Source organism: Diospyros lotus, chromosome 11, assembly GCF_014633365.1.
Source record: "Diospyros lotus cultivar Yz01 chromosome 11, ASM1463336v1, whole genome shotgun sequence".
NCBI classification, from domain to species: domain Eukaryota; kingdom Viridiplantae; phylum Streptophyta; class Magnoliopsida; order Ericales; family Ebenaceae; genus Diospyros; species Diospyros lotus.
This window is the reverse complement of record NC_068348.1, coordinates 5,216,420-5,360,598: the sequence shown is the minus strand read 5'-3', so window position 1 is coordinate 5,360,598 and position 144,179 is coordinate 5,216,420. Positions and strand designations below refer to the sequence as shown.

The window sequence follows — 144,179 nt, the reverse complement described above, 5'->3', positions numbered from 1 at the left end:
CCGAACTGGAGAGGGCAGCCGTTTGATGGCAGCTTGTTCACCCAACTTAGCTTGATCATGCACTTCTTTGTGACTGCTAGGGGACAGACTAATGAGAGGATAAGAAGGTCGGGTTGGTGATGGCTGAGTTGTTTGAGCGGTAGTAGGGCTGGTGTGGTCAAGAGAATTAGAACTAGAGTGAGAGGTATGCTGAGAGGTAGACAAGAGAGTATCATCAAAGCTTTCATCGAAGCTGTAGTCCCCATAGGAAAGTCTCTCCCCCTGGGGACCAGTTGGAGAGGTACCAAAAAAAGAAAGGGACTCAACAAAGGTAACATCTTTGGAGACATACAACTTGCGAGTAGAAGGATGATAACACTTATATCTTTTTTGGGTAGGAGAATACCCTAGGAAAACACACTTAGGTGCCCTTGGATCCAACTTATCTCAATGTTGTTTGGATATGTGGACAAAGGATACACACCCAAAGACTTTAAGAGGAAGAGGATTATGCACATTAAAATCTGGAAAATGAGTAGTTAGACAAGCAAGAGGGTTTTGTTGGTGAAGGAGCTTTGTGGGTACTCGATTAATAAGAAAGGCAGCAGTGAGGACAGCCTCTCCCCAAAATCTTTAGGAACTCTATGATGGTGAAGAAGTGTATGGGCCACATTAAGGAGATGTCTCATCTTCTTCTCAGCTACTCCATTTTGTTGTGGAGTATCTATATAGGAAGATTCATGGACAATTCCTTCTTGTTGGAAAAACTGATGCATATGGTGATTAAAATACTCCCGGGCATTATCAGTTCTAAATTTCTGTATAGGTGTTCCAAATTGAGTAGTAATCATCTTACAAAAATTTGGTAACACTGTTTCTATGGCAGCTTTATCTTTTAGCAAAAACACCCATGTCATTCGAGTACAATCATGAATGAAGGAGATAAACCACCGAGCCCCAAAGTGATTAGGAATTTTACAAGGCCCACATACATCAGAATGAATTAGAGCAAAGTGTTTAGAACTGATTTTATTACTCATGGGATAAGGAACACGATGCTTGTTTGGAAAGAATGCATATATCACAATGAAAGATAATGGGATCAATAGAATGAAATAAAGTAGGAAACATAATTTTTAATAGAGTAAATGGAGGGTGGCTAAGGCGGTAATGATGCAGCCATATATTGTGATGATCTGCTGTAGTTTGAGAGGAAAGCGACCGGTGGCTGGTTTCTAGATGGATAAGAAGCCTTCCCTACAAAGCAGTACAACTTACCTTTTTCTTTAGCAACACCAATCCTTGTCCCTGTCTTTAGTGCTTGAAACTCACACATATTAGGTGAAAACACAGCTTGGCAATTTAAGGTTTTAGTGAGTTGATGAATGGACAGCAGATTAGCTGATAAGTGTGAGACATGAAAGACTGGTTTAATGGAGAGATTAGGGCCAAGATCCACACTGCCATGGCCAACAATAGGAACTGCTGTGCCATTAGCAATTGTGATCATTTTGGTGGTCCTGAGAGGTTGATAGGTGGAAAATACATAGGGGTTAGGTGTCATATGGTTTGTTGCTCCTGAATCCAAGATCCAAACATCATTCCGATCAGTTTTTAAGGTAGAACATAATGCAGAATGAGTGCATTTACCTAGGATTTCCAATTGTGCTAGAGAGCAGGGTCCATCTTGCATTGATTTGAGGAAGGACTTCAGCTTGTTGATCTCCTCAGCATTAAATGGAGTGAGATTTGAGCTGCTGTCAGCCTCGGCTTTCACTCCCGGCTGGTCCTCCTCTTGCTCCTTGTGTGATAGATAAACCTGATTTCTTGCAGCCAGATTCTTGAATCCTCCTCCACTCCTATTTAGGACAGACTCTTTGCCATGAAGCTTGAAACATGTGTCACGGGTATGCCTGGGTTTCTTACAATGAGTGCACCATAGTCCCTCTCTTCCATTGGCTCGAGTTTGAGCCTCTATTCGCCCAGATCTAGGCCGTGTCCCCTCTCCTTTGTTCACTGCCATTGCTGATCCGTCAGTGGCAGATTCCTTTAGCATCACCAGCCTCCTATTTTCTTCACTTCTTACCACAGCAAATACCTCATTAAGAGAGGGAAGTTTTTCCTGACCAAGTAGCTGCACCCTCACTTGATCAAATTCGGGGTTAAGGCTAGCCAAAAACTCAAAAATCCTATCCCGTTCGACTATTTGGTTAAGGGTTGCAGCATCCATGCTACAAATCATCTTTATATTCTGGTAGTGGTCTAACTCAAGCCAAAGACCATTCATATGATTATAATACTCAGTGACAGACAACCCCCCTTGTTTAGAACCATTAATTTTAGTTTTCACTTCATAGATGATTAATACATCCTGAATTTTGGAGTAAGTTCACTTCACAACTTCCCAAATCTCCCTAGCAGTACCCAAAAACATGTAATTCTTACTTACCTCTGGAAGCATAGCGTTCCACAACCAGGACATTATTTGGGAATCCTTAATATCCCATTTTGGGTACATAAGATCGGTTGCCCTTGGAGGAGAGGCAGTGAGATGACTGATCTTACCCCTTCCTTTAAGAAATGTCCTTACCAATTGAGCCCGCTGCAGATAGTTTCTCCCATCTAATCGATAGGACAAGTGGAAATTGGGCAACTCCCCTGCTGCTGCTCCATGCCCAGCTTCTGGGCTTGTTGCAGGAACTTGATCTATTGCTGGTGAGGTTTCTTCGGTTATCACTCCTTTAGATAGTTCAGACATGCTGCAGAGAGCTTAAAAAAAAATGCGAGAAGGCTGGCAACAAGGCAGGAAGAATGCGTGTGATGCAGGAAGGGTTTCGGAAGGTACTGCAGTGCTGAAAGGTGCAATGAAGGCACTAGGGTTTATAGGGCTGTGATGGCTCTGATACCATTAAAGCAATGGAATAAAAATTCTGTTTCTGTTAATTCATCAATCTAATTACAAGGGCTCTTCTTTTATAGAAGAGGTTTTACATAAAAAGGAAAGCAATCAATCTAAGAGATATTTACATAAAAGGAAAGCAATCGATCTATGCAATAGGAAACTATAGTTACTATAAATCTATACACAATAGGAAACTATACAATTGGAAAGGACAGCAGCTGTATATTTAGGAGAGTTTCCTAAGACTGGTTTAGGCAAGATTCCGTAAACCGATTTTAGGAAACTCATATCACATTGAATACTCCAAATGCTAACATATATATATATATAAGTTTCTGTTTATATAACAGATTTATTTATATATAAGTTTTATTTGTCTTTTTAACTTTAATTTATCTAAAAATAACATAAAATTACATTAAAAACTTAAAAAAAAAAAACAACAGTTTGCCTAGGCCTTACCTAGGCATCCTAGGCGCTAGGCCCCAGTCTGGCGTTTTAGAACACTGGGTAAGCTGTAGACATTTTAAGCTTCATCTCTAGGGATTTCATCAATTCTTGCCAGAGCAAACTTGTGAAGATCTTGTCCCTATCTGAAATTATCGATTCGGGAATCCCATGTAGCTTCATCACCTGATCCAAGAAAACTCTAGCTACTTCTTGGGCTGAGTAGGGGTGGGTTAGGCCAATGAAATGTGCAAACTTAGTGAGTCAATTCACCACCACTAAGATGCAGTCCCTCTCTTTTGATTTAGGTAGACCCTTAATAAAATCCATACTTATGCTCTCCCAAGCTTGTGCAGGTATGGGTAAGGGTTGCAACAAGCCTGGCTGGGCCACGATTTCGTGCTTGCATCTACTGCACACGTCACAAGCCATTACATACTCGATCACATATCGTTTGAGGTGAGGCTAATAAAAGATTTGCTTCACCTTATGATATGTGTTCTGAATTCCTGAGTGCCCTTCCACTGGAGACTCGTGAAGAGAACTCAGTATCTTCTTTCTCAATATCTCACTTCCACCAATTATAACTCTGCCCTTGTACCTCATTACCCCTTGATGCAATGTATACCCTGGCTTCCCATCGGGATTTAGAATCAACTGCTCCAATAACTCCTTCATTTTGTCATCTCCTTCATAACTCGCCTCAACTTCCCGGTATCAATCAGGGGTGATAACAGTAAGGGCAGCTGCTTCTCCTTCTTCTAGGCATCTGGACAAGACATCAACAACTACGTTTTCTCTTCCCTTCTTATATTTTATGCTGTAGTCTAGGCCCATAAGCTTAGACATTCCCTTCCTTTGGAGGTGGGTATGAAGCTTTTGCTGTAGTAAGAACTTAAGGCTTTCGTGGTCAGTTCTAATTATGAACTAACCTCCTTTCAAATAATGCTACCACCTGTCAACCGCCATTATTACTGCCAAAAGCTCCTTTTTATATATACTTAGTCCTAGATGTCTAGGGGACAAAGCCTGACTAAGATAAGCCAATGGTCTTCCTTCTTGCATCAACACAGCTCCCACCCTCGTACCACATGCGTCAGTCTTCACTATGAATGGCTTATTGAAGTCTGGTAGCCCAAGCACTGGAGTCTTGCTCATAGCTCCCTTCAACTGCTCAAATTCCTTCTCAGCCTCTAGACCCCAATGAAATCCCTCATTTTTTAACAGTTCCGTCAAAGGCCAGCTGATGATACCATAATTCTTTACAAACCACCTATCTCCCTATCAAGCCCAAAAAACCCTCAAGGCCTTAATGTTAGTAGGCCTTGGCCAAGCCACCATAGCAACCACTTTTCTCGGATCTGTACTCACCCCTACTCCCTAGATAACATGCCTCAGATACTCTACTTGCTTCTGATCGAAGGCACATTTAGATCTCTTAATATACAATTGGTTGTTTCTGAGAATCTCAAATGTAGTCCTTAGGTATTTCAAGTATTGGCTAAAAGTTGGGTTGTATATTAAAATATCATCAAAGAAAACCAGAATAAAATGGCGTAGGTAGGGTTCAAAAACTTGGTTCATGAGTGATTGAAAAGTGGCTGGGGCATTGGTGAGCCCAAATGGCATCACCAAGAACTCATAACGACCGTGATGGGTTCTAAAGGCTGTCTTGTGGATATCATCAGTATTCATGCGGATCTGATGATATACGAAGCGAAGGTCTAACTTGGAAAAGTAGGTGGCATTCTTTAGTTCATCGAGTAGGTCTTCGATTATAGGGATGGGAAATTTATCCTTTATGGTTAAGGCATTAAGCTGCTGATAGTCTATACAAAAATGCCATGTTTCATCCTTTTTCTTGATAAGAAGGACAAGGGAAGCATAAGGGCTTTGGCTAGGCCTGATTAAGGACTGTTGAAGCATGTCCTTAACCATTCTTTCAATCTCAGTTTTTTGGTGTGGGTGGTATCTGTAAGATCTCACAATAACGGGTTCAGAGTTGGGTTTAAGGTTGATTGAGTGGTCAAAGGCTCTTTTGGGAGGTAGGGAGTTAGGTTTTACAAACAGGTCCTCATACTTAGCCAAAGCATATTAAGTTGGTGTAAGAATTGTACCTTCGATTTGATCGGTTCTGTAGTGTGGGTGGCCATTTTCAACTCCCCTTCTTGTTCCTTCCCATCCTCCATCTCCTCTAGTGTTTGGATGGAAAATAATTGGGCTACTTGAGCCCATTTACTCTTGAGCAATCTTTGAAATTTCCTCCCTGTGATCATCTTGCATGTACCATTCTCTCGGCTGCCTGTAAGGGTCAACTTCTTTCCCCCCTTTTCAAACATTACTTCCATCTGATTGAAATCAAAGCTGAAAGGGCTCACTTGTTTCATCTAGTCCACCCCAATTACTACATCGCAGCCCCCTAGCTTAAGCGACCTTAGGTCAGTCTCGAACAACTCCCCTTGCATTTCCCAACAAAATCCAGTGCAAGCTGATTTGCTTAGCACCTTGTTGCCATTGGCAACTATCACAGACAAAGACTGGGTCCCTGTCAGCCTGCAGTGGAGCCTCTTAGTAGTACCCTCGTCTAAGAAACTGCGGGTACTTCCACTATCAATCAGAATCATCAAGCTCCCCTCCTAAACCCTTCTTTCCACTTTAATAATTTTATTGTTTGCTAGCCCTTTAAGGGTGTGCAATGATATTTCTCCTGTTGTCATCCCCTGTTACTTCCATCACTTCTCCTACTTCCTCTCCTTCTTCTTCTACTTCTTCATCCTCTCTTTCTAGCAGGAGAACTACCTCTTGCATTGGTGTCTTGGGAAATACTGGTCACCACATCTGAAATAGAGTCTTGCTTGCCTTCTTTGATCTATTAACCTCCCATTCTGTCTTGTTGAGGAATGAACAGGTGCAACAACTGTCATACTCTTCTGTCCCGAATTCACCCTTACCTGATAAAATTGTACTCTTCCTTCTTGTTTGAGTTTATTGAATTCCTCCACCACATCCATTATATTTCTATCTCCAAACCATTCACTCAATTTCTCAACAAACTCCTCCCGTGAACATTCTCCTCTAGCCTGTGACCACCCTTGGTACCAGGTGTCCCCTGCATCATTAAGGTAAGCAGCCGCCAAGGCTACCCGATGCTCCTCTGGAACATTGTGCTAGCTAAACATCCACTCACATCTCCTTACCCACCACCTGGGATTACTCCCATCAAACAGGGGAATATCTAATTTGGGCATAGGGAACCCCGATTGATTAACTGTAACTGGTCCCTCTTGCCTTAGATCTATTCTCATATCCCCTTTTTCTCTCAGAGCAACCTCAATTTCAGATGGCCCGACATTCCCATTCCTCACTCCTTGACCGGTTAGAACTGGTTCGGTCCTTTCTCTAGGGGGAAAATCAGGTGATAAATTTACCTGATTTTGGCATGTAAACGTCACCATAAAATTCTGCAGTTGGTCCCTAATTTGAGCTCGAACTTCATCCTTCTCCAAACCCCCTAATGATGCGTCCATCTTTCGATCCATCGTCACGATCGCTTCGTGATTGCGATTGGATCCAATCTCTAGCAATTCTACTCGAGTTTGCAAGTTAGTCACCTTCGAATGAAATTGGTGCACTTGCGACTCCAAGTTCTTCATTTAAGTCCCCTCCGCCATTGCTGTTTATTGAATTCCTTTGGCTCGGATTTGCTCTGATACCAAATTGTTAGATCTTAAGAGATTTGACGAGAATTCTCAAGAATTCGCTAAAGAATTCTAGAGAATGGTAGAAACAGAGAGAGAAAGGGGAAGAAAACTAAGGAAGAGTTGAGAGAATTCGAGAGAGAGAGAGAGAGAGAGAGAGAGAGAGAGATGAGAGGGAAATCATAGAACGATTCAATTCAATATTCTCGATGCCTCCTTACATGTGCTTTGGTCCTTTATATAGGATCCCACAATTACATTCCCACCAACCAGCTTATTTATGTAGGTACCCTTTTCTAGAGTTAGCGAACTACCTTTCCTAACTACCGCACGTGTATGCTAGGCCCACCCTTTACACGGTATATTCTACTTCTACATATTAGGATCGTGACAGTTAAGTCCAAAGTCTTTTGGCCCATTTCCTATCTTGCTAAGGTAGGACCTGTTGCTTATCACCTATAGCTCCCTCTTGACACCAACATGCATCCAGTTTTCCATGTTTCGTTACTGAAGAAATCAATTGGGTCGTCTAACCAGCACAATCCTACTTTACAAACTTCTGAACGGGATATTAGGGTGGAGCCCTCGGTAATTTTGGATAAGCTAGTTATACAAAGGAACCAATCCCCCTTATTCAAGTCTGCATTCAATGGTCCCATTTACACCTAGATAACAACACTTGAGAATATTTGCCAGATCTCCTAGCTCAAATTCCTCGAGTTGCATCCTTTTGTCTTCTACTATGTTCTAGATTGTTCTTTATAAATGTAGTAGTTGAAGAGATACATTAATAATGGAAGGTCCTATAATGTAGGTGGATGGATATGTATACCTCCACCCCTCTCATTTTGTACTCACTCCATTTCTATCAAAGAAAATCATTTCCAGAGCTTCTCTATGTAGAATCTCTCTCTCTCCCTAAAGTAGCTAGCTTGTGTGTTTTGAAGGCTTGAAAGGGGAAGGCTTACTTTGCACCAAGGGGGCTTAGTTTGATGCTAAATGTCGCATGCTGACTCGGGGGAGTAATTGGGGTGTGACAAGAAGCTCTAAATTCTTGCTTCTGTTGTACAGAAGAAAAACTGCTTTTTCTGTAGTTAAAAACACTTAAGATTTTGGTCAAACAGTACAAATAATGGACAAAAGTTATTTTTTCATAAAAAAGAACTTTTCTCCCTCACCACTAGCCTGGCCAAACAGGCTCCTAGTCTTCACTATTCAAAACACTTAGGCTTTTCTCACCCAAGCTCACCTCATAAACTTGTACTGACCTATATATACCAGCTCTAGGTAGCAACAATCCACAACTTGATAAGTCATGACTTGCCTTTTAAATATACAAATCAGGTTTAAATGATTACAGCAAGGTCCACAACTTGGACTAAATAAACACAACAAAGCTTAAAGAGCAAATCACAAATATATACGTCATAATTGTTTTTGTTGAATCATGATCTTCTCTTTTTCATGAGGATAGGAAAGACAACACTGGTTGAGGTCCCTTGTTCTCTTCGAAGTTGTTGATATGACTTGAATGTGCTTTTCTTTGATCTTTTAACAGTATATGTTGTTTGCAGTCAACAATAGCTTCATAAGTTCTTCAAAATGATTTGGAGACCTTTTATAGCATGCAGCCCTTTTACATCTGTCTTCAATGGCTAGATTGAGAAAAAAAATGGAAACTTACATGATTCTCCCAATCACAAGATAGTTGTTAGGGCCCAACTGCCCATGACGACACTCTACTACTGGGTTGACTCGATGCATTTACAAAGATACAACATGTGAAGCAGAATATAATGGAGACTGGTTGCCCCTTTGAATAATCAACTTTTAGGTCAGCCAACTAATGGTGCCTTAGTGTATGCAAGAGTGAGGAGCCTTACCTGGAAGGTCAGCTATGAGGTCTGTTAGGTTGGTTTAGGGAAGGGAATTTCTACCCTATCCGGTGGACATTCGACAAATCCAATCTGCTCGGGGAAGGGTATGGAGTTAAAATTATCCAACAGGGTGGGTACAGGTCAAAAATTTAAAAACATGTGCAGGTACAGGTAAGGCCCCTAAGGGGAGGAGGAAATCCTCTGACTTGTATATAATAATATTAAATAGTTTTTCATTTTATTATATATGTTTTTGTTATTTTTTTGTATATTATTATGTTTACATTTACATACTTATATGATTAAACTAAAGGCTAATGACCATCCCAGTCTACTCACTGGTAAGCCCAGTCAAAAGTTACTAATTATGTTTGAGATGTTTTGTGTTGTATGTTATTAGATAATGCCTTCGTTTGTGTTGCAAACTTTTTATGTTGTATGTATTTGTAGAAATAGAAGTATTTTTTGAATATAGAATATTCTTTGTATATCTTAGATTCTATGTATATTCTGTGTATATTCCTATTTATTTTTTGTTATTTTTCTTTTGTATTATTCTCTTCCTCTATAAAGAGAAAAGGGAAATCATTGTATAATTCTAAGAAATAGAGAATTATATTTTCTCAATCTTATTAAGATGGTATCAGAGTAGGAATTAGGATTAAATCACCGTTCAACTGTGAAACCCTAATTTCTTCTATTCCTTTGCTATACCCAAGAAGTGTTGTCGTCCTTCACTAGCCATCCTCCGGCTGCCGCCACCCTTACATCGGCCGTCGCCTCTGAGATCCGGCCATCCCGACCACTGTCGCATCTTCAGTTGTCGTTGTTCTCCAGTGGGTTCCTACCTCTAGAACGGTCGCGACCTCCTAGCCTCTCGCGAAGGTCAGCCTTCATCAATCACACCTGTCGCTGTCCTTGGTTGCGAAGGTTGGCGTTGCATTGCACTCCAGAGTCGCCCCTATCTGTCGTTCGTTCTGCTTCTTCATCACGCATCGGACGTTTGCACCTGTTGCTGTCGCGAAGGTCGGCTCTGCATCGCACGCCAGAGCCACCCCTGCATCGCACGCCAGAGCCGCCCCTATCCTTCGTTCTTACTGCTTCGTTTGTGCTGTTCGTGTTGCTGTTTGTATTGGCCCTCTATTGCTCAGATTGGGCAACTGGGTACCCAGATCCAAGTATCCAGATCCGTGGGTCTCTGCAAGGTGTCCAGATCTGTACAGATCCAGATCCAACTGCTAGTGGGTCCTTGTTTCTGCTGCCCTAATCCGTTTGTTCAACCATTATGACTGACTCTGCATTTTAGTCACTCTGACCCAGCAATCCCAGTCTTCTCAAGACCAATTTCGAGTTCCCCGAAACTCTTCTGACTTACATCCGGTACAGATTACAACCATTCGTCTCAATGGTACCAATTTTCTGCGTTGGTCGTAATCTGTTCGTATGTACATTCGAGGTTGGGGAAAGATTGGTTATTTGATTGGCGCCACATTAGCCCCAGATAGTAAAGACCCGTTGTATGACATTTGGGATGCCAAGAATTCAATGGTGATGACGTGGCTTGTTAACTCCATGGAGGAAGAGATAAGTTCGAACTATATGTGCTTCTCTACAGCAAAAGAACTATGGGATGAAGTCACTGCCATGTATTCCGATTTGGGGAATCAATCCCAAATCTACGAGCTCAACTTGAAACTTGGTGAGATTCGACAAGGTAGTGATACTGTCACCATATATTTTAATTCTTTAAAGCGCATTTGGCAGGACTTGGATCTCTTCAATACATATGAGTGGAAAAACATAGAAGATTGCAAATATTATCAGAAAATGGTCGATGCTAACTGGGTATTTAAGTTTCTCATTGGACTTAATGTTAAGTATGATGAAGTTCGAGGGAGGATCGTCAGTAGAAATCCACTCCTGTCTCTTAGTGAAGCCTTCTATGAAGTTCGGCGTGAAGAAAGCCGAAGACTGGTTATGTTGGGCAAGAAAAAGAGTGGTGAAAGTGGGCTATTTGAAAATATGGCGCTCGTGACTGCTGATGCTAATGCTGGTGGACGGCATATTGTGAGTCAACGAAAGGCGGAAGAAAAACCTCGTGTTTGGTGTGATCATTGCAATAAACCACGCCATACTCGGGAGACCTGTTGGGTGCTTCATGGCAAGCTAGCCAATTGGAAGTTTAGATCGAAGCGATCCCAACCTACTGCTCATGAAGCTGATGCAGGACCATTCAACAAAGAGCAACTTGATCAACTTTTGCTACTGCTAAAGCCTAATCTGTCCCCTGGTACACCCAATTGTTCTTTGGCCTATTTAGGTAGAAACTCCTTTGCCCTATCTAGCTCTTTTCAATTTGTTCCATGGATCATTGATTCAGGAGCATCTGATTATATGACTGGTTTATCGCATCTATTCAACTCGTATATTCCTTGTTCTGGTAGTGAAAAAATAAGAATAGACGATGGTAGTCTTTCACCTATTGCAGGTAAAGGTCTCATTAAACTTTCTGACAATATTGATCTTCAATCAGTACTCCATGTTCCTAAACTTGACTGCAATCTTCTTTCTGTTAGTAAACTCTCCAAAGACTCTAACTGTCGTGTTATCTTTTTTGATTCCTATTGCATTTTTCAGGCCCATAACTCGGGGAAGACGATTGGCAGTGCTAGAGAAATAAACGGGCCCTACTATTTGGATGGGGATGTCTTGCGTAATAAAAAAGATCACGGGCTAAGTGGTATTAGTTCTACTTCTGTTTCTAATCAAATAATGCAATGGCATTTTAGGCTAGGCCATCCCAGTTTTCCTTACTTGAAATATTTATTTCCTACGTTGTTTAAAGGAGTGGATCCTTCTATGTTTCAATGCGAGAGTTGTCATTTATCCAAAGATCATCGTGTTAAATTTCTTTCAAAACCCTATTATCCTTCTGATGACAAGGGAGAGATTGAAGAGCTTAAGAGGAGATTAGCTCACGAGTTCGAGATCAAGGACTTGGCTCCTCTAAAGTACTTTCTTGGGATGGAATTTGCAAGATCTAAGGAGGGGATCTTTGTCAACCAACGTAAGTATATTCTGGATTTACTCAGTGAAACAGGAATGCTTGGGTGTAAGGTTGCTGAAACTCCCATTGAACCCAACTTAAAACTTCAACCTGCCGAGGCCAAGAATGTGGTAGAAAGGGAGAAATATCAAAGACTTGTGGGTAGACTTATCTATTTATCCCATACTCGACCAGACATAGCCTTTGCTGTAAGTGTTGTAAGTCAATTTATGCACTCACCTGGTTCACAACATTTTGAAGCTACCTACAGAATTTTGCTGGTACCTAAAGGGAACCCTCCCTGGGAAAGGCCTACTTTTTAGAAAACATGGACATCTTCATGTAGAGGCTTATACAGATGCGGATTGGGTAGGCAGCATAACTGACCGAAGATCTACATCAGGGTACTGCACTTTTGTGGGAGGCAATCTTGTTACTTGGAGGAGTAAGAAACAAAATGTGGTGGCCAGAAGCAGTGATGAAGCCGAATTTCGTGCAGTTGCCCATCGTATTTGTGAGGTCATGTGGATAAAGAGGCTTCTATCAGACTTGAGGGTCTCCACTTCCCTTCTAGCTAAAGTTTACTGTGATAATAAAGCTGTAATCTCTATTGCTCATAATCCAGTTCTCTATGACAGAACAAAGCATGTAGAGGTGGATAAACACTTTATTTAGGAAAAAATTGATAATGGAGTAATTTGTATGCCCTACATTCCAACAGTTGACCAAGTGGCTGACATTCTTACAAAAGGAGTACATAGAAAATATCTTCAAGCCAGCTTGAGGGGGAGTGTAGAAATAGAAGTATTTTTTGAATATAGAATATTCTTTGTATATCTTAGATTCTATGTATATTCTGTGTATATTCCTATTTCTTTTTTTGTTATTTTCCTTTTGTATTATTCTCTTCCTCTATAAAGAGAAAAGAAAAATCATTGTATAATTCTAAGAAATAGAGAATTATATTTTCTCAATCTTGTTTAGAGTATTTATATAATTGAAGATGTTGTATGGATTTATGTAATTGAAAATGTTGTGTGGATTAATATATTTATTTCCTTGTTACGTCATATATGTTAAATTTTGATTAAGAATGAGATAAAATTGGATAAATATATTTTTAATTTAAATTGAAAGGGTAATGGATATCTGACCTGATGGATATGTGGATGGAGGATTAAATACATTATCCAATGGGTATAGGTAAGGGTACAGGGTATTAGTACTGGGGTACGTGTATGAGTAAGGATGAAGGTATATTCAGTCCATATCAGTCTATTGCCATCCCTAGATTGGTGGTTGTTTCCAGATACCTAAATACCTCAACTGATCATGTCAACGGTTGTTTGTTTCATATAAGCTTCTGAGGTGTACCTTGGAACAAAAATCTGAAAGCATTTGAGATCTACTGATTATGTCAACAGTTGCTGTTTGCTGACTTCTGAAACTAACAAACCAATGTACCTCGGTCACTCCAGCTAACAGTTGATTGGTAGGTAAACTGTGGACAACAGTGAGACAAGTCATTTGATTGTTTGTAGGATAGTTGACTGATCAACTTGACTTTTGGGTAATTGTCATTCATCAAATAAAAAATAAGGGTTTATAATAGACAACTTATTCAAGTTGGCTCAACAACAAACACATGAGAGGAGAGGATTTTGTGGGATTTTGAAAGTTTTGTCTGCTGAGGGAAGTGGGATGCCATAAATTGGATTAGTAAAATATTTTTTATCCTTCACAATTTAGAAGACTTACAAGACAAGTACAATCAGGGGAATATCTGGATCATAAGTATTTTATTTTGCTACCTAAACTGACTGTTTATATGGTCATCAGATATGAAAGAATGCTATGGTGATGTCAATCCCAGTGACCTGTTCTTTTTGCTAAATTTTCTGAGGCAAAATTCTTTAGCTTTGCTGATTTGATGTAATAAAGAGGTTAAACATATGCAATATTAAGAATTTATACAGTAAACAACGAGTTGGATTTAATATCAGGTTACTCTTATGTAAACACTATAAATAGTTTCAATCCACCACCTAGATAGTGATGATGGGAACCTACAAGTTTCCCATACCTACCTTCCTGTTTGATTAATCCTGTCTGTACAGCAGGCTACTTTACTAAATGAAGATGGAACCAATTTGAGCTGTAAATATCTCAAGTTATCTGACGATGTGACAAGTGGGAGTTCATTTGAACTGCCAAATTACTTAGTGGAGGTTGGGGAGTTGCTGAAGAATCATGAAGGTAATTTTTGCTATAACAAGAAACCTTTATGTCTTATCATTGCATTGAGTATTCAGTTCAGACTTCAGAGTGCTACTTCTTTCCTTCTCTATTTCCCCTTTTGCTACTTCGTATAGTCCTAATCTTCCCTCTTAGAATTATTTGTTTGGATGTGTAGGAGAAGCTTCAAAAGATGCTCATCCCGGAAAAGATGTGGAATCAAATTTCACTTCCCCTAGGGTTGATAATTTCAGATTGAGAAGGACCATTCCCATAGACAAGCCTTTGCGTGGTGGTAGGCTGATTATCATTTGGTTCATTGCATACAAACTAAGGTGTTTACATAATCTTTCTGTTGTGTTGGCTTCTTTTTTTTTTTTTTTTTTAATTTTCTAAGCAATTCACACAAAGAGTGAGATGTATCTATTGAGTGGTTATAGAAGACCAAAGAACACTATTTAGGAAATTGCTGACTTAAGAAGGGTTATTACAACTGTTATGAAACATACCAACTTCACTCATTGATCTATGTGAGGCAAAGCCCAAGTTTCTATGCGACAGATTATACCCGCTAGTTTGCTAAGGGCAAAAAGAAAATTAGGGGTGATGAACATAATGGTTAGGAAGGCAAAACCACTGAACCATATCTCTTGAGGTAAGTGGAACACTAACATGTCATTCCCTCTTCACTCCTTAATTGTCGTGGCATCTGATTTTTTTTTTTTTTTTTTTTCGGTTCACATAATCAAATGTCTCAGACAAGTGCACACGCTAAAGTATTGTAAGAGGATAGGAATCTGTAGACTGAATATAATATCAACACAAGGTCAATAAAACAACATACAGGGCCCCTTTTTGTTTACATTATGTGTTCTATTTTCTTTCTTTTCATTATTCTGTGAACCAAAAAATATGCCATAGCTATTTTGTATTCTGAGAAATCAAATCTTTGGAATGAGAAATTTATCTTTTTGTTTTTTACTATAGCTATAGTGTTTTGAGACATTTTCTGAGATAATTTTTGGACCTAGCTTATTAAATGTGCTTTCCGGAGTTTATTTAACGTCAGAACCATAAAATAGTTTCCAGAACCATAACAAAACAAGTCATACATTTTGGTGCATTTATTGCTGTATTTCTGCTATCCAAATAGTAGCTTTGACTTCAAGAAAATATGGCAGGCCCTTTTATCCTTCCAGCTGCATATGAAGCCTTATGCCTTTATGCTTTTTAATATGCTATTGTTGTTTCTTTCTATGCTCCCATTGTTTGTTGGATTTGAATCTATGTTTTCTTCACCACTTTTATTGCAGTGTAGAGTATTGTCCTGGAAAGACTTTTTTTTGTTGAATTGGAGAGCAATTGTTGACATGTTACATGTCTCTGCACAACATTCAAAGCATGTGTTACGGTCTAGCTTGGGGTGAATCTAATGAATGGATACATGTGAAAACACAGAACAAAGAAGTTTTTCCAAGAAAGTCAAAACATTCTTAGAAGTTTCCAATACCTAATTCATGGTTCATTATGGTCTACCAACAGGTTGGACACACAATGTATTTTTTTCTGGTATGCAATAAAACTGGGCAGTCTTAATTGGAGCACTATGGGAAAAATGGAAATAAGTCATTTCATATAGACACGTGTATTTTGAAAGATAAATCTAATATTAATTAGAATGAGAGCAAATGGCGAGCTGTTATTTTTGCTTTATCACTCATTTCATACCCCTAGCCGTAGTTTGCTTTTGATTTTAGCACCATAATTTTTTAAAGATTTTTTCCCTAAATTTTCTTAATCATATTTCCTTTTAGTCAGGGTTGGTTTATGTTTCCATTGGTGCACAAATGCGCCACGATTCGGATTGTGTGATCCAGATTGTGGTTCCATACAATGGGGGCTGTGATCCTAGTATCCCTAGAAGTGTCCTCAAGAACCTTAAAAACATTCACATTTTCTTGGTATTACATATTTCATTTGGTTTGTACAACTGAAGTCATTATTTGTAACAAAGTTGTAGTGGCACTTATTGAAAATAAGGTGCACAAGATGCTATTATGTTTTGAACATGTGAGAAAAAGACCAATAGACACACTGGTGAGATGAGTGGATGGAATGGAAGAAGTTTGTTGCGGTGAGTGGTTGAGAAAGACCAAAGAGAGCTTAGTGGGAAAACTCTTGGGCATGACATCGGATTTAATGGCCTTGAAGAAGATTATGGTCGTGGATAGATATTGTTGGAGAGCTAAAATTCATGTAGCCAAACCCATTTACTGGGATTAAGGCTTGTGTTGTTGTTGTACAACTGATGCTGTACATAAATTGTTTCCTAGGTCAAGGATCCTGTATCGACTCAGTGTTCATTTTAAATCACTAATCTACATGTGTGTAGTGAAGAGAAAGAATATTAAGAATTGTTCTGCAGGCATCTACCCATTGAGAAGGGCCTGGCATGAAAATCTGCACATATCCAAATAGCTGTGACACAAATCCACTTCTCATCTCTGCAATCCATGTCATAAAAGCTATCAGTGATATTGGTTTTTGGTTTGCAGCCAATGAAATTATGTCTGTTCTCAGAAAATCTATGCCCCAGCATGGTGGTGTGTCTGTAAAAAGGGTATCTGTGGAGCAGTGCCATGTTTCAGGATCTACAGGCTTACTTCAATTTGGTACTCTGAACCAGAAGGAGGGACATGTTGTGCAACACACCCATTGTAACAGAGTTGAAGATATTCATGATAAAGAAACTAATGAAAGTCAAAACCTAGGAGCACTTCATGATGATCACAGTGACAGAACTGAGGCAGACAATCATGATGGAAAAACTTCCAAAAGGCATAATCTAGGAGCACATTGTGATGATCTTGAAATTCAGATTGTCAAACCAGCAGATACTGAATGCAGAGGAGAGCCACAGGGCAAATATTTCACACTGTCAAATTTCTCTCTTGGGTATGTACAAGCCTGATTTATTCAAAACAGATAACAGACTTTTGATGACATGGACATAGCTAGTGAATGTATGAGCACAAAACATCTCAAAGTCAAAGGGCTTGAAATCATTTATTTGGCATGATGTTAAAATTGCTCCAGCAAATTTGCCAAATTGCACTTTAGCTACCAAAAGTCCATTGAATATAAAAAACAGGTACATTTTTATCCAGGAAAGCACAGGCCTTTCATGTTCTTTTGCTTCATGTGATTAGAATTTTTCCTGTCTTCTTACATGTATGTATGGATATATCTCCCACTTGTAGAGTAAATTTCATGCTTTTCATGTTTATTGGGCAACAAAAATTTTTAGAACATTTTGTTATGTATATGTGAATAGAACTGAAAACAGCTGATTGAAGCAACGTTGAAAGAATACTCGATTAGAGAGGAAGAAAGAAAAGCTTAATGAAATGGAAAACTGCTTCAATATCTTATTGAGTATATGAATGGGGTATATATACAAGAATTCTTCTACAACATCTCCTAAAAAATAGGAAAATTGAATATCTTTAAAGAATAAAGTTTATCACTAAAGCTGGACTTATCACTTGAAATTAATTGCCTCATTTTTCTTAGGAACTTACCTCTTTATCAGTTTACAATCTGTTGTATGATTGAGTCCCTAGATTTCCTATTTGAGAGTTTGATTCTTAAGCTTGTTAAGAATGTGACGAGATTCTCTAGTAACGGGGATTTCTTAAATATTTATGGTCCTTAGATTAATCAGATGGGAACTGTAATTATCGAGTATGGACTAGCATGAGATATACTACCTTGGTTAGTATGAGATACTAATGGTTAAGGGTGGTGAGTCACATACTATATGACATAGGGATGTCTCTAGTAAACTAGTGGGTGATTGTTGGAGAACAACGCACTGAATGTGACATCGATGACTGATCACATGGTATTGTGGATAATGATCTTGTCATCAAGTTGTGATTATGCAATTGATCATTTGATTTGAATTGACACAGTTGTCTTGTGTATTGGTGTGTGGGATTTGTTAATGCACTAAACCATCCAATTGCGAGGTGGGGACGTTCATTTATGTGATTTTGTATTGCTGGTGCATGGAGGCAGTTGCTCAGAAATATGATTTGTCACCCTTATCTTGGTGAGACGAACATCCTATGTGGTCTACTATTAGTGTGACGGGAAAGTCCTTGGCCAATGTAGTATGATTAATAAGGAAAGTGTTTCTTGAGGTGTCATTTAGTCATGCTGATGATATCAGACGCATAGTTACCGAGTTTGTGAGTTTATCATACAATGACTCTCGTTCGATTGGATGTTGAGTGATAGAATGATTGTATTATACGGTAATCATTAACTGTAATAGGCTCACTTGAAATTTGACTTCATTGCCTTATATATTGTGCTGGGCCATTGCTAGGCGTTTCCTAGGATCATTCAGAACGTCATCAGAACATGGAGAGATTTTTGTGGCGGCTTGAGGTGATTCGGCCAGCGTTAAAAAGGGTTTTGGCTTTATCTAATTATTATTAAGCAATAAAACTAGAAAGTCACACACCATATAGCGTGGCATTTGGTATCGACACTATGCACCTATTATGTCTCCGACATCATTAATATTTAATGGTGGGTTTTGATAATGTCATTAAGTGTTAATGATGTGGTTCGTTAAAAGTTAATAAATCGGCTACGATTTAACTTTGGAACTGCATGCAGAGTCAACTGCTTGAGGTTTCCAGTCAACTCTCTATGCTGCCTCAGCTCATGTTAGTGGATTACATGTGGTAGAAAATTGAGAGGCATGGGTGGCAATTGGAGAAAGCTTCTAATTTGGCTTCTAGGGTAGAGAATCGGGAGGATGCGGAGAGTTGCTTCCTTGGCTTGATGCTCTGTTCTTCTTTTGCTTTTGCTTTAGAAAATATATAGACAGTGTAGCTGTTATGCAGGAAAATCCAGATTGTTTGAGGAGACAGACAGGTGTGAGTGAATCAATGTTCTTAGACTAGCATGAGACAAAGACCGCAACTTGGTACTAGATAGCTTGCTAGGTGTGGATGGATTAGGCCCTCCACGTGGTAAGAAGGATTTAGTCTCAGTGTAGAAACAGTTTCTACACCCACTTAACATCAGGTTACAAGTATATGATTTATTGTATTTTATATGATGAAATATTTTGTTGTTTAAATATCCAAGTTGTGTATGGTAGGTGAATAATATTACTTCTGTCGTGTATATCTGATACATAAAAAAAATTAAATTTCACCTACACCACCATATGCCAATTCCAACAAGGAGGATGAGAATTACAAGATTGTTTGGCAAGAACACATTGTTCACAATTGAAAGAAACAATGTCTTTATTACCAAATAATCTAGGGTACAAGCACTTTAGATAAACAAAACTAGGATGACCTAATCGCTTTTGCCATAACATAATATCAAAATGAGACATAGAAATTGAATTAAAAGATTTGTAAGGAGTGGGACTAGACAAAAAATAGAGACCATTTTTTCATTTAGAATTGCCAATCATCTTTCTCGAAATTAGGTCTTGAAAAACACATGAAGAAGAATAAAATTTAACTGCACACTGCATATCTCTAGTCAATTTACTAATTGATATAAGATTGCAATTGATATTTGGAACATATAAAACAGAAGAAAGTGTTAATCCTGGTAGTTTAATATCTCTTTTTCGGGCTATACTAGTCAAACTACCATCTGTTATTGCAACTTAGGCATTATCATTACGTTTCTCATATGTAGAAAATAGGGAGGAACAATTGGTCATATGATTTGATGCTTCTAAATCTATAATCCACATATTTTCAAATTTTCGGTGAGATAACAAGGAAAAGTAAAAATTACCTTGTTGAGCAACTGCAGTACTGGGGACTGCATGTTCAAGTTCTTTAGATACCTTGGATTGAGATAATAGATTTTTCAAAATCTTCACTTGTTCTGTAGTAAATGGAGGAGTATTGACAGGTTTCTCCTTTGCCAAAACTGATTTAGTCACATAGGCCACCTTAGATTGGTCCCTTTGATTTCCAATTTGTAGGTTTTTCATGCAGTTTCCAACAAGTCTCTCTGGTGTGATTAGGTTTGTTGCAGTAATCACACCATAGATTCTTGTCTTTATTCTTCTGATTTTTCTCATGGAATGGACTATTCTGATGAACTGCCAAAGCAGAGTTTTGAATACCTATATTTGAAGGAGATGAGTTGTTAAGCATCACCTTCTTGCGGCTTTCCTCTCTTCTAATTTCAGCAAAGGCCTCACGAATGGAGGGAAAAGGTTTAGAACCTAGGAGTTGGCCACGAACTTCATCCAAGTCCTTGTTGAGTCCATGCCAAAAATCAAACACTTTTTCCTTCTCAATCATCTTGACATATTTGGCACTATCTTCAGAACAATGCCAGTTTAAGTCATAGAATAGATCCAATTCTTGGCATAATGCTGTTAGAACATTGTAATATTCAGTCACATACATTACCTTGTTGAGTAGTCATGATGGCTAATCGAATCTCAAAGCATTGTGAGGTGTTTTAGAGGTCTAAATAGATTTCTTGCACCGTTGTCCAAATATCCTTTGCAGTTTTGTAGAATAGGTAAGTCCTTCCTATTTTTGGCTCCATGGAATTTATGAGCCGAGCCATTACAATAGAATTCTCAGCATCCTAGGTTGAGTAGTTAGGTGCTCTTTTAGGAGGCATGGGAAGAGATCCATCGAGATAACCTACTTTTCCTTTACCATTCATTACCAACAAGATTGATTGGAACCATTCCTAGAAATTTGTCCCGTTCAATCTATGTTGGGTAATTTGAAGGGAATAGAAATCAAGGTTTGAAAGGATGGAAGGCATAGACTGAGATGGAGCATCACCATCAGGGATCAAAGAGGTGGAAGAAGGATTATCAAAGGAAGAGGTATTATCCTCCATAAGCACAGGGACCAGTAAGTTTAGATGAGATACCTGGAAGGAAGGAATCAACCAGAAGGATTACTAGCTCTGATACCATGAACAAAACTAAAAACAGTTGATTGAAAGCAACGTTGGAAGAATACTCGATTAGAGAGGAAGGAAAAAAAACAAACTTAATGAAATGGAAAACTGCTTCAATATCTTATTGAGTATACGAATGGGGTATATATACAAGAATTCTTCTACAACATTTCCTAAAAAATAGGAAAATTGAATATTTTTAAAGGATAAAATTTATCACTAAAGCTAGACTTACCACTTGAAATCAACAACCTCATTTTTCTTAGGAACTGTTGAATATTGATTCAAAGTTGCTGAGTCAAAATTGTCAGTTATGATTGAGTCTTTGATTCTGTTTACTAATTTAGTGGGTTGAGATAATTTCGTTATTTTTAAATTTAAGTCCAGCAGTAAATTCTATTTTCTTGTTATTCAGTTGGCATGTATTGTCTATTTAAAGCCATAATGATATGAATAAAAATAATGAAGTTACAGCCCTCACATTCATGTTTTTCTTTCTACAGCTTTTGTTCGTTAACTTCATAGCTACCAATGTCTCTAAAATTCCAACAGTTGTATCAGAGCATTCAATGATCTTAAGGGCCTTGTGAGAGAGAACCCATCAACGCCTTCTTTATTTCTATGGCTTCCACCAACACATCATCTCTTTCACCACCAGCTTTTGATGGAGAAAATTATCAAGTATGGGCTGTCAAAATGAAAGTTCATTTGAGAGGTCTCAGTTTATGGCAGTGGGTCGAAAGTGAAAGGGAGATACCTCCACTTGGCAACAATCTTACGCACAATCAAATCAGAGCTCATGAAGAAGCAGAAGCTAAAGCTCCGAGGGCTTTATCTCAATTACACGCTGCTGTCTCCGAATCAATTTTCTCAAGAATCATGGCTTGTGAAACGGCTAAGGAAGCATGGGATGTAATGAAAGAGCTATATCAAGGGAATGCTAGAATGAAGAGAATACAAGTGTTGAATCTCAAAAGAAATTTTGAGATTCTTAGAATGAATGAAAAGGATACAATCCAAGAGTTCTCTGAAAAACTAATGACGGTGGTAAATAAAATTATACTTATGGGAGAAGAGCTACCTAACAACAGGATCGTAGAGAAAGTCTTGATAAGCCTACCTGAGAGGTTTGAGGCAAAAATCTCCTCCCTTGAAGATTCAAGGGACATTAGCCAAATTACATAGGTAGAATTAATCGGAGCCTTGCAAGCTCAGGAGCAAAGAAGGATTATGAGAAATGAAGAAAGTGAAAAGACGGTGGAGGGAGCTTATCTTGCCAAGAGTTCATCGTCAAAGAAGAAAGGAAAAATTCTAGAATGTGACCATTGCAAAAAGCCTGGTCATGAAGAGAAAGATTGTTGGCACAAGGGGAAGCCTCAATGCTTCCAGTGTAAAAGATTTGGGCATTTGAAAAAGGATTGCATATTTAATATGAAAGAACAAGCAAATACAGTGAAGGCGGTTGAAGGGGCAATTGAAGAGGAAACGCTCTTCTAGTTGGTGAGAAGTGCACCAAGAAGAATTTTTTTGAAGAGAAGTGCTCCATGAAACTGAATTGAGTTTTTTTTCAATATTTGAAGGAAGTATTGATTGTGATGAGAAGTGCATCAAGAAGTGAAGAGAAGTGCTCACAATTCGGAAGAAATTTGGAGAGAAGTGCTCCATAAAAAGTTAAAGTTTTGCAACTTTGAATCAAGGAGGAATCTTGAATATTGATTCAAAGTTGCTGAGTAAAAATTGTCAGTTATGATTGGGTTTTTGATTCTGTTTACTAATTTAGTGGGATGAGATAATTTCGTTGTTTTTAAATTTAAGTCCAGCAGTAAATCCTATTTTCTTGTTATTCAGTTAACATGTATTGCCTATTTAAAGGCATGATGATGTGAATAAAAATAATGAGATTACAGCCTTCACATTCATGTTTTTCTTTCTACAGCTTTTGTTCGTTAACTTCATAGCTACCAATGTCTCTAAAATTCCAACAGGAACTTACCTCTTTATCAGTTTAATTTTTTGAATCTTCCCTTATCTCCAACCAACTTTATCTCTTGGTCTCATCTGTATTCAAATTTATCTCCAACCAATCTTATCTCTTGGTCTTATCCGTATTCAAACTTTTTGATTTGATATTCCAACAATATGAAATGAGACCTTTGTTCTTCAGAACAAATTTAGAGCTGTCTGTGATTGTTTTTACTTGATAAACCAGTTTGTTATGACTAGCTCATGTTCTTGTAAGAGTATGGATATGTGCATATAGTGCTATATGCTAGGGAAAAAACAGAATAGATAGTTCTTACTATGTGGAATGTGCCAAATGGATAGTTCTTAGATAGTAGGATAAAGGCTTGGTAAGTTGTGTTGTTGTAACCATTTCCTGCTTGTACTGCTAGACTTAAACAAATGAAAGACAGCAGGAAAAATAGCATCTTTGATTAAATAATATCTTGAGGGATCAGTTATGCAAATAGTGACTTCTATTAATTATCTATCGCAGTTCAGAGGCATCTGACATGCCAAGTATAAATTTGGGTGTGGATTGCACAAATAACATATTGAAGCAAGCTTCTTCTATTGAGGAGCCTCAAGCTCCATTGGATTGTCCTAATGATTACCAAGCACAGGCATTGGAAGGCAATTTCCTTGAATTAATGTCTCCTAAAGGCAAGCTTCTCGTCCTTTTTGTCCACTTTTCTGAATCAATCACTTGATCTGCTTGTATCCAGAGGCTTAACTTGCATCGAACTCTGCAGGTGCATCAAACTGCCATAGCAATCTGTTCTCCGAGGAAGTGTACACGGGAAATTCCCCCAGGTAAGTGTTTTAGTGCCTCTTCCTGTTCTATTGCTTCTATTTACTGCTTGGCACTTTTTAGTTCTGGTCAGATGTATCCGCACTTAATATGGATATAAAATTGGATCCTTTGTTAAGCTCCATAAATCAGTCCTTATTACCCTGATAATTACAAGGTTTCTTTCTTTTATACATGAATATCAGTACCATTCACGCATTTTTCTGCTGGATGCTGACAAGTTTGTTTGTGCATTCAAAATGTATTTTCTAGCCTAAAGATGAGGAGACAGGAATTCCCAAGAAAAAGCATGAAGAAGCTTCTTCTGGTATAGAAAATTCAAATTGCTGGAGTCCTGAGGTGTACAAGAGCACGAGCAAAGTGGACGAAATCCCAAGTTTTGATCTTGGATTCTAGGAAAGCTTCTTGGTCTTTATAGCCTATGCTTGCACCTTCTTAACACCAGTAGATGGTCTGTACCATGCAGGTAGTGTTAAAAAGCTCAGATGACCTGTCCTGAGCATTCTAAGAGATCTTCCATTGGCTGTCTTCAAGGGCTGGATCTGCTACGTTTTTATGCTCTAGGTTTTGCTAACAATAAAAGAACATTGCAAAGATCGGCTATTCTGGGTATTTGCTTGTGGTTGCATTTGATCATGTTGTACCTAACCTAACCTAGGGGGGAAACCCAATCATTGACCACCAGATTTGTGTATATATTGCTGGTTGTCTGTAATCGTGTTAAAAGCCTTATAACAAAAGCTAACAATGGCTCCAGTTGATATACATAAATGAATCATCGTTTCATAATTTTTCGTTCTCCAGTGATGGTTACATTTTATTAGTGATGAATGATTAGTTGAAGCATTCATCTACCAGCAGCTTGTAAAGGAAATACAGTGATGCATTTCTCCTGACTACGCTTCTTCTCCTCTCCTCTCAGTTGATATCCTTGTATTTTATACTCTCCCATCTCTATTCTGCCTGCGGATGCTGAGCAATGCTTTGAAGAGAGGTTTACTTTTCTTGGAATATTGTTGAATCTCTTTCGTTCTGTCCCTTTCAGCATTGGCACTCAATGAAGCCGATCTCCTGGGCTCCGATGGCCACTGTTAATACATCATAAAGGTATTCTGTAGGTCATAAACATGGCATATTCATTGTACTTTATGCAATCACTATCCAATGTTAACAAATAATTTCAGGCTGGAACTGAAATATATTATTCATTGCTGCTTTGCCAATTCTTACCCGCTGTCTACTGCTGTTGGAGGAGTTTGGAATGACTGAATTGGCACTGACAGATCCTGAGCGCCTGAGCAGAAAACGATATGGCGAAACTGCTCCTCCCCCTTTGCGATAATGTTCGTTCGCATAGAACGGTGAGTACAATATCTCCTAGTTGAGTGAATGTTTATTTTCCATTCTAACGAATCAATTTGAACAAACCTGTTTCTTTGTGGGACGCAGTCCTTGCAAAGGCAAAGGTGCCAGAATTAGAAGCCACTCCCACAGTAGGCAATCTAGAATGCCATTTCCTGCATTACAGTTCGAAAAACTAGAGCATGAATATTTAGCTTGGTATTAGTTTGCATTTTATCAGTCGATGTTAGTACCTTAGTAAATATGAATTAGGGGGCTCCATTCTTGTTGCGTGACCAGCTTTTTCTGGCAAAACAAGTAGGATAAATATATTAGAAATAAAAAGATCAAAGCAGAAGCAACATCAAGGGAAAGAAAATTAAAGTCTCACCATTCGCAGATTGTTGCAAGTCATGTTCAGCACATTGGTAGATAGATCCAGTCTTTCCAGTGGCAACATGCTTTTTCCCTGCAACTGAACAATAAAGAAATGCAACTAAAACCGCATCTAGTTTTGTAACACTAGTCCGATTACCAGCCTCAAACCTCTATAGGAACTAGGTAAAGAGAATGGCAGGGTAAGAGGCAGAAACTAAATATTACTCAGAAGAACACACACACACAAACACACATTTACCTGGAACTATGTACTCCTTGTGAAACTTGGGAGTTTTTATCACCAAAGATTGTTCTGAAAGGCCGCTGCAATGAATGTACTCTTGGCATGTCCTTAATTTCTAAAGTGTCATCCAGAAACCAAAACCAAGAAAGTTCAAGAATGTTCAACTTGTTGGTTTGGAGTAACAGAGACCATAATAAGAATGGAACTGAACAAAGAACGCATTCCCAAGTGAAAAATCAAAAACTGGTGTCAATTTGGTAAAAGAGATGAATGTAAAGGAGTAGTACCTGTTGCATACAAAAAAATCGAAGTTCTGCTCCAGAAACTTCATCAATTTTTTCTTGCAGGAAATTGCTAACCTTACAGGCAACAGAACCCAAGTGATCTACAGTGCTAATGATTGCTTTGCTGATATAATCTTTCAAGGTTTCTACCACTCTGTAAACGTTGAGAAGTAGTGGACATAAGAAAAACAATTTTGGTATAATAGGGCCGAAATTATAGAACTCTCTTTTGTCACTCACAATTGTTCCTGGCCATCTCTGCAATATGCTAGCTCAAAATACTCTGCGGCCGAGTACAACTGTGCTCTAAGATTCTTCAAATCCTGAACATGAATTTGATTGAAGCACTGCCAGTTTATATTCAAAAGTTGCAGAAGAAGGAGAGGCTAGCTAGCTAGCCCTGTAAATGTTTCTATATATGATGGATGATTACTAGCAACTAGAGTAGTATGCATATAACCTTGCAAATGTGCGGAAAACTCGTAAGAAATGCATGAAGAGTTGCTTGGAGAACGATGGAAATACAACCATAAATATACAGGAGATCATCGTACCTTCAAGCTATCTGCAAAGAGCAAGGTGTTTTGCATGAAGAGTTCATCATAGTTGGAAGCTTCTTGAGGGGCTCTTTGGGTACATGAAGTCTCCGTCTCCATCTCCATATGAAGGAACGAACAGCTTAGGCCAAGTTCCTTCACTTAACAAGAAGGATTTAAGGAAGAAGTAGGATCTAAAGAAGAAGAAGATGATGATGATGAAGAAAATTTTAAAACTCGTCTACATGGCCCAAGTACTATTTTGATCATCCGTTTGGGGTGATTTCATTTGTGTCAGCGTTGGGCTTAACACTGGTATCACTAGCGATAAACAAAGGGCAAGAGAACTGAATAGGCAAAGTTCAAGAACAGAAGTTACCCGCCGAAACCTCTTATAAATCACAGTCCATTTGAGGAAAACTCAAGCATGGGCGTCTCTTTTCTTTAATCTACAACTGCAACATCACAAAGCCAAGCTCATCATGTGTGTGTGTGTGTGTGTGTGTGTGTGAGAGAGAGAGAGAGAGAGAGAGAGAGAGAGAGAGAGTTGAAAAGCTCCTCAATAATTCAAGTGGTAAGAGACGTGGGCGTTAGGGGCAGGTTCTTGTGGGGCAGAGTATCTAAACAAAACCTTCATTTTTGTCACGGAAGCTGAAATCAAGTCCACTTTTTGAAGCAGAAACTGGTGAGTTGCACTAAAAAACAAACAAAATACTCTCAAATCAGCATCTCTTTCATTAGCTGTTAGTACCATGGTGGGGGAAATTTGTTTCTGCTCCATACAACTCTGTGCCCATTAGAAATGGGTATGCATTTCGACCTGTCTTTTAACCCAACCCAACTTTGTTATTTTTGGAGAGTAACACTGCTCTCCTACAGCTCCTATCCTAAGACACCTGCATTAAGTTTGTCTAGTTTATTTTCATCGGTGCTTGAAACAAGACCTTTAAGCTCCAGCAACAATGTAATTTTACTGCTTTATAAGAGAAAATTGGAGCATGGCTTGTCCATTTATTAGGGTGTGAAAAGAAGACCAAAGGATAAGAACCAGTGTACATACATGAGAAATGCATTTATATAAATATGTTATTGATAACCCCATCCCAACGCTCATCTTTTAATTCCATTACTACCAAACCAAAAAGTCCAATCACTAGCTTGGCCTTGTCGGTCATCGCATAGCATACGTGCTTCATTTCATGCCAAAATCATTGTTTTTTAGGATTCAATAATAATAATAATAATATTTTCCCGACTACGGCTTTATTTGACATTCACCATTTTAGTCAGATTTGAGTTTGAAAACAAGACTTACCATTTATTCCAATTTTATCTTTTTTTAAAATAACCTAACACTAATTCTAATGCCAACTAATCAAATGTCCTCTCTAATGACTTAACGTTCAGATCAAACACAACTTTGATAAATTCACCAAACGTATCCAACCCACTCACTCCAATTCAATTTGATTTTTGTTTAGTCATGCAATCGGGAGGTTAGAAGGATTATCCATGGTTCAGTTTAGCCCAAGTCTAGTCACTGTAGTTGGTCAAATTTAAAAAGTATATCTAATAAGGTGGTTGGATTTAAAAGCAAGGAGTTAAAAACACTCGTGATCACATTCATGAAGCTGACATCATCCCTACTAACTGACTACCAACCAACCGGCGAAGCCCCATTCGCCGGGTCTGCGCCGCACTCCCCTGACCTACATTGACATCCATCCATCCACACAGAGAGAGAGAGAGAGATGTAAGTCATTCACTCGATTCCTCCACCAAAAACAAAAAGAAAGTGAGACAAAAGGGTCTCAACGCATTCTGAGTGAAACAAATCAAATACAAAGAAGGTCATATATCAGCAAAGGCCGCCTTTTTTCATCACCCTTAATTCTGATTTAACAAATCCAGAATGGGGAGGGGGTAAAAGGACCATAGAATGAGGCCATATGGTGCACTTCACAAAACATCCTCACACTATCCGCTCCAACTCCCTCGCATAACTGAGCGTCTGATTGATGAGCTGCAGAGATGGTATCTCCTTGCAAGGTGCAGACTCTTTTGCCCTTTGGAAAATCACGTAACCATCCTTTATCTCCCACTCGGGATGATCCTGCAAGCGTGGCAAACACAACAATGCTAATCAAATATAACCAGAAAAAGGCATCTCCCTAGGCAAACACAACAATGCTAAACACCACATTTACTGCATCTGCTAGGCAATTTACATGCTCTCACCACTGGGTGATTTGCCTTACTTAATTCCACTATACCAATTAAGATCTACATCATCATAACTGCACTTTCTCAAAACCAAATTAGGGTCACCGGATTAAAGATTATGTGTTAACTGTTGCATGAGTTTTTCTCTATTCTCAGAGAGCATTGTTTGATATACCATGCTTCATGGTCATCCTGTACATAGAGAAAGGCGGAACATATTCGCAGAATCCATAATGAAAAAGATGTGATAAGGATCAAGAAATGAAGGTATATTAATTTATTACAAGAAAAAGGAATTTCAAGAGTTCTGGTTTGAATTTGAAATAAATTAAGACTAGGTTGTTTTATATTTATTTCTTACTTGGAGGATGTTGGTAGATTAGTTGTAATAGAATACTACTTGTTTGATTTTGTAATTATATGAGAAAAATGCACCATCATCATCTTTTATAATTATGTGTGGTTATAAACAAGATTGCGCCAAGGACGTATTCAGCCATGTTAGCACTGACAGTCTAGACTTTCAAATTTCTAAGACTTTTAAGGCAAAGGCAAGTAAGCCCAGGGACAAGGACAAGAATAAGGATGATAGTGTTGAGAGAAAAGTAAAGCCACTGACCAAGACCATTCCAAGGCAAAATTTAGCAACAGGTGCTTCATTTGTGGTGGTCTACACTTGGCAAAGGAATGCCCTACACAACGAGTGTCAAATGCACTTGTAGCAGAGGACAAAGCAGGGAATCAAATTTGAGCTTGTTTGTGAACAATGAATGACTGTTCATGAGCAAAAAATGAAATTATTTGTGAAGAGAAAAGACAATCATGAACAATAACTGAGCTTATTCATTGGTAGATATAAAAAAACAAATATAAATAAATGGGGCAACGACAAAGTCTAAAAGACAAAATTAAAGATTCATACCAAGTTTGGCATATTTGACACCATCCACACACGCACGCATGTGCGCACATATATATACCATTTTCAAATGAGAAATAAACTAGCCAATATATAAATGTTGAAGAATTTGCTCATGATCATAATAGAGCTGAACAGACATATGATCAAGCTTGGCTCATTTATTAAACAAGCTTTAAAGTCATGTTCAAATTCGTCCAATTAATAAATCAACATAAATGAACCAAAATCAAACTCATTCACGAGAGTGTATAGGTTCATTTACACCCCTAAATTATAAGAATAAAATGAGCTAAGTAGTAGGAAGCTTACCTCATTGATGTATTCAAAAAGTTCTTTGTCAGAGGAGAACAGTAACATTTGTCGGGCATGATTAATAGAAAGTGAATCATAGGCCTTTTCACTGCATCCAGATATTTCATCCCTGTAAAAGACAATGAACTACTAAGCAAATGACATACTACCCCTTCCAGATGGCAAGGTGGAATAAACAATAAGAAAAAGGACAAGTGTGAATAATATTTCCAGAGCACATATGTTCATTAGAGAAATTAAATCCTACTTAGATCACTAAAATGACATTATAAACAAAATGTAGAGAAAAGGACAGAAATATAAGTGCCATACTTATAAACATAAAACCACTTAACATCACTCTAATTTAGTGGGAAAGTAAAAGCTGCTACAAGTAGATGATATGGGTACAAGGAAGAAGTACAACTAAGCAAAATGCATTTGATTAAAATATGATTATCACATAAAATCCTAAAAGTTTAACTATCTGCTGCACCTATTTATTCAACTTGAAAGGATATGAGTGCTATTATGCAAAATTCACACCCAAACAAATGAAAACTGGGTATTAAATGAACTCCCTAAAAAGCAGCTACTACATCTGGCAGTTGCCCTTAACCCTTTTCCTATTGTTTCAATTACTCCATAAGTTAAACCACACAGTTACCTGACTGTCTTTGCCAGCAGATCCATGAAATAGACATAAGTTTCATGAGGTACAGTCTGCCTTGCACTTAAGACACGGTTGTAAGCCCCTTCCATGAAAGATTGCTCCAACTCCACTGCATGCTTGATACAGGGGTTCTCCAGAGCACTAGCTGAAAGCAATTCCAGTTCAGTGTGAAATTCGGCTATTCTATTCTGAACAAGAAGTCTCAGAAGGTTGAGACCTAGGATAGGATTCTCCTGAGGGGATGGCGGAAGACGGCCACTGCATCATCCAGGATAAAGAAGTGAGTGCAAGAAAAAAGAAGGAAAAGATGAACCACAAACAAGTCAACAATAAATTAGATCTTTGAGGCAGTTGGAGATCACAATCGTGACCCACCTTAGTCTGACAAAATTCACACTGTACACTGACCACCCATTTCACCAACAACACCCAATCAACCATCCCCACTATATCCAACTAGAAATTGAATTGTCTACAGACTTTATTGTTACTATTATAATACAGTCTGTTAATTGGGAAGTCCTCTTTAACACTTCTGGTAGTGAAGTTGAAGGTATTACTCCCCATCACCATCAATCCAAAGCCCAAATAAAAACGAGAGTTAACATTATGTAGCCACTGATCAGCATAAAATCTGTTGGATACATGGATTATACCTAACGTATCAAGAGATGATTAGCAAAGCTAGAATGCATCAAGCTGAACCCAACCTAATGGGGTTTAAGGTTTGGTGAAAGGTGATTGTTTTTTACCAGTAGTTCAGGAAGATGTACTTAATCAAAATGTGGAAGGAATGGTTATACCTTTACTGTGTTGAGCGTATATTCAAAGTAGCAAATGTATGATGCATAAACATGCTTAGATAACTTGTATCAAATTGACCAAAATATAGATAAGTTCCTGCACGTTGTTTTCATGTCTAGAATTAATATAGCAGATTAAAACCAGCATGGATATGATTAAAACTAACACGGATATGAAGAAGATAGCAGTTGCCCTCAAAGACTGTTCTAAAAACATATTCTAGCTTGCCACTCATTTCTATCAAAAACCCTATCTTTTGTAAGGCCCTTATACCTCATATAATACCTTAGAGCCTCCCACCAAGTTTTTCTTGGTCTTTCTCTACCTTTTTTGTTAAAAGCTTGTTTCATTTCATCCACTCACCTCATAGGAGTCTTTATTGATCTTCTTCTCACATGAGAAAACTATCTTAGCTGTGTCACACGTCTTATCTTCAATATGAGCCATTATAACTTTATTATGAATAATCTCATTATCAACTTTATCTTTTCTTGGATGGCTTCACATCCATCTTAAAACCATCACCTCCGTTTTTTTTATATTTTGAACTTGGTGGTGCTTAACATAATGAATCAAAAAATAAGCATGCAGGAAAGAGACTTAAACTCAAGATAGTGCTTTTGCTTAATATGTCCAAGCGCTGCTTCTTAACCCAAACAAGGTTGGACTCCAAATCAGAAAAATTGGATTTCAATCAGAGAGAAGAAAAATATTAGTTAATAGCAGACAAGCAGACAGAAATCGAAGGATTTTAATCAATCTATTTTCCAGCTTCACTTTCCATGCTAGTATTATAACCTGTAGAGGGGGAAAGAACAATGGAGAAGTATTCTTGAAAATATGACTTCAGGTCAATTTCAAAAGGAAAAAGTGCATGGATTCTTTTGCTGAACCCACTACCTTTAAAATCCAATCTCATCTTTGCCAGCCACTCTGATGAGTACTTATGAAATATGGTGATTCAAAAGTAACAAAGATATGAGAAGTTACCGTGCATCCGTATAGTAAGGTTTCAGCTGGAAAAAATCTCTTTCAAAGGCATCCTGATCCTCGATCTTCACACTTAAAACAACTGCATGCTCATAAATATCCCCTACAAGTTGTCATGGTCACTGACATCATAAGTATATGAAGTATGCAACTTGAAATGCAGGTAACGCAGTGAGAATTGGTATGCATAACATTCAAATATTTGCTAGACTGTCACTGCAAAACCTTTACATAATCTATAATCAACAAACACATTCATCGAATCTGGTATTATTAATCATAAAGGTATCCCTTGAAATAGCCCATTCTCATAAAATCAGAAATTGTTTACACACAACACTCCTCATCATCAGTTGCTCCTCATTATCAGTTGCTTATTTAGAATTTTCTGTACTACTTACCAACCTGTCTCACAAGAAATATTCAAAAGGAATTATTAATCATAAAGGTATGTCCTGAATAGGTCATTCTTATAAAATCAGAAATTCTTTACACACAACATTCCTCATTATTGATTGATTCTTTTGAATATTCTGAACTAAGGGCCTGTTTGATTGGCCATCTTTTCCATGGAAAATGATAATTTTTCACCTAAATTCTAACTTTTGAAGTGTTTGATTGACCAAATTTTCCATGGAAAATCTTTTCCCACTTAGGGTCACATGACCCTCTTTTCTCACTTCTGTTGGAAAATGAATTCCCATGGGAGGAGAGAGAAATTGTTTTCCAGGCAAATGCACTCTCATTCCCAGCCTCTCTTCATCCTCAGAGCCTGCAACAGCTGGGAGATGGAATCCATCTTCGACATCGGGTGGGGGCGGTGGCCTCCTTCATCCTCATTTCTGTGTATATACACACAGAAATGTATATATATATATATATATAGAGAGAGAGAGAGAGGGGGGGGGGGGCAACCATCTTTGTTGCAGAAAGGGGACACAGAAATGTATATATATAGAGAGAGAGAGAGGGGGGGGGGGGCAACCATCTTTGTTGCAGAAAGGGGACACAGAAATGTATATATATATATATATATAGAGAGAGAGAGAGAGAGAGAGAGAGGGGCAACCATCCTTGGAAACTCCCCATCTCTCTGTTTCATCAACAGCAATAGCAGCGAGGAAGGAAGGATGGATGAATTGGGTCTCTGTTTCCATTTGGTTTATTTCTTTAAATATTTTGTGTATGTATATTTGATTTGTTTTTTGTAATTGATTATTGATTTGTGTATTTATTAATTATCTGCATGTGTATATGTGATTATTTTTGTGAAAAATAATCACAATCAAACACCAAAAGTTAGAAAATTATAATAATTTCTAGGTAAAAAATTAAGCCAATCAAACACATTCAATTGACATTTTCCCTGGAATTTAATTCTAGGCAATTGAATTGCCTAGAAAACATTTTCTTTCCATGCAAATTCCATGCTTGCAATCAAATGCACCCTAAGTACCAACCTATCTCACAAGAAATATTCAACTCAATACATTTTATACAATGTTCACTGTACTTCACCTGAAGTTAGTGACATGTCAAAATGTTAAAAACTAGGACTTCAACATGTGCTGCGTGGACAGATGACTCCTGGATGAAGAAATGCATTGCATGCACACTCCACCAATAGTCATGCACTGCTCTATCATGATCAATGCAGCAGAATGCCACATGTACAAGGTTCCAGAGTGAAGCCCCCAACACATGGCTGATGAATTTTGTCGGGTGCATATTGTCTAATTAATGTTAATAAGTTTTTGTTGTGTCTAGCTACACCACAAGCATGTATAGTCATCCCTAAAAGTTTGTTGTCAGAAATCCACTTGAATGCTTTCCACTCCCTTAATTTTATCACCTATGCCCATCTGAACATCTATAACTACCACCCCAATAAAAACTGTCTTTCACAGTAAGGAACATTTTTCTTTGTAGTTAGAGGAATCAATCGACAATCTAGCCTGGCAGCTACACTATCAAGTTACCACGAGTCCTTAATGATGTAAATCACAGACAGTATAGAAAGAACTAAAACATCTCTAACTCATTAAGCAATATTAGAACAATGGGAAAACCATAAACATCAAGAACCAGAAAATCTGATTACAGTTTCTCTCAGTCCATATCATGGATTTGCAAAAAATACATAGATCATGTTAATTGACAAAGCCATAGGTCTCTAAGTGATAGCAACAACAATTACTATCTTTTATGTAAGGAAAATTACTTGCTAATGTCAATTCGTGAATTGCATTTGGCGTTTCCTCGAACAATGGAGGAAGGCTCCTAAAACTTGTCAGCAAGACCTGCAATGAAAGAAGATGAGTAAGACTCCATATAAATTGTCATTGCAGAAGATAATAATGAAAGTAATAATAGCAGCAGCAGCCTTTAAAATTAAGTCCTAAAACAATGACTTGTCACATCAAAGCCCCTAATAATTCCCACAAAGATTCAAAATTCACCAAGATTACAGAGTTCTACAAGGTTCCCACGAGTACCTACCCGAGTTGCTGACAAGGTTCCCACGAGGGGCCGGCCTACTGTGAAGGATTCTTGGGGACAAGAATGAAATTGAAGGGGGGGAGAATGTTACGACCCCAAGGGCTGCTTTGTAATTTTCATTTGCATTTTAAATTTTCAGTTGTAGAATTGGAGGGAGCTAACTGATTCTCTTAGTAGCTCTTACCATAATACCCTCAGGTTGCATGTAACCACGAGGAACAGCCTATATAAGGCTCTTAAGTGGGAGGATGGGAATTCATTGTGGAATGAGAATTGAATTCTTTCCCTCCAATTTTCTCTCTCTATTTCCCTCTCTCACTTTCCCTCCTAAATTCTCTCTCTGATCTTTCCCTCTTTCTCTTCTAAAATAGTCGAATTCAAGCCTCTTCATTGAGGCTTGACAGTGCCATGTACAAATCTTAGTGTTTGTGATTGTGATATATATTTGAATTTATGTGACTGATCACTATATTGTTTCTAATTTGAAATCTTAGTTTCTGTGCTTTTACACAAGTAAAATTATGCATATAAACCATGGCCCTCAGTCAATCTTTATGGTTGTACTAACACGTTTGTTCTACAGGTGTGAATGGTGCAAGTGTGATTACAAGTGGGCCAGTTAGTCCTGGTATAGGGTTAGTCCTCAATTCGGCATTGATTATGAAGGAAGATCGATAGAGTTTGAGAAGGCTTCTTTAGCTTGCTCATTTTTGGAAAGTAAGCTCTAATCAGTGTGACCCCAGATCATTGCTTAAGAGTTCCCCTGCCAAGTGCTGAACATTCATACCCTAGAAAAGAAATCGCATTTAAGCAGTAGGTAATTTACTTTAATTCTTGATTTATGTGCCATTATGCAACCCCCACCCCCAGTTTCTAACAATTGTTTTGAACACCTCCAATAGTCAACAAACCGAGATAACGGCCTTGCCTTCGCCTACGGTAGGAACAGCATTTTACAAATATCTATATAGATATACATATCTCGCATCGTATCATCTAATCTCAAAACAATTGAAAAATGAAGATGCCCATTTTTCTTTAGCTTTTTGAACCTTCTATATCATTACAAACAACATATAACACTCCAAGAAAACGGATCCAGAAAAACAGAACAGAAACACCAATCAACAGCGATTTAAGAGCTAAAAAGGAATTAGGGTTTCGGGAAATGGATTCGTTACCTTGAGCTGGGAAAGGAGTCTCGAACAGGTATCGAAATCGTTCCGAACGAAAGCGGCTTTGAATCGCTCGAATAGTTGCGAAACCTCTGTAACCTTCGGATCCATCTCTCTCGATTTTGCGGGCTGCCTTCTCAAACTCCTCGCTGTCAAAGCTTCCTGCTTCCCTTCTTTGCGTGCAAGAAACGTACCGACCCCGTAAATTTATAGGATCCGAACCCAATGCCAGATGCTCCGGGTAAAGTGACCCCGTCTTGATGGATCCGGGCTGTTTATTTTTGGTTTTTCACTAACTACCCCTTTTGGTCTCTTAGTTTTGTTTTTGTTAATTATTTTAAATTACACTTTACTCAAAATTTTAATTTTAGCTTGAAACTTATGTTAATTATAAATCACGGTCTATCCTCATTAGGTGTTGTTAAAATATAACGTGACAAACTCAAACCCATGTATAATAAGCAAAAACATGACTTGTTAAACTCGAATTTTTTATTTTTTTTTATCTTTAATCAATCTTTTTATACTTTATATTACTTAGTTTTTCGAACAATTTTTCGGTATTCTTGATGGTTAGTTGGGCAATTTGTGCTACCTATCATTCAATTGATTACCCAATAACTTATCATAATAATATCTCATGGAGGTAGATATGGTGATCCATAACAAAAATTAAATAAATGTAGACTGCTATTGTTAGAAAAAATTAAAGGTCGATCTAAAATTAAAAATTGGAGTAATGTTCACTTTTAATTCTTTTTTGTATTGATCTTTTTCTTAGAGTTAATGACAATGAAAAATTAAGAAGAAATTTAATTTCAGGAGGAAAGGAAACTTAAATCATTAAAATTAAGAAAAAATGGTCCATAAATGTTTGGACAAATGTGGCCACTATATTAAGAATCTTTTAATCAACATTTTCCTAGCAATTTTTTTGAAGCTTTGATGGTGTTAATTTTGATTCTCATGCACTATAAAACATAAATATATTCTCCAACTCTTACCTTATAGCCATTTAGCTCCATAACTTCAGAGTAGACCTATCATGCGCATTATCAATGGGCCGCTGGCGAGAAAGAGGAAAGAAACAGAGATTGTTGGTGAGGAAGGCGATGAGTGGGTCGGCTAATAGGTAGGTCAATTGACCAAGACAATAGCAGCAACCCACCTCCCTCACCAACGACCCATTGATAGTGTGCATGTATCTCACGCACAATTTTGTGAGAAATGAAGTGTGATTATAGTAAAATTGAAAGTTGAGAGACAAGATAGAGTCACTTTTTAAGTTGGGGGGCAAATGACTATAAATGAAAAGTTTAAAGGCATATTTATGCCTTATGCCATATGCCATTCTTGTGCATTAAGTAAGTTATACAACAATCACTTAGTGAAGCCCTGTAGTGAGTCTTTATTTTAACATTTCCTACTATTTTGATGGCACATGAGTGGTGTAATCCTAGTCTTTTAAGTTTTAGTTAATAGTGGCATAAAATTGGGAGTCTAATAGTTGTGTTCTATATATTTAAAATAGACTACTTTGTTAATTCATTGTATGAGTTTTCATTTTATCAATTTTAGAAATATAGTCACTCTTCAAGCCATACTTATATATTCTCTCACTTTTTTTTATACGTTATTAGTGAAATCGAGCCATAGTGATGCAGTCTAGGTTTCAATTCCCATCCTAGATGGGAAACACTACAATTGATAGAGCATTCAAATGAGGGTGCTTAATATTACCATGTGTTGGCCCTTAAAATTTTTCTCAATTTTAATAAATATTTAAGATGAGGGGTGAATTGAGTGATTAAAATTTTTCTTAATTTTAATAAATATTATTGATTAATGATTTTATTAAAAAAAATATATTTGATAAATATAATAAATTATATTTTAGATTAATAATAAATGTAAGTCACAAGATATAACAAAAATAAATACAATGAGGCACAAGACAATTTATAGTGGTTTGGTGTCTTCACATACATCTAGTCCACTCACCCAATGTCTAACCACTCTTGGGATTCCACTAAATCAAAATCACCAAGGTTTCCATACTAGCTCATCTTGAAAACTAGATACACACCTATATTACAATGGGTTCTAGGCAACCACTACATCAAGGTTTTCTTCCTATCTTATCTTGGAAACTAGATTCACCTAGATCTAGGAAACCTATACAATCCTCAATAATAATTTAAATGTTTACAAATAATTTGTCTACACTTGGACACAAATAAGCAATTAAGAACAAATTATACAAGGCAATAATATTTAAGTAAATAAATAAATTTGTAACCTCAAATGGAAAACTTTAGATTTATCGTAGAGTACTTGAAAAACTTTTCTCCTCTTGCCTTGTGACTCTTCGGTGGATGAACAATGAATCTTTGAGAGCCTTGGAATGCTTGAAAATTAGCTTGAAAGCTTTTGAGAGTTTTGGATGTATAATATGTGTAATGGATATTCAAAAAATAAGTTTGGGGGGTATTTATAAGCATTTTAGCCACTAAAGAAATGATTAATATGAAATTTGAAATTCAAAAAATGTTTAGATTTTATCAAACAATAAGAAAACATGTCTCATATTTAATTCAAAATAAATTTACTTTTTGCATAAGAAATCAAGATTTGAAAATTCAAATATAAACTTTTGAGACATAAATGATTAAAACAAGAAAACATGTCTAAAAGTAATCTCCTTTAATTCAAAATAAATTTATTTTTTGCATGAGTAATAGAAAATATGTCTAAAACCAATTCTTTTTAATTCAAAATAAATTTACTTTTTGTAGGAGAAAGAGAAAATATGTCTAAAAGTAATTCTCCTTTAATTCAAAATAAATATACTTTTTGCATAAGTAATAAAAATATTTATCAATAAATGAAAATTCAAACATAAACTTTTGAGACATAAATGATCAAAAGTAGGAAACATGTCTAAAGACAATCCACCTTTAATTCAAAATAAATTTACTCTTTATATCCACTTTAATTCAAAATAAATTTATTTTTTATACGAGAAAGAAATATATTTATATCATAAAAATATTTTTGTTAATAATCAAAACTTAATTAATACGAGCAAATTGGCTCAACACCATGATTTGCTAGCTAGGGTCGTGGAGAATGGAGTCGCAAATCTTGTTGAGAATGCAATCGAAACATAGAAAAACACCGACCTTGAGAACAAGAAGAAAGATAGAAGGCTCTTTGAGAAGATCAATGCATTATGAGCATGCCTGAGTTTGAGTTTCAATGCATGATTGGGCAAGCTAGGGAATTTGAGTGTGTTTATAAACTCTACTCGATAGAGAATATTTTAATCTTGTAACAAATAGGATCAAAGGAAAAATATGTTTTTTTTCTTTTCCAAGCAGCTTGCTTATGACAAATTCATTGCTTGATTCCATTGTTCCATTTTTTGCCACATATTTGACATTGAGTCACCCTGCTATAGCACTGCTATTATTTCTCCAAAAAGAGTTTGTTTAGGGCTTCTAGATATGAATGTTTGGGGATATCTATCAAGGTTTTATCTATTACTGCAAAAGTAGTACCTATTTGCCATGGAAACCTCCTCCCAAATTATTAAATAAGTTTGTTTGATCAATTTTGCTAGATGTGTGTTTTGTTTGATTATGCAACTATCCTCTTTCGTTGGATTTAATACTATGTAAAATCTTAAATGTGCAGCTCTTCCTCCAAGCAATAGAAAGTAGGGTTGGGCATTCGGTTAGTTTAGTTACTGTTCAAATTGAATTTATGTAAAAAATCGAACCGAATGTATTCTCAAACTGAAAAATTGAAAAATTGAACCGACCAAAAAAATCAAAAAATTGAAATAACAAAGTGCGAAAGTGACATCATTTTTGACATTTCAATCAGTTTGGTTCTTTCGATTTTTTTCAATATAGAAACTGAATCGAACTTAAATAACTGAAATTGCCAAACTTAAAAAAACTGAAATGACTTACAGCTTGAACCAAACCGAATTGGTAATTTCGACCAAGTCATATAATCTTCTTTGTTGAGAGTTTAGTTTCCAACTTAGTAGTTGATGTTTTAATTCTATGTTTTAAGTTAAAATATTAAAAATATTATATAGCTATTTAGTGGGTTAGTATTCTATTGGGACTTCGAATTTAACAACTATTCACTACAAGAAATTTGGTCATTAGTGACGACACAAAATCGTCACATATGATTAGAATTTCATCACAAAACTGTATTGGTGATAATTTTTTGGCATCACAACCATCGTCACGTTAGGTCGTAGGGAAAAGTAATTAGTGACATTTTTTATATTTTGTCACAAATGTATAAAGGAAAGGTGATGAAATTTTTGTTGTCACCGAAGGCATCTCCTTTAGTGACGCGTAATTTTGCCATAAAAACCAATAAAATTGCGTCATCTTAGAGTTCAAATCGTCACAAAACAGTTGTGATGGGGTTTCTTATTGTGACAATTACTATCGTCACTAAAAAACTATGACAACAGTGACATTAATATCGTCACTATAGTCTTCTCATATTTCGTCACTATTAGATAAAATCATCACTGAATAGTTTGATTAAAGTTTGATTCGGTGACGCAAACTAAAATGTCACAAAATATCATGTAATTGGTGACACAAAAAATCGTTGCGAAAGGAAACTACTTTTCGTCACAAATATTGATTTCGTCACTAATAAGTTGGGTCTGTATGTTAATTGGTGACGCATAAATATCGTTACCTATCAAATATATTTTTTTACAAACTTTTTTCCACAAAAAATAGAAAATTTTTGTCACATATAGACCTTTTCCTTACTATAGGCATGACTTTTGTGACGTTAATAAAATTGTCAAAAAATAGGATAACCAATTGGTGACAATTTAAAAGCGTCTTAAATTCATACAATTATATATTATCTTTATTTAGTGACAACAAAACAAAATGTCACTCAAAATTGTATATATAGATAGGTGGCCAAAGTTTTATTGTCATAAATTCATAAATTAAACTTGTTAATTTGGTGACAAAAACAAGTCGTCACCCAAAATTGCACAATCTAATAAGTGATAAAATTATTTTTGTAGTAAATTGTATAAACCTGTAAATGTTTTCTTTGATAAATATTATACTCACTATCAATTGATCTAAAATTTGAAATTAAAAATACTAAAATCATATTACACACACAAAATGGATTGATATATGATGATCAAATCTCTATCATAAAAAATAAATCCTAATATAACACATCCAAAAATATAAAAGTAATTAACATCTAATTAGTATCTCAGTAAAAGTTCTGAATTAAAGAGGTAGATTTCACAAAACTTGTTCAAATCTAACGATACAAGTACCACCACAATATACTTCAACCTCTTCTCTCAAACCTTCAGTTGATTCTGCGTGCGATTCATTTGAACCTGAAATCAATTACATTTGTAATTGTATTGCGATCATAGTCGTAATTGTGTTGGAAGGATAGAAACATGTAATGTAAGATGAAAATTTGATCAAGTTAGACACATGTAAAGTTTATTTAACAATGAAGTAAATAGAAAAGTAATTATTTTATTCTTACCTTGATTTAGGATTAAAGGAGATAGAATCGAAGGAGGCAGTTGGATCCCTGAACTCACCAAAAATTGTAATAATTGGTTGTAATTGCTCATCACAGTATCCAATTTCCCTTCTAATTGAGTTGTTGTTTCAAACTTTGTTTGACATGTTTGTAGCTCATCTTGAGTCTTCTTAAGCTTTTCCTCCAACTCATAAGTCCTTGTTTCTGAAGCTTTAAATGATTTAGGTTTAGGCCCATACCCAAGTCCCTTAACATATCCACACTTAGTGCCTAGTACATTATCCACTATGTCATCTATAGACATTGGGTTCTCACTATTTGTGGGTTGGTTTTGCAACTCAACCATTTTGTCCTAGACATTGAAGGAAAACAACATCAATTAAAATATAATCAATATAAAATTTTAGTTATAAAGAGAGAAAATATTTAATCTTACATAAGCTTCTTCTGTTGTAGGTGTTGTCCATCTCTTTTGTGTCGAGTAGTGCGCGGCCTTGAAAAACTCTATCCTATTAGGCTCTTCATTATCCATGCACTATTGATATTCAAACAATGTAAATAGTGAAAGACGTCCAATAACTTATCAAAATATGTGTAATGAAATTATTAACCTCTTGTGACGACTTGCTACAAATGCCCTTGAGCCTTGGTTATGAGACTAATATAACTTTTCCAAGTAGTGCGCTTATCTCATCTACGTTCTCGACTACCCTATTAGTTTCTCTTGTTGTGCCATCATCCATGGCTACTCCATTTTGCAAATCTTCTAACATATCAAGTAACCCATCATCATTTTCCATTTCATTATCCCAATTGTCATTAGTTCGATTATCATTCTCGTAGCCATGACTATTATTGTCAGGGGAAGTAAAAGGTTCACCGTGATAAACCCACTTAGTGTAGCTAATACTAATTCCAGTCAACATCAAGTGGTCCTCAACTTCTTCTTGACTTAATGTGTACACATTCAAACATTCTTAGTAAGGACATCGAATTTTACACTCGCCTCCCAAACTATCATGGACAAACTTCATAAATGAACGAACTCCTACTATATATTTGTTAGAGAACCTATGTTCCATCATCTAGCTCTTATCCATGTTCTAATATGAATACTTAACAATCATTAGAAAAGAAATAATTAAAAGAATAAACAATTAAAAAAATACCCTTATAAACAATTCAAAGAATTGATAGTTTATTAATATCATGTTGGATTTCAAAGGCTTTGGTGGTTTGGAGCTTTCAAATTTGAATTGGGTTGCTTTCAGTGTAGAGGTGTCAAAAGGGTCGCTCGGCCCGACTCGTCACTGTTCAAATGGGCCAAGCCAAAGAATTTGGGCTCACGGCTCGGCCCGGCCCGTGGCCCACTGGGCCTAGCCCATTGGGACCCTATGGGTCGGGCCCATGAGGCCCTTATGGGCCCAGTCAGTTAAACCCTTATGGGCTGGCCAATTAAGCCCACAATTTTGCAATTTGCATGTTGTTTTGCTTATGAGTTGACATAAAGGCAAAGCATGTCACAAGTTTTGTGACAACTCATTATGTCTTATAAATTTTGCAATTTGCATGTGTTTCACTGTTTTGCTTGTGAGTTGACAACTTGACATAAAGGCAAAGCATGTCACAAGTCTTGTGACAACTCATTATGTCTTTATAAAGATCATATGCTAACTGCTAAGCTTGCCAGCCTTGCCATTTGAAATTGAATATTCACCCATAAGGGCTGCCTGACAAATGTTCCCTAACCTTTCTGTCACAATGTTTGAAAATTTGAAGGTTGGCAGATATAACTTGACAAGACTGGCAAGGCTGAGTCAGGCTGTCACCCACGTTTGCCAGGCTGCCTGACAAATGTTCCCTAACTTTTTGTCACAATGTTTGAAAATTTGAAATTCACCGAAGTTCGAATTTTTCCTAACATTTGAATTTGAAATTCAAATTTGCAAGTCCCCTGATTGTCTATAAATTGGAGAACAAATATGAGTTATTTTCCTTTGCTTTCGAATTCCATGCAATTATGTTGTTCAATTGTTCTTGAGCTTTCACTTTTTAATTCTCACTTATTTTTGCCTTTCTATTTTATAAGTTTTATTCATTCACAATTTAGATATGATTTTTATCAATAATAATGTCTTTCTTTCGTCGCTCAAAATCCACCCGTTTTTCTCGTGGGACTCTTTCTGGTTCTATGGATCCACCACAGTCTAGCACATCTAACCCCATAATTCGTCCACCTCGTCATCCTCAGCCCCAACCCCCAGTGGATTTCATTCATAATTTGTATAACACAAATTATGCAGATCATGATGAAACACTTCCACCTGACTCACTAGAAGAAGATAACAACATCAACTTTGCTAGACCTGCTGATTTTTCCACCCCCACCAACACCCAGAGAGAACGAAGAAGATGATGCAGGTCCGTCAAATGTGGGAGCTGATAGGAAAAGACAGCAGACAAGTGCTATTTGGAACTATTATGAAATAGTTTAGGTTAAAGGCAAGGGTTAAAGAGCCTAATGTAAGGTATGTAAAAAACATCTTGTGTGTGGCGATGAAACAGGTCATCTAAAAAGGCATGCGACAAAGCATGAGGAGGCAATGGCTTGTAGTGAAAAAGGTAGTACACAAACTCAATTAAATCTTTCAGGTAATATTCATCGCTATAATCTAGAATTAGACAATAAGTGTTTAGCTAAAATGATAATTAAATCAGAATGCACTTTTTTGTTTGCACAAGATCCCGCTTTTAAATGGTATTGTAAAACTTACACAATTTATAGTCTAGAGATTTCTCTAGGAACACTATTAGAAATGAAGCAATGAGATTATTTTTAATATATAAAGATAAGCTAAAAAATGTATTTAATCAACTTAGTAGTAAAATCTCACTTACGTCTAACATATGGTATGACGAACTAACAAATAATCATTATTTATGTGTGACAGCCTATTGGATAGATGACATGTGGGCTATTCAAAAAAGAATAATTACTTTTAAAGAACTTGTAGAAGCACACAGTGGAAACTACATAGCTCAAGCGATTTCACAGTACGTATTAGATTACAATATTTTGGAAAAATTATTTGCTATTTCTTTTGATAATACTAGTAATAATAATGTTGCAATAGAACGATTAAAACTTTCCGTGCCCTTAATTTTAGGGGAAAAATTGTTTCACAATAGATGTACATGTCACATTTTAAATCTATGTGTTCAAGATGGTCTTCGTGTAGGTTCAGAGTCATTAGAAAAAGTAAAAAGTTGTTTAAAATTCATACGCACTAATACGTCTAGACTTAGGGAATGGAAACAATTAGTTCATGCTTATCAACTGCCCTATAAAATATTTTCAAAAGACATTGAAACTAGATGAAACTCAACATTTTTGTTATTACAAATGATAACACCATATAGAGAACTTTTAACAATATTTTGGAATAAATAAATGCCCCCATCTCATCATATAACTGAACTTGATTGGAATTTGTTAAATATACTTATTTTTATATTAGAACAATTTTATTATGCTACAGTTACATTTTCTGGTTGTAAATACCCAACAACTCACTTTTTTTTAAGAGAAATATATAGTATAGTAAATTGTTTCAATGAATATAGAGAACATCAAAGTTACATGCCATTTCTTGACTCAATGGAAGCAAAATTTAGGAAATATTGGACGCAAATTCTACCACTTTACCTAATAGCTAGTACGTTAGATCCCACACAATAGTGGAATGCTGTAAATGGTTTTTTAGATTTTTATGGCAATGCTATGAATATTGATACAGATGATACGAAATATGAGTTAAACAATTAGTATATGAAATGTATAATTTGTACGAATTTTATCTTAAACTTAGACAACAAGTTGAAGGCTCATCAAAGCAAACAAAATCCAAAGGAAATTTAAAATTTGAATTTTCAAAATTTTTGAGAAGTAAACAATAAAAAAAAAACAACTATAATGTCAAGTAGTGCATTTAATGAATTAGACTTTTATTTAAATAGAGATATGCAATTTTCTGATGATGAAATTTTTGGCCTGGTGGCGCCTAAACCAACACACATATCCTGTTTTAGCTGCCATGGCCCGTGATGTACTAACTCCTCCGGTATCCACAGTACCATCGGAGTTTGCTTTCTCTGTAGGTAATAAGGTGTTAGATCCAAAAAGATCAAGATTATCACCAAAAATATTGAAATGTGTGTTTGCTTTAAAGATTGGCTCGATGTGGAGTTCGAACAACAAGGGATCGAGTTAGTATATGAATCAAGTGAATATGATGTTGATAACTAGCTGAAGCCACTTTATCTTTGTAATTTTGTACTATTTTCTTTTATTTAATCGAAAAGATATAGAAATTTAATTTAACTATTGTACTCCCTCACCAATCAGTATTGACAATCACCATTTGAGTGATGAGAGTTTTTTGCTAGCCATAAGATAATGATCTTGCTGCAGTAATGGATTTAAAAATTTCCTACCTCTAAAAAGAGACTAGGATTATTAGGGATGGTTGCTAGCTCATGTAAAAAAGGTAAAAAAATTATTTTATTGAACTTCTTCAAGTGATGGCTTGAAGAGAGAGGAGTAGACTATTTGTTTACCAAATGGTTCGAACGTCTACAAATTGTAGTGTCCCTTACTCATTTATTTTTTTAATTATGTTATTTTTTATTAATTATTGATATTGGATGCTAAAAAATTTACATTTCGCAATATATATAAATAATAACCATCAATATATTTAAAATTTTCAAGCTAAATTTTTTATATATTTAAATTATAAATAAACATTCTTCTTTTTATATGTGTATTATTTTTCATATCAATTCACAAGAAAATTTATAAAGCATATAGAATTTTGAAATATAAAATGATGAAATAATATTTAAAACTTAAGATAGAAAATTGTTTAAAAAGAAAAAAAGAAAAAAAATAATTTTTATATATGCATTATTTTGATATTTATATATGTATATATTATATGCATTATTTTAAAAAAATTATTTAAAAAAGAAAAGAAAAAAGGGGTCGGGCCCATCGGGCCCGACCCACAACCCCCCCGCCGTGGGCCGGGTCGGGCCCTATCCACGGCAAAGTGGGCTGGGCCCAGCTCGACCCTTTTAGTAAAAGGGCCAGCTCGACCCGTTTAAAAAGCCCGTGGGCCGATTCGGGTCGGCCCTTTTGACATCTCTATTTTAGTGACATACCTACAACCAATTAATTTGCTGTAACTTCCACTTATTGGTAATAATATATTTGTTCTTTTATTTCTCATGTCGGTCAACTCTTTGTTTGAGACATACTTTTGTCTTAGGTTAAAATTTATTAAATTATTTTTAAATTTATAATTTGTGAAATTTAACCCTTTTTATAATTTTATTTTTTTTGGAAAATTCCTTTTGACATAATTTTCAGGCACAAAATTATAATTAATGTCAGAAAAAAAAAACCCACAACATCTCAATTAATCTCAAACAATTATACACAATATTATTATTATAAATTAATTAAAAAAAAATAATAAACTTAACTGTTTAGTGAAGAAAAAATGTCGCAAATTTGTGAAGCAAAATTCTAATTCTCAACATTTATTTAATATTTAGTGGTCCCAATAATACTTGGTGGTCCATTATTAACAACAATAATATTATTTATATCATACTTTCAGGGGCATTATATATTATTCATTGCAGGGCATTATAGGGCAAAATCAAAAGTAGAAGAATGTATGCCCTGCAATGCATAATATATATATATATACATATTGAAATTGAAAGCAAGGCATAATAAAATTGAAACCAAAACTATAATGAATAATATATATACATACATATATATATTCTTCTTTATGTACATACATATATATATACATACATATACATACATATATATATGTATGTATATATATATACATACATATATATATATATATACATGCATACATACATATATATTCCCTCTTTATGTTAGGAAACCAAAACGAAAATCAAAACTAAAACCAAAACTATATATATATATATATACTAACGACCAATCACCTCCACAGAGTTAGTCGTATCCAGCATTAGGATGGATGAAGCAAGCACCACACTAACATGGACATGGATTTCAGTAGATGACAAGAAAAATAATGTACTCATAAAAGAAAATCAAACTGTTAAATTAAAACAATAATGTACTCACCAGAGCCTAGTGGAGGTGCCTTCGCCAATTTCAAATAAGAGCTTTAAGATGCATTGTTGGTGCAGATAATAGAGATATGACAATTCCCTTATCTTCTTTTGTTGCACTTTAAGAGTTGGCTTTAGGGTTTTTAATTTTACAGAGAATTTGGGGATGTGGGGGGAATGCATTTTTTATTCCCGCCCCTTCAAAATTCTTATATAGTGAGTGTTTTATATAATTATTTTTAAGGAAAATATTTTATCTTTTCTAATGTTTTATTATCCAAAATTAGTTAATAAAACAAATGTGGGGAATGTATTTGGTCTTATAAAATTAGTTAATAAACAAATGCGGTGAGTGTTTTATATACTTTAGTTTCATTAGATAATAATGTTTTATTTTCTTATAAAAAATCTTATCATTACTAAAGATGATAAGATTTTTTATCATCTTTTCTAAATAATGTACTCATAAAAGAAAATGTGGGGAATGTATTTGGTCTATTAATTAATGTTTTTGTTTTAAATTTCAAAATTATCGGCTTGTGTGAGTATTTTATTTTTTTTTCTCATCCAATAAATATCTGTTTCCATTCACATAACTGTTATAAATTTTAACCCAATAAAAGCCCAAAAATAATAAGGTAAATTATTATATATTATCAAAATGTGATCAAATTATTACTTTTACATCAAATCTTAAAAATTATTAATTTTATGTATAAATTTTAAATTTTATATTAATTGTAATGTACTGTGGGAGAAAATAGAGTCCCGTCAAAATTAAACTTAAAACAATATGACATGGCAATATGTTCATTTTTATAGCTTATGGTAAAAACTCATTCTAAAATAACAAAAATAATAACAATAAATTTTTCACTTTTTTGGGATTATTATTATTTTTGTAGTTATTATTGTTATTTCTTTGGTGCACTATTCAAAGCCAAGTGTTCTTATTAGCAAAACTTTATATATATATATATATAAATAATTCAAATGCGAAGTAACAATAAATTAATATTATTTTTAAATAAGATATATTTATTACATATTATTTTTAACATTTGAATAGTTCTATTAGTTAAGTAAATAATTCAAATCATATAATATATTTATTATTAACCAATAAAATTATTTCAATTTTGAAAATAAGATAAAATAAATGCATATAATATAACAAAAAAATACATTTATTGATACTTAAACATTGTCCTATCTAGTCATTCAACTTAAAGTTTCTTTTCTAAAATAAAATTATATTATTGTTAATAGATCATTGCTTATTCGTCTCACTTGTTTCTATTTTAGACAAAAGACAAGAATTTCAATATGAATACTAATAAATTTAAAAGATATTAAGATTGCATAATATTATAAATGATATAAATTCTATTTAGAATAAATTTAATATCTTGTTTAAAATTTAGTATTAATAGTCAAAAATTTATTAATAGTTATTTATTAATAAGTAATTAATTACTCATTATTTGATGAATAACCATATGTGACGCATTTTTTCGTCACCCAATATGATACGTAATTGTGACAATTAATGTTTTGTTATCTTGTGCATAACACAAAAATTATCAATAACTATTTGTGATGAAACTCAACATCACCCAATGATACTCACAAATGTGACTATTTGTAATGTGTCACAAATAGGTATTCTTCCATATGTGACGCAAAACAATAGTCACCTAATATTATTCATCAATATGACGATATGTAATGTGTCACAAATAGGTATTTTTGAATACGTGACGCAATAAATCATCATCAAATATAATACTAATTAGTGACATTTTTAAAATCATCACCATATGCATCAAATTAAAATATTACTAACAAGGGGTGATGAAACGTAATGTCACCTAATGCTATTCACACATGTGACGATATGTAATGCGTCACAAATAGGTATTCTTGCATACATGACGGAAAGAAAATCGTCACCTACTGTAATACTCATTATTGACATTTCAAAAGTTGTCACCTTATGCAACAAACTACAATATACTAATAATGGGTGTCGAAACTCAACATCATCTAATATTATTAACAAATGTGACACTATGTAATGCATCGCAAATAGGTTATTCTTGTATACGTGACGCATATAATATCGTCACCAAATATAATACTTATTAGTGACATTACTAAAGTCATCATGTTATGCAACAAACTAAAATATTACTATCAATGGGTGATCAAAGTTAACGTCACCTAATACTATTTACAGTTGTGACGATATCCAATGCGTCACAGATGGTCATTCATTCATTTGTGATACAAATATATTGTCACCCAATATTATATTAATATGCTGACTTTTATTTTTCGTCACCTACATAAACAAAACGTCACAAAAATTATGTTTTGCAATCGAGTGTTAGCGCTAAAAGTTGGTGTCAACTTATGCATGACATTTTGTGACAAAATCTCAAAATCATCACCAAAAAATAACAATTCATGAATTTTGGTGACGAAATGCTTATATCGTCACAAAAAAAGTACTTTTTGTGACAAAAATTCATAGTGCCACTAAAAAATTGTCACTAATGACCAAATTTCTTGTAGTGTCACCACTAGCATTGCTTCAGACAATCTAGAATGTGTCATAAGATGAGTTGGCATAGCAAGAAAACAATTAAAGGGTATCTTTGTGTATCTCTCATTCTTTCTCTTGTCAAGTGGTTTGCCCTTGAACCACACCATTAACCCTAGGCTATATAAACTCCCTTACATTTGTACTACTTTACTCACTCTCTCATCATCATACTCCCATTTCATACCATTGCTTTGCTTTCTCTCAATCATCATTTCTGCTAACTCTCACTTTCATATTGTTATCACCAATTTAGCTTTGTAACTGAAGGCATTGAACCTATATTTTCCTTACGAAGTCACCCAAATTTTGGCTTGTCTCTCTGGGACACTAGAATCCATATATGAATAAGGTCTTTTGATTTAGTTTTGTCACTAACTTTTATCGTACTGGTTTTGAACTCTTGTGTTTTTGGTGCTCTTTGTAGCTATACGGTTTTGAACTATTGATGTTTTTGGTTTTGATGATGAAAAATAATTGTATTTTGATGATGAAATTATTTTGTAAATGGTTATTAAGTTGGTGCTCCAAATTACTTTTATATGTTCTATTAAGCACCAAAAAGAAAATTAATTTCATCATGCAATCCAATGCCAAAAATCTTGTGATAAATTTCTTGATGGCATTTGGAATATTATGTTTTTTATTTGATTAAAAAATTTATATAATTTTTTTAATTTTTTTTTTGACTGTTGCTATAATGATTTTTTGACTGTTTGCTATAGTGATTGTCCACCATTTGTTGCAATCTGTTGACCGACAGAATGCTTGCATTAAGAAGTGTCGACCGTTTTTCATAGGTTGTCGATTGTTTTTCATAGGTTGTTGACCGTTTTTCAAATTTAAACTAACTTGTCGACCGATTCTTTGAATTTGTCAACCATTTCTTTGGCAGAGACTTCCAACGGCTAATTTTGCAAGCTCTAATGACTATTTTTTTGAAAGCTCTCATGAAGCTATATAAATAGAGGGATATAGGTTCATTCAAGAAGCCAAGAGAAGTCATTACAAGCTTTCAAGTGCTCCATCTTTCATATACTCATTTGTTTTCATTTTTCTCTCTAAAGGCTTTAGTTATTATTTTTTGTATCATTTGTTTTCAAGCCTTGTGTTTATTTTGAAAGATCTTGTAACTAAGAGTGTTTACTCTTAGAATGTATTTTTCTGTATAGCTAGATGGCTTACATTGTTTGTAGGAGATTTGTATTTCCTAACTTGTGAGCTAAATGGCCTACTTGTGAAGTAGGAGGTTGTAATTCCTAACAAGATTGCTAGAGGGCTTACCAAGTATGGTAGGAGGTTTTAGTGAATTGCTTTAAATCCTTAGAAATGAGATAAGCGAGTGGATTGAACTTGGTTTAGCCGAACCACTATATATCGTTATGTTCCTCTTGCATTTACTTTTGTTGTGATTCATTGTTTTCTTGTTTATTTTTCAAAACCTCCCAAAAAGTAAGAGAAAAGAGGCAACGAAGTGGGGAGATCAAAGCGCTTGGTCGGCCTGTCAAGGTCTAGGTCGACTTTGTTGATGAGATCCTTTAGGAAAGACTTGGATGGCGATTGGAAAGGACAGGACATATCACAGTTGCGATCGACGGTATCACATGGTGGTTTTGTTAGGCGTAGAGGTCGTAGGCCAGAAGTATGGAATGTGGGGGAAGCTTTGATAGGTTCTATGGATCGAGGAAATGGTAGGGATGGTTATCATGGTAGTTCGGTGGATGAATGATCTGTGGGTTCTTCACCTCCATTGGCTACTTACAGCAATTGTGGTGAACAATGCTCACGTGATTGGCGGTTCAAATGGACTCTCTGCATTTGCAGTGCTGGGCGAACATGACAGAGAAAGCCGTGCATTAAGAAAGTAGGTTCATCAGAGAGTAGGTTGTTAGTGTGAGAGAAGAGGGAAGAAGTCCTAGTGGTCCAACCCATGTGAATGTTACCAAGCTAATAGGTAGAGATGCTTCACTGGGGGGGATCAAATTGATGGTTGATATGATAGACAGAGATTGTAAGAGTGCTAGCATGTTGGGGGGGCTCAAATAAGGATGAGAAGGCTAGCGAAATTGGGTCTAACCTTGATCATGCAGATTGCGAAGGCAGTGATCAGAATCATCCATGTGTAGTCAAGTGTATTCTGGTCATTGCCACCCCTTTTATGGCTTTTCCAGTGAGCATATACAGACGCACATGATGGGGCCATTTTTTCCAGATAACTCACCGGCGTTGAATATGGAAATCCGGTGATTGAGGCAATGAATATGGAGCAAAATCCAAAAAAAGTTATTGTTCAAACATGAGAATATTTGAGAATATTGAGGGACAAGATGGGATAACTATGACATCTTGTGGAGCCCATGGATTGATTGATGGGAAAAGGGCGGCTAGGCATGTTGGGCAAGTGGCAAATGCTAATTTTTCAAAGAAAGTGGCTAATGAGGGGGATGTAGCATATACTCATTTTTCATATTTTAATCAAGGGCCCAGAAGTGAAGTTAGGCAACCCATATCTAATGATGTTATGCTGCCTAGGGGATGCGGCCCAATGGGGGTGGTAAGGGCTCTTGGGCTGAGATGGTTGGGGCTAAAGACCATTGTGTAGGCCTTATAGGGGTTGGTGGGGCTAAAATGGGCAAGCATTTTCTTGATTATGGGCTTGAGGGAGTGGCTCATTCGGCAAGTAGTGCTTCAAAGGAGGATCTAGATCAGCTTGATTGTGGCATTCATGGGACTGATGTGCAGGGCATGTCTAAGAAGCCTGTAACGCCCCACTTTTCCCGGGCGTTAAATGACTTAGGGAATTTTGGGAATATATTTTTTTTTCCACAAAGACATGACATAAATCATTCATTGACAATCCTATTTTACCTTTTCAGCATATCAAACTTAAAACCAATAAGCTAAGACAAGTAATATCATCATAAATACGAAAGCTAGATCGGAACTTCAAATGGTACATAACTGAAATCACTTTATTCATAACATGAAAATCGTACAATCGTTTAACATGACATCATCAAAGTAATATATATCATAATCAAAAAGACATGTTACGAACCACCTACAAATTGCCGTCCTTCCTTGGCAATTCCCTTCCTTTTGGCATCGCTGCTTTCACCTGGAACGTTTGAATATTCGAGGGACAAAGTCCAAATTAAATGCTGAATCATCTAAGTGAGAGTTCAAAATATTTTCATGAATATATGCAAGAAATGAAACAAAATTGACATATCCTAGCCTAAGAATACCACATAGCACTTAACCCTAATCGGAGAAAATACAATATCTCTAAATGCAACACAACCACATTGACACATTGGCACAACATAGTCCTAGCTTAAGAGGGCAACATCAATGTCTCTCCCTGACACAACGGAAAACCATCGTTACCACTTTCGACACAGAATGGTCAACATCAATTCAAGAACCTGGGAAATCACCCCATAATCATGCTAGTGATTACGTTTCCACTCAAAAGCATATCGGATCATGTTAACACAAATTCTAGTCACAAGATGATCAACACTATCCCTAGGAATCTACGTCCACCTCAGAAACAATGTTACCGCTTAAAGGCACCTGGGGTGGTGTCCACATCAGCCCCGTTACTTAAGCCGATCCGGGGTGGTGTCCACTCTCAGTCCCACCACTTATTGACCGCCGGGGTGGTGTCTACTCTCAACCCTCGTCACAAGTGGAAATTTTCCCTTGGCAGGCTTCCCTAATGCTATCACTCAAGTGCCACGTCATAAGTTGACATCCTACGTCCCACATGAACAACACAAAAATAAGTCAATGCCACATGCCATGATTTGATGCATGATATAAAATAATATTTCATGTACATAATTTATTGCACAAAATTCAATGCATATGTACAAAACATTTTGGAACGAACCTCCCACATGAAAATAACCTTCACAGGTTAAATCATTCATTTGCAACGAAAACCCTTTAGATGTAATTAAATTAAGTTTAGGATAGAATCAAAACCAAGTATTTAGGGTAGAACCACTCACAATAAACCAACTTTTTAAGTAGGAACACTCACTTCGAACAATTTCAGAATGCCTCAATATACGTGCCGAGCTTGAATGTCGTGCCAAGCCTTGTACAATCGTACTATTGCTCAATCTCGAGTGTCAATGTACCCTAGACATCATATTTATTTAAAGGAACAACAAAATCCATTTTCCTCAATTTTTTCATAATTTTCACCTATTTTCTTCCTATTTTTCTCTCAAAAATTCCAAAATAAATATCTCCTCAAATATTTTTTCAAATTTTCAACACCATAATTCATAAAATAAATTTAGAAAAATAATAGAAGAAATTCAAGAATTACCCCTAGTCTCACTCACATTCACAAGCTAGCATGTGTACTGCGCGTGAATGATAGGCGTGTGAGCTACATGCACCGGTCGTCTTCTCCGGCTCTGGCCACCGGCGATTGCTGGATTTTACCCATCTTGCTCTACTCTTCAAGTCGATCCCAATGGTGCCTTGGGATGCTCAAAATAATGGCCAAAGGCATCCTAACTGGCCGTTTAAAGCTTTGATTTTTAACGACACCTGATTTTTCGGCCACACTTTGAAACCCTCTCAAATTGACACCAAAATGCTCAAAACTCTCCAGAAATGCTCCTTGCTACCTTGAGAATAAAAGCCCTCTATCCAATCCTTCTGATTTCTCCAAAAACTTGAGAATTTGATGCCTTAAACTTTGAAACCCCAGCCCCTATTATAGCAAAAAATCGACCACCTCACAGTCAATCACCGGCCAAGGCTTGGTCCCTAAGCTTCCCTAGGCCACGATGAACCTCCCCCAGGCCAACCTCAGCCGTCCCATTGTTGAAATCATGGAATTTTGTTGGCGGCCATGTGAGTTTGCAAGTTTCACACTTGCAAACTTCTGACATTTACACTTTGGCCCCTCCAGCTTTTCCTTTTGAATTTTGGCCCTTTCCTTGAAGTCCCTAATTTTTCCAATAATTCCATTAAGGCCTTCAAGATCTAGAATCTTCATTTCACCATCAAAAACCTAGAAAAAATGTCTTTAGACCTTCCTCGGGCAAAATTAGAAAATTACACTTAGGCCTGAATGAATAATTTGACCATAAATCCTTCCGTTTCAACCCAAAACCACTTCAGGGTTGTTCTACTTACAAAATCAAAGTCTCATAAAGGTTCCAATGACTACCCGGAATTCTTCTATGACAATTCAATTTTTTAGCCTGAGTCATAGTTGTCCCAAAAATTGTTTTTGATCCGTTTTCTTTCGATGCCATAAATCACGTATCGAAATGCTCGTTACTACTATATCAGTTTCCTTAGATATCTAGGCTCCTGGCATTCCTTGTCACTGATTCGGTCACTCATAACTGTACCGATAATTACATTATAACCCTAATCTTTTAAATATTTCACTTATGGCCCTAGATAAATTTATTTTAAAACCTTATGAAATTCTTGGGTGTTACAAAGCCTAATGAGCAAAAAAAAAATGCTAATTCTCGACCTGATGTGAACTTAAAACCTTCATGGGTTGGTTTGGTTACTCCAAGTAGGGATCGATTACCTAAAAAATTAGGCTATTATCCACCCATGAATTTTCCATTTGAGTACCCCACAGTTAGATTTTTAGATGAAGTTATTGAGTAGGGTCTTCAGTATTGGCACAACACTCTGGTGGGCTATTTTATTGACAAATGCTTGCCATTTCATGTGGTGCAATTATTGGCGAAGAAGTTGAAGTGGAATCGATACGACCTTATTGAGGTACTTTTGAACAATTCGAGTTACTTTTTATTTTGTTTTATTGGGGAGGAAAATATGATGAAAGTGTTTGATGGTGGTCCTTGGCACTTTACTAATAGGCCGTTAATTTTAAAAATTTGGGACTTGGGTATGGATCTCTCCCAAGATACGCATACTTCTTTTCCATTATGGGTTAAAATTTTTAATATTCCTTGGGAGGGTTGGAATGAAGAAGGAATTGTTACAATTGCTAGTTCGCTTGGTAAATCGATCCACGCAAATTTTACGATCAGGGATTGGTCTTGAATGGGTTTTCCAAGTGTTTGTGTTGAAATGAGTGTATTTTCTAAATTTCCTCTACATATCAATCTCTATAAAGGTATTTATGAGTGTGCCGGCAAGCCCAGTTTAGTGAGAATGCTGGTAGAATATCAGTGGGTGCCTTCTGTTTGTTCTCATTGTAGGGTCTTTGGTTATAAAGTCTCGAGTTGTCCGAATGTTCCTTATCCAAGCCCACATTTACACTAGTCCTCTTCGGTGCTGATTTAGTCGACCCAAAAAGGTAAGAGAGTGTTAGTAAGCATGCTCGGGGAAATAAGAAAGCGAGAAATATGTTAGATAAGATAACATTTAAAGGGTTTCTCCAAGTAACCGTGGAACATGCATCCATGGCTATTTCTACTCATCCTCAAGATATGGGGTCGTGGCTTGAGAATCGACTTAGTTCGCTTATGGAGAAAGATAAGGATATTCCATCAAATGAGGATATAAAGAGGCTTATGAAGGGGGTGTTGTGTGGGAAAAATGAGGTGGATGTTGAGGATCGAGGCAAAGGTAATCGAGTTGAGGAGGATGTTTCTACATCTGACATAACTGATAATTCTGATTCAAACTATGTTCCTACGAAGACCATGTCGTAGCGCAAGAAAGAAAGGAAGAAGTTGAATGCTCTTATTTTAGCCAAGCATGGTAGTGAGGATACATCTCCTGTGCTCGTGGATCCGGCATAAGGATTTTCTTCTATCTTTCTTTTTATTGTGTTTTGCTAGTTTGTTTTGTCCCGATGTGGGGTGTTTGGTATTTTTTGTGCCTGGGGTATGCCCAAGTGTAAGGTGTAGACGCTTTACGATGTTTTTTTGTTTTGTTTAATTCTTACTTACAAAAAAAAAAATTTTTAAATTTCTTAAACACCCAATTCACCCCCTCTTGGGTTGTGGTGCCATTACTATATGTTTACAACATATATATTAGTGTTTTCTCTATTCTTGTATGCTTATTGCTTTGCTATTGGACATCTTTGTGGTTTTTAGTGTTATTTCATGTATATGGGTGTCTTTTCTATTCTTCTCTAATTAGTTTACTTATTGATCAATTCTAATATTTTATTTGTTAGTGAAAATTCAAAAGGAATTTTCAACCAAGGTTGTCTGTCTTTATTATTTTTTATTCTATTGTTGTTGTTGAAGAGAAATACAATAATTAAATTTATAATGCGAGAAAGTAAGACACAGATAGAGCTGAGCATCGAAAGGCCCGCATGAGAATAATCCCCACGTGTCTTCTAATGATGTGCTGCCTTGCAGCTGTTTTCCCCCAGACATTGTTTCTTTTCTCTTATACTTCAACATTCTATTGCTTATTCAAGTCTATAGTTGTTTTTTTGAGAGACTCAAGCTTGTTGATCTCTCTTTTGGATAGTGGTATGAGTTCTCCCCTAGGCAATGACCTTTTACTTTCTCTTGGCACAATCACCTCAATTTTCCTAGCTCTACTTGTAATTGATTTTCTTGTATTATAAATTTAATTGTTATATTTCGACAACAACAATTACAAATTGACAAAATCAATGTACAAATTGGATAATGACCCCGCATCATTTAGATTTGTTGTCATGGATTTTAGTTTCATATTTTCACTCAAGATGTGAACTACAAAGTGCTCCCACATGTAGAAAGTTCTAATAAACCTTCAATTGTTCCTTCTTTTCCACTAGTTGTGAAGCATGGACCAAGGTGAGGATGATTATATAAAATCAGTCCTCATAGGTTCCATATAATCCGAATTCGATGGAATTATTTTAAACTTGGCTTGATTTATCTATGTTGGATCCAGATACTAAATATGGTATTAGCTTGTCAGGAGATAATACCATGTTTTGAAATTCCTATCAAGTGAGTTGTAAATTCTTTGAAATTGAAGGAAAATCTCAATCAAAAATAGAATGAGGGAAATCAATGCCTTAAGATAAACTTTCCAGCTTAGGTAGCGTTTGTTAAAATGAGTAAGATAAACGAGTATTAAAATAAGACTGGAATGCTTTTTAGATCAAGATATGGAATGGTCAAGATAAGACTGGAAAACATTTCAAGATTTTTATCAAACTGTTTGTTAAATTTTTTGGAATGCACTAAAGGACATAAGCATAATTTTTTTTCTTATATGTAAGGACCAAGATATGCTTATTTTAAGTGAGGAGGGAGAGAAGAGATAAGCATATCTAGAAAAATTAAGATAAGAAGTCACGTGATTTCTTTTTTAAGGATCATCAAATAAGTTTAATAAATACATTGGAAATGACAAACATCAGGAATGTTTCCCATATTTGACATTTTCGACCCTATATATTGGTTAACAAACACTACATTAGAATATAAGGACTCCTCATTTGTTGAAAGAAAAACTAAATTCACTAATAGATAACTTTCAGAAAATATCTCCCCCCACTTGATTAAACCTATGAAGAATGTTTATAATAACACAAAAAGCACCACAATCACATACTTAGACACAATTTTTTTTTGTGAAAACCCTCTCAATGTGAAAGAAAAGACCTCGGGACCTTATGGTTTACTTTAAAATCTCTACTATGAATAAGAGACAATTACAACCACAAAACCAATAGTAGAAATAGGTACACAACCCCAATTCAATCAACTATGAGAACATTTTCAAAGCAATAAATAAAGAATATGAAAAATATCACTAAAAAGAAGATTGTTAATTAAGAATGCAAACTAGAATATGTAGAGCACAAATAAGCAATCAAACCATACGAATTGAAGTCTAACATGTCCAGTGTTTACTAACAAAAAATCAGTTCAATTAGACCACAAATGACTCTTCTATTATAAGGATCAAAACTAGGTGCTACAATTTTAATTAGAAAATTCTGACGTCAACCCTTCGTGTTGTGACCAATAACTAGAGTTGTAGACCTCAACTAGTCAATCCAACCATCAAAATCAACAAGATTAGACCACGAATGATGCTTCGATCCTCACCTTGATCAAAACTTAGGGGTTTTCTTCAAATTGATTTCTCTCTCTTTATTTTTAAGGAAAAAAACATAGCTAACACTTGTGTTCTTTTAACCTAATAAGTGAAAAAATAAATAAGAAACCCTTGTAGGCCTCTTGCTCATGGGACAGAGGCTTTGGGATTTTCCACAAGGGTCTAGGCTTTGGACCTTTTTTCACATAAAAAGACCCAAAAACCCAACATCATCTTCAAATTCAACCTCCAGAACCCCAATTCTCACCTTCCCTCGTGTCTCGAGTATGGCAATTTTCCATATTCCTAGAACTTTATCCATTGCAACTTGAATCAAAAATAGAATGTGAGAGATCTGGGAGCTCAATGCCCCAAGGTAAACTTTCCAGCTTAGAGTACAAGGACTCATCATCTTCAAATCCAACCTCAACTACCCCAACTCCCACCTTGCCTAGTGTCTCAAATACGACAATTCTCCATACTCCTGGAACTTTATCCACTGCAATCCCATCATCAATCAGGTGATCTCCCAACTCTTACTTGATGGCTTAACCTTATTGATAAGAAAAAGCCTCAAGGAATTGCAGTCTCTAAAGGTACCTTTATTGTGGCACAAATTTTCTTTATTGTAGCCCTTATTCTCTATCTATCTCTGTTTCTCTGTGTAGTTATCATTGGCGATGAACTCGTTGACTATTGTCAGCTGCTTGGATTCAGCAACAATGGCCACCAAATATAGGTTGCTAACTACAAGGGGCTCGCATTGTATTATTTTTTATTTTATTAATTAGATAGACATATTAGAAAATTCGATTAATTTTAATAGAGTGGTGTTCTGGCAATTTAATAAGAACTTATTTGGTAAAAAACAAATCATATGAAGTGTTTGGACAAAAAGATCAAATCACATGTGATACCCTGATTTGTTTGAAATTAATCAAAATTATAAAGTCTATGTAAAATTGAATAAAAAATATTTATCCCTGAAATTGACCAAACTCATATATAAAAATAATTTTTTGCCAAAATTTAAACTGATTATGGAGAAATTAAAGTGAAAAAAACTTCATATATTTTCATGTTGAGTGAATGTTTTTCATATCATTTTTCATTTGTTTTTCACGAACTCCAAAGTCCAAACACAGCCTTATCCACTCCCACTATCCCACATTTTTCCCCTCAGTTCCCCGCAAGCAGTGAGCAGTCAAGAGAGCTCAACAATGGCGTCCTCTACGTCTCTCGCCCCAAGGCTCACGTCTTCCTCTTCTCCTCCTTCGCTCTGTCTCAGTCCATCAACACATTCTCCGCCCTCGCCGCCACTCGCAATCTCATTCCCTTGCAGTTTCGGAGCTTTCCTCAGAAAGGCCCAACTCTGGCAGCCCCACAGGCCAAACCCAGGACGACCAATCAAGGCTCAGACCCTGGAATTCTCAGGTTCGTTCTTCGAAGGAGGGTTCGGGGGAGAAGACGACCCGCCGGCGCCTCCTGGGTCGCCCTTCACGACGGTGGAAGACAAGGAGGAGCCGCAGTGCCCGCCGGGCCTCCGCCAGTACGAAACTATGGCGGTGTTAAGGCCCACCATGTCCGAAGACGAGCGTCTCGCTCTTACCCAGAAGTACGAAGAGGTAAAAATCATCATTTTTTTTCCCGAATTATCTCTTCTCAATTCGGATGCATAATCATGCATTTTACATGTTTGATGTATTGACTCAATTAGTTGGGCTTTGTTTGGGAGAGATCTAGCAGTGGAAGGGAATGGAAATGGCTGTAATGGTGTTAGATCGGGTTGCACAAACCACACACAGAAATTAAGAAAAAAAACGGCACAGAACATTTAACGTGGTTTGACCGCAATGCCTATATCCACTAAACGAAATCGAACAGAAAAATTGAAAAACTTAATACCTTTCCTATCCTCACTGACTTCGGATAACTGGTCATTCACACCTTAGAAACTCTGGTTATTAAGTCGTGGGGCACACTTGGGATACACAGTCACATTAACCTGGTTACATCATCCCACATATTACTGGTGCAATCCATCAACTAGTAAACTAGGGGTTGTCTATTTATAGCTGACAATTCACTACTCAAGTGGGATTAGATGGCTTATAATTCTCTCTATCCCCTATTCATAACCGCAATCAGATTGTGTTTTATCTGAGAGACTCCTATCGCCGATAAAACAAATGGATGAAAAATATTCTCCTTGCTTGGGAGAGTTGGGAATGAAAAATAATGTAAAATGTTTCTCTTTGTTTGGGGGGCAATGGAGATGGATGAAATGGAAGGACATTAAACAACAAATACTATTATACTCTTTAATGAAATGATAGAGATTGTGTAGAAGCTTAGAGCTGCTTTTAATTGAATAAATGAAACACAAAATATAGTTATTAGTACAAAGCTAGCTCTAGATAAACGTTTTCTATATACATGGTGTCTCTTTGTTGATGATAATCTTGTGAATTATGGGCAACTTGTTCACATAGGAACTGATTTTTATGTTACCTCTTTTATTCTGCAATTACTGGAAAAATGTGTTTTAACGTGGTAAGCTGTATGAATCATCTATGGCTTGCCCCTCATTTGTGCCGGTGGCAGTGCTGGTTGAATAATTTCAATCTTGGCTTTGGAACTACCTTGCTCACTGATGCATGGTTTGTGAAGATTCAGCTACATTCCTACTAGTAGTTTGGTTGTGATAAATTAAGATGATCTCAACCATGAACTTTTTGATCACAATGAAATTCATTTAGAGAAGAAAAGTATACGTGTGCTACTAACCTGGTTGTTCTTAAGGTTCCTGTATGAAACCCTGAAATGCTTTAGTAGTCATTAAGATTTGTTCAGTTTTCATCTTTGCATCCTTTAGGACAGTCAAATATAAAATATAAAAAAAATGCTACATCCTAATAAATGTAAGCTTTTGTTATTTACTAATTTTTACAGGAGGGACAAGATTCTAATATGCGTATATCAAAATTGCATACATTTGAACTTAAAAATCCATCATAGATATCTTCAATAAGAATGTCTGTCTTTGTCATTACTATGATTATTTATCTCTAACAAATTGTTAACACTAACAAACAAAGTGCATCTGTGATCCTCAACAGTGGCTGCTTCCAGAGCTCTTGAAAAAGATGCTTAAATGATATACTTACACTGAAATAGAAGGTAGACGGGGATAGACTGATGAACTTGGTAAAATGCTTTTGGAATATCACCTATCATTTCTAAAATTTTGCAGGCAGTTTATGTCAGTACTGTTATCTTGTTCCACTTTGATTCCCACCTTCTACTTACGAAGGCACAACGCATCATACAAGTCATGTTTAGTTATGATTCTTATGTTGGTTGTGGGGGGATTGGGGTTTTGTTGATATCTACAGTTACCCTTGAGCATAATCATTAGAAAATTTTCAGAATTGTGTCCGCATCAAAATTCAAAGAGACAATTCTGTTAGCAGAAAGACCTACTGGATGGGTGCTCATGAATCGGGTTGAAATGTTACTTTCTTACCCAGATCAACACAATGAACATTGAAAATCATTGATAAACACTATCATATTGCATATTTTAAATTTTAACCAAACAGCTTCGTTAACAACTCTCATTTTGCAGTTGCTTGTTGCCGGTGGTGGCATGTACGTAGAGGTATTTAACAGAGGAGTTATTCCACTGGCCTACCCGATCAAGAAGAAAAACAAAGCCGGAGAGAGCAACACTTATTTAGACGGGATCTACCTCCTCTTCGCTTATTTCACCAAACCTGACTCGTTGGAAGCTCTTGAGGTGACGCTGAAAACCGACGACGATGTAATCCGATCATCCAGTTTTAAGATAAGGAAGAGGAAGTACTGATGCCTGACCCTTTGGTTCAGTTATGTAGCTCAGAGAAGAAGTTTTTGCTAGGAAGCAGCTTTTGTGAGCTCATACACTATAGATCTACTTGCTTTCTCCCAGTTATTGCAACCTAATTCCTGTATGTAACATTACCGGTTTTCTGGCAAATAGAGCTTGTGATTTGTTTACGTTTGCTTGAAGTTGCAAAGATATGGCAACTTTTGCTAATTATGACCACCAGAGTTGTAGTTTAGTGATGGGTTGATTCGCTGATGAATCGAGATTTCGAGTTCAAGTCTCGTGAGCATCACTTGCTCCCGCTAGGTCTCGTGAACATCGGTTATCAAGAAACAAATTTTGTTAGTTATGCTAATTCCAGGGGTCATTACATGAAAAGAGAGCCCATTATTTCTATTTTTTTTTATTTTAAAAATCAATGGCATTGTAAATAAAATTTATAGAATGATAAAACATTCATCACAAGCTCTGAAATGGGCTTATAAATGTAAAAATAAAATGGTTTCCTTTTATACAACATTGTTCAGAATATTCGTATTCAATTTTCAAATATTATTTACTTCTCTTTTTGCCTTACTTCTTTGGCCCTGCTCTGGCATATATAGCTTACAATTCAATGCTCCTTTGGCATTTGTATGTTATATATTATCATATCTCAAAGACATGGCATCCATGAAGCCACAATGCCAACACAACCTACTTATTCAAATTGTTCAAACTGCAGTTACAACCACAAAGAGGATAAATAAACAATATAACAGGCTTTAGGCTTCGTTGAATATTTCTAATTATTTCTGTCTATGATATCATATCATTTAAATTGTTGTCGCAGTATGAGAGAAGCGGCTATGCATAAAGTCCAAGCCTGAAACGTGGAAATGAGAGTAGTTTTGGTGGGTATCCTCCCTTTGTCAGTTCTCAACACCATGGCTTCATACACTGGCCAAGAGTTGACAACCACAAAGCCGGCAATGAACATTTGAACGAACAATGGCTCCATGTGTCCTGATCCACCTTTGAGAGCTATTTCAATGAACCCTAGGAAGAATGCCGCCAGGTTGACGATTGCAGCCATTGCAAGCGGCACGAACATGGGTGAATGGACTCCAAACTCGAAGGTGCCTTGATCGTACCTCTTGCCTTGTTCATCATCCACCACTTTGCTTGTCAGGGTGAACCCATGTGTGGCTATGCCCAGCCGTTTGGAGCCAAACTCGGCCAACCCGAACCAGTGGGATGTCACCCCCCTCACCATCCACATCCTCTGATCACTCCACCACCGTTGAAAGCTCCCTCCAGCCACCATGAAGTCTAAACAATCTTGCCCATAAGCCCCCACAAATAGAAAAACGTACACGAGGAACCACTTATCCCAGACCTGCAATGCAATGCAATATTAATGCAGCACAAGTATAAGCAGGGTAACCAATGTATGGCATACCTCTGGGAAGATGGAGACGCCATTGAGGAGAGTGAGTTGCGGGAGGAATGCATATATGGTGGTTGGTATTGACCATAAAGGCCAGAAAGCATAATGGGCATAGCCTAATCCCATTAGTGGCCCCATTTTCCTGGCCCCAAAAGTTAGTGGGCTGTATTTGGAGAATCCAACCTCGAGGAGGCCAACGGCCCATCGCTTAGTCTGGTTCAACGCATCAATAAGGGTGATGGGGGTGTCCCCCAAAAATGCAGGCCTATTGGGATTGCACAACACAGCCTTCCATCCCTCGCATTGTAGCCGAAAGCCAGTATAATAGTCCTCAACCAAAGACCCATATCTGAAGCCCAACTGCAAAATTTTTTTTGGGCCCAATGCCACTATTTTATTTTCCCTACAAAAGCTTGTTACTATATTGAGCAAATGGAGATTGCCTTACCTTAGCCCCCCAGTTGCGGTTGGTTTGCTCTTCATACTTGCAGTTTGCTACATGGTGCGCCAATGCCATTACTGGTTGGGCCTTGATGGGCCTGTCCACCACATGGTCCGGCCTAAGCTCGGGAATCTCAGGGTCCACAAAAGACAATGGGCCTCCAAAAAAAACTCGACGCCAAAAAAAACACCCCGTCCCAACATAATTTGGGCCTGCTAGCCCATCAAGTCCGAATGCATTGATTTGGAACAAGCGTTTTATCTCATTGGCGTAGATATCATGCTTATTAATCCCATGGAAGTGTTGAGGGAATTGAACGTACTCTAAATTAGACTTAATTTCGGGGTCAGAAAAGAAGCATAGCATATTATGGGGAGTCTTAGGATCATTGGAATACATGTCACAATCCAAAGTCAATATTATGGGTGCATTTGTCACAATGGCTGACACTCGAACCTGTGCATTTAACAAGGATTAGAAGCAAAATATCAACATTCCTCTTCAAAATATATCATTTTATTAAAATAATAATAGTAAGAAGAAGAAGAAGAAGAAGAAGAAGAGAGGTGGTATGCATACCAGGGCATTAAGGGCACCAGCCTTGAAGTGATGGGAAGACATTTTGCTCTTCTCTCTGGATAGATACACCAAATTTGGCATGGATTGCCCTGTTATGTCCTTCTCTTCCCTGGCCTCCAGCAACACCTGCATTGTGAAATACAATATGATCCAAATCTAATTCACTATGCCAATTCTAATTCAATGATACAATTAGTTATTTTGGTCTTTGAGAGTGGGATTTGAAGATTGAACTAAAATGAAATTTAAAAAAAAAAAATCTATCTTAATTGGATGATTCGGTCTATGAGATTAGTGGCATTTTTGTAACATAAGCTAAAATTTAGAGGTATTTTTATCAAACAACATTTTACCGTTTATTCAATTAGAAATCAAAAGACTAGTGTTTGAAATTGAATTGAAAATCTTTTTTTTTTCTGCATAAAAAATAAAACCAACTGACTAAATTCGTATTTAGTTATATATATATATATATATAAAAAATAAGAATGAACTTAGAGTAAACCTGAATTATAGTAGGATGATCTTGGCGAGTAAATTCTTCAGTCCATTTGTTAAACGCTTGGCGTTCTTGTTCGCAAGTGATGAACTCATTTGGAATTTTTCCTCTCTCAACTACGTGCTCCACCTTTTCCTTTATGTTTTCGTACATTGTCTGTAATACAAATAGAAAATGTTCATGTATGAAAGATATCAACATAATTAATATGAAAAAATGATTAATTAAGCATCACTAATTGATCACAAATGACCTAATCCTCTGATCAAGCTTACCAATAATAGAATGTTACTTCCTTTTGCTTGATTGTTGATTTGTTGATGAGAGAGAGAGAGAGAGAGAGAGAGAGTACTTTCAAGCATATGAAACAATTCAAGTGACATATGCCCACAAAAAACCAACTTCTCTTTAATATCTTGTTTGTTAATCTAGACATGTCACGACATATCTATATATATATCTTATCTGATGGTTTCAATGATGTATCAATCTAAAGTACAACTCAAAATAGCATAAGGAAATGGACAAAGAAAGTCCAATATAAAATACATACATTATATAGTTGAGAGTTACTAATAATATATATATATATATATACATTATGAATTTTTTTTGAAAATAATTATGCTCTAAGGATAATATATTTTCCTTGAAGAGTTTATGCAACAATTACAAACCTTAATTTTAATAGATTCAATGATCGCTTTTGATTTGCATAATTTATACTTTACTATCTACATTAGCTAAACCCTATATATATTGCCCACCCTTTTGAACTCGTATTTTGTTCGTAACAACCAACAAAGGCCTTCCCGATCGAGATATCAAAGTTGAAACTTTTGATCTTCATTTGCTACACCAAGTCCTAACTTCTTACCTGTTTCCATTTAGGGCTATCTCATATCTTATCTATCATAAAATTTCTCACCAAATTTCTCTTTTGATACAAACATCTTCCATATATTTCACGACCTTGCCTTGAAAGTGTATTATTGACCTTTCCATCTCAAACATCCAAAAATTTTCACAAGTTTTTTACTTTAAAATGTACATCCTAATATTGCACATGCATGCAGTGTGTAGATATATATACATATATATATATATATAGAGAGAGAGAGAGAGAGAGAGAGAGAGAGAGAGGTTGACTGATCAATTATTGATAGAAACGGTAGAGGCAGGATTGTGAATAGTTAATTGTTGGGTTGTGAAGTATGAAGCAGACTCAAGAAACAGAGACAAAGACAGATGTGAAGTAACAAAGCCACTTGCTAACAACAGTAGTTGTGGCACTGAAATGATAACAACCCTACAATTCTAAGGTACCAACCCAACCTCTTTAAATATATATATATTTCTTTCTTTTTGAGAATGACCGGTCGTTAAAAGTAACGTTGGATACTTTAAATAATTGCTAATTTAGTGATAATCATCGGATATTAAATCGTCAATCATATATAGTTAGACAAAAGAGACGAAGAGTTAGAATTTATGTAGTGAGACAAAGACACTTATCGGATGGGATTGCTTTTGCTTATTAAAAATTGAATATAAAAAATCATAGTTAATTAATTAATTAATTTACTATTTAATTTATGATTGGCGTCAGAAAATCAGTGCCTAAATTTTTTACTTTATCTTCTTGGAAACCAAATTTTTAACTTTTAATTAATTAGTTATCTTAGTATATTTTTCATGATTCAAATTAAATAAGATAATTAGATTTGCTGGATGATCCATCCATCTATGACATATATAAAGATATCCTTAATACAAAAAAAAAAAAACCCATTAATTATAATGACTGTTCATAGTAATTCTGTAATTATATATAAATGGTTAGAATTGTTTTACTTTCCAATAATTGAACTTTAAAAAGTCAAATCTTAATGCATTTTTTTTGTCTATATTTAAAACTATGCGTGGACATGCAGCTGTCCTGCTTTAAGATCTGAGAACACCTTAGAAAGTGAACTTAATTATATGGGTGAAGGAGAGGGAGTACGATTATATTTATCTTATTTTTTCTATTTCCACTCTAATTAGTTTGAAGTTTGTGTTGGGGGAGAGATGTAGTAATGGAATGAAATGAAATAAATTAGATTTTTCATCTAATCTTTTTTCATTTTATTATATTAGAAGGCCTCCCAAGCACACCTAAAGCAAAAGCAAGTGAGATGTGCATAAATATGATGTAAACAAACTCGTCTCCTTAGTTACTTCTCTGGAGTGGGTAAATTTCAAACTCTGTGACCTCTCAAAGTTGATATGTAACGTCAATTAAATAATACAAACTAGGATTTAATACTATTAAACCTCTTAAAAGTGATACTTTTAAGAGCTATAATACATGCACCTTAACAGAAGAAAGATAATAAGGAATAAAAGGTTGTAAATCATATTCAAGAAATTAACATGTTGTCACCTTAATTTGTTCAGTCTCCGAGGATTGACTGTAATTTGATCCGAAAAAAGCTTCTGGGCATCTCTCCATAATCTCCTTCTTCCTGCAAAAGGGTATCCAATGGCTTGCAAACCTGGCGGCCTCCATGAACGCAAACAGAGTCAGCTGGGAGCCGCCGTCGTCCGAAACATACACCGAAATCTTCTCCGGCGGATAATCGTAAGCCATCACCGACAGGGCGGTGTTCACCACGCTCATCGGCGGCTCCTTGTAGGGGTCCGCCGTGCATATGAAGATGTCCAGCGCCGGAAAATCCCGTCTCTTCACCACTTTCTCCAGGTTTTCCGGGAAGACGCGGCGGTGGACCGGGCGGAAGCGGAAGGACTGCGCGGAGAGCCACCCGAACCCTAGAACCAAGTCGGCGATGAAGAGGGTAGCGGAGGTGACGAAGGAGAGGAAGGTGGCGGAGCCCAGGGCCGCCGCTGCATGGCGGCAGAGCACGGCGAGGATGGCGCACGTGTAAACCAGTGCGAACGCACGGTTGGCAAGCGTGCGGCGGGAGGGCGTGAGCGTGTGAAGAAGAAGGGGCTGTTTGGCTGTGGCATATTCCTCCATGTCTCTACTCTGCACCACTGGGCGATGATCTGATCCCTCTCCAATGTTTTGTATGATTGATATTTATGGGCCTTCTCTGAATTATTTCACACCAGTGGTGCAGATGGATGTCACAATACACGTGAATAAAAATTATAAAAAATTATAGGCCTGCTCTCAATTATTGTAATATTATTGTAGGGGTATTTTTTGTATTAAAATTATATTCAAATATGACCTTTTACAAAATTAAATAATATACTTTGAACAAAATTTACATATAAAAAATAGAATTAGAATCATGCATGTAATCTTTTCGTTCACTTATTAATAAAAAAGACTCATGACAACAACTTATAACTATAGAGAGGTCATTATAGTCAGGCACATGCCAAACAATTTGTTTTACAAGTTTGAGATTGTGAATCGAAGTAATGCTCAATCACAGATGATCTTATAATATATTATTTAATTGACCATAATATGTATTTAATATGGTCCCTAGATGGGTATATACAAAATGTGTGCTATACGAGTATTGAGTTATAGTAAATCGAGTCCTAAATAAGGGGAGTTTATTAAATTCTAGTGGTTTGTAATTGTAAAAATATCTTTGTCACATCATTCTAAAGATTATAATTTGTTATAAAGTCATTTTTTCCATAAATTTAACTTAGTAAGATAGTTAATCATGTAAAATTTTAAGCGCAAAACTATGTATTTAAAGGCATTAATATGATTCTCATTATTTATCAAAAAGAAAAAAAAAACCCTTCAATGCTATTTTATGTAAAAATTTACAAATATGATTGGATCGATCTTACACCAACCATGAAGCTGTCATCATAGCTATTAAAGTAAATTACACTCGAAATCATTGAGATTTAACTAATGAAATCATTATATGTTACTATTAAAAATGGGTTAAATTAACCACTTACTCCTATTTCTTTAAAGTCTCTCTCTTTAAACATGAAAAAGAAAAACATTGTTGATGGTCAATGCCAATCATTGGAGAGCAAGAGATAAGTGATGGTTGGGTCTAGCAAATTTAGTGATGATTAGGCTGGAGAGTGAGAGCAAAATAGAGAGAGAGAGAAAGAAAGAAATTAAAAGGAAATGAAGCCACCCACTACCACAGCTATCGCCACTTGAGAAAAAAAAAAACAAGAGTTTGGGTGTCGAGAGAAAGAGAACATAATTTGTGTAACTCTAGAAAATTAATGGCAATTGTGTAAGGGTGAGTGAGGGGAGAAGTGATATACCTTGCTAAAATATCAGGGTATCGAGTGTAACTTTTTAAGAATAAGGAGTGGTGATACTTAAATTTAAAAATCAAGGGTATAGGGTGTGTTTTATCCTAGTTCATTGGTTCAACTAGAACTAATTTATTTAAGCATACATTAGTGATTAATATTTAAAATTTAAAATTACAAATTAATTAAAAAAACAAAAAAAATTAAGATGTTCAAATGTCATCACGACACAAGCAAATAGAATGTGATATAAACTCCTAGTGATGGAGATGGGAGCTTGCATGAAATTAAGAGACTAGGGATTGGAAACAAAGAGTTAACTAGCAGTTAGTAGAAATTAATTTGGAATTTTGATAAAAGGAAAGAGTGGGGCTTTGAGAGAGATTAATTAAATTGACCATTTTTAGAGAAAAATAAATTAAAAAATTGTGGGTTATTACCACATCCGACCATTTACTTGGTTTTATCAGTTTTAAAATTCTGGCAAAATTTAATTGATTTATACACGTTTTAGGTCTTCTTTCTCAAGTCAAACCTATACTTTATGGCCGATTTATTTGGACGATCTGATTAATTTTAATTAACAATTATAATTATGGGTACCACCTAAATCAATTGCGTGGGCCAGTGGGTCGCTTTTACTTGGAAGGAATGATACGCCATAATAGAAAAGCTCACTAAGGACAAGTTCAAATCATTTTATGAGGATTAGAACAAATCATTTTATTAGGATTAGAACAAATCATTTTATGAGGATTAACATATAATAAAGAGAGAGAGAGAGAGATATTAAATAGCAAAGTATGTTTTAGTTGTCTTTTTCTCTCGTGGACTTTTCCATCCATTTGCTATCTATTTTTCCTTCTCCACAAATACTTCAACTTTAAAACTCCACAAGGGCAATCCCCACATGATCTTAAAATATAAATGATAATGTGGGAAAATGCACCATTAATTGTTGTCCGAAAATGTGTTGATAGTTAGAATGATTGGATTTTTTTGGAGGGTCAAATTTACAAAATAAAGAGTTAAAATAATCTAAAATTGTCCACAAAAATAGTTGTTCGACGATCAAGTCTGTAAGCACCCCCACCTGAATATCTCAGCCGCCCGGACTATCCGAACGGGAGCGCTTACGGGAGGAAAAAGAATGAATCACGAGACAAAGACCACCCCGACATGCATACTTAAAAATGAGAGCAACGGAAGCGAAGCTAAACACATGTATGCACTACGGGTACCCCGCTATCACAGCGGTCACATGGTAATTAAATGAATACAGACTCATGTGCCGACATACACAAGACTCGAGGAATAACCTGGCACAGTAAGAATAACAGAGTAAATTCTACTCAACCATCAGAGTTGACCGGGACTGACAGGACTGCCTGTACACCATACAAACTCTGCCACCAAAAGCTAACTCCCTTGCCATGGCCCACGCTGTCATTACCTGAAATGATGGAAAAACAAGGTGAGTCGAGAGACTTAGCAAGCATAAGGAAATGAAGGCTGAAGGCTACACAAAACCAGAAATCTCTCTCCAGAATAAACCCCCAGGTACACACAAGCCATGAGACGCTACAACACAATAGTATAGCATAATAAAAGCATATACCAGTCTTTGGGGCCCACAAAGACACCTGGCACCCAAGTCCCATACCAACCTGTCGCTGCCCTGGACGGTAACAAATACCTCCAGCAAACTTGTGCGCGCTGTCCCGGGTCGGTACTCCCGTCACCCGTCCATGTCGGTACTCCCGACACCTGTCCCTGTCGGTACTCCCGACAACCGAGTCATAGGCTCCCTCGGAACGGTACTCCAGTCCGAGAACTAAATACTACCAGTATCCATGCAATGCACATAAAATGCACTGGCGTAATGAGCATCAACATGATACAAGGCGCCCATACATCCAGGCATCAGGCCATGCTCCGCCCATATAGTAAACCACACGCGATGCATATGCCCGTGCTGGATGCAACCTGACCAAGCTAGCATGTCCGTGTCCAAGCATACTCAATAAATGAATATCCCAATATGCAACCCGTACCCATGCGCATATCAAATCATGGACAACAATATAATAAATCTAAACGTGCAGTAAATCACATACTGGCAGAGCTAATCAGCAGTGCCCGGCACCGGTCAACGGCCAGTGATAAGGAGTGTCCACCCGACGGTCCACTTCAGGGCCGTACAATAGTCTACCCCAACATCACCAACAACTGACCCCTGCTCTACTGCTCGATAGCTCTAACCGTACTATAAATAAATTCGAGAAAACTGTAAATAAACCCGATAAAATCGTACATAAACCCGCACGTCTAGAAACCTAGTTCCTAAACTGGTTCAGCATCATTCCCAAGAGGAGTAGGGGCGGTACAAACCCCCATAGGCTCACAACGAATAAAATTCTAGAAGTCTCGGATTTAATTTACATAAACACAAATGGATAATAATCCAACAAATAAGGCTATGCGCCGAATTAGAGTAAGGGAGATGATAAAATACGAGAAATCACGGGGTCTTTTACGGGAATTAAAGAACACGAGGAGAGGGTTAGGAGCTTGCCTTTACACGGCCGTTTCCTCTATTTCTTGCATTCCCACTGCGAAGTAAAACGTTTAATAATGTTTAATAATGATTAATAAAACCCGAGGCTCACATTAACTAAATCAAACCGTATAATATAATTAATTTAACCATCTAAATCCCACATAGGCACCCCGTAAATAAAATCCCAATAAATCTCATATTTCTTTTAAATTAAATCATACCCAAAACATCCCTAATTCATATAATTAATACGCAAAACCAAACCGAATTAAGGGAAGACAAAGGATTCACCAATGGAAATAAATCGCAAGGGTAGAGGAGAACTTGGCTCGCTTAAGCTGATTACAGCGTTTCCACGCTTAAACATCACCAAATTAATACACACTGAAAATTAGATTAAACTCCCAAAATTAATAAAATTAGGCCCAAAATGAAATTTCAACCGTACAAAATATTTAATACATAATTTTCTACTGACTAATTAAGACGCGATTAAATCTCATTTAATCTTCAATTTTTCTCCAAAAATTGGCCCTCTCGCGCGCTGCATCTTCTTTCCTCAGTTTCCTTTCTGATTTCGCCCGATTTCATCGCATTTCCCGCTGCAAATTGCAGCTTAAAAAGTAAATGAATTGGCAGCCCAGCACCCGCCACGTGGCCGCGGCTGGCTGCCCACCGCCTCAAAACGACGCCGTTTTGGGCGCATGAGGCTTAACAAAATCTGACAAAATTCCTCCAGCGCGCGCATGCTCCCAGCCCCAGCTCGATCCCGCGTCCTTTGTCTGGCCGTACGCGCGCGCGGCCGCCCGCGCTGATTGCGCTCTTCAAGATATATACACACTAAATTAGCTTTAAGGTGATCCCCTGGCAGTTCAGAAAATTACATTTTAACACTCACAAGTTCCTTTAATTACGCATACTCCCTAATCCCTATTTTCCCTTATTACACTTATACTCCAAACATTCCAAAAATTTCTCTAATTTAATTTATTTTCCCATTTTCATAATTACTCCCAATTAAATAATTATTTTCCCAAAATAACATAAATAAATATTTTTCTTAAATCTCCAAATATCCAAATAAATTAACATTTCCTTTTAACCCACAAATATTCAATAATCACCACAAATACAATAATTAATAATTATTAATCATTTTCAAATTTCGGGACATTACAAAGTCTGTGTGAGTTTAGGGCAAAACATGGGATGGCCATGGAGAAGAAGAGAGAAAAAATGTAGGAGAAAGAGAATGAGAATGGAGTGTAGAAATTAAATTCTAGGGTTAAAAATATGAATCTAAGGCATTTATAAGCGCAAACCTATCTAACTAGGGTTTTAGACTTGGGTATTCTTCTAATGGATAATCTTAGTTCAATATAAGCTTTGTTGGGCTTGATTCAGGGTTTTGTACTAGACCGGACTTTAGCTCTTCCCTAAATAAAATTATCACTAATTAATAAAAGATAATTTTATTATTTTAAAATTAAATAAACAAGATTGAAACCCTAGATAAGAAGAAGATAAAAATATGAATTAGATTTGAGCCGAAACACTCAAACATTCACCAAACTCAAATAAAGAATAAATTCTAAGTTTGTGTTTATTAGAATTTAAATGAAATCCAGCAATCACAAACCGAGCAATCATACTCAAATTTAAGAAAGAAAATAAAAAAATATCAAATTTAGATTTAGTTGAATCGAGATTTAAATTTGATATATATTAGTTAAGATTAAGAGAAGAGAACGAAAACATAAGGGTAATATGACCATTTTATTTAGAAGAAATAAATATATTTATAATAAGACAAAATCTCATCAAGACCCAACCAAAAACAAAAACCTCCATTGAGACATAATTATTAAAATCAGTCTCACAGCCACAAGTTTATTTGTTCACACAGCCACAAGTTCGGACGAGGCATTGCAATGGAGAATATTCCTGCGATAATGAAGCTTTCGGCTTATTATAAGGAATTAGCTCATCCAAATTGAAATTTCTGCACCCACATCTCACGCCATGATGTGCCAAAGCATCCCAACATTATCAAACCATCACAAATGTTTCTTCTGGCAGTTCTACTTGCATCGTCAGTCTTGTATTTATATATATAATAACGTCATTGAAGATATGGTTGGGTTGCACCATCAGTTCTGTCTAAAGAGGGTTGGATGCCTTCTTTTTATATTCATAACTTTGTTTGATTCTAAATTCAACTCGAATGGTTGGTCAAATGGGTAAACATTATATAATTGATTTTATTTATTAAAATTAAGATTTGTGATGAAAAATATAAAATGTGTTCTTTAAAATTATATAAATAATTTATAATCTCACGATAAATAATATTAGTTTGATATTTTTAATTTAAGTCTCACAAAGTGTCTTGTCGTAGTTTTGGTGGTAATTTTTAAATAATTTTTAATTTTGACCCAATACCCAAATCCATTAAATCCTTCCCATTCTCTATCTCTTTCATCACGTTCACAGATATTGGATGGTTTAGTTGTGTCTCCATCAAAGGTGACAAAGACTACGTTATTATTGGGTAGGGGATGGGAAGACTTACATATTTGATTGGGAGTAGGGTATACTTAGTCTTCCCTAGCTAATAGAGAGGTGCATGCATTTCAAGAGAAAGAATACCAACTAATTGTCTTAGCAATTTAATACCAAAAAAAATAAAGTAGTTCATAAAGTAGTAGGGGATGGGAAGACTAAATATTTTTACACTTAGCCTTCAAGAGAAAGAATACCAAAAAAAAAAAAAAAAATTAATTGCAATGTTTCGTGTTTTTAATTGAGTAATAAAAATAAGTAGTTCATTAATAACAATTTAATATAAATAGATATATTTTGTAAGCGCTCTCAATGAGATTTTATATTTTCAAAATTCTCAATGTCAAGGACGAGACAATTATTCATCTAATTATATCATTTCTCGAATTTGTTTTTCACTTATCAATGAAGATTGATGGCTACATTTTCTTCTTCTAGCTTCTTGCTTTGTAGGATAAAACTCAGTGGCTTTGTTTATCATTTAGAAAGATATGCCATTTAACTGTGTGTTCTAACATAACATCTTGAGAAGATTTCGGAAATGAGTGATGGTTTTGAAACTTTAGTTTTGAGCTCAAGATATATTTGAGTTTTTGTGTCGATATTCAAGATGTTTATCAATTGATATTAGTGAACTATAAATTGTTTCATTATCAATAAAAAAATTTTAATTGTACCCTTGCAGCTAACATGAAGCACACACATATAAAGCAAACTAGCAGTACTTTTCAAACGATCCCCTAATTTTATTGTGGTTACAACCATATATAGAGAAAAAAAGCAAGCAACAACAACCGTAGAAAAGCTTTAATTTCATGGTTGTGATTCAATGGCTCTGATACTATGTGAATAATCTAAATCAAAGTGATTTCAATGTATAAATCAAACCAAGAGAAGAAGAACAAATATTATCATTGAGCTACCAAAGTTAGGGTTAAAATAATAGAACACAGAGAGAATGTATACAACAACAAACAAAGGAAAAGACTAAACTACCTTTATTATGAAAAAAACTAAACTACCCTTATTATAAAATACTAATTATGCTAACATATATATATATATATACGTATATAAATTCTAGAAGTTGAAACATTTCTATATATGACCAAATCAAATCAACTAGATAAACGATGGCTGAGCATAAAAGAAGCCACTACATATAAAGTCAAAGACAAACATATGGAAATGATGGTGGTTTTGGTAGGCATTCTCCCTTTATCAGTCCTCAACACCATGGCATCATACACTGGCCAGCAGTTAACAACTACAAAGCCAGCAATGAACATTTGAACAAACAATTGGTCTGCGTTACCAGTACCTGTGAGAAATACTTTAACCAACCCTCCAAAGAAAGCGATGAAGTTGATGATTGCAACCATTGTGAGTGATACAAACATAGGCGAATGGACTCCAAACTCAAAGGTGCTTTGATCATACCTCTTGCTTTGTTCATTATCTACCACTTTGCTAGTTATGCTAAACCCTTGTGTAGCTAAGCCTAGGTGCTTGGAGGCAAACTCAATTGACCCGAAAAGATGGGCTGTCACCCCCCTCAACATCCACATCCGTTGGTCACTCCACCACTTCTGAAAGGTCCCTTCAGCTAACATGAAGTCCAAACAATCTTGTCCATATGCCCCCATAAATAGAAAAACATACACCGTGAACCATTTATCCGAGACCTGAAATGTAATGCAATGCAATGTAGTGTGATTTTGCAACAAATGCACCAAAAGGGATATGGAACATGCATATATACCTCTGGGAAGATGGAGATTCCGTTGAGAAGAGCGAATTGAGGCAAAAATGCATATATGGTGATTGGAATTGATAAAATTGGCCCAATAGCATAGTAGGCATAGCAAAGGCCCATTAGTAGCCCCATACTCTTGACCCCGAAAGTTAATGGGCAGTATTTGGAGATTGCAACCTCAAGGAGGCCCACATTCCATCTCCTGGCTTGGTTTAATGCATCAACCAGTGTGATAGGAGCGTCCCCAATAAACGCAGGCCTCTTAGGATTGCAAAATGCAGACTTCCATCCCTCACAATGTAACCGAAAGCCAGTATAATAGTCCTCAACCAAGGACCCATATCTGAAGCCCAACTACAAAATTTTGGGCGTAATACCATTATTTTCTTTTCCCTACAAAAGCTTGCTCTATATTAAGCAAATAGAAAATGCCTTACCTTAGCCCCCCAATTACAGTTGGTTTGCTCTTCGTACTTGCAGCTTGCTACATGTTGCGCAAATGTCATTATTGGTTGGGCCTTGATGGGCCCGTCCACCACATGATCAGGCCTAAGCTCGGGGATCTCAGGGCCCACAAAAGACAATGGACTCCCAAAGAAAACTCGACGCCAGAAAAAACACCCAGACCCAAAATAATCTGGGCCTGCTAGCCCATCAAGTCCGACTGGATTAATTTCGAACATACGTTTAAACTCATTGGCGTATATATCATGTTTGTCAATCCCATGGAAGTGTTGAGGGAACTGAACATACCCTAAATTGGGCTTGATTTTGGATTCACAAAAGAAGCATAGCATAATATGGGGTGTTTTAGGATCATTGGAGTACATGTCACAATCCAGAGTCAGTATTATAGGTGCGTTTGTCATAATAGCTGATACTCGAAGCTGTGCATTTAACAAGTATTAGAAGCAAACTATAGCTTTACATAACCCCTAAGTTCTAGGTTTTTTTTTTTTTTGTTTCTATGAGGAATGAGTATTTTTATCATGAAAAAAGAAATTCTTTTATATATATTTAATCATCCAATGAAAACAAAATATTTTTTTTTATTAAACATTATTTTCAGTTTTATTTTTTAAATTTTGAGAAACAACAACACTATCTAGCACACATTTAGTTTATATTTTTTTAACAAAAAATGAAAACAAACATAAGACATTTTGCTCTTACCTCCTAGCAAAAAAAAAAAAAAAAAAAAAGAAAGAGAAAGAGAAAAAGAAAAAAAAATATTTTATGCATCCTTTATTTTAGAAATTACTAAATTTGTAATTTCTTTATTAGATGTTTGACATTATCCTCTCTACAAAGAATATTGATATTTTATCCTTTTTAATAATTTGAAATGGTTGTCCTATAATGGTAGAAATCAAGAGGGCATAAAAGACATTTTATTTGGTAGGACAATCATTTCAGATTATCAAATAGAACAAAATATCAATATTCCTCTACAAAATCTATCATTTTATTAAAGTAATAATAATAATAAAAAGAAGAAGAAGAAGAGAAGTGGTATGCATACCAGGGCATTAAGGGCACCAGCCTTAAAGTGATGGGAAGACGTTTTGCTCTTCTCTCTGGACAAATACACCAAATTTGGCATGGATTGCCCTGTTATGTCCCTGTCTTCCCTCGCCTCCAACAAGACCTACATTGTGAAATACAATGAGCCAAATCTAATTCACTATGCCAATTCTAATTCAATGATACAATTAGTTATTTTGGTCATGGGAGAGGGATTTGAAGATTGAATCCAATTCATTTATGATAAATTAATTTGAACTAATTAAATTGTATGTTTTAAAAAACATATATCTTAATTAATTTGATGATTCGGTTTATGATTAGTGACATTTTTGTAAAATAAGCTAAAATTTAGAGGTATTTTTATCAAATAATATATTACGATTTATTCAATTAGAAATCAAAAGACTAGTGTTTGAAATTGAATTGAAAACCTTTTTCTTTTGTTTAAAAAATAAAACCAAACCCACAAAATTCATTTTAATCATTGGATTTGGGTTCATTAAAAAAAAATAAGAATCAATTTAGAGTAAACCTGAACTATAGCAGGATGATCTTGGCGGGTAAATTCTTCACTCCATATGCTAAACACTTGGCGTTTTTGTTCGGAAGTGATGAATTCATTTGGAATTTTTCCTTTCTCAACTACGTTCTCTACCCTTACCTTCATGCTTTGATGCAACATCTGTAATATGAACATATAATGTTCAAATTTAAAAGATATCAACATAATTAATATGAAAAAATGATTAATTCAGGGCCATTAAATATCAGACATAGATGACATAATTCTTTTCGATATCTTATTTGTTTAGAAATACACGGGTTATATTTATAGACTTTCAATGATGTATCCATATGAAGTACAGCTCAAAATAGCATAAAGAAATGGACAAAGAAAGTTCAATATAAAATATAGATATTAATTATATAGTTGAGAGTTACTAATAATATATATATATATATTATAAAAATAATTATGCTCTAAGGATAATATATGTTCCTTGAAGAGTTTATGCAACAAATACAAACCTTAATTTTAATAGACCCAATGATGAAATATTAACTCAATACTAATAATATTCATGACATTTGATAAATAATAGCTCTCTTCGACTTTAATGACTCTAATTACATTTTTCTTCTATAATTATTACAGAAATGCTATGTTGTCCATTGGAATGAGGGGACGTGGGCCCATGCACATGGGGCGTGAGCCCACGTGGGGCCCCATGGCAAGCTCCACATGCATGGGCCACGCCCTTTTTATGGGCAAATATTTTGTTTCTCATAATAGATAACATAACATTTGTTATGGTCATTAATATAATAAAATACTTTTATATTTTCTCTTCCATTCTCTTTCTCTATCTAATAATTAGAGATTAATAGTTTATCGATTTGTTTCTTTCTTTTTAATTTGGCAGTTGTTAAATTATCATTGAATTGAAGGGAGAGATCAAAGAGATAAAAGGGAAAGAGAAAATATAAAATAATAATTGAAAAAAATAGTTAAAAGTTATAAAATTAGGAGAAATATCTATCATTTTTAAAATCTTAAAAATATGTCGATCACCTTAATTTGTTCAGTCTCCGAGGATTGACTGTAATTTGATCCGAAAAAAGCTTCTGGGCATCTCTCCGCAATCTCCTTCTTCCTGCAAAAGGGTATCCAATGGCTTGCAAACCTGGCGGCCTCCATGAACGCAAACAGAGTCAGCTGGGAGCCGCCGTCGTCCGAAACATACACCGAAATCTTCTCCGGCGGATAATCGTAAGCCATCACCGACAGGGCGGTGTTCACCACGGTCATCGGCGGCTCCTTGTAGGGATCCGCCGTGCATATGAAGATGTCCAGCGGCGGAAATTCCCGTCTCTTCAGCACTTTCTCCAGGTTTTCCGGGAAGACGAGGCGGTGGACCGGGCGGAAGCGGAAGGCCTGCGCGGAGAACCACCAGAATCCTAGAACCAAGTCGGCGATGAAGAGGGTAGCGGAGGTGACGAAGGAGAGATAGGTGGCGGAGCCCAGGGCGGCCGCTGCGTGGCGGCAGAGTACGGCGAGGATGGCGCACGTGTAAACCAGTGCGAACGCACGGTTGGCAAGCGTGCGGCGGGAGGGCGTGAGCGTGTGAAGAAGGGGGGGCTGTTTGGCTGTGGCATATTCCTCCATATCTCTACTCTGCACCACTGGGCGATGATCTGATCCCTCTCCAAGGTTTTGTAAGATTGATATTTATGGACCTTCTCTGAATTATTTCACACGAGTGGTGGAAATGGATGCCACAATACACGTGAATAAAAATTATATATAGGCCTGCTCTCAATTAGTGAGATTTGACTAATGAAATCATTATATGTTATTACTAAAAATGGGTTAAATTAACCACTTTTTTTTTAACGTGTCATCACGAACACCCTCCACTTTTTGACTCCATGATTTCAATAAGAGAAGTAAATCAAGAAACCCAATAAATAAGTTTCGACGCCTAACATAACCACAAATGTGAGGGCGACAAGTATTTTTTATAAAAAAAAATTATTAATGATCAATATTAATCATCGGAGAGCAAGCAATAAGTGATGGTTGGGTCTGGCAAATTTAGGGATGATTAGGTTGGAGAGTGAGAGCAAAATAGAGAGAGAGAGAGAGAGGGATAAAGAAAAAGGGAGATGAAGCCACCCACTACCATAGCTATCACCACTTGACCAAAAAATAAGAGTGTGGTTGTGGAGAGAAAGAGAATATAATTTGCTTAATTCTAAAAAATTAATGGCAATTGTGTGAGAGTGGGTGAGGAAAAAAGTGACCTACCTTGTTAAAACATCAAGGGTATTGAGTGTAAATTCTTAAGAATAAAGAGTGGTGATACTTTAAACTTAAAAATCAAGGGTTTATGGTGTGTTTTATCTTGATTCATTGGTTCGACTAGATGTAATTTCTTTAAGCATATATTAGTGATTAATATATATATTTAAATTTTAGAATTATAAATTAATTAAAAACACAAAAAGACAAAGTAAGATGTTCAAATATCACAAGGATACAAGCAAATAGAATGTGACATAAACTCCTAGTGATCGAGATGGGAGCTTGCATGAAATTAAGAGACTAGGGATTGGAAACAAAGAGTTAACTTGCAGGTAGTAGAAATTAATTTGGAATTTCTACTAACAATCTAAATCAGCCACAATTGTTGCCACCAGTGATGGTGGTTTCCGACAATTAGAGGCAATCACTCGACACCCTTATTCACATTGACTCACATACCAAAAAATAAACAAAATCTAACGGCTAAATCTTCAAAGATCTAAGCTTGAACTTTCGATAGTGGTAGGTTTCTGTGACCGACGGGTGAGGGGCGACTTGCGATAACGCATTTCTGTGGCTGGCTGGGGGAGGGCGATTTGAGGAAGGGACAATGGCAGTGCGAGCGGGGGAAGGGCGACGGTGGGCAATGCTTGCGGAGTTGGCAAGGGAGACGGTGGGTGACGACGGTGGGTGACGACGGTGGTGACATCCTTAGGCGATGGTGGTGCCAGCAGCAATGGCAGGGATGACGGCAATGGCAATGGAGTATTCCACCTTCAACAGAGAGAGAGAGAGAGAGTGAAGTTTGGGCAGGCATGGGTGACTTAGTGATTGAGTGAGAAAGAGAGAGAGTGTGAAAGTGAAAATGAAGTTGAGCAATTGGGTGGGTACTAGAAAAAAAGACCAAAAAATAATTTAAAAATAAATTATTATTTTTAATAAACCTTTTTCTAAAACTTTCTCCACAAGTAGCATTACTTTTTTAATTAACAATTATAATTATGGGTACCACCTAAATCAATTGCGTGGAGCAGTGAGTCCCTTTTACTTGGAAGGCATGATACGCCATAATAAAAAAGCTCACTAAGGATAAGTACAAACCATTTTATGAGGATTAACATATGATAAAGCGAGAGAGAGAGAGAGAGAGAGAGAGAGATTATGTTTTAGTTGTCTTTTTCTCTCGTGGACTTTTCCATCCATTTGATGCCTATTTTTCCTTCTCCGCAAATACTTCAACTTTAAAACTTCACAAGGGCAATCCGCATGACCTTAAAATATAAATGATAATGTGGGGAAATGCACTATTAATTGTTGTCTGATTTGATAGAAAAACTGCTGACAGTTTGAATGATTAGATTTTCTTGTCAAATTTTCAAAATGAAGAGTTAGAATTATCTAAAATTGTTTATAGAAATAGTTTTTTTTTACCTTTGTTGAAAATATGACTTAGAAGTTGCTTTGAAGAAGTCAACATATCTGTTTTGATGATGTGGTTTGAAGAAATCAAAGTACATGATAAGATTAGGTTTTTGATTTAGTCTTCAGCATTTTTAGGAATTTTTCTGTTATGCACGTGCAGCAGATTTGGCTGATTTTTTATGTTTTTTTTTGCTATAAAACAGTAACGATGTTGATCAGATTTTATATAATAAAATTATTCCTTCTCCAATCTGTTCTCTGTTGCACATATGCTTTTTTTATTCTTTCTCCATAAAAATACCAACAAAATGGTATCAGAGCGTATTTCTTGAGGGACCTGTGAGTTGAAAAAAAAAAAAAATCACAAACACTCAAATTCAAGCCAACAATCTGCAAAGATGGAAGCAGAATCAAGTCACGGAATGCCGGCAGCACCGATATTTGATGGCGACAACTATCAGGTATGGGTTATTAAAATGAAAGTTCATCTCCAAGCACAAGATCTTTGGGAAGCAGTTGAGGAAAATTACGAAGTTGCTGATTTGCCAGCCAATCCAACAATGAATCAAATAAAGATTCACAAGGAGAGGAAGACAAGAAAGGCTAAAGCCATGGCCCACTTGTATGCTGCAGTGTCTCCTAATATTTTCACAAAAATCATGAACCTGTCTTCAGCAAAAGCCATTTGGGATCATCTCAAGGAAGAATATCAAGGCAATGAACGAGCAAAGAATATGCAAGTGTTAAACTTGATCAGGGAGTTTGAAATGCAAAGAATGAATGAGTCAGAAACTGTGAAGGAGTACACTGACATGTTGCTTAGCCTTGCTAACAAAGTGAGATTGTTAGATAAAGATTTTCTTGATCAAAGAATAATTGAAAAAATACTTGTTACACTTCCAGAGAGGTATGAAGCCACCATCTCTTCTTTAGAAAACGCTAAAGATTTGTCAAGCATTTCCTTGGCAGAGTTAGTTAATGCTTTATAGGCTCAAGAACAAAGAAGGCTTATGAGGGAAGGAGGAGTCGTCGAAGGAGCTTTACAGGCACAAGTAAGGCCTATCGGTGGAAAAAAAGTTAAGGATCACAACAAGAAGCTCACAAATGCTGAAAACAACAATAGTGGAAATTATCCACCTTGCTCATACTGCAAAAAAACAAATCATCCACAAAACAGGTGTTGGTGGAGGCCCGATGTAAAGTGTAACAAATGTGGTCAATTAGGTCACATCACAATTGTGTGCAGATCACAACAACAAGAAGGAGAAGCTAGAGCTGTTACTAGCCAACCGGAGGAGGAGGAGTTATTTTAACTCCCTCAAAATCATATTCATGCTTATGCCCCCTCAAAACCATATTCATGCCTATGCCAAAATTAAATTTAGTTGCAGCATCAAAGTCAAGGAGGAGTGTTGAAAATATGACTTAGAAGCTGCTTTGAAGAAGTCAACATATCTGTTTTGATGATGTGGTTTGAAGAAATCAAAGTACATGATAAGATTAGGTTTTTGATTTAGTCTTAAGCATTTTTAGGAATTTTTCTGTTATGCACATGCAGCAGATTTGGCTGATTTTTTATGTTTTTTTTTGCTATAAAACAGTAACGATGTTGATCAGATTTTATATAATAAAATTATTCCTTCTCCAATCTGTTCTCTGTTGCACATATGCTTTTTTTATTCTTTCTCCATAAAAATACCAACAACCTTCAAGTTAGCGTGAGATTAGGGCAAAACATGGTATATATGACCATGGAGAAGAAGGAAAAAAGGTGCAGGAGAAGGAGAATGAGAATGAGTGTAGAAATTAGATTCTCAGGTTAAAAGTATGAATCTATGCTATGGTCTACATTAAGGTATGACATTTGTCTCGTATCGAAAGTTTAGTTTTTTAGAGTGGAGTTTATAATCTTTTGGATATCCTTCTCTTGATAACTAACTTTTGAGGGTGAGTTCTACTCAATGAGTGTAATAGTGGTATTAGAGCCAATCCTGTGTCTCTCAATTACAATCGCGCAATGACTAAGATGGTGTCGGAATTACAATATTCGTCTGGAACTAGTCATGGCTAGTGCACAACTTGCCATCTTGGGTGCCACACTGTAGAGCGTGGTGATATGTTATGGTCTACTATAAGATATGAAACTTGTTTCACATCAAGAGTTTAGGCACTTGGTGTGTGGTTTATAATCTTTTGGACACAACATATTCTTCTAACGGGTAATCATAACAATGTCGGTCCTGAATTTTTTAAGGCTTAGGGCAAAAGTAAAAATTAAGCCCCCATATATATATATATATTTAAACTTGGTGATGAACTCATTCTTATTTTTTAACCAAGATCTAACCTGTCTAAATTAACTAAAAATTTAACATTCAAGCCAAATAAATTATATTGATTCAAACTTCAATATATTAAAATTTAGAATAAAAGCAGACAATATATATACAAGTTAAATACTTAAAACAATTCAATAAGTTCTTTTTCATCCAGCAAAATAATTTCTTTTTCATCTAGCCAAAAAAGAAAATCTCTACATGCTGAATAGTTGAAGCAAAACAACATCAATCTATTTGAAATCCCTTTGCATCCTTAGCGTTAGCAACCAACAAAACAAAAATGTCTTTACATCCTCAATAGCCAAAGCAAACTGCAGTAGTCTACTTGAATCTCTTTGCATCCTCAGCAACCAGCAAAACAAAAATATATTTTCTTCCTCAATAGCCAAAGCAAACAACAACAACCCACTTGAAATCCCTTCGCATTCTTAGTTACCGGCAAAATATCATCACCACTTGCAAGATAAGGTGAAAAATAACAAAATCACAACTAAAAAAGTATTATTTAAATGATTTTCTTTTTACATTTTGAGAAGCAAAATCCTCAATGATGCTTTCAAATTCAAGCTTTTCTTACATCTCCATTTCAATGGATAATATTACTAGCCCATTTAGCCTTTCTTGTGACATGGTAGAGCTCAAGTAAGATTTCAATAATTTTAATTTAGAAAAGTTTTTTTCTGCCTATGCTACAGTCATAGGTACAGTCAATAGTATTCTATAGGCAATCAAAACATTTGGAAAACAATTCATATCTTTTACAAACTCTACAATTTCAAGTGTTGTGTTTACTATTGATGGTAAAAGATATTGCAACACCTGTAACTCTGAAAATAAATCACTTGCATCAACAACAGAAGACTCACCATTTCTTAAAGTAGTTTCAAGCTTCACACAACAATTTTTCAATTCCTCATCACTCAATGAAGTTAACTTCTTTGAATTAAACAAGAACCCAAAAATACCATCATATGTTTGCATTTGTTCAAATCTACTCCTTAATGAAGAAAGAGTCATATCACCTACATAGATGAAATAATTGACTCTAAATGATTCTTCAATTGATTGTACTGTCTCATCATTGACATTCTCATCAAATTGTTTCTTTTTATGACTTTGACCTTTTTTTAGGAAATTTAGGTTCAATCCCCATATCAAAAGCAATAGCTTTAACTTCAATCATAGCAGATGCAAATTCATTTTCTCTATAATTCTCAAAAAAAGAAATGAGCTCTTCCAAATTTTTTAAAACAGCATCAATGCACATATATTTAGATTGTAACTTTTTGCTGACTAAGTTAATTTTTAACAAAATATCATGCTAAATAACCATGCCTAATAAAAATTCAAAATTTTCCAGTTCATGTGTTGCTAAACTTTCAGCTTCACTTTTTGCTTTAACATCTTCACTAGTTTCTGCTACTTTAAATAAAACTTTTTTTATTTGAGCAGCTTGGGATCTTATTGCTTTAACACTTTCTACATGACTTTCCCAACGTGTAGTTGATAATGTTTTGAGAGTTAAACCATCTACATGATCTTGTAAAATCTTCCGACACTTTGTAGAATTAGCAAAAAAACACAATAAATGCATTGAACCACCCCAAAAAAGGATTTTGCTTTCACACAACAATTTACCATATCACATAGTGTTAAATTAAGAAAATGACAACCACATGGCATGAATAAAGCTCTAGAATTTATTTCAAGTAATCTTCTTTGTACACCTTGATGTTTTCCTTTCATATTAAAGCCATTATGATAACCCTGTCCTCTAACATCATCAATTTTAAGATCAAGGGACTCTAGGACAGATTGCAATTCATTAAAAAGTCATAATCCTGATGTATCTTTCACAATTAAAAACTCTAAAAAGTACTCTTCTATTTTCACTTGACCCATTGACACATTCACACACCGTATTATCAAAGTCATTTGTTCCTTGTGACTTGAATCAGGAGTGCAATCAAGTATCACTTAAAAAATATTTTGCTTGTTTGATTTTCTCTATGATTGCACTTCTGACTTTTGAAACCAACAAAGCTATCAACTCATTTTGAATCTTATGGCTTAGATACTGATAGTGAATCTCATCATTTTGAATTCATCGAAAATGTTCTCGCATTATTGGATCAAATTCTACAACCATTTTCAATATACCTAAAAAATTACCATTATTTTCTTCATAAATTCTCTCTTTTGTTCCATGGAGTGCAATATTGTTTTTAGTAAGACATTTGACAAAAAAAATTATTCTTACCAAAACATGTTTCCAGCGTTCATTCTCTTTCCTAATTTGTTTTTGTATGCCTTTATCAATTGTTTCATTTTTTTTAATATGTTATGTAATTCAATCCAAGAACTCATGTTAGTTATGTGTACAATGCTGTTTTCATGTTGTTTAAGCCTCTCACTAAGATGTTTCCAATCTCTAAGTTCTTCGTTTGCTAATTGGCTTCTACAACACATTGTCTTAAACAACTTATAGCAAAAACAAAATACCTTATCCAATTCCTTTGAGTATACTAGCCATTTTCTGTCATGAGTCTCTCCATTTGGTAACTTTATCATGTAATAAGTCAAGGAAAAATGTCTAAAGTTTTCATCCCTGGGAAAATTGATATTATTATCTCTTGCAGGACCTTTTTCCATCTAGATTATCCCAAATTCTAGGATAAAAAATGTTTAAAGGAAAACTTGGTTCTACATTGTAACACCCTAAATTTCTTGAGCGTGTTATAACTTAGGATTTCGGGAATATAAAATTTTTTCATATCACAATAGTTGTCATACATCATACAATATCCCAAAATCCTAATTTTCACCTTCTCAGCTTAACAAACCCAATAATCGAATAGCTAAGACAAGCGTTAAAATTTGGAATGCGGAAACTAGATCGAACCTGATATGGTTCTCAACCATGATACTTTATTTATCATAAAATTGTTCAAGACGTCTACAAAATATATTACATGGACATCATCAAGTGATAACTGAACATCTTAAACATATCCAAAATTACATAGGTTCGCACATAAACAAAAATATGCTAAACATGATACAGACAGCAGATTAAACTTATTCCTCAGCTACCTCATTTCCCTTAGAGCCGCTCGTCGAACCTGGAACGTTTGAATATTCCAAGGACATAGTCCAATTAGAAGATGAATCTTCTAGTGAGAAACTCCAAAAAATAGTTTATATCAATGCATGATCAGGTATAAAATGTATGAGAAGACAATGAGAACTACTCCGAAGTGCCTCGCGAACACGTTAGCCTCCTCCAACGAGAGCTTTCTCAATGGCGCACGCATAGCGCCTTTCGGGAGGTCCCTAACCATGTCACTTCGGCCCGACCTCATAGCACTCATGCAAGCACCACATCCGTTGTTCCTTAGGCTCACAGTCTTCCCCATTAGATCTTTCTTGATGGCGCACGCATAACGCCTCTCGGGGGATATCCGACTTTTGCCCTCGGCCAACAATAAATAGGTACAACAGTATGGCCACACGAATTTTATAAACGCAACAGTTAAAAAGCCAATAGCATATAATTTTCAGAAAAATACATTTCATATAAGCATCATGATTTCACGTAAGAAAATAACAAGCGTTTATGTGTAAGAACTTCACGAAACACGTCTCATGCAATAGAAGTCTCTCATAAGAGAATAAAAAATAAGATTTGGAGTATAGGAGTCTCAGCTTGTTGGTTTATCTCTTCAACGGTATAATTTCATAGCAAACGGCCTAGGTTTTTGCAGAGAACATGCGTTTTGGTAAACCTAACCTCAAATATTTTTATATAAGGTTTAGGGCATTAAAGTAGGGACATAACTGGAAAATTTGGAGAAAAATAGGCCCCTCACGCGCCCTAGAAAGGCGGGCCATGCGCCCTCACGCGCAGCTATTATTCGGCGCGTGTAACTCGCGCTGCTGTCAGATTTCGGACAGCATTGTGTCGTTTTCGTATTTCGGCCATATTTCCCTCATTTTAACTCCGATTCGACCCTCGTTTGAACCTACGTGACCCTCTCTTCCCCCTCTACAGGATTATAAAAAAAAATCGGACTTACCTCGCTTTTTTGCTGACTGATTTTGGCAAACTTCTACGAAGACCCGCAACTCCGACGAGGCTCGTTCTCTACCATTTTTTTGCCTCTTTCTTCCCTCCTTCTTGCCAAACTCCCTTCTTTCTCTCTAGAGCAAGCTCATTCTCTTAGAGTGCTTCAATTCTCAAGCTTGCTTGGAATGATTTGAGAACCACCCATGGTGCCTTTTTATAGATTTCTCCAACCAATCACATTATGCCACTTGTCAAAATCTTAGCCATGGACTCCAAAGACTCAAAGCCATAATTGAGTGGCTTTTTGAAATCCAAAACTAGAATGAATTGAACTTTTGGAATCCAAGCTAAAACCCCAAACTTCTTTCAAATAACACTTTGGCCCTTATTTCAAGTCCTCAACTTTAATATTTTTCCACATAAGCTCTTAATTTCATCCTTATTTCGTTTGGATAATTCTCTAATTACAATTACACCCTCAAACATCAAATTTATCGAGATACTTAAAATTCCAAAATTAATAACTCAAAATTACTCAATATATATGATTTTTCGAAAGCCTCTTACCATCATTCAGTCTTTTTAGGCTACAACTTAGCTTAATCGAAAACCATTTCTAATTTGATTTCTTTCAGCGTCATAAATCTCGTCTCGAGACGCTCGTAAAAAATATACCTTTAACCTTAGGTATCTAAGCTCTAGGGAACTCCCTACAACTGATTCGGTCACTTGTTGTCATTTCAAGCATATTTTTGGATATTTTAAACTCACTTAAAATACGTGGCATCATCACGAAAATATGGGGTATTATATACACCCTCAGGTTCAGTGTCTTCATTATTACAAAGATAATCAAAATCTTCATTCTCAACATGTTCATCAGTCTCAGTACCTACCAATTCTTCAACATGATTTTGTTGTTCAGATTCATTGACTAAATCATTATCAATTTTTTCATATTCTTCAACATGATTTTGCTGCTCAGATTCATTGACTAAATCTTTAGTTGAGTTATCGAGTGAATTATTTGTTTTGTTTTGAAAAAAATTATCTAGAGCTCCTTTTAGGATTGAGTTAATTCTTCTCTCTGTCTTTTTCTTTTTCTTTTTCGACTTCCAGATGAGTGTTTCTTATTAAGCATTGTTACTTGAAAACAGAAATAATATAAGGAAAGCCAATGCAAATTTAATACTTTAAAGAATAAACAAAGAACAACATAACCTGGAATTTGAGAAACCCCCTTTGAGAAATCCCCCTCCACATAAGTCTCTTTGAGAAATCCCTTTTGAGAACACTACAAAAAATTTAGGATATTGTGACAAAAATAATTGTGATGGATTAAATTTTGTCACGAAAAATATCCTTTTTGTGAAAAAATTGTGACAAAATTGAATTTTCTCATGCAAAATTCAAAAAATAAGTAAAATTGTGACAAATAATATTTTGACATAATTTTTTATCATAATATAGTGATGTAGATAATTTATAATGACAAAATAATTTTTGTCACAAAATTTTGTTACATCAAGTTGGCGCCAAAAATTTCAACTTACATAATATGACAAAATAATTTTGTCATAAAATTTTTTATCACAATATTTAATATATAAGATATAATTACAAATTTTTTTAGTCACAATAAGTAATAATTTTTATAACAAAAATAGTTTATCACAACATAGTATTATAAAAAAAAATATAACAAAAATATGTACGTCACAAGAAATTCAATTTTTTGTGACAAAAATAATTTTATTAAATTTAAATTTTCATAAAAATACATCATATTAGGTATAAAAAATAATAATTTGGTGACAAAAAAATTCAAAATATGTTATCATAACAAAAAAATAGAAGACATGTAGTGACAAAAATATTCTATTATAATATTTTGTCATAAATTTTTAACCCAATATTAATTAGATATCCTAACAAACATATTAATAAATTATAAAATAAATACTAGAAAAATAAAATAATAAATTATTAATTAGTTTTTGACTAATTTAATTTTTCTTAAAAATTTCCATCCATCATTTCCCTCTTTAAAAATTTTATTTCACATTTGTTGTCTTGATTTGACACAAAATATTAAGTTTCTTAAAAATAAAACTTAAAAAAGTTAACTTGTAATGGCCGGGTCCACATAGCAACATATTGTTCGATTCAGATCGCAGCCAATCCCTGATTTTATCGCTCTGAGATTTAATTCCAAAATACGCGTCGCTATGTAGAACATCCTCCGTACTGATATGCTCAGTTCCCCCCTTTTGCATGGCCAATGTGGGATTTGCCTAAAATGCCTACATAACTTCTGTTATAATTTTTTCATAAAATATTTGTAATACTCAAGAATTTACAAATGGCTCAAGAATAATTTATCTTGGGGTAGAAAATGAAATTTTCAGAAGATTAGGGCTATAATGTAATTTTTGGTACAGTAATGAGTGATCGAATTGACTATAGGGAGTGCCCTAGAGCTGAGATGTCTAATGAAAATGATATACTATTAATGAGCATCTCAATGTATGATTTATGACACTAAAAGAAATCAGATTAGAAACGATTTTCGGTATAGCTAAAATACAGCTATGATTTAGGTTAAAAAATTGAATTGTCGTAGGAGAGTTTTAGGAAGTCAACGGAACCCAAGGAGGTTCATATTTAGTATGTAGAACAACCCTTTAGTAGTTTTGGGAAGAAACAAAAGGGTTTACGGTCAAAACGTAAATTCAGGCCTAAATGTAATTTCTTAATTTTGCTTGAGGGAGGTCGAAATAGTATTTTTTCAGAATCTTCATAGTTGCAATGGAAAGAATAGAACTTGTGGGCCGAATTGACACTATTGGGAAGCTTAGGGACTTCAATGAAATGATCAAAGTGCAAAATGAAAAAATGCTAGAGTCAAAGTGCAATTTTACAAAATTTTGCAAAGGGAAATCTACAATCTCAATTTAAGATGGATATAGAGATGAAAAAAAAATCGTCTCTAATTTGAGATAGATTTGAAGAAGGATTTACATGTAAACTAATATATATAAAAATTTATAAATTAAAATATATATTAAATGTATATATTTAATAAATTTGTACAAAATGTAAACAAACACTACAAATGTTTATCTGTTGAACAAGACTGATCCAAGTTTATAGACATTTTCTTCTCGGATATGAATAAAATTTTTGGCGCCAATTCAACTTACATAATATGACAAAATAATTTTGTCACAAAAAAATTTATCACAATATTTAATTATATAAGATGTAATTACAAAATTTTTTGGTTGCAATAAGTAATAATTTTTATAACACAAATAATTTATCACAGCATAGTATTATAAAACAAAATATGACAAAAATATGTATGTCACAAGAAATTCAAATTTTTTTGTCATAATAAAAAAAATAAAAGACATGTAGTGAAAACTAATAAAATAATATTTATTTTTTGGTAATTTTAAATTTTTATTAAAAATATTATTTTTAAAATTTTTAATAAAATAATATTTTTAATTTTAATTTGTAGAGATAGGCTTTATCAAAAGGGGCCAATGATGCTGCTCGGGGTGGGAAGGGTGCCTGCAGGGGGGAGTGAGTGCAACATATTAGTATGCTCATAATAATAATAATAATATTATTATTATTCTCATAATATATATATATATTATATACATATTGATAGTGAATGAGAGAACAATTCTCTTATATACATATTAATAGTTTATCTGTTAGAGAATTACGTGTTAACCATTCTAATTACATATTCAAAGTTACACAATATTTAAGAAAGTAATTATAAAATGTTCAAGGGGTACAAATTGTCCATTGTTCAACTCTGACAAGTCGATATGGAAGGCTTTCTGTACATCTTTTTGATTCAAATAAGAAATAGTTTCATCTTCCACACACACATCTATCTTTTTGATTCAAACAAGTTTAATTTTGACGTTTCTGTTTATGACAATTCATTCATATATGTAACTATATATATGTTTCTTTTGTTTTTAATTATATAATAAAATATTGAATTTTAAATAAATAATATTATATAAATTTATTAATAAATTATAAAAAACACTAAAAAAATTTCCGTTGAAAACACTAAAGTACCTCTTAGTTTTTATTTTATTTTTTTCTTATTTATACCTTGTAATATATATATAGTTTGATTTAATAGATCGATACGTTAGAAATTTCACCTTGATAGTCGATAAACAATATTATTATGGATAACTTACATATATTAGTTTTATTATATAATAGATTTAATTGCTATGACACTTGGTCAGAAAAAAATAGTTATTTTGAAATCAAAGTCCACTACTGCACTGTTAAATATTCCTATTACACGTGTGCAATGCAAATCTAATACTTTACCATCAAAGGTTTCTAGTACACAAATACAATCCACTACTTTGCCACCTAATTCCAAGAAGAACATCGCTTTGCCAACCATGGTTCATACTACCCAACTTGAAGAAAAAGATTTAACACCACAAAGAACAAATGATGGTATTCCACCATCCACTTTGAATAAGATTGGGAGTTCATTAATTTCTTCAAATGACACAGTGACAATCGAGTCAACAATTGATGGAGGTTAGTTATTTATTTATATTTGTTTGGATTTTCAATTAATTATTTATCCATTGATGATATTTTCATTTTATTAATTTTAATTTTAGTTTAGTTTGATAAACTTACCTTATTTGTATGACGTGGTTAAATTATAACTGGTAATACAAAGAAAAGAGGTTGGGAAATAATTAGAGGATTTGAGGTTAAAAAGTGGATGAAAGAGGGTAAAAAGATTGGAAGAGTTATTATTAAAAAATCAATGCATCTACCAATAGACCCTGCTGAAAAGATATTTAAAATGGAGATAGGAGTTATCACTCGATTGTTGGCACCATTAAGGGTGTTGTTGGTTCCGAATGATGGCAAATATATCCCAAGTGGGGGGTGAATTGGGATTAGGTAAATTTTCGATACTTTAAAACTTTGATTGATAGTAGAATACTAGGTTTCGAAATATAGGATATATGTTTCAAAATAAACCTTTCTGTTAAGTAGGTTTTGAAACCTACTATATATGTTTCGAAATATACTTTACTATTTTGCTTGATTCAAAATCTTTTACCTTGTATTTCAAACTAGTGGTCTTTGGAAATAATGATTTACATAAGTAAGAGTATACCAAAGATGTTTGTATATCAAAGATAGGTTTTCTATGTATATGTATAAGTTTGTGCTCAAGAAAACTATTTTAGCCTTTGATAACAAATCTTATGATAACATGTGCAATAGGCAATAATGATAAGAAAAAGCTAAAGAACAATTGCACACAAGATATATAGTGGTTCAACACCCGCCTACTCCACTACCTTCAAGCTTACCTACTTAAAGGATTTGCAATCCCAATCACTTTTACTAGTGATCACCACAACAAGGGTTTTACCACGATTCATCCCAAAATCTTACAATGTGAGTTTTTACGGGCTCAACTCAAACCTAGCACCAAGTGAGTTTTTACGGGCTTAACTCAAACCTTACACCAAGTGAGTTTTAAGGTTAAACTCAAACCTTTGACACAATGAGTTTTAGGCTCAACTCAAACCTTTACACCAAATGAGTTTTTAGGCTAAACTCAAACCTTACAATAATCAAGATAATAAACGTTTTATCTTTTACAACCCAATGAACAATAAATTCCTTACCACATGGTTGTACAAACCTCTTAACTTGAGGTGAGGAGAGCTGGAGGATGATACTCGTTGTTTGCACTTGCTTCTCCTTTTTCACATCACAATGCACATCTAGTCTAGGAATGGATGAATGGATCCTCTTTGAAAGCTTGTCAAACGGATTTAGATCACATGTGCTTGTGTGTGTGTCTTTAGTGTGTGCTCACTTGTTCTTGCTTGTTGTCTCTCAATCAATCTGTTCTTGTCTTCAAATACTTGCTATTTATACCAAGATATAGAAACCTGGCCGTTTATAGTCGTTAGAGACAAGACAGGAAAGTAGGTTTCGAAACATACAAAGTGTGTTTTGAAACATCACATAAATAGACCAAGGTTTCGAAACATAGACAAGAAGTTTTGAAACTGTTATATGTATTTCTCGCATCACCCCGCATGGGCCAGACTCGGTCCAATAGACCGGCCCAATTACCCAAGGCCAAGAAGGCTCGGACGACCTCGTCAAGGAAAGTCCAGCCTCCACCAAAAATCCGGAACTCGTAAAGCGAGCATATGGCGAGCTCCCGATAATCCCCCAACGAGCTCCAAGCAATCGACTAACGAGCTCCTGAAATATCTTCCAGATCGCTGGCCCATCCAGGTCGCTGGCCTAAAACCTCTAGCTCGCATGAGTGGCAAAGCTGCTGAGAAGTCAGAGGTAGGGTCCGATCACTTTATCTGTAACAGCCCATGCCCCTCGTAATGAGGATCCCACTCCCGGTCTTGTGAAGGCGATAAGAACTATTTGTCCCCCATTATACAATCACTATATTTTTATATGTTATCTGAATTGTAAAAGCCCCTCAGTATAAATGAGAGTCAAAGAGACCACGAGGGACAGGAGGAATAATCAGATACCGCCACTCTGAGAGAATAATCAGACTGCGGTCATGGACTAGGCATCGTTCTGACCGAACCACGTAAAGATTCTGGTGTACACGCTTGGAATTTTGGGGGGTTTTTTCCTTTCTTCTCGGTATTTTTGGATTGACTCACCGCGGCCCAAAACGAATCACGGTCGGCCGAAATTGAAGAAGGGGTGCAGCACCCCATTTATTACGTCTCCAAAAGCCTAATCGATGCAGAAACAAGGTACGCACTAATCGAAAAATTGGCTTATTGTCTAATAGTGGCATCAAGGAAGCTGCGACCCTATTTTCAAGCTCATGAGATCGAAGTCCTAACCAAATACCCATTGAAACAAATCCTCCAAAAACCAGATACCTCAGGCCGCTTACTAAAATGGTCTATTGAGCTCGCTCAGTTCGACATAAAGTATAAACCAAGGACGGCGATAAAGGGTTAAGCGTTGGCAGACTTCATTGCCGAGTTTACTGGGCCAATTGACGAGGAGCCGGAAAACCTGAAAGGATCGTCCTGGGAACTATACGTCAATGGATCATTGAACGAACAAGGAGCGGGAGCCGGGGTTATGCTAATAAGCCCCGAAGGTCACAAAATCCTCTGCGCCCTGAGGTTCGGTTTTTTGGCCACCAATAATGAATCCGAGTATGAAGCCTTATTAGCAGGACTTCGCCTGGCAAAGGAAATACGAGCTGAATTCGTGGAGATCTTCAGCGACTCTCAGCTAGTTGTCAACCAGGTACGGGGAGAATACTAGGCCAGAGACACGAAGATGGCAGCATACTTACAGAAGGTACGCGAACTTTTAGCCACTTTCGAAAAATATGAAATGCATCAAATCCCCCGTTCCCAGAACTCTCATGCGGACGCTCTGGCTCGCCTAGCAATTGCCCGGGACGCAGGATTCTTGGGGGACATACCTGTCGATTTTTTGGCCACCCCGAGCACGGAACAACGAGATGAAACGCTACTGATCACGGCGCCACAAAACTCATGGATGACCCCCATCTTGGAGTATCTGCAAGACGGGAAACTACCGAAAGACAAGCTGGAAGCACGTCGCCTGCGAGCTCAAGCCACCCGATATTGCATCTACGATGATAGACTGTACAAGAGGGGGTTCTCAGCCCCGCTCCTGAGGTGCATTGACGGCACCGATTGCCAGGCTGTACTAGAAGAAATTCATGTAGGCCACTGCGGTAATCATGCAGGGGCACTCTCTCTGGCACAAAAGGCCCTCCGACAAGGGTTTTATTGGCCCACCGTGAAGCAAGATGCCATAGAGACGGTCAAGAAATGCGAGAAGTGCCAAAGGTTCGCCAAGGTTCTGCGAGCTCCGCCGGCTTACCTGCAGCAGATGAGCAGCCCTTGGCCCTTTGCCATTTGGGGCATGGATCTAATCGGGCCGCTCCCCACGGCTCGCGGAGGATGCAAGCATGCCATAGTGGCAGTTGACTACTTCACCAAATGGGCAGAGGCCAAAGAGCTCGCACAGATCACCAGTGCGAAGACACAAGCGTTTACATGGGATAACATAATCTGTAGATTCGGAGTGCCACAGCAAATAGTAACGGACAACGGAACCCAATTCACCAGCAAGCAATTCATCCAATTCTGCGAGTCAATGGGGATTCAAAAGAGTTTCACCACCGTTGATCACCCCCAGGCCAATGGGCAGGTCGAAGCAGTCAACAAAATAATCAAGCAGACCTTGAAGACAAAGCTTGAAGCTAGAAAAGGGGCCTGGGGTGGATGAACTGCAAACAGTGCTATGGACCTATCGGACAACAGCCCGAAGCAGCACTGGAGAAACCCCATTCTCAATGGCGTATGGGTCGGAGGCTATGATCCCCGCTGAGAATAAAGTGGCCAGCCACCGAAGGGCCACCTTCAGCTTAGATCGCAATAACGAGCTACTGGCGGCTAATCTGGACCTGCTCGAGGAATCAAGAGATGTAGCTCGCGTAAGGATCGCCATTTATCAACAAAGGGTGGCACGATACTATAATAGGAAGGTCCGAATCCGACGTTACAACGTCGGAGATCCGGTACTACGCCTGGTACTCCCAGGAGCACGGGCGGCAAGCGATGGCACCTTAGGTCCTAACTGGGAAGGTCCATTTATCATCAAAGAAAATTTGAATAACGGAGCATATCATCTGGAAAACATGGACGGTCTCCCTCTCCCACGAGCTTGGAATGCAGAACACCTTCGTCCTTACTTTAGATAAATGTAATCGTTCTTGCCTATGCTCCGTCTTTTTCATTACGAATGACTTTCATGATTCTGGTTAGAATTTATGAACTTTCATCGCACTTTATTCTTATTGGTATTCGATTGAATACCCCCGTAACGAGGGGTCGAGAAGCCATGGTTTGCGAGCTGAGGCCTAAGTAACCTAGCCACGGCGCTACGGTCAACAGCTTAACCGAGCATTCACCTTGGTCCCTCCCTCAGGTCGTGGTTTGCGAGCTGAGAACCAATCATCTTGACTTTATTTCATGGTTTGGAACCTATTGAGCAACCACTTCCACAAGTAACCCCGAGCTTGGGTTCGCTAGCCGAGGTCCTTTTATCTTGGCTTAATGCCATGGTCTGCAACCTACCTGGGTGTTCCCTCTTAGTTCAAATAAAACTTGTAGAAGCCACTGGGTGTTAGCTGAGGCCGTAACGCGACCTACCTAGACACATATCCTGGCCGTACAAGTCAACGAGATAACAAGCCATGGTGTGTTAGCTGGGGTCACTCTATGACCCGCCTGAACATATAACTTGGTGGTACAGGTTGCGCTTTCACTAGCTGGGGTCCTCCTATCTTGGCTTAAAGCCATGGTCTGCGACCTACCTGAGTGTTCGTTCCCAATTTATTGAAAACTTATTAAAAGCCTCAACATGCCAGCCGAGGCCATGGCATAATCTCATATCCTAGCAAATTTTGCGTATTGGACCCTATCAGTTGAGGTCCGTCTTAACTTGGCTAAATAAGACTATTCGCGACCTACCAGGCACACGCCCTATAACGAGCTTCTCAGCCACTACATGTTAGACGAGATCGCAAGGCCATCTGACTTTACATATATCTCGGTAAGGCTCTCGTTATTTCGTCAAAATATGCTGAACGGGGTTTCTTGGAAATTGCCTAAGTATGAGTGTTCGTGCTGATTATTACAACTATCATCAACGAGCTAGTTAAAGAGCGTTAGTCTACGAGCTGATAAAACTCCGGATCTACCCAGACCTATGTTCGAACAGTTCGTTATCAAGTTACATACTCAAAAGTTTCTTATCAGTGAATCTTTCAAAAATACGGGAGTCTTGTTGAAATGATTTTCAAGTTATACCATGAAGAAGTTACTTTTAATCCACCTCATCGAAATTGGTTCAAGAATCGTTATGCCAAAACCTCGTCAGAATTAACTTGAGTTCGCGAAGAAATCTGAGGCAACGTGCACAAAATGCCAATTTTTTTTATTAGATGAAGCTCACGTTACAAAAAAAAAAATATACATGTGGGAATCCTAGCTGAGAGGGGCGGTTGGTTCTACAGGATCAACCTCGACAGGGCGAGCTTCAGTAGATAGGGTCGGCTGGAGATCGACCTCGACAGCCCCGGCTGGACAAACCTCGGTAACCTCTACAAGAGGCTCCTTGGCAGTCTCACCAAACTGAGCTGCAGCGACCCCGAATAGCTCGGCCTCGACCTGAGGAGATTGCGCTGCGACCAAAAATGAGTCAAGGGGACTAGCATCGTCAGCATCTTCCGCGGCCTCGGCAGCATACCGAGCCACCTCCTCGACAGCCTGCGCACCAAAGAAGGAGAAATCCATCTCAGGATGGTTCACCCAAAGGGTGTACAGAAATGACGAGCAGGTGTCAGATCTGGTCTCCCTACGCGCAACGTCCATTCGCTCTCCGACCTCCGCCCTTATGTCGTCAATGGTCCTCTTGGCAAGCTCCTCGCATCGGACAGCACGATCATCCGCCCGTGTCCGCTCGTCCTTTGCCATCCTAAGCTCCGCCTCGGTTGATTTGAGTCGCTCCTCAGCCCTCCGCAACTCCGCCTTCGCTCTATTTAGCTCGCCGGTGAGCTCGGAGTTGGCTTGCTCCCACATGTTCTTCGACCTGCGAAGCTCCTCGTCGAGATCTTTATTCTTTTGGACCTCCATCCTCAGACGCGTCAAGCAACCCTCCACCTCCTTTTGAGTGGCAAGGAGCTCGACCTGGAGATCTTTCTTCTCGTCCAAGAGCTTCGTTATTTCGGCCTTTTGGGCGTTCTTCTCGTCCTCAAGCTTCGCTATTTCGACCTGACGGGACATGCTCATCGACTGTAGCTGCTCCTCAAAATCTTTGTACTGAGCTCGGAGCTTCACGACAGTAAGAGAAGTCTGCGAAAGAAGAAATGTTAGCTCATTAAAGAGTAGGCTAAGAAACCAAGGTACGAAAAATTCCCACTTACCACCAGGCTGTGACGGGCCACAAAATCACAAAGGGGGATTCCCTTTAACTTCGGGTCGTCGAGGGGCTTCGAGTTCGGACCCAGGAAGTCAGGCATAGAATCCAGGAGGGGACCAACAAAGACCCCTCCTGGCAGGGCCTCCAGGGCCAGCTCCTTCTCACGGACCCTGACCCGTTTGGCCTTGATATCCTCCCCCTGTTGCAGCTGGTTTGACCTCCGTTTTGAGCTGGCGGCAGGAGCGTCTCGAACCTCCACTGCGACCTCCTTCCCACGGGCTCCACTCGAACCATGGTCTCGGGAGCCAGGGGCCGATGCCCCAGCTACAGATGAGCTTGCTTTGGCTGTTGGGGCTGATGGGGCAGAGTTCTTTGCCGCTGCTCTTGCTGCCCCCCCCGCGGCTGTTGGGTTTGCTGCTGCTGAGGGCGTGATTGCGGCCGTGGCTGCGGCTGCTCTGACTTGCCATCCCGCGAGCTATAACTTGGGGTCATGGAGGACGTTGTGCTCGACCTCGCCCTAGGACGCTTCGGTTGGAGGAGCTCGAGATCAACCATGTTATCGTCTTGGTCGGCTTCCCCTCTTGAACTGTTCGGTTCGGCGACCTGCAAGCTGGAAGGGAGAATCTCCGTACCCAAGTCCCTGAAATGATCTCCCTTGATAGTCTCGGTGCCAAGAGGAGGGGCGAGGTCGTATTCGCGAAGTAGCTCGTCCGAAAGTTCAAGAATTTCCGAACTCGACTCCGCAGCCACAAGTTTGCCAAGGATATCAGTCTCCTCGGCCGATAAAATCGGTTTCTTCCCCCCAAAATCTGCATCAAAGCGTGAGCAAGTTAAAACAAGCACTCTCGAAACAAAGGAAAGATTTATGAGAGCTCATATTCTCTTACCAGGGGTCAGTACGAAGCTACAATTCCTAAGTAGAGAAAAGGAAGGGCAAGACACGAAGAACCAACTGGACTTGTAATCACCCACGTTGGACTTCCCCTTTGCTTTACCTTGAGGAGGGGCGGCCTTGTACGGGGAAGGACGAGCCTCCAGGTAATACAGCCCGTCCTTGGCATTTTTGAAAGAAAATAAAAATCTTTTCAGTTTTGGCGAAGGGAGAGGAAGCTTATTTATAAGGAATAAGACGGCCAAAGAAGTGAGTTGGGCATACGAATTCAGTGTTAGTTGAAAGGGGGCGAGCTTGACGTCGTTCAAAAGGGCAATAAGGTACGGGGCTACTGGGAACCTAAAACTGGACTCGAGGTGTTGGGGGCTAATAGCTACGAAATTGGCTGGCGGGTAAGCTGCATGGGAGCTCGAAGTAGGGATGTATATTCGGCAGGTCCTGGGGAGACGAAACTCCTGAGCACAAGTCATCACCTCGTGAGGCTTGGCCTTGGATGAGAATCTCTTGAAGACCGCAAGATCAGCACTCTCACTAGTGATCTGATCTTGAACCTTCAGCTCGGTTTCAGGAGAGGTCAGGACGGCGACCTCCCTGCACCCCGAGCTCGCACCCTCAAGATTTTGGCCCTCCATAATGAGACAATCTTCAGAGTTCGAAGTGTCATTTTCTCCTACGATATAATTGCAGCGCTTTTGACCTGAATTTCCACGGTGTTGGTCGGACATCTACAAAGGAAAAGAGAGAACAGTCAGGTCGCAAGTCGCGAACCAGACCTCAAGAATCTAGAAGAAACCCTAAAACATCCCCTAGGTCTTCCAGGCTGAGCGCTTCGCAAAGGGGTACCGCCTAGGGCGGAGGGGCTGCAGCCGCAAGCCCGGTGTTCCATGAAAAGCTAATCCTAAGGTCATTGGGCCCAAAGGCCCAGCAAACGCTAAACTAAATCGTGCCGTTTCTCCAAAAATGTGAACGACATCGATCGACGAAGCCAGAGAAACCACCGACGGCTAACCAATGGTGGACAGCCTCACAAGAAGAAAAAGAAAGTCACGACAAACTTACCTAAAAGCTGCGCCTGACGTCTGAATGGAGATTGGTACCAAGCACCGAACGAGAATGGCAGACGTCTGAAAGCACGGCGATAATGGAGGCCTCGAGAGAGGAAAGAGAAAGCAGGGAGGCAAAGGTTTGAGGGAGTTTCAAAATAGCGTGAAAGAAGAAGCGGGTGGACACTCCCCACTATTTATACTGACGACCTGGTCCATCCCAACCGTCGGATCAAATGACGACTTATCACATGCTCCGCATCCAGCAGCCGCACAACAGCTTGTGGGTCCCACGGGCGTAATCATGCGTAGAAATGGGGGGGGCGCATTAAATGCGCTGCAAACAAAGCGTGCTGCGTGGAACGACGAGACTTAAAGTAATTGGGCAGAAGTCGGAGGGATGGAAGAACAGCTGGCACGTGTCAGTTCCCAGTGCGAAGATCGCGCCGCGAACTGGGGGCTTATGTTATATGTATTTCCCGCATCACCCCGCATGGGCCAGACTCGGTCCAATAGACCGGCCCAATCACCCAAGGCCAAGAAAGCCCGGACGACCTCGTCAAGGAAAGTCCAGCCTCCACCAAAAATCTGGAACTCGTAAAGCGAGCATATGGCGAGCTCCCGATAATCCCCCAACGAGTTCCAAGCAATCGACTAACGAGCTCCTAAAATATCCTCCAGATCGCTGGCCCATCCAGGTCGCTGGCCTAAAACCTCCAGCTCGCATGAGTGGCAAAGCTGCTGAGAAGTCAGAGGTAGGGTCCGATCACTTTAACTGTAACAGCCCATGCCCCTCGTAATGAGGATCCAACTCCCAGTCTTGTGAAGGCGATAAGAACTGTTTGTCCCCCATTATACAATCACTGTATTTTTATATGTTATCTGAATTGTAAAAGCCCCTCAGTATAAATGAGAGTCAAAGAGACCACGAGGGACGGGAGGAATAATTAGATACCGCCACTCTGAGAGAATAATCAGACTGCGGTCGTGGACTAGGCATCGTTCTGGCCAAACCACGTAAAGATTCTGGTGTACACGCTTGGAATTTTGGGGGGTTTTTTCCTTTCTTCTCGGTATTTTTGGATTGACTCACCGCGGCCCAAAACGAATCACGGTCGGCCAAAATTGAACGTCGATAGAAACATACAAGCTTCTAGTCGGACAAAGCACTTAGAGACAGCAGACAAGTGAGAGATAAACACTTATGCCCACTTTGAATATTTTAAAAGCACTCACATTCAAATTCAAATTTGAATCTCCTAGCATGGAGAATGCATTAATAAAATGATGTGAGAAGCATACAAAAATGCAGCACATATGCATCTCGATTTTCAAATGATCTGCTGACAGAATGTCAGAGGTTTCGAAACATGACATGATAGGTTTCGAAACTTACCTCTCTGGAAATGAGGTTTCAACATATGATGCATATAGGTTTCCAAACATACCTCTGTGGAAATGAGGTTTCGAAACATAGACATATAGGTTTCAAAACATGGTTCAAAACCTGAATTGAAAACACATACATTCCATAGATGTTTCGAAATAGCATACACTGAAAACATTTAAAACCTTTTCAAAGGGGTTTCGAAACATGCATAGGAACATGACAGATATTCAGAAACATTTGCATGAAAGCACAATCCACAACATGTATACATCACAGCTTATTTAGCTTATTTACATTTCTTTAGTTTAAGTAAATGTCCACATTTTCTTTTATTTATATTTTACCTCCATTTACTTTAATACATAAATGTAAATAACAAAGTACCCCCTATTTGGATTCAATAAAAATACTTAGAAAATCAAAATCCAAATCAATAAGAAAGTAGATTTTGGGTTTTAGTACAAACTCAAGTTTTAGCAATAATACCACCTCCAAAATATATATTTTCTATTTAATGAAAAATTCATTAAAAATCGTTTTAGCACTAATGAATGTTAGATATCAAAATACCGGGAGATAGTTTTCTAAAAAGAAAACTCTTTTTTATTCTTCTCCTTATAAGGTGCTAACTTTCCAGACTTAGTTAAAACAGGGTTTTCATTTTCACAAAATGATACATAATATTGAAATTGATATATATTGAAAACCACACACTTGACTCATAACTTAGGGATTAAACCAATATATGTTTTTTATCATTAAAACTATTATACAAAAAGTACAACAACAGGTGTTTTATTGAAAAAAAATGACAGATGCTCTTAAGAAGCCCCTTTTCTCAAAAATCGAGGTGAGATATATTTATAATTTTTTATTTTCTTACAAGAACTTTTAAGTGTTAATTAAGTTTTATAATATAGAAATTACTTATTTTTAACTAAATATTTGTAGAGTGAGTTTGATATAGACTTGAGTGATTGATCCACATACAAAAAATGCAGTGGATAAGATTATGGCTAGGTGTTTTACGATTTAGAAATACCAATGCTACATGCATTACAAGAAATTTGCTACCATGGAAGAATCAAGTGAAAATCCTGTCGATCACATGGAATCGGATGATTGGAAAGTTTTATGTACTTATTTTGAAGAGGAAAAGTTTAAGGTAATATTTTATTTCTAATAAATTTAGATACAATAAATAAATTTTCTCAAATTTTTTCATCTGTGATTTAATTGTTCATAGTATTTTTTTCTCTTATTATTATATATTGTATAAATTTTTAGGCTCAAAGTGCATCAAATACAAGTAATCGAGCGAAGATGCAAGTTTCATACTGTGACGGCCCACCACCCGGAGCCTCGGCTAGCATAAAGGATCCGTGAGGAGGTCATCAGTAGAATGATACAAAAACATCTCAAATAAGAACATTCATAAACACTTATTGATTCACCTTATTGGTACATCCATTCATGATATAAGTACACAAGTTCTAAGCTTCCATTAGACATAAAACCCCCAAGCCATGATCACAACAATATACACATTGCTTTCAAAAAATAGGACACTGACAAGTTTTCAGTAATACAACAAAAGACTGCTAAAGACCTTGTCTTTAAGTAATCTTTGTACACAGCTATGTTGTAATACCTGAGAAATTTTAAAGGATTCAAGGGTAATTTATCTTGGGGCAAAAATAGAATTTAAGGATAAATGAAGGGTATAACGGTAATTTATTACCGTATAGATGACCAAATCAACTACCGGGAGTGTCATGGAGCCGAGATGCTAAAGGAAAATGATGTGGCATTAACAAGCACCCCAGGATAGGATTTATGGTGCCGAAAGAAATCGGATCGGGAACAATTTTCGGTACAGCTAAAATACAACTGCCAATTAGGCTGCAATACCGAATTATTAAAGACGACTTCTTGGAAGTCAACAGATGCTTAAGGGGGCTTCGTTTTTTCATAAGGAACAACCCTTCGGGGGTTTCAGGAAGAAACGAAAGGGTTTAAGGTTAAAACAGAGATTCGGGCCTAAGTACAGTTTTTTGAAATTGCCTAAGGGAGGTCAAAACGATAAATTCTTGGAATCTTCGAGGGTCAAATGAAAGTTTTAGGACTTGAGGAACCTAAATGCAATTGTGCGAAGTTGAGGGGTTAAGTGAAAAAGGCCAAAGTGAGATAGCCCAAAAGTTGAGGGGCCAAAGTGAAAATTTTCAAAGATTTGTCAATGAAAATCCGACCATGGCATGGATGGTCACTGATCGGCTATCTGAGTCACGGGATGGCACGAGGGTGGTCGTGGGACCAACTTTTGTAAAGGCCTGGCCGACAACAGCCATCGTGGTGGCCGAAAAAAGCAAAAAAGCAACCAAAAGTGGCCGCGCGATCGAGTACCTGTAAATCACTTTTGGCTGTCAGATAAGGCTTGATCAAGATCGATCTAGGGTAGGTATACACTCCTAAGGAAATGGGTTGGTCGATAGAAGGCATTTGGCCGTTCGATTTTGCCTATAAATAGGCATCCATGGTGGCCGAATTTGGGAGAAATGTAAGCCTCAAATCGAGGCTGATTTCGAATGAATTGAGCCTCCAAAATAAAGGGCTTTTGAATCCCATGAGAGGTAGAAGCATTCTGGAAACTTTGAGCCATTTTGGTGAAGGTTTGAAGGCCGTTTGAAGCTCGCTAGAGTTTAGAGGTGGGCGCCTTGGCTAAGAGTTCGAGTGGCCGGTTGACGGCCTTAACGAGCTCATTTCGAGCTCAAACTCATGCCATGGTGATCGAATAAAGAAGAGGGAGAAAATGGCATCAAAATCGAGCATCGCCGGTGCAGGAGAAAATAACCGGCGCGTGGGCCATACACGCTGGTCAACACGCGCAGCCCACGCGCCAGAGCGTGAGGTCGCGTGAGGCCTCCAAAAATATTGGGAAAAATGCCTAAAAATCTAGAAAAATATTTTATGGAGCTCCGTGCAAAAATATCTGGGTTTGGGCTTCCCGATGTCTTGATTTTAGCACCAAAGAGCCTCATTTTATGTGAAAACGCACCATCCGGGTAAGTCTAGTATTTTTCCCTTGAAGTTCGTTGGATATTATGAATTATTGTTGAATTAGATTTGAGAAAAAGGTCTCGATGGTAGTTATTGGGATTTTTACAAGGAAAAATGAAGGAAAATAAAGGAAAAATGAAATAAATGGAATGTCGAGGATATTTAGTGATTAAATACTATTTTTTGATTGAGGTGATCGAGGTGATGTGATTGGTGTAACTTTTGAGACTTGGCATGAGAATCGAGGTTGGGCACACATATCGAGGCGATGCGTGTTTTTCAAGGTATCTTAAATCTTTGGGCAAAGGTGAGTTGTCTTATCCCATATGATATGATTGTTTATTATGTATGATATTTATGAAAGATATGATTGTTTATTTTTGCACGATATTTATGAAAGATATGATTTATTTTGTCATATTGCATGGAAAGTCGTAATATTTGCATAGGTATGATATTATTGTCATATTAATATTTGTGCATGGGATTGGGATGTCGCCCCTAGAGTGTAGCTGTAATTCCCCTAGGTCAATGATGGAATAACGTTAGGCTTATCCTGCAGAGGTTCGGGATTTGCTTAGGATTTCGTGCTAGGCTAGTAGGCCTGGGAAGTTATATTAAGGGAAAATATTGTTCATATTATTGTATCATGCATTCTTGTATATATGTTTTTAGACCCTCACTAGAAGTTTCATCTTCTAATGGGTTATACCCCTGGAACATTCAACGTTCCAGTTTAGACTTGCAGCTTAGGCAAGGAGCAGGTTGAGATATGACGGCACGTGATGACGAGGTCGATGGATTCAACGAGCTGACTTGGATATGTTTTAGCTAATGCTTTATTAATGATTAGTCTTGCTAGAATCTTATAGAATCTCCATGTATTTATGTATTTCAATATTGAGGATATGATGTTAACTATGGTACGAATTCTTATGTTATAAATAAAGTGAATTGATTATGTATCATATCAGGTTTCGATTATCGCTTCCGCATTCTGAATGATTTGCTGGGGGTTTTATTTGGAATTCGATAATTAAGGTTTAAGTTATGTACCGAGAAAGAAAGAAAAATAATTTATGTATATTTTGGGCCCCAACATAGTGACACGCTCGGTAAGAGAAAAGCGGGGTGTTATATATGTCCCTGAAGATCCACGACCCTTGAGGCCAATCAGCTCCACCCAATACCTAGGCTAACACACCCATATATATATACCATAACATGACAATACATGAATCACACCCCCAAATATGCAACTCAACCATCCCTCATAATATTCATTCATAAGAACCTAAAACTCAAACCAAGAAATGCCATGGATCGTAGATTGGCTCCCAATCCTATTTGGTATGACTTTAAACCCTAGGAATACCCTTAAAATATTTTCCAAATAATACCCATAATATATCAAATCGAAGCCTATAGAGTCTAGTTTACAACTCTTCAAATGGTTTATCAATTGAATAACTATACAAAAAGTTATGGTAAAAATAGTAGAAGGTGCGCAGTGAAGAGTCGACTTACGGATAGTCAACTAATGAGGGCTCATTAGTCGACTAGGCCGAGAACTAATCTTCCGAACTCACTCATTAGTCAACTATTGACCCCCAATAGTTGACTAATGAACCCAGAAATGCACAGAACCATCCGAGAACACCCCAAAATCACCTAAAACTTCCAACCATCAATCCCAACCACAAAAATACATTATTCACAACAAAATATAGGGTAAAGGAGACCCTGTGTCAATGTCCAATTGAAATGAACAAGAATAAATGAAATTGGGGACAGATTTACACACTTAACCAACAATATATATTTTCTCCAAAAATCATGGAGGTTCTCAACCTCTAGCATCAACTCAACAAACACAAGGTATAGAAGCGAAGAGAGAAGTTAGAACTTGCCTTAATCACCACTTTTAGGGACACTACTTGAAGAAGTTCCACCAAAGCCACCACACTCTTCTTCAACCCAAAGTAGAGAAACCATAAGTAAGAGAAGATGAAGATGGTGGAAATCTAACACTCAACCAAACCAAAACCCTCTTGGAGCTTGATCACCAAGGGAAGAAGAAGAAGAAGAAACCCTAGTTGCTCCCCCCTTTTCTTCCTCTCACGAGCGCCCCTCCTCCAATTTCCTTTTCTTCTCCCTTTTTCTCCTCTTTCCTCTTATATATATATATATATATACTATTATTAATCCTTTATAAACCATTTTCATTTATTAAACTTTGTCCAGTATTCAAGAAAAATTCCATAATTCACATTACAATATTTCTAATACCCCAAATTCCGTAAAATGTTTATTTATATACCTTAGAAAGTCATGGATCCCACTTCCATTAGAGCCAACCATTTGATCGTTTTCCACATTCTCTCTACTTTGATCACATTACCTAAAAATAACACATACAATGCCCCAATGTTATTACTCAATCAATTAAATATTCATTCTCCAAGTTAATATAATCCGACCGAATAACTGGTCGTTACACATACACATCGGGTTCAAAGTTTTACTGCCAACGCATGTAGGAAATTGTATGTTTAATTAGTTATAAGTTGAAGTATAGATATTTAAACTATCTTATACTTCATATTTTTTTAAAATATTTTGATACGTATGCTTTTTTTTTTTTTACCAATTTTAAATATAGGAATTTATTAAGGAAAATTTGGAAGAGATTTTAGAAGAAAAAATAGAACAAAATCAAGAAGATGAAGTTGATCAGCCTATTGAAGTAAGGCTTTATTTTGAGACACATCGTAAAAGTGATGGTACTTGGACCCACCCACAAGCTCAAGAAAACCATGTAAGTAACTTTATTTTATTAATTTTTAATGATATATTATTTTAACTATTAATTTATATAAATTTTTATGCTTGAATTAACTTCTATTTTTATTTTTATAGGAGTAAATGGATGCTCTTTGGGTCAAACCAATGGAGGATGGTACTAAAATGACTGGACGCCAGATTCTTGAAAAGGTTTTAAAACCAAAATTTGGATATATTCATGGACTTGATTATGGGGTGAAATCAAGTAAATCTAGAGAATTGGAACTAGAAGATTTTTTAGAAACTGAAAAGATTAAATTTGAAAAGCGAAATACTGAATTAAGAGAGCAAATACAAAGCCAACAAATCAAAATAAACAGCTTACAAGAATCTTATGATCTAGTTAAATTTTCGGTTGATACGTTGAGACATAAACGAAGTGGTGAAGTGAATACATCTGCTTCTTTTCATGAAGGTAAATATATAATTTAATTATTAATTAAGTGTTTTATTCAATTCAAATTTATTTAATTTTCATTTATTCTAATGATTTTCCTTTTAGTAGATTGAAATTATGGAACAACAAGAGAAATTATGGAGTAACAAGTAGATGAAGATCAATGATGTTTGGTGCCAAGTAACTTTATTTAATTTTTATATGTTTGGTGAAGATCAAGGATATTTGATGAAGATTAAGAATGTTTGGTGAAAGTAGTATTTTTTGGAGCATTGTTTTTATTTTAGAAACAATGACTTTCCATATATGAAGTTTTTTTATTTATATTATTTATTTTATTTATTATATTTAGCATTGTTGACTTTATTATATTTTAAGCCTTTTTTTAATTTTTTACTTGATATAAGGATGAATAAGACATGTCTTAAAAATAATTTCATCAACATGACTTTTATCACTAAAAATAATTTAAATAAACAAAAAAATTTGTCACTGCTTATTATTATAGTATGACAAATGATTTTTTTTTTGTCACAGTTAGATTATTGAAAAATAATTTTAAAATTTCAAATTTTAACAAAAAATACAATTTTCAAAAAATAGTGACAAATTATTTTGTCACTATTTCTATTTTATCAAAAAAATATTTGTCACAATATTAGATAATTGATAAAAATTAATTTTATCACATTAAATTATGCCAAATAAGTTTTGTCACTATTTAAATTGTGACAAAATATTTTTCAATTTTATGAAAAAAATAATTTCATTAGTATTAATATTTTTCTTACCAAAGAAAATTTTCACTTGTACGAATTATTGACAAAAATATTTTTGTCACTATTGAGACATTGAGACTATGACAAAAATATTTGTCATCTTTTCATAATTTTGACAAAAATATTTTTATCACATTTTTTAATTTTATGAAAAATAATTTCATCAATATTAATATTTTCTTATAAAAAAAGTTTGTCACTTATACTAATTACTGATACAAATATTTTTGTCACTATTGGGTCATTAACAAAAATATTTTGTCACTATTGAATAATTTTGAGAAATTTATTTTGTCACTATTTATATTTTATCAAAAAAATATTTGTCACAATATTAAATAATTGACAAAGTTAATTTTATCACATTAAAAATTATGTCAAACTAATTTTGTCACCATTTAAATTGTGACAAAATACTTTTCGTCACAAGATATATTTTGTCACGATAAAACATATGATTTTTATCTAAAATTTGAATTTATTGTGACTAAATTAGTACCTATTGTGACAAAAAAAAAAAAATTCTTTTACAACAAAATAATTTGTCATAATAAGTTACTTTAAGTGACAAAATATTTTTTGTCACAATAAAACTATTGATATTGTGACAAAACTTAGTTTTGCCAGAATATATTTATTAAGACAAGTTTGTTGTTATTAACATGATGACAACCACTTTTGTAACGCCCCGCTTTTTCGAGCGCGTTATAAATTCAGATAATTCTGAGAATTTTTTTTTGTTTCAAACTAATACTAAACCATATAATTCCTCGAATTCATTCCAGAATTCTCATTCATATATCTTGAAAGAGAATCATTATACATATTAAATGCAGAAGCAAGGATCAAACCTGATACTTTAACATTAATCAAAATTCAGATCTTATATCATCGTTTCTCAACATAACTTAATACAAAGCATAAGTTCTTAACTAACATTATGTAACACTCGGTATAATCGGTGTTAAGAGGATGAGAAAGGGAGTAAGAAAACTTCCAAAAATACCCTTGAGAAGTGATGGATCCTTGAGATTAAGAGTGCCCATGAGAAGGGTATTTTGGTAATTTGGATAGAGAAGTCCAATAAAGGGTATTTTGATAAATTAAAAATAATTCCTATGTGGAATTAAGTGTGTAAGTGAATAAAATCCCAAATTGGTATTTATGTGGAGATATATGGGATTAATAAATTCACAAAGGGTATTTTGGGAATTTTGGAATTAATTCCATAGAGAAAATTAATTATGAAAAATAGGAAAAATGGAGAATATGAAATTATTGGAGGAAATAATTATTTTTTCCTAAATTAGTGAATAAATGTGGTAATGCCACATGGATAGTGGAGATGAGAACTTGGAAGCCAAGGTTAGTGTCTTGTTGTGATACTTGGCATTTTGTGGTCCAAGTTAAATGGAGAGATTAAATTAAATGCAAAAGAATTAAAATTGGTCTTTCAAGCATTTAAAGAGAGGCATGATGGTTTGGATTAAAAGAAAATTCAAAAAGAAAATAAATTAGTCATGCATTAATGTTTGGAAAATATGGAGATTTTATTAAATGAGAAAGAAAGCGTTTATGTCTTTCAAGTGGTCTCTCATGTGATGGTGAAAATTAGTCCCATTAAATTAAATGGGAAGGAAATTAATTATGTCTCTCAAGTGTGATGTGTTGAAATTAGTCAAAATAAATATATGAGAAAATGGCTAATTTTGGTATTGGAAGACTAAATTGATCCAAGGGTTAGGATCAAGTCTTGAAAAGGTGAAATATATCCAATGGCTTGGATTAAGTCTTGAAAATGGCATATAATAGTCTCATTTAAGTAAATGAGAAAAAAATAGAAAATACAAGAGATCTAATGGGTGAGATGCATTCTTGAGAAAAAGAATAAATCCAAGGGTGGGGATTTAAAGAGAGGAAATGGCATGGATTGCCAACACATTAAAAGTGTGCTTTCTTTTAATGGGGGAGATTATGTCTTGAAAAGGAAAAACAATCCAATGGTTGAAAATTAATAAGACCATGGCATAGATTGTGTTTTCTTCCAAGGGTTGAGATGGAGTCTCAAAAAGAAAGATCAAGGGGTAGGATGTGCTCTTGAGTTTTGGGATATCAAGACATAGGGAAAAATCTCTCAAAGGAGGAAAGAAAGAAAGATAGGGAGAAGATGAAAGAAATGAAGAAGAAAGGGAAGAATGGAGAAGAAATGAAGATCAAATCAAGGTATGTTCCATTCTTCTTCTTCTCTATTTAGTATTCTTGTATGCAAAGTGAGTGACAAGTTGGAATGCCATCTTAAATGGGAGAAGATGATGGTAGGAGTTCTCTTGAGAAGTAGATTTAAAGATTCAAAGAGAAGAAAAGAGGTAAGGGATAGCCCCATGTGGAGAAGGCCTTGCATTGCATTGTAAGTAGATTGCATAATTTTTTATGCATCTCTTTGCATGCTTTACTTGTACATGAGACCTATGGCCATGGGGGTGGGAAAGAAGTGGTAGGTTGATGCCTCAAACCATGTTGGGTTGTGAGGATGGAATAACCTAACCATACTTGCATGCATTTGCCATTACATAGACTTGTTATGCTTGTATTTACTTTGCATATGCACCTTTACTGAGCTTTGTGGCTCATGAGGTTTTACTCTCCCCTTGTAGGTTGTTCTTATGTCAAAAGAGAAAAGGGAAAGTTGCAAACTTGTGGTTGGAAGCTCTTGATGTATATTTCTTTGTTTTGTTGTAAATTTATGGCTTAAAGAAGCTTAGACTTGTGGTATTTAACTTGTGGCTTTATGGCTTAGGGAAGCCTATTTATTGTAAGTGCTTCTTGTGATGTAATTTAATGGTTTGCAATGGTTTGTGAAGGCCTAGATCCATGGATGTAATTTATTTGGAATAAATTATGAGGTTGGAGAAAATGAATTTTTGTTGTGAAAATAGGCTTGGGAATTGAAAATGTGGAGATTTTCAATGCATTTTTTTTGGAGTGTTATTTCTGAAAAAAATTGGGTTTTAAAGGCCTAAGAAAAAAAAAAAAAAAGAAGTGAAGGAGCAGCAGGGGGCAGCCAGCAGCAGTAGCAGGGCCGCGTGCGCAGGCGGCTGCGCAGCATGCGCGACCAACTCGCTCGATCAGCGCCCAACGGGGCCCCGCCGGCCAATTTTTTTTGAAAAATCTAGAATTTTGGGAAATTAAGGGGCAATTCTATATTGATTTTTGGGCCCCGAAGGAAATTTCAAAATAAGGGGATTTTTCGGGCATTTTGGAGAATAATGCCGAAATTTTGGAAAATTAAAAATGATGAGTTTTTCCTCCAAAATTGGTAATCAATCAATATATGGATTAAAATGGTGATTTTTATGGAGTCCGGTAAGATTCTTGGTCGGAAAAAGAATTTAAAATAATTGAGAAAATGGCGGTTGGACATCTTCATGAGTTTTCTTTTCAACCAAATGCGGTGTAGTTGAAGCCCAATTCTATTAGGGAATCCTGGGGTTTGAGGGAAGGGAAGGACGAGCCTAATTCCCACATAGGGCATTTCGTCTTGAAACATGATCCATCCTTCACCAAAGGCCGTGCAGGTGGACAATTCGGGTAATTGTTCACAAGTAACACCCGTAAGTGGGAGCGGGGCGTTACACATTAACCCTAAATTAGGATATACATCATCATTTCTCAAAATATTCAGAATTTAAAGTAGCAAAACTTAAATACATGGGCTACATTACATACATTTAATTTATTATGCACTTTACTAAATGCCATTTCATGCCTCATTGATTCTTGTATATGTTATAATCTCTATTTGGAATGTTGGAATATTCCAGGGGCAAAGCCCAAGTTAGATGATGAATCATCTAAGTAATGGTACAGAAAACATATTTCGTGCATGAATATAATGTCTTACTCATCGTAAGGGTCAACTGCACCCTTTATGCTGCTCATCATTTTTGCGGCCACCTCTTTCGAAGCCGGGGTGTATGGGTGCATCCTTGGTAAAGCGGCGATGCCAGTTCGTACTCCTTATGGCCACAATGCGCGTGATCAATGATATCAACGTGTACATATGCATTTCATAACAAGTCATGTATGCAGTCTACGTTATGGATACATATCAGAGCATGTAAATATGATGAAAACATCCCCGAGAATCGGGGGTTGAAATGTAAATCACCTACAACCAACCATTTTTCATAAAACTAAATCTAGTTGAGAAATACCACTTACATTTTCAATTTTATCGAACTACCTCGATATTCTTGCATTGCCTTGAAGTACGTGCCTCACCTCGATTTGCGTGCCGACCTCAAAATTAGTATCAGTCACTTCAACTTAAGTCTCAAAGCATCATAATCACCATATTTATTTAAATAAGCATTAAATTCTATTTTTTTCATAATTTCCTGTATTTTCTTTATCTTTCTCTCTATTTCTTCCTATTTTTCTTCAATAAATTCAAACTAAATATTTCTCAAATATTTTCCCAAATATTTCACTATGAAAATTCATAAAATAATATTCTCGAATTTTTGAAATTTTCTACAGAATTTTACTTATCTTAACTTAGCTTTTCTGCCTTCCTCGGTATGCATGTCATATCATCGAAACGCATACTCGGACAATTTTTCTTGCCAAAATCTCTGAAAATATTACTAAATCTCCAAATTCTTTTTTTCATAATCTTTTCCATATTTTTCTATTTTTCTCTTATTTTTTTCTTCCATTTTTTTTTCTACTATTCATCATCTCCTTCCTCTAGCTCCTATGCGTGCACCACCTGCAACCGGCTCCTCCGCTATGCTTAGCTGCCGCCCCCTGTTGCTCCGTTGGCGCCACTGCTGGTACCTCCACCGCCTGTTGCAATGGTCGCACCATCGCTCGCCGCCGCAAGCCTCAACCGCAGAAACCTCCTGTGCGCGGCTTGCAGCTACAGCTTCCATGGCTAAAACCGGCCATCCCAGGCCACCTCTGACGCCTCCGTTGTCGCTTCTCGGGCCTCCAGCCGCCTCCGCGTGTTTGCATCCATCACTGCGCCTCCACCGTTGCTGCTCTGCTCGCTAGCCCGGTTCTGCGCGTGCTCGAGCTTGCGGCCATGGCCGCCGGTCATGGCTGCAATGGCCACCGATCGGCCTATCTCTCTCTCTCACGACTTCTCTCTACCTCTCACTCGGTCGAAGCTCTCATGGCTCACTGCCATTTCCTTCTTCATTGCTTTCTTCTTCCTCACATCCTCTATTTATAGCCCTCAGCTGCTCCCTCACCTTAACTACCCATACCTCATTGCGTGAAGAACCCTCTTGGCGTATGAAACACTCAACTTGCTGCCATGCCTCTCTGCAACTTGGCCACCAAGCTTGCTCGGCCATGATGCTTCTAGAAGCTTCGCGAAGCCAGCTTGCACACACGCACGATGCATATATATATCTATATAACTATTATATAATACACTAACATAAGGGAAATTACACTTTTAATCCCCATAATTCAGCTTAATATCACTTGGCAATTTCTTTATTGCAATCATGCCTTCAAACTTCAAATTAATTTGCATTTTAATACTAAAAATTCAAAATTAATAACTTTAAAGTTACTCGATAAGGACGATTTTGTCCCAGTGTCCTCATCGGCCTATTGTTTCATCTTGAAACTATTGAAGGGTTGCTCATTACGAAAAATCGGAGCCCCCCTAGGGTTCCGTTAACTTCCTAGGAGCCCTCTATGATAATTCGGTTTTGCAGCCTAAATGGCAACTGTATTTTAGCTGTACCGAAAATTATTTCTGATTCAATTTCTTTTGATACCATAAATCTTATCTCGGAATGCTCATCGAGACCATATCATTTTTCTTAGACAATTTCACCCCGAGACATTCTTTACAATCGATTCGGTATTTATAACTACTATCAAATCAATTTTTCAGTATTCTAAACTTATCGAAATTATGTGGCAATTTCATACAAACATGAGGAATTACAATTTTCGTCATAACAATTATATTGTAACAATTTTCATAATTATTGTAATAAAATATTTTATTACAAGAAACCTAATTTCTTGTAGTGCCCCTTTGAGAAATCCGAAGTCTGTTGAAGTCTTCCTTCAAATCCGCTGAAGTCCCCTTTGAGAAACCCCCAGCGGACTTCAACGATCTGGTCTGATTTAATACTTCAAGTCCGTGAAGTCCACCCTGCATTGCTGGGCATTCTTCTTCTTATTCAGGAGTGGAACAAATCAAGTCTTTTTTTTTTTAAATATTAAATCAGTTAATAGTTATAATAATCTAATATAATACTTACTTAAAAATAAAAATTTTGGCCCCTGAATAATGGGCCTAGGGTGATAGCATTGATTGCCCTTGTTCAGGGTCGGACCTGAATCTTAGTTCAATAATAAGAAGTTTAGACTCTTAGTGTAGGGTTTGTGGAGTTCATAACCTCAAGATTTTGTAAAATATCATATTAGATTTGAGTGGAAACACTTTGACATTTACCAAACTCAAATAAAGAACAAACTCTAAATTTGTGTTGGTTAGAATTTAAATGAAATCCAACAATCACGACTCACAAACTCATCAGGAAAGGAGAACGAAAGTTTGAGGGTAATATGACCATTTTATGTAGAAGAAATATATACATTTTATAAAAGACAAAAGCTCATCGAGACCCAACCAAAAACAAAAATCTCACAGCCACAAGTTTATTTATTCACACAGCCACAAGTTTGGAAGAGGCATTGCAATGGAGAATATTCCTGCGATAATGAAGCTTTCGGCTTATTATAAGGAATTAGCTGATCCAAATTGAAATTTCTGCACCCACATCTCACACCATGATGTGCCAAAGGATATCCCAACAATATCAAACCATAAGAAATGTTTCTTCTGCAGTTCTGCTCGCATCACCAGTCTTGTGTTTATATATATAATAACGTCATTGAAGATATGGTTGAGTCCACTGTCTGCTGTGTCTACTGCCTACTGTCTACACAGGATTGGATACTTACTTTTTATATTCATAACTTTGTTTGAATCTAAATTCAAATCGAATGGTTGGTCAAATGGGTCAACATTATATAACTTATTTTATTTATTAAAATTAAGATTGTGATGAAAAATATAAAATGTGTTCTTTAAAATTATATAAATAATTTATAATCTCGTGATAAATAGTATTAGTTTGATTTTTTTAATTTAAGTCTCTCAAGTGTCTCCTAGTAGTTTTGGTGGTGATAAGAAAAATAAGAAAATTAGTTCATTATTAACAACTAATATAAATAAATGTATTCTATAGATGTTCTCAACGAGATTTCATATTTTCAAAATTCTTAATGTGAATGACGAAACAATTATTTATCTATTTATACCATTTATTGAATTTTCTTTTCACATTTCAATGAAGTATATATGTTTGTTCCATGCATTAACCCATTTTCAAACCATATCGTTTGCCAAAAGTATTCTGCCTCAATCCTGCAACAAATGAGGGCATACCAAGAAATTTCCTTTGCGGACCCATAGGTCCTTGACCTTGAGCAAGATTTAATGTGTACACAAATACTTTTGAGATTAAATTTTTCAAAAATTAATTTAAAATTTTCAAACTTTTATAATAATCTAGGGTATTATATTACATCTCTCAACGATCAAGGAGATGCAAAAGAGAGGCAAATGAGGATAGATTGATGGTTGCATTTTCTTCTTCTTCTTCTTGCTTGGTAGAATAAAACTTAGTGACTTTATTTATTATTTAGAAAGATATGTTATTTAACTGTATATGTTCTAACATAATGCCTTGAGAAGATTTTGGAAATGAGTGATGGTTTTGAAACTTTAGTTTTGAGCTCAAGATAGATTTGAGTTTACGTCGACATAATTAAGATATCATTCAAGATGTTTGTCCATCGATATTAGCGAACTATAAATTGTTTCAATATCAATAAAAAATTTTAATTATACCCTTGCGGCTAACATGAGGCACACACATATAAAGCAAAGTAGTAGCACTTTTCAAACGATCCCCTAATTTTATTGTGGTTACAGCCATATATAGAGAAGAAAAGCAAGCAACAACAACATTAGAAAAGCTTTATTCCTACTGTGATAAATATATATATATATATATATATAAATTCTAGAAGTTGAAACGTTTCTATATATGACCAAATCAAATCATCTAAATCATAAAAGAAGCCACTACATATAAAGTCAAAGACAAACATATGGAAATGATGGTGGTTTTGGTAGGCATCCTCCCTTTATCAGTCCTCAACACCATGGCATCATACACTGGCCAACAGTTAACAACCACAAAGCCAGTAATGAACATTTGAATAAACAATTGGTCTGCACTACCAGTACCTGTGAGAACTATTTTAACCAACCCTCCAAAGAAAGCGGCAAAGTTGATGATTGCAACCACTGCGAGCGATACAAACATAGGCGAATGGACTCCAAACTCAAAGGTGCCTTGATCATACCTCTTGCTTTGTTCATTATCTACCACTTTGCTAGTTAGGCTAAACCCACGTGAAGCTATGCCTAGGTGCTTGGTGGCAAACTCAATTGACCCGAAAAGATGGGCTGTCACCCCCCTCAACATCCACATCCGTTGGTCACTCCACCACTTCTGAAAGGTCCCTTCAGCTAACATGAAGTCCAAATAATCTTGTCCATAAGCTCCCGTAAATAGAAAAACATACATGATGAACCATTTATCTGAAACCTGAAATGTAATACAATGCAATGTAGTGTGATTTTGCAACAATTGCACCAAAAGGCATATGGAACATGCATATATACCTCTGGAAAGATGGAGATTCCGTTGAGAAGAGTGAATTGAGGCAAAAATGCATATATGGTGATTGGAATTGACAAAATTGGCCAAAAAGCATAGTTGGCATAACAAAGGCCCATTAGTAGCCCCATACTCTTGACCCCGAAAGTTATTGGGCTGTATTTGGAGATTGCAACCTCGAGGAGGCCTATATCCCATCTCTTGTTTTGGTTTAATGCATCAACCAGTGTGATAGGAGCGTCCCCAAGAAATGCAGGCCTCTTGGGATTGCAAAATGCAGACTTCCATCCATCACAATGTAATCGAAAGCTAGTATAATAGTCCTCAACCAAAGACCCATATCTAAAGCCCAACTGCAAAATTTTGGGCCCAATGCCATTATTTTCCTTTCCATACAAAAGCTTGTCATATATAAAGCAAATAGAGTTTGCCTTACCTTAGCCCCCCAGTTGTAGTTGGTTTGCTCTTCATACTTGCAGCTTACTACATGGTGCGCCAATGCTATTATTGGTTGGGCCTTGATGGGCCAGTCCACCACATGGTCTGGTCTAAGCTCGGGGATTTCAGGGCCCTCAAAGAAAACTTGACGCCAGAAAAAACACCCGGACCCAACATAATCTGGGCCTACTAGCCCATCGAGTCCGGTTGCATTAATTTTGAACACACGTTTAAACTCATTGGCATAGATATCATGCTTGTCAATCCCATGAAAGTGTTGAGGGAATTGAACGAACCCTAAATTGGGCTTGATTTTGGGGTCACAAAAGAAACATAGCATAATATGGGATGTTTTAGGGTTATTGGAGTACATGTCACAATCCAGAGTCAATATTATGGGTGCATTTGTCATAATAGCTGACACTCGAATATGTGCATTTAACAAGTATTAGAAACAAACTATAACATTACAAGCCTCTAAGTTTTAGTTTTTTTTTTTTTTTTTATATGAGAAATGAGCATTTCTATCACAAAAAAGGATTTTATTTTACATATATTTAATCATCCAATGAAAAAAAAATATTTTTTTATTAAACACTATTTTTAGTTTTATTTTTTAAATTTGAAAAACAACAACACTATCAAGCACATATTTAGTTTCTATTTTTTTTTAACAAAAAATGAAAACAAACATAAGACATTTTGCTCTTAGCTCCTAGCAAAAAAAAAAAAAAAAAAAAAAAAAAAAAAAAATTTATGCAGCCTTTATTTTAGAAATTACTAAATTTGTAATTTCTTTATTAGATGTTTGACATTATCCTCTCTACAAAGAATATTGATATTTTATCCTTTTTAATAATTTGAAATGGTTGTCCTATGATGGTAGAAATCAAGAGGAGACAATCATTTCACATTATCAAATAGAACAAAATATCAATATTCCTCTACAAAATCTATCATTTTATTAAATTAATAATAATAATAAAAAGAAGAAGAAGAAGAAGAAGAAGAAGAGAAGGGGTATGCATACCAGGGCATTAAGGGCACCAGCCTTAAAGTGATGGGAAGACGTTTTGCTCTTCTCTCTGGACACATACACCAAATTTGGCATGGATTGCCCTGTTATGTCCCTGTCTTCCCTGGCTTCTAACAAGACCTACATTGTGAAATAAAATATGAGCCACTTAACAATATAATGAGCCGAATCTAATTCACTATGCCAATTCTAATTCAATGATACAATAAGTTTATGATAAATTAATTTGTTAAGTGGCTCATATTTTATTTCATAATGTAGGTGTTGTTACAGGGATTTGAAGATTGAATCCAATTCATTTATGATAAATTAATTTGAACTAAATTGAATTTTTCTAAAAAAAATCTATCTTAATTCAATGATCCTGATTAGTGGCATTTTTGTAAAATAAGCTAAAATTTAGAGGTATTTTTATCAAGCAACATATTACGGTTTATCCAATTAGAAATCAAAAGACTAGAGTTTGAAATTGAATTGAAAATCTTTTTCTCTTGTATAAAAAATAAAATAAAATAAAATCGACGAAATTCATTTTAGTCATTGGATTTGAGTCCATTAAAAAAAAAAAGAATGAATTTAGAGTAAACCTGAACTATAGTAGGATGATCTTGGCGAGTAAATTCTTCGGTCCATTTGCTAAACGCTTGACGTTCTTGTTCGCAAGTGATGAACTCATCTTGAACTTTTCCTCTCTCAACTATATTCTTTACCCTTATCTTCATGCTTTGATACAATGTCTGTAATATGAACATATAATGTTCAAGTTTATAAGGTATCAACATAATTGATATGAAAAAAAATGATTAATGAAGGGCCACTAAATCAAGCACAAATGACATAATCCTCTAATCAAGCTTAGCAATAATAGAAGTACTTTAGCATAAGAAACAATTCAAGTGATATATGCCCACAATTCAAATGACATAATTCTCTTCGATATCTTATTTGTTTAGAAATGCACGACTTATATTTATAGATATATCTTATGTGACACTTTCAATAGTGTATCCATCTAAAGTATAGCTCAAAATATCATAAAGAAATGGACAAAGAAAGTCTAATATAAAATATAGACATTATATAGTTGAAAGTTACTAATAATATATATATATATATATTTTATGAAAATAGTTATGCTGTAAGGATAATATATGTTCAACAAATACAAACCTTAATTTTAATAGACCCAATGATGAAGTATTAACTCAATACTCATAATAATATTCAAGACATTTGAAAAATAATAGCTCTTTCTATTATAAAATGTAAAGTAACGATTGAAAAAAAAAACAACTTAAAGAGTTATATAATTAGGAGAATTATCTATCATTTTTAGAATCTTAAAAATATGTTTTATCTTTTTGTTAAACCATGCGTCATCACCTTAATTTGGTCAGTCTCCGAGGATTGACTGTAATTTGATCCGAAAAAAGCTTCTGGGCATCTCTCCGCAATCTCCTTCTTCCTGCAAAAGGGTATCCAATGGCTTGCAAACCTGGCGGCCTCCATGAACGCAAACAGAGTCAGCTGGGAGCCGCCGTCGTCCGAAACATACACCGAAATCTTCTCCGGCGGATAATCGTAAGCCATCACCGACAGGGCAGTGTTCACCACGGTCATCGGCGGCTCCTTGTAGGGGTCCGCCGTGCATATAAAGATGTCCAGCGGCGGAAAATCCCGTCTCTTCACAACTTTCTCCAGGTTTTCCGGGAAGACGAGGCGGTGGACCGGGCGGTAGCGGAAGGCCTGCGCGGAGAACCACCAGAACCCTAGAACCAAGTCGGCGATGAAGAGGGTAGCGGAGGTGAAGAAGGAGAGACAGGTGGCGGAGCCCAGAGCGGCCGCTGCATGGCGGCGGAGCACGGCGAGGATGGCGCACGTGTAAACCAGTGCGAAGGCACGGTTGGCAAGCGTGAGGCGGGAGGGCGTGAGCGTGTGAAGAAGAAGGGGCTGTTTGGCTGTGGCATATTCCTCCATATCTCTTTACCGCTGGGCGATGATCTGATCTCTCCCCAAGGTTTTGTATGACTGATATTTATAGGTCTTCTCTGAATTATTGTAATTAATATTATTCTTTTGGTATTTTTATTATAAAAACTAAATAAGAATAATATACTTTGTGATAAAATTTATATATAAAAAATAGAAATAGAATCATGCTATCTTTTCATTCACTTGTTAATAAAAAACCTCATAACAGCAACTTATAACTATAAAAAGGACATATAGTTAGGCACATGCCAAACAATTCGTTTACAAGTTTGAGATTGGGAATCAAAGTAATGTTCAGTCATCTATAGATCCTAAATGGTATCATTCTTCATCTTTAGACTTGTAATCTTGTTATAAAATTATCCAAACAATAATAAAACTTAATGCGATTTGAACCTATAGTGTCAAATTTACAAATATGATTGGATCGATCCTATACCAATCATCATAGCTATCAAAGTAAATCACAGTTGACATCTTTAAAGTTCAGCTAATTAAATTACAAGAAGTATTCTTTCGTTATATCTTACTATTAAAAATAGATTTTAATTGCCCAGAATGTAGATTAACGGGCAAAAAAAAAAAAAAAATCACTAAGGTGTTGCTTTTGGGCCCTCAGGTTCTGTGTTAGAGTCTTGGCCAAGAGAGATAGTTTAGCAAGTAAGGAGCGATCATGAAAATGAAAAATACTTGCCGCCTTCACGTTTGCAGTTATGTTAGGAGTCGAAATCTGCTTATTGAGTTTCCTGATTTACTTCTGTTATTGAAATCGTGGGACTAAACAGCGAGAAACACTCGTAATAATGCGTTAACCAAAAATAAATAAATAAATAAATCATCATTTACTCGTATTATTTTAAACTCTTTCTTTCTCTCCTTCTAAACATGAAAAAGAAGAACATTGTTGGTGGTCAATTGCCACTTACTGGAGAGAAAGAGAGACCTAGTGAAGGTTAGGTTGGAGGGTGAATGCAAAAGAGAAAGAAAGGTACGAAGAAAGAGGGAAATGGAGGAATTTACTTGTAGTTAGTGGAAATTAATTTGGAATTTTGATCAAAAGAAAGAGTGGGGCTGTTTCAATATTTGTTTTTTTTAATATTTTTTGACAGAGATTAAATTATCCATTTTTAAAGAAAAATATATTAAAAAATTATAGGTTACTACCACATCCCACCATTTACTTGGCTTTGTCACTTTTACATGTTCACAAAAATCTAAGTTAATTTTGACGAATTTTAATTGATTTACACAATTCTTAGATCTTTTTCTCAAATCAAACTTGTACTTAATAACCCATTTATTTGGATGATCTGATTGATTTTATTTAACAATAATTATGGGTACCACTTAAGTCAATTGCATGCGTACGTGTACCAGTGAATTGCTCTTACTTGGGAGGGAATGGTACGCTATAATACACTAAGACTGTGTTTGATTACACATATTTTTCATAGAAAATATGTAATTATTACACATTTTTTATGAAAAATAATTAAACATTCTTAATTTTTTCATGAAAAAATATGTATGGTACAACCATTTAAAGTTTCTTTCCATGGAATTCATTTTTTAAGGAGGTGAGATGATTTTTGTTTTCTAGGCAATATTACATAGAATTAAATTATAGGTAATGCAATCGAATACACCTTAAATGTGTGTTTGATAGCGATGAAAAATGAGAATAGAATTCAAATTCCATCTAAATTTCAAGAAATTCTATCAAACAGCTTTTCAATTCTATGAAATTCGAATTCCATCTTAGTTCAAAAAGTGAAGATTTTCCTTGAAATTAAGAAATTAGAATTCTTATGAGTTGAGATGAGAATTGGAATTCCATAGAATTGAAATTCTACTCTTATTTTCCACCTCTATCAAACGCATCTTAAGGGTGCGTTTGATTGCAAGGGTGGAATTTGAGTGGAAAGAAAATGAATTTCAGGGAAAATGAATTCATGGAAATTGGAAGTTTAAACTGTTTGATTGGTACAATTTTTTAGCTGAAAAATGATGTTATTTTCTATCTTTTAGTGTTTGATTGATAATATTTTTCATAGAATTTGATTATTTTCTTGATATTTCGTGTTTGATAGGCATTATTTTTCATAGAAAATGACACATTTTCCATGGAATTCAATGATAAAAATGTATTAAAAAAATATTAAATCTTGTATAAAAAAATTAAAATAATAATGTATTTTAAATTAATGAAATTATTTTCTCAAAAAATGAAACTACAAAATTAATTTTTTTGTTTTCCAAAGAAATAATTTATATATAATTTTTGACATATTCACTTTTTATATATTTATATTTATTAATGATTAAAATTTTAACATATTCACTTTTTATACATATATTTATATTTATTAAATAACCCCTCCCCCACAGTCTACCTTCTCGCTCATTCTAGCGGCCGCCCATCTACATTTTTTAATTGCCAGAAAAATTTCATCTCCTCTTCTAAGAAATTTGATTTTCATGATTTGAAGAAAAATGCCCTCACGTAACCATTGGAAGAAAAATGATTTTCCTGGAAAAGAATACACAAATTAGAAATTGGGTGGAAAATTTGTCTTTTTGAAAAAAATGGCTATCAAAGATGCCCTGAGGATAAGTACAAATCATTTGATGAGGATTAACATAATATATATATATATAGAGAGAGAGAGAGAGAGAGAGAGAGAGAGAGAGATTAAATGGCAAAGTCAATTGAATGCGTGGACTTGTCCTCTTCTCTCGTGGACTTTTCCATCCATTTGATCCCCTGATTTTTCCTCCTCTCTTAAATGTAAATGATGATGTGAGGATATGCATTATTGTTGTCTAGATTGATATAGAATGTGTCCGCAGTTAGAATGATTAGATTTTCTTGTCGAATTTATAAAAGAAAGAGTTAGAATTATCCAAAATTGCCCTATAAATAGTTTTTCAATGCTCAAGTCAATGTGAATTAGGGCAGCAAAACATGGGACAGCCATGGAAAAGAAGGTAAAAATGGTGTAAAAGAAAGAATGAGAATAGAGAGTGTAGAAATTAGAATCTAGGGTTAAAAATATGAATATAAGGTATTTATAAGTGCAAACCTATGTAATTAGGGTTTTCGACTTGGATTATCTTTTAATGGGTAATCTTAGCTCAATATAGGCTTTGCTGGGCTTGACTCAGGTTTTTGTACTGGACCTGACTTGGGCTCTCTTCTAAATAAAATTACCATCAATTAATAGAATATAATTTTGTTATTTTAAAATTAAGTCAATAAGGTTGAAACCCTAGATAAGAAGAAGATAAAAATATAAACTAGATTTGAATTGAAACACTTGAACATTCATCAAACTCGAATAAAGAAGATACTCTAAACTTGCGTTTGTTAGAATCTAAATGAAACCCAGCAATCAGACTGAAATTTAAGAAGGAAAACAAGAAATATCAAATTTAGATTTGGTTGAATCGAGATCTAAGTTTATTTTAAATTGTGGGGGTTTATGTAGAAGAAATATGCATTTTATAATAAGATAAAAGTTCATCGACACCTAACCAAAAACAGAAATGCCCATTTTGTTTTTATAAAAATGGTATTATAATTTGATTAGGAAGGCTGTAAAACAAATCTCATCAAGTTTGGAAGAGGCATTGCAATGGAGAATATTCCTGCGATAATGAAGCTTTCGGCTTTATTAAGGAAGCTGATTCAAGTTGAAATTTCTGCACCCACATCTCACATCATGATGTGCCAAAGCATCCCAACATTATCAAACCATCACAAATGTTTCTTCTGCAGTTCTGCTTGCATCATCAGTCGTGTGCCTATATATAGAATAAACGTCATTGAAGATATGGTTGCCGTCTACTGTCTGCTGTTCACTGTCTACAGAGGATTGGATACTTATTTTTTATAGTGTTTGCTTTGTTTGATTCAAAATTCAAATCGAATGGTTGGTCAAATGGGTAAAAATTATATAAAAATTGATTTTATTTATTAAAATTAAGATTTATGATGAAAAATATAAAATGTGTTTTTTAAAATTGTTGAGTTTTTTACTATGAACGTTTTGATGATTACTGTTTTATGTCAAAACTTTAATGTTCTCGTATGTTATGTTCTTATAGGTCTGATAATATGTTTTATATATGTGAAAGTTATTTTATCATTTACGATATGTTAAATTTTCATATTTCCTAAGATGTTAAGGTTGTGCTGATAATCTTAATATGTTAATACGTTTTATCTACTTGTATTAAAATTATTTTTATGCCTTATATGTTAATGTGCTTTGTATTGATAGGTTTATATGTTTGTTTGTACTACATATGCTCTCATATTTGATCTGTTAAGATTGAGAACCTCAATATGTTGTTCTAGGATTTCAAGAAATATTCTAAATATCCATAATACATAAGTGTCATGCATAAATGTCATGTGAATCTCATGATACTTAGAGTAAGTTTAAGATTAAAAAATATCTTAAGAGTTATGTTAAAGTATTTCTCAAATCCATGAGCAATGTGTTTTATTTGATGTTTAAGTGTCAAATATTAAATCTCTTGAGTAAATATTTATATACTGAGGGCAGGATCCTAAGTTCTAATTCATATAATTAAATTGCCCATTTGATATTTAAGTATCAAATTCTTAAGATTCTCAATATTCTAAAATTAAATGGAAAAATACTTGAAGAACTTATTAAATGTTTGTTGCTTGGTAAGGAAAATCATTCAAATATTTAAAAGAATTTAAAACTTATTGAATTTATTCGGGTGATGTTTATTCCTTCACTCAATCAAAGTTGTTAAATGTTTTAAAGTGATAATGTTTTGAATTTAAAATGTGTAATATTCATATATGTGTACGATGCTTTGAGAGTTTATATAGAACATAAATCATACATATTTTGTTTCAATAGAATAATAAGTCATTTGACTCATGTGTGTTTTATGTATGTGTGTAAATGTGAATGAATAGTTATTCAGATAATTGTTGTAATATCCCATATTTTCGTAAGGTTATCATGTATTTTAATTGAGTTTAAAATATCGAAAAATGGCTTGATAGTAAAATAAATCGTCGAATCAACTGCAGGGAGTGCCTTGGAGAGTGAATGTCTAGAGAAAATGACATGGTCTCGATAAGCGTTCCGAGATAAGATTTATGGAATTAAAAGAAATCAGAATTGAGACGATTTTTGATACAGCTAAAATACAACTGTAATTGAGGCTGAAAAATCGAATCATCGTAGGGGACTTCCGGAAAGTCAACGGAATCTTGAAAGGGCTTCGGTTTTTTGAAAGGATCAACCCTGCGGTGATTTTGGGATGAATCAATAGCCCGGTGAGGACACTGGCGCGGAATCGATATTTATCGATTATTAATTTTGGAGATTGGGTGGCTTGATGGTATTAAATGAAAGCCTTAGAGGGCCTAACTGCAATTCGAGAAAGTTTCTAGTGTAATTAGGATTAATTATGAGGATTAATTGTGTATTTTTTATAATTATATTAGTGTAAAATATATAAAATATATATATATATATGTAGAGTCCCGCTATTCGTATATAAGGAGAGTTACAGATTATGTTATAGGGCCGAGATATCGCGATAAATTAGCGATATATCGAGTGTAAAGCAAATCAATTTATCGCGATATCTCGCCATCTAAATGAAAGAAAGAGAGAGGGAGAGAGACGGGACAAAGCCCTTTCCCAAAACCCTTTCTCTCTCAATCGACGAAGACCACCGGTGACCAATTGACCACCAGCGAAGCCACCATTCTCCACCGGCGATTGAGAAAGTGGGAGAAGAAACAACACATCGACTCATCGAGTTCTTCGGTCCCTCTAAATGAAGAAGAGATTTGGAGAGAAAGAAACAGTGAGAGAAGATGAATTTGCTAGGGCTTGTGTCGCCCATGGATTTGGTAGCGTGGAGAGGACTCGTCTTCACAGCGTTCATCCTCAACTTTGTCTTCACCTGCTAGTTCCTCCTCTTCCAGCCACTCGTCTCTGCCCTAGGTAACACTTCGACGTTTTGTTTTTCTTCAACATCCAATCTATTCTTCTTATATTTCACACTAATTTCGCGCCTCTACATGTGTTCATAATGTGCGTACATGTTGTGTGTTGAAAGAATAAAAATTCTTTCATGTTCCAGGAGAGTTTTGTAAATGCCGCACCAAACTTAGTTTAATAATTTAATGTTCTGGAAAAATCTATGGAGTATTCCAAATGAAATTGTGTATATGTATATGCGTGTGTTGAAAGAATAAAAATTCTTTCATGTTCAGGAGAGTTTTGTAAATGCCGCAGCAAACTTATTTTAATTTAATGTTCTGGGAAAATCTATGAATGGGCAGTTTACTATGCAGGGTGAATTGGTGCTTTCTATGTTAAAAGAATGGGCAGTTTACAAATGCGAAGTATGTGGATCATTTGCTTTTGTATTGTAATGTAACTTGTGACATTTGGATCCTTATTTACTCTCATTTGAATGTGTGATGGTTTACAAGTGTGTATTGAAACTTGATTTTGGTTTTGCACTTGATTTTGTATTTTGCTAATTTCGGAACTGACCCATCACTCGCAATTGGAGCAACCAACAACATCCGGCATTTAAGATGGTCGACAAAGGTTAGAAATGTTATCTTAATGAACATGTGATTATCTTCTATGTGTAATTGATGTTATTTCTTTCAAAATTGATTTGTTTATGAAGGAAATGAAAATGTTGAAATTGAGGATGATGAACTTTTGGGAGAAGCTGATAATGTGATAATAAGAGAGGATATGAACACATTGGATGATGAATTGTTAGGAGAAGATGGTCCATTTGTGCCTAAGGTTGGGATGAAGTTCAATAATGAAAATGCAGTATTCAATTTTTACAAATCATATGCTTATGAGATAGGCTTCCCAGTTAGGAAAAGGAACTCAAAGAAGGGTGACGATGGGGTTGTAAAGTATGTGACATTCACGTGTAGTCGAGAAGGTCGAAGAAGTAGCACTGCAAGCACTTCTTTGAAACCTCAACTAATGACTCAAATAGGGTGTAAAGCTAGGGTGTCAGCATGTTTAATGACTTGTGGGGTGTGGCGGATTAACTCTGTCATTCTTGAACATAATCATCTAATAAGTCCTTCAAAATCTAGGTTGTATCGATGCAATCGAGAACTTAGTGCACATGTGAAACGTAGGCTTGAAGTAAATGATGTTGCTGGGATTCCATTGTACAAAAGTTTTAACTCAGCAGTTGTTGAGGCAGGGGGATATGACCAAATGACTTGCGTCGAAAAAGATTGTAGAAATTACATTGAAAAAGTCAGGCGGTTAAGACTCGGGGAAGGAGATGCTGTTGCAATACAAGCATACTTCTTGAGAATGCAAATTCAATGCCCTGGTTTTTATTTCAGTATTGATTTAGATGATGAGGCTCGATTGAAGAACGTGTTCTGGGCAGATAATAGGTGCAGGGAAGCCTATAAGGAGTTTGGCAATGTAGTCACATTTGATACCACATATCTTACGAATAAGTATGACATGCCGTTCGCCCCTTTTGTTGGTGTTAATCATCATGGCCAATCGACACTGCTTGGATGTGGTTTAGTGTCAAACGAGGACACTGAGACTTTTGTTTGGCTCTTTAAGACATGGCTCCAGTGCATGCATGGTCAAGCTCCCACTGGCATAATAGCAGACCAAGATAGGGCAATGCAAAATGCAATTCAGATAGTTTTTCCAAACACTAAGCATAGATGGTGTTTGTGGCATATTCTTAAAAAGTTACCAGAAAAATTTGGGAACCATGTTCATAAGGGTTCTATACATTCAGCAATCCACGATGTAGTCTATGAATCCCAAACTCCCGAAGAATTTGAACAGGGCTAGACTTCAATGATTAATATGTACACATTGCATGAGAACGAATGGTTGGCAGGACTTTATATAGAAAGAAATCGTTAGGTGCCATGTTTTTTGAAGACAAGTTTCTAGGCAGGGATGTCGACAACTCAAAGGAGCGAGAGTATGAATGCATTCTTCGACAGGTATGTTAACTCAAGGACTTCATTGAAACAATTTGTTGAACAGTATGAACGGGCATTGAAGAGCCAAGTGGAAAAGGAGTTTCAAGCAGATTTTAGGTCATTTTCTCAAATGGTCCCATGTGCATCTAGGTACGAAATGGAGAAACAACTTTAGTCAGTCTACACTGAAAGGAAAGCAAGATCGCTACGGGGTAAACAACGTAGTTCAAAATTTTGAACTTACCCTGATCCCGGCGATTGGATCAACGTCGAAATAAAATCATTCACAAACAAATAAATAAATCTAACCTTTAGATTATCGAGTCGTTCGCGGATTTGAGCCGTCCAAGCGTCCGGCCTCTAACTCGTGATATGCGGCACGCGTCCGTTGGCAAGGAGAGTGGAATAGGAGTGCTAGCTCCTTCTCCTTTGCGCGGCTTGTGTATGACTGTAAAAGAACACCCACGTTTCAAATCGATGCCAAAAGAAACGGGGAAGAGTGAACGGTAATACGTTTTTCAACTCTTGAAAAACGACACCAAAAACCACTTCAATAATGGGCAACCTATAAAAGGATATTTATAATGAAATATCCTAGGGTTTCTAAAACCCTAATGGATTGGGATAGCCCATTAATTCTAATTTAATTAGAATCTTAAGTGGGCTTATTCTAGTCCAACTAGAAATATAATTAAATGGCCCAATCCTTTTATAAGTTAAATAAAATATTATGGCCCAAATCTAATTCAAGCTCAAATATATTTTATTTAATATTTGGCCCAAATCTAATTTGGTCCAAATATAATATTTAATATTTGGCCCAAATCTAATTTAGTCCAAATATAATATTTATTTTAATATTTGGCCCAAATCCAATTTAATCTAAATATAATATTTAATTTAATATTTGGCCCAAATCTAATTTAGTCCAAATATTAACTTAAGCCCAAAAATATTTTATTTCCTATTTGCTACTCCAACAAATAGAAAATCATTAAATTAGAAACTTCTTCCTAATTTAATCAATTGCCATTTTTAGAAAACTCTTTTCATTATGACGACTCCTCGTCATATCAACGTCATTACGTCTATTTGTTCTTTTTCCGTGAGAACCTACGACGGCACAACTTCTTGCCGAAGTGTTCCACTTAACCATACGTCCACTCTCCTGGTTTAAGCCAGGGACCGTGGCTATTGCGTATGACTCATTAGGTTTCCGAATATGTTGGCAATGTGTCGGTACGAACACATAAGACAAGATTGGTCTCTAGCAAGGCATCATGCCTACCCAATTATTCAGAAGGATTCATAATCCGCAAATAACCTTTCACGAGCATGGTTACCGTGTAATACGATCCTCTCGTCAATGTATCTTATGTGATCTCAAGTATGGCGATGTGTTGCTTGATAACGATCACATGAGTTTTCTTCGGTCTTTCGGATATCTTCACTTAATAGAAAGTGAATCAATAACTCCTTATTGATCTCTTTCACCATGGCCATGGATTTAAAGTGAATATCCACCGAAGGCACCTTAGATACATCATCCTCTATCAAGGGATAGACGAGTCCCATCTTGGCTATGCACCCATCTCCATAAGCCTCATGATATACCCAACGATCGCACTCGTGCAGCCTTTGTCTAGGCCCATCGAAACGATGTCAAAGCATACCGGTCTTCTTATGAGATGACCGTGACAACCTCAGGTCCAAGGATTAGTTACACCCATCTCGTATGAGAATTCCATCAACATATAACCAAAATGGATTCTCATGGCGAGTCATGTCTAGTGACACGTTCTCCAACATTGGTCACCTATGTACTTGTCTAGGCATCTCCATGCCTATGGGTGTGAGACCCCCATTGCTATCACATAGCAAAAACATAGCACATACAAGTCTTACCGCAATTGTCAATGTCCATTCTTGACATTGCTACGACTTGGGACGTTTAATGATGTCTAGAAACTGCGATGCATCATCTCACATCTTTATAGATTATTCATAGTATACATCATATGGACTTCTATCTAGTTTCATTTGGTTATTACAATAATAACAAGAAACTAATAGAATGACTTCTTGTGAATTTGAATAACTCCTTATTCAAATAATAACATGATTACAATTGTCAGTGTACAACATGCCCAATCTGATTGGGTCTAGAGCACCTACACTAACATACACAATATCAAAATTTAGGGAATGTCAAGAAGAGTTCATCGGAATGATGTATTGTCAGGTTATATCCACTGATGAGGGTGTTATGGTGGCAAGATATGACGTCCAAGAGGCTGTCATGTTCGACGGAGGGAGGAGGAAGAAAGTATTTATAATTTCATTTCAGAGAGAGGATTGTCATATTGTTTGCAGTGTCATTTGTTTGAGTTTAGGGGAATATTATGCAGACATGCTATCTCAATTTTGGTACGCAATGATGTCACTACGCTTCCTAAGATGTACATATTGAGGAGATGGCGGAAAGATGTGAGAAGAGCCCATTCGAGTGTTGCAGTCAACTACGATGGTTGGGTCAGTACTCCCGATCAAAGAAGATATGATGAAATGCGTAAAACATTTGACAAGGTCGCAGACTTGGCAGCAAATAGTGAATCACGAACTCGGACAGTTATGGAGTGGATTGAATTTCAAATGAATGACTTATCAAAAGTAGGAACAAGTTGTGGGAGTAATGTCCCGTCCCAACAAAGTGTTCAAGTTGCATCCGAAAGTGGGGAACAAAAAAATACTGGCAGTGGGAACATTCAAGATCCGAACTATGCGCGTCGCAAGGGAGCACCAAGGAAAAATTGCATAAAAGGCTCATTAGAACGAACTTCAAAGAAATCTAAGGTCGGTTTCGAAAAATTTTGTTTAAAATGTGGACTCATTTAACTTTTATAAATTGTTTAAAAGATTGGTCATTTTTACAATTGGATGTGTTTTTTTTTAACTATTTTGCTATTCATCTAACTCATTATTTGTTATTTTGTACAGGTAGGTTCAAAACCAACAAAATGCAAAAACTTGAGCCAAACTGCATCACAAGAGGGACCGGTCAACAGTCACATTACTTGAGCCAAACTGCATCCATGGTTACTCTGCTCTCTTTTTCACAACAGCTAAAGCTAATGGTAAAACTATACGAAAGATACAAATATTAGCATATACAACACATAAATATAATTTTTGTGGTTTATGTTACTTATTTATGTGCAGGGTGTTCAATTAACAAATGTGCAGGGTGTTCAATCAACAAATTGGAGTCATGCTTACGAAATGAGTTTGACACCTACAGCAGGGATTAGTCAACCTTTGGTTCCAAATTTTTTGCCACTTCAACGTCCCATTACGGGAGAAGCTGGTGGATTAGTAGACGAGTCTAATAGTAACGAAGTGTTACGTAGGAGCTAATGACAAGTGTTTCTTTGTTATTTGTAGTTCTTTCTCGATCTGTTATTTGGAGCTCTTGTGAACCTGTTTCTTAGCATTGCAATAGATGTGCCCATGTAGATTTCATAACTTTATTTTCTTCACAGATTTTTGCTAGAACTATGATATTATCCTAATCCATGTCGATTGTTTACTAGCAGCCACACCTAGTGGGATTAATTCTACGGATCGTCGGAGAAGGCAAGGAGCCAGAGCGGCTTAGAAAGCATCTGAAATGGTTCTCAGACACTAAACAGGGGAAAGATTGGTTCTCAGCTGGTACATGGCTTCCTCCTCCTTCTGCTGCTGAAGCGAGTGAACTGAACTAATCTCATATTTGCCATTGTGTTGTTTGCATTTATATAGCTAGAGAGATTGTAAAATGTATATGATTGGGATATGTTTTATATACTTTGTGATCACTGCATGCCTTAGTGAAATGCTATATATGACTTGGACTACCCTATAATTTGCATACAATGTTCATATATAGAGTTGAAGGTTCCACAGACGAAATGCCCCATGAAACTTGGAAGTGAAAGCTGCCTTTGACATCAATGCCACGGAAAGTTGACTGCAACTCATCTCTTGTATTTTAGTAGTGATTGATGATGTCATTATCTAATCATTTTGTATTAAAAATATTGAGAAGCTGATGTATTTTTTAGATCTAAATTGGGAGGGAGTGAATCTCAATCTCAATATGAATGTTTCTAATAATTATTATGTAACGAAATAATGGCTTCAATCATTTATATATAGAATCCCATTGTCATTTATATAGCTTCTTTGATATCCAGCATCAAAACGTCTTATTCTTTCTACTTTTAAGCCCGAAGCATACATATTTCACGGGAATTCTCCACACAATTTTGCAATATTCTCATCGGATGGTTTAAGTGAAGCCCGCTTAAGTTTCCTTCTTGTTCTTGTACCTGACATAATAATGCTAACAGGCCATCTCAAAGTTTGAACAAACAACTGAAATAACGCAGAACTAAGTTCCATTTGCCCATTAGATACATTCCAGCCCAGAAAAATTGTTCACAAAATATAGATTTGCTCCAGCACTTCTCACTTGAAAATGTTCACAAAATATAGATTTGCTCAAGCTTAAAAAACAGCTAAAAGAAATTGTTCTCAAATACAACTAAAAAAAATTACTACTACATTCGCATATATAAATATAGTTCTCAAATGTCAACCACAATATTCATGCCAACCCCTTTCCTTTACCATGTTCATTCGCATTTCCTTTTCCCTTGCGCACTGTTACATTCACTGAAATCTCCATGTCATCTTTTCATATATTTGAGCTAGTGTTTGGAACATGCGAGAGAACTCTTCCGCGGGAAAATTGGTAGTAGACTTCTCCGAAGCACTGCCACTCGATTCACCTTCTTCAACCCACTTCCAAAATCCACATTTAATACTACAAATATTGAACAACCTTCCTTTATTTATGGACTCTTTTTCCACCTCAAAACATTTTACAATGCCTTGTTTACACGATGGGCATGGCTGCTTTGTTGGACATGCCATAAAGTAGTGCCCCCGTTGTCTACAGCTATGACATATTCTTGCATTTCGTCCCGTCATTGTAACACTATGAATTAAAAATTACACTTCAATTAATAACAACAAAAGGAAAAGAAGATTCATAATAACAAGACTTCTATAGAAAGACCATGTTACACATTTCCTCTCGATCGCAAATATAAGTTATTACTATATCAAACATATATTCACAAAATATACCAATAGTTGAAGACTTGAACTAATCATGTTTGTCTTCATGTCATCTCCACTTGTCCATATCATGTCCCTGTCCTAAATCCATTTCCATACTTCTTCATCTCATCTAATTAGGATATTCGAATTTGGTTCTCTATAAGAATCTTTGCTCTATCCACTTTTTAGGTCATTCAAAAATATAGGATTCACTACCAACAGAGAAGTACCAGAAGAAATCAATAAATAAATAAACAATAACTCAGTTAATGCCAGGGATAAGTTCATGTTAAACCCACAGATGAGCAAAAAATATGTTAAACTCTCTTCATAACTTGCAAGTAGAAACTTCAATATCAGTTGGGTGGGACATGCACATATATACACACACATATATTAAGCATCAAACTGTTCCAAATATCACCAACCATACGAAATGAGGGAATGCCAGTATGGAACCCTAACCATACCAAATGATGGCAGTCTATCCATACTGAGATGAACAGCGACCTTGATGATCACGGTCGCTGGATGATCACGAGAGAATAGGAAGACCAGGCTAATATAAAATTTCTAATTTTCAATTAACAAGTGACAAAACACAATGCGCTAAACATTCGCCTTTCAAGAATGTGCCTACTACATACCAGGAGCGTTGGCCAAAGGGTGGGCGGGACTTGGGTGCGACTGTCTGCTGTAGGGGTTGTGGGTTTCATTTTGTGGATTTGTGGGTTTCTGGGCGGCGGGTGGGGGACGGGTGGCCGGACCCCTTCCCTGACGGTCGTCAAAGCGATCGAAAGAGAAAGAGTGAAATGATGGTGAAGCCGACGGTGTTAGGAGACGGAGAGGTGTCATGAAATGGAGAGGCGAATGGGGCTAACAATGTCTGCGAAAGGGAGAGAGAGAGAGAGTCGCGTGTCCGAGGGTTGTTCGGACGGTGGGGCAACGGTTATTAGCGCACAAGCAAGACAGGGATGGTCATGAGCGCACAGCCGGAGGGTTAGGGTCCTTGGGTGCCTGCGAGAGGGAGAGCCAGAGAGAGACAAAGGGAAAGAGAGAGAGGGGCTGGGTCTTTTGGGATTGGGGCATTTGGGTAATTTTTCATAAGGATTAAATGGTCATTTTAACGCCCCTGTAAAAGAATCTGCAAGAGCCTTCTGTACAAATAGCTTTTCCCATATATGTATTATATGTGAAAGCGCGTAATGGAGGCGTGGGAAGTAATTCAGAAGCATGTTGGAATTGGTTCTCCACTTGAGAGCCTTGGGCAGATAATTGTCGAGAAAATGTGAGAGATGCTTCGCCTATAAATGGAGAAGGCAGAAATGGAAATGAAAATGAGGGAATTGAGAGCGAAGCCGAGAAAGAGAGGGAGGGAGATGGCCGAATTCGGCCATTGCTGTAGCAGCTACAAGGTGTTGTCGCAGCCGAGAGAAGTAGGGGCGATGGTGGCCGGTTGTAGCATGTGCAAGTTGGGCCCAGAAGGCGCTCGGGAGCGGTAACGATGGCCGAAGACACCGCCATGGCAGTCGCGAAGCTGCTGTTGCAGCTGCCATGGAAGCTCGTCAATGAACTGGTCGGCGAGTAGGGGAAGCCGCGGAGCTGCAACGAAGGCCGTGGCAGTGCGAGAGTTCGTGCGGTGTGGCAATGGAGGCCGGTGGATGCCAGCAGCAGCCGACGACATTGTTGTTCACGGTGGAGCAGTAGCTAGTGGCTATGCGGGTGGCTCGCGGCTGTGCATGGTGGAGCGCGAACGACCGACGACTGCAGGAATGGCCAAGACGACGGCCGGTGGAACCAGGCCAGGCGGCGGCCTTGCGTTGCAGGCTGTCCGCGCATAAGCAACGTGAAGAAGAAGAAGAAGAAGAAGTAGGAGGAGGAGGAGGAGGATGAGGAAAAGGAAGAAAAGAAAAAGAAAAGAAGAAAAAGGAAAGGGAAAAAAAGAAAATGGGAAAAAATAGAGAAAAGTCTCAAAAAATTATAGAAAAATAGGAAATAGTGTTGTATTAATATTTCGGAGATTTTGGTAAGAAAAACTGTTTGGGCATGCATTTTGAGGTCGGGCGCGAAAATTGAGATGGTGCACGAAAATCAAGGCAGTGTGTGAAAATCGAAGTTGTGCACAAAAATTGTGGTGATGCATGAGAATCAAGGTGGTGCACGAGAATTGGTGCGTGGGAATCAAGGATTTGCAAGCATTTCGAGGTCAAGGCACGCTTATCAAGGAGGCTTTAAAAGCTAAGCCTAGGTAAGTTTTGGAATATTTAATATTCTCATAAAAGTATTTTATGATTTTCTATGGATAAATATTGTGTGGAACATTTAAGTAGATATTTATTTTAGAATATTAGAGAGGAAAATGAGAGAATAATGCAAGGAAATTAGGGAAAAATAGGTTTTGATGTTTATTGGAATAAAATGATGAATAGGGTACTTTGATGATTTAGGTGAAGTGATTTGTGCGCGAATCGAGATCGGGCACGCTATTCTATGCATTTTGGAATTTGTTAAAGACAAGCATTCCACTCTCTCTTATCTTTATTTCCATTAGCTACCTTTCTTACTTCTCTAATGCCAGACGATAGCATGTGATAGATGCTTCCATTCTCAGATTGGGTTTATCTTCCTTACTGTCGTTCGACTATTTCGTTATTGTTACCTCCTTATTTTGATGTTGACCGGATGGGTGTTGAACTGGAGGTTTCATTTGGGGATTTTAGGCTTGACGTTTTCTAGTGTTCTCCATGTTGGTTAGGTCAATTTGAGATGGTGAGCCTACTCTTGAGAATGGTTTATTTTCCTTCCTCTGGTGTTGCTTTGGAGGTTGTATTTTGAGTTTCTAGATAAGCTTGTTATACGAGGGATTATTGAGGACATTCTCACGGTAAGCTTGATAGTTGAGGATTTATGTGGGGTTTAATTCACTGTGAGATTCCAGATGGTATCATTTAAGGATTTAGTTGTTTCCTTAATATGATGTTGAATTACTGGAGGTTTCCCTTGGTTATTTCCTTACCATGTGTTGATTTAGAGGTTATAGTTGGAGTTTTTAGATAAGCTTGTATATGAGGATTTATTGAGGATCACTGTAAGCTTATTATTGAGGATGTATGTGAGGATTTACTCATTGTGAGTCATTGATGGTTTTTATTATAAGCTTGTCTATTGCTAGTTTCTCAATTTTCCTTACTATGAGATTTTAGACGTATATTTTGAGGACTTTAGGTTCTTTATTGGAGGATTATAGGCTTGACTTTTTTCTTACCGTATGTGATTTACTGGTAGTTATAAGTCGGACTTCTCGCATAATCTTGTTGTTTGAGGATTTGTTCTGTTGAGTTGCAGACGCTTTCATTAGAGGATTATAGGCCTGTTTCTGGTTAGTTTCTCCATCTTGGTTAGATTCTTACCAGATGGTGGGTTTTTTCTTGTGAGCTTTGAAGGGCTCGGTTCTCCCTTCTATTTTGTTGTTGGAATGAAACTAGGAACCTGTGGGTAGGTTCTTGTTAGAGGTTGTTGTGGCCGAGAGTAGTTGCATGTGTTTTTTTTATTACCAATATTTTGTCAGTTCATATGCATGCATGGGTTTGGGATATGCATATGGGGGTTTCATGTGACTGGTGTGCTTGGCCATGGGCATATTGTTGTATATTTGTTTTTCCTTCGGAGCGAGCAAGGCATGATGCATGGCTTATGGGGGCTATGCATCATCGTCTGTGCTCATTATGCCTCTGCATTACATGAGCACTGCATTGTATGTGATTTCCTATATGGACGAGCAGGGCTTGATGCATGGCTTATGGGGGCTATGTATCATCGTTTATGCTTATTATGCCACTGTATTATATCTATGCATTGCATGATTACTGGCGCCGTGTGTGTGCGTTGTGATGTTTTTTGGACGTTCTAGAGTGCCGCGCGAGCTTTGGCTCCAGTTATAGCTTCAGCTCTAATTACAGCTTCGGCTCTAATTATAGCTTCGACTTTAGTTACAGCTTCGGCTCCAGTTTCAACTTCGGCTCTAGTTGTAGAGACGAGTGTGGGTCGTTCCCACTCGAGTGAGCTTCGGCTCGAGTTACAGGTTCAGTTGCCTTTCAGGGCAACAACATGTTTGTGATAGGGACTTGGGTGCCGTGTGTCTTATGTGGGCTCCAAGGACTAGTATGTGCATATTTTATTATGCTGCAGTTTTGTATAACTGTCATGTGATTCATGGACATGTGATGTATGGTTGGTTGTTATGCTCGGCATGAGTTAAGCACTTGGGTGCGAGTTATCTTTAGCTTCCATACTCTTATTAGCCTTTTATTTCTTATATGCTTGTTGAGTCTTGTGACTCACTCTTGCTTCTATTTATTCCAGGTAAGGGCAAAGTTAAGTAAGGGGGCAATGCTAGCAGTCCTTGAGGTATCCCGATAAGTTGTGTATAGGGCACTCTTAGTAGATCATGGCTTGGTGTGTATCTTATGATTTTGTGCCCTAGATGTTTAGCACTTGAGTGCTTGGCACGGTCTTGTATCTGTATATGTATATACCATGTAACCTTGTGACCGATTATCTTTTGTATGTATGCCTAGGATGTGAGTATTTCTTCTGTTGTCATCTCTTCTGTGTGAGTTCAGGTGATTCTAGTTGAGCATGCATGGCAGGTTAGGGTGGTTTTATTGTCCATTTTCCTTTCCATTTGTGGGCTCCTGTTTGGGTTCTTTGGCTTGGTCGGGGTATTCGGGCGGGGGTCTCACAATTGTATTTTTATAAAATATGTTGTGTTGTGTGTGCTAAGTAGAATAATCTTACTTTGACCAAGAACGAAATATTTTCAGATGAATAATAGGTAGAATACTCAAATTTGCTGGTAAAATTTCATGATATGAGCATATCTCATTATATTGATCAATTAAAGCTTTTTATACAATCAAGTGAATGTGATTGGAAAGTTAGTTTTAACCAACTTTCACAAACAATACTTGTGTATTAAATGTCATAAATGTTTGAGCATAATGTGTTATATGTTAAGTCATATATTAGGCTTTGATGTTTTGATGATGATATTCAAAATAATATATTAAAGATGAAGGTTGATAGAGTTTTAATTAAGGTATAGAATTATCTTTGATGTAGTCTCATGATAAGTTATGGTTGTTGATTAGTCTGATATTGGAAATGTTCTAGGGCCATTTTGCAATTTGAAAAAATATTGGAAACTCATTTTCGATTTAAAAGGAGCTTTTAAAAATAATTTTTTTTGTAGATAAAACGTTTTTGCTAACATTTTTTGTTTGTAGATATATATATATATATATAGTCGAGGTAGTGGAGTAGGTTGACTTGTTTCGAACCACTATAAATTTTATGTGCCGTCAATTTTATATTGTTTTGCTTTTGATTTTCACATTTCAAGTATTTTCAATTTAGATTCATAGCATTGTTTTCAAACTACGAAAAGAGCAAAAAATAGTTTTTATATAAAACTTATATGAAAATCATTTGTTTTGAAACAGCCAATTCACGCTTTTTTTGAGTGTACACTCATATTTTATATTTTCAATTTTAATATGTTTAAAATTATTATATATATTAATTTAATCATTTAACATAATATAATATATGTATATATAACAAAGAAAAAGACCAAATTAGGTTTACCCAAACAAACTGCTGCTAAATTCAAAACATAAATTAAAAATTAAAATTAAAATTAAATAACAATTAATAAAAATTAAATAAATAACAATTTTAAAAATAAAAATAAATATTAAATAAATAATAATTTAAAAAGAAATTTAAAAAAATATATAAAATCTTCTTTTTATTTTTTAATCAATTAATTTATTTAATTTAATTCAATTAAATTATTTTTATTTTATTCCATTATTCTTTTAAAAATAATCAATCAATTTATTTTTTTCAATTTATAGTAAAGAATATAAATTATAATTCTGGAAAATAGTAGTTGTATATTAGTATATAATTTATATGCGTCAAGATTTAATAACAAGGCTTCGCAGCTCAGCGGGTTTCGCTCGTGTATGCGCACAAGGGAAGTTCTAGGATCGAGTTTGGGGAAGGGGAAGGATATTTCCAGCATACCACGTGGTGCGCGGACATGCGGCCACGTGGCGTAGGGGGGCTAGACATGCTTGTGCACGCAGAAGTCCAGGCTGGTGGGCGGATAGGGCCGTGCGCACGAGGTTATAGAAATTCAATTTTTTTTGAATTTCAAAATTTTTTGATTTTTTGTAGTGGTTTTTAAACCGCTGCTAAAATTTAATATTTTTGAATTTTTGTAGCAGTTTTTGAACCGCCGCTAAAATTTAATATTTCAGAATTTTTTGCGGCGGTTTTGAAACCGTCGCAAAAAATATAACTTAGCAGCGATTATTTCAGCGGTTGCTGAAAACCGTCGCTAAATGTATCGTGACGGCTGATATAGTGGCAGTTTTCAAAATCGCCGCTAAATTACTTAGCGGCGGTTTTTTTGTAGTGAGGAAAGAAATGAAAAAAGAGACCATGCCTACAATCACCACCCACTGTCGCCGTTTCTGCAAGCCTCCATCCAAGGTTGTACTGTTGCCAGCTACTATCGTTCGCCATTATCACACACCTCCTACCTCTCTAAAGCTAGTTATTGCGCTATTGTCGTCGCATAACTATGTACCTTTTGTCACTGCACACATCTCTTCTTTATTAATTATTTTCTTAATTACCATACTAATATTTGATTCTATTGTTATTGTTGTTATGCAATATCTTTTCTTTTGCAGTTGATTAATTTTTTCTACATTGATTAATTTCAGCATTGGTTATTGTTTAGTTAAGTTCAGTTTTGCAATTGATTAATTTTTGCTCCAAAATTCATAGTATGAACCATCAAAATAAGGTGCCATATCTATAGGATAACCTTCCTTAGACATGGAAACTGATAAGGAAAAATACCCTCAGATCTATAATTACTCCAATACCCTGGGAATATAGCCATTGGCAGTAGTGACACGTGCCCACTAAGGAGCCACTCCCTTGACGTCACCCTACTTAAGCCTAGAGATGACACGTGGTAGATGCACCTCACCATACAAGTTAACCAGTTGCTCAACGAAGATTCTCTGGATTCCTCGAGGTCAACCATCACATCGAGAATCATGGAGATGGGAACTACCCCGAACTCCTCGAAAACGATTATGGAATCCATATCGGCAAGATCCCAGCTCTGTGAGGAACGGGATAGGGATCCCGACAATTTGGAAAAGAATCCTTATCTTAGCAGAAGGATAAAAAGGAGAGGACTAGCAACGGGTAAGGGGATCCAATCTTTTCTTTCTCTAAGTTCAAAATCGCACTTTTTCAGCTCGTGATATTTTAGCTAATCTGACTTGAACATCGGAGTGATCCCGGGGGAGCAAGTCCCCGACTCCATTGCATATACCTAGTTCGAGGCAGAAGAAGGTGATCGGC

At 36.3% G+C, this 144,179-nt stretch overlaps 6 protein-coding genes across 17 annotated transcripts in view; 3 read left to right on the top strand and 3 right to left on the bottom strand.

Moving 5' to 3' along the window:
- Window positions 1-23,876, top strand: part of LOC127813490 (uncharacterized) — a 49,828-nt gene extending 25,952 nt beyond the window's left edge. The window contains exons 6-9 of the mRNA XM_052354491.1: window positions 14,067-14,205; window positions 14,363-14,479; window positions 16,740-17,139; window positions 23,663-23,876. Coding sequence (XP_052210451.1) covers window positions 14,067-14,205; window positions 14,363-14,479; window positions 16,740-17,139; window positions 23,663-23,876 — 870 coding nt within the window. The remainder of the gene's footprint in view (window positions 1-14,066; window positions 14,206-14,362; window positions 14,480-16,739; window positions 17,140-23,662) is intronic.
- An 838-nt stretch (window positions 23,877-24,714) lies between these two features.
- Window positions 24,715-27,253, bottom strand: LOC127813006 (protein ABIL3-like). 8 transcript variants are annotated; one of them, XM_052353656.1, is made up of 10 exons: window positions 27,140-27,253; window positions 26,779-26,921; window positions 26,465-26,547; window positions 26,228-26,378; window positions 25,950-26,055; window positions 25,712-25,793; window positions 25,573-25,635; window positions 25,406-25,494; window positions 25,208-25,308; window positions 24,715-25,065 (listed from the first exon to the last, which is right to left on the bottom strand). In XM_052353656.1, exons 2-10 carry the CDS (start codon window positions 26,884-26,886, stop codon window positions 24,916-24,918), a joined length of 933 nt encoding a protein of 310 aa, XP_052209616.1. In that variant the 5' UTR covers window positions 26,887-26,921; window positions 27,140-27,253; the 3' UTR covers window positions 24,715-24,915. The 8 variants fall into 8 exon arrangements, with proteins under 8 accessions (XP_052209616.1, XP_052209619.1, XP_052209615.1 ...); XM_052353659.1 differs by having other exon boundaries at window positions 25,573-25,624; window positions 25,710-25,793; window positions 26,779-26,916; XM_052353655.1 differs by having other exon boundaries at window positions 26,779-26,916.
- A 1,075-nt stretch (window positions 27,254-28,328) lies between these two features.
- On the bottom strand, window positions 28,329-36,532 carry LOC127813008 (26S proteasome non-ATPase regulatory subunit 8 homolog A). The gene is made up of 6 exons (XM_052353663.1): window positions 36,344-36,532; window positions 34,885-34,963; window positions 32,664-32,766; window positions 30,864-31,127; window positions 30,215-30,326; window positions 28,329-28,873 (listed from the first exon to the last, which is right to left on the bottom strand). Exons 1-6 carry the CDS (start codon window positions 36,446-36,448, stop codon window positions 28,733-28,735), a joined length of 804 nt encoding a protein of 267 aa, XP_052209623.1. The 5' UTR covers window positions 36,449-36,532; the 3' UTR covers window positions 28,329-28,732.
- A 24,317-nt stretch (window positions 36,533-60,849) lies between these two features.
- On the top strand, window positions 60,850-63,770 carry LOC127812877 (30S ribosomal protein S6 alpha, chloroplastic). The gene is made up of 2 exons (XM_052353418.1): window positions 60,850-61,357; window positions 63,361-63,770. Exons 1-2 carry the CDS (start codon window positions 60,953-60,955, stop codon window positions 63,598-63,600), a joined length of 645 nt encoding a protein of 214 aa, XP_052209378.1. The 5' UTR covers window positions 60,850-60,952; the 3' UTR covers window positions 63,601-63,770.
- Window positions 63,771-64,275: 505 nt separating this feature from the next.
- LOC127812875 (cellulose synthase-like protein G3) lies at window positions 64,276-123,576 on the bottom strand. Of its 5 annotated transcripts, none has more exons than XM_052353413.1 (7): window positions 123,263-123,561; window positions 68,975-69,292; window positions 66,556-66,705; window positions 66,051-66,176; window positions 65,478-65,927; window positions 65,042-65,389; window positions 64,276-64,978 (listed from the first exon to the last, which is right to left on the bottom strand). In XM_052353413.1, exons 1-7 carry the CDS (start codon window positions 123,536-123,538, stop codon window positions 64,412-64,414), a joined length of 2,235 nt encoding a protein of 744 aa, XP_052209373.1. In that variant the 5' UTR covers window positions 123,539-123,561; the 3' UTR covers window positions 64,276-64,411. The 5 variants fall into 5 exon arrangements, with proteins under 5 accessions (XP_052209373.1, XP_052209372.1, XP_052209371.1 ...); XM_052353412.1 differs by lacking the exon at window positions 123,263-123,561 and adding an exon at window positions 81,100-81,476; XM_052353411.1 differs by lacking the exon at window positions 123,263-123,561 and having other exon boundaries at window positions 68,975-69,624.
- A 6,584-nt stretch (window positions 123,577-130,160) lies between these two features.
- LOC127813489 (protein FAR-RED IMPAIRED RESPONSE 1-like) lies at window positions 130,161-131,427 on the top strand. The gene is made up of 3 exons (XM_052354490.1): window positions 130,161-130,173; window positions 130,259-130,502; window positions 130,692-131,427. The coding sequence occupies exons 1-3, from the start codon at window positions 130,161-130,163 to the stop codon at window positions 131,425-131,427; spliced, it is 993 nt and encodes a 330-aa protein (XP_052210450.1).
- Window positions 131,428-144,179: the final 12,752 nt, after the last annotated feature.

What these genes read in the sequence shown, in the direction of transcription:
- LOC127812875 (XM_052353413.1), bottom strand. Translation starts at nt 123,538, where the DNA reads ATGGAGGAATATGCCACAGCCAAACAGCCCCTTCTTCTTCACACGCTC. An exon ending in ATCATCCTACTATAATTCAG is followed by an intron (nt 66,177 to 66,555) that starts GTTTACTCTAAG and finishes TTCACAATGCAG; the next exon opens with GTGTTGCTGGAGGCCAGGGA. An exon ending in GCGTCTCCATCTTCCCAGAG is followed by an intron (nt 64,979 to 65,041) that starts GTATGCCATACA and finishes ATTGCATTGCAG; the next exon opens with GTCTGGGATAAGTGGTTCCT.
- LOC127813489 (XM_052354490.1), top strand. An exon ending in GGTGACGATGGGGTTGTAAA is followed by an intron (nt 130,503 to 130,691) that starts GTATGTGACATT and finishes TTCAAAATCTAG; the next exon opens with GTTGTATCGATGCAATCGAG.
- LOC127812877 (XM_052353418.1), top strand. Translation starts at nt 60,953, where the DNA reads ATGGCGTCCTCTACGTCTCTCGCCCCAAGGCTCACGTCTTCCTCTTCT. An exon ending in TTACCCAGAAGTACGAAGAG is followed by an intron (nt 61,358 to 63,360) that starts GTAAAAATCATC and finishes CTCATTTTGCAG; the next exon opens with TTGCTTGTTGCCGGTGGTGG.
- LOC127813006 (XM_052353656.1), bottom strand. Translation starts at nt 26,886, where the DNA reads ATGGAGATGGAGACGGAGACTTCATGTACCCAAAGAGCCCCTCAAGAA. An exon ending in TCTTTGCAGATAGCTTGAAG is followed by an intron (nt 26,548 to 26,778) that starts GTACGATGATCT and finishes ATTCATGTTCAG; the next exon opens with GATTTGAAGAATCTTAGAGC. An exon ending in CCAACAGCAGTAGACAGCGG is followed by an intron (nt 25,066 to 25,207) that starts GTAAGAATTGGC and finishes ATGTATTAACAG; the next exon opens with TGGCCATCGGAGCCCAGGAG.
- LOC127813008 (XM_052353663.1), bottom strand. Translation starts at nt 36,448, where the DNA reads ATGGATCCGAAGGTTACAGAGGTTTCGCAACTATTCGAGCGATTCAAA. An exon ending in GACTCCTTTCCCAGCTCAAG is followed by an intron (nt 34,964 to 36,343) that starts GTAACGAATCCA and finishes CTTTCATTGCAG; the next exon opens with GTCTTGCTGACAAGTTTTAG. An exon ending in TTTTTGAATACATCAATGAG is followed by an intron (nt 28,874 to 30,214) that starts GTAAGCTTCCTA and finishes CCACGCTTGCAG; the next exon opens with GATCATCCCGAGTGGGAGAT.